Source organism: Lissotriton helveticus, chromosome 3_1 (genome assembly GCF_964261635.1).
Source record: "Lissotriton helveticus chromosome 3_1, aLisHel1.1, whole genome shotgun sequence".
Classification (NCBI taxonomy): domain Eukaryota; kingdom Metazoa; phylum Chordata; class Amphibia; order Caudata; family Salamandridae; genus Lissotriton; species Lissotriton helveticus.
In genome coordinates this window covers 1,839,970,670-1,840,114,848 of record NC_136061.1, presented here as the reverse complement: position 1 = coordinate 1,840,114,848, position 144,179 = coordinate 1,839,970,670, and the positions used below count along the sequence as shown (strand labels likewise).

The window sequence follows — 144,179 nt, the reverse complement described above, 5'->3', positions numbered from 1 at the left end:
AAGGGGGTGATGAACTTGACCTGAAGGAAAATGATTGTTTCTTCTCGTTATCAGATGGGACTTGGTCAGCTGATGGAACAAGGTCAAGCAGTGCATCAAGTGAGAATGAGAGTTTTCCTAATACCAATGGGGTGGATATGGTGGTAACCGCACACAGAGTTGCTAGAAAGCCCGATCTTCATAATAGCAAGGGCAGGAAGGACCTCAAATAGGACTATTCCCCTGGGGAACAGTTAGTTGGAACCCTGGCCACTGGGTTACAAGAGGCCCATCCAACAATACCTCCAACCCTGGAAACAATTTACAATGTGTTATGTCCCACCGTGAGGAGGCTTGGCAGGATAGTTGCTGATTGCAGACTGCTACACGTAAACTACAAGGCACAGTGAGCAAGATAGTTAAGACTAGTAATGCTATCAACTAGCGACAGACAGATCTAGAGACCAGAACTGCTGCAGTTGATTCTGATATTGTGTATACCCGCGGACAAACAGATGCTCACGAATCCCAACTGGTTGATATCCAAAGGAAGTTGGAGTACCAAAAGAATCCCCAAAGGCATAACAATCTGCGATTCCTAAGGGTTCCAGAGGGGAAGGAAGGCTCAGATATATGACTGTTTCTGGTACATTTGTTGAACATAGCCTTCCCAGAACTAGAGGGATGGAACTGGCTTCAGGAGGTTCAGTGGGCTCACCAAGTGCCCTTTTCTCTGCAACAACGAATTAGGCCTGACACAAAACCCCGTGCTGTGCTGGTTTACTTTGGAAATTATTTATTGAGGACAAATATTTTCAAGAAAACCAGACCAGAAGCCAAACGATCTGTCGGGGGCATTTAATTTTTTGTCAGGGTCGATTTTTGACATGGTTCTCTTGAAAGGCTTTGGCAGCTTCAACAGATGATGAAGCTGTTCTAGAAGAAAGGGACACAGGCTTTCTTAATGAACCCGGCACGTCTGCAAGAAGTTTGGGGGGAGCGTACTCGGTTTTCAACCTCTGAAATGAAAGCAAAGGAGTTTCTTGCTGAAGGTGGGCTATAACACAAGGCTATCCATTCTACTTATGTTCTATTTTTCTGTTAGGTTACATTGGTGATCAGGTGTAGGGTGTATAGGATATCGGTTTTTTTTGATTGGGTGTATTGGCCACTGGTTGGGGTAGCTACTTTTCATCCACCACAGACCGACAACAGGTCTATTTTTTTGTCCATTTTAAGGGTTATTAGAGGTGGGTGAAGTTGCTGGGTGGGGTGGTTAGGTATTGAGGGAAGGTTGGTGGGGGTGAAATATGGGAGGAGGGACACAGGGGAGAAAACCAGCAAAGAAAAAAGTGTTTTTGTAGCTGTCCGATGTTGGAAGGCTTATTTGTGGCCCATATGGGTAAAGGATTTATCTGCTCAGTAAATGTTGGTGGTCTTAATGATAAAATCAAGTGCAGTAGGGTGGTAGAAAGATGAAGCTCTTTGGGGTTCATATAATACGTCAACAAGAAAGACATATCACATGGGAAAAGAAGGATACTATTGAGAATAATGGTTATACTCTAATGGCATGCTCTACCCAGAACTCCACAGTTAGAGGTGTGGATATTCATGTGGTAAACAATCTGGCATTAGCTACACAAGTGTTGGAGGATAAGTGGGGGAGGAGGCAAGGGTTGCACTACCTATAGGGTTGACGGTATGCACCATCTATGGCTCTAATCAAGATGATTCTAGGATATTGAAAGAGCTAGAGGTATAGTTGGCATCTTGGCCGGACCCACTGATAATTTGTGCAATTTGAATATTCATTTGGAGGTAACCAGACCTTTTAGTAATAAATATCAGGGGCGAAAGCCAAAGGTGTATAGGGCATTAGCGGCAATAACGGCTAGCCATGGATTACTTGGTGTCTGGGCCGGGAGGAAGCCACTAGATCCAGGATTTACTTATTTTTCATTCCCTCATAAGAAATATATTAGATTAGATTATTTTTTTGTGTCTATCACCCTCCTGGATAGCATTGGTATTAAGAAATTACCCAAATTATTATCAGATCAGAACCCTTTGGTTCTTAATATTATGGTACATGGGTATACTAAGGGCCAGTCCAAATGGACAATTGATAGGAAATTCCTGAGTGACATTTTATTTATTGAGCATATCAGGGTTTGGATGCAACATTATTTTGATATAAATAGATTTAGTGCTTTGAGGGAAGTGGTTTGGGACACCTTTAAGGCTGGTTTAAGGGGTGAGGTTATTCGTTTTTTGGAGCAGAGCAGAAAAAAACAGCAAAAGGAGATGGTCGGACTGATTATGCAGCTTGTTCTGCTAGAAGAACAACATACCACTGCAATAATGTTGAGGCAGGAAGAGTGTCAGGCACAATTGCAGGCAAGAGTAATTTGTATTAAAGCTGAGATTAAAAGTCATTATAGTCAAAGGACGGCTGAAGCCTATCAAACTTACAGATCAGATAATGATGAATATGGAGAAGAAAATGTAGGCTCTTAGCTTTACGTACGAGGCTGAAATCAGTTAGGAATAATATATGCTAGATCAGGAAATAAGGTGGGTCATATGAAACAGACTCTAAGGCAATCCTAGATGTGCTTACAGAATTCTATAGGGAATTGTATTATGTGGAAGCATTGAACATAATTCAAGACGAAGAAAGAGTTATGGCCAACAGGGGGATGGTAGGGATTGATCAGATTACTCGACAAACAATGGAGGCTGATATTACAGTACAGGAAGTTATAGAGGCAGTTCAGCAGATGGCCTCAGGAAAAGCTGCAGGCCCAATAGAATTCCCTTGGAAATGTATAAAATATTCCGGCAGGAGTTAACCCATTAATTATTGGATTTGTTCCTGGCTGTTCAATACAAGGGTATCCCCCCACAATGATGGTTAGGTTCGGTTATCATTTTTTTTTAAAGAAAGTTAAACCCTTAGATTACCCAGCCTCATATTGGCCCATTTCCCTTACTAACTGTGATGCAAAACTTTATTTTAAAATGTTTGCTGTTCGATTAGGGAAAATTATAGGTCAGTTGGTTAGCCCTTGGCAAAATGGCTTTATACCAGGCAGAGGGACCATGGACCATATTAGACAAGCCATCAAATTGTTGGATATAGCTGCAGTAACAGGGAGTCAGGTGGCCCTGGTCCTTCTTGATGCCCAAAAAGCATTCAACTGAGTGCCATGGCACTATCTTTTGGGCATACTGAGACAAAATGGGTTTGGGCCACACTTTATTATGGCTATTAAAGCCATGTATTGCCGCCTCTAAGTTGGAATGCAAATGATGGGTAGGGAATCAGAAAGAATAGAGGTAGCTAGAGGGACAAGGCAGGGGCGCCCATATTCCCTGATTCTTTTTGCTCTATATGTAGACCCTTTTATCAGAGCAATATTTCAAAAACTGATAATTGAACCAGTAAATGCGAGGGGCTACACTACGAAACTCTTGGTGTATGCAGGTGACGTAGCTGTAGTGACTTCAGATCCACAGAGCGCAATTGAACAAATGGAAATCTTGGCTGGGGATTATGGGAGACAGTCAGGACAGTCTCCTGAATATGGAGGAATCTCAGATCATCTTCACCAGGAATATCGCTTTCCAAGATCCCTGTAGGACTGATGTGGCTTTATTTCTTGGGGTCAAGGTATCACGAATGTGGATTCTATTAGGCAAATTAATATGGAACCCTTAATAGTTAAAACTAGTACAGAGCTGAGACGTATGGAAAAATTGCATCTTTTATTAATAGGTAGGTGTAACGTTCTTAAAATGGTAATGTTTCCAAAGATATTTTATTTATTTAGCTCTATCCCCCTCGAGGTTGAAGGTATCATTTTTAAAAGAGGTTGGTCTGTTTGTTTTCTAACTGTATATGGCAATATAGTAAAATAAGACGGTCATTAAAGTTTTTGACCCTAAGAACAGGGAAGTTGGGTGTTTCTGAATTTGTTATTTTACTTTTGGGCTACAATGCTTCAACAGATGGGAATTTTTCTTACTGCCGATAAGAGATATATAGAGCAACAGGAATTTGATTAAGCCCCCCATCAATATATGAGTAAGCTCTTGGTATGGTAGCACGGGGTGTTATTGCGGCAACTGGAGACTAGTTACTATAAAAAAACACATTTCAAATGTCTGAAAGCTGCTTGGAATGCTTGGCATAAATTGTTGAAGTTACCAAAATATCATAAATGTACGCCCTTGTGGCGATCTCCTCTCTTTGCAGCCTTTTTCTTTTATAGGATGGGAAGGCATTGGGAGCAAGCGGTATATGTAAAATAGGTGATATCTTTCCTTCAGGTCAATTTGCTTCATTTGCGGGGTTACTGGAGTTCTATAGAATAGATGATAAGTCTTATTTTAAAAACATCCACGTTAGGGATTTTTTTAACAACTTAGGGGTGAAATGCCCTCTTTAGACAAAATTCCCCTTTTAGAAGTCATTACATGTGATGGTTGTTGGCTAAAACATATATAAAAAAGTCTTGTAGAACTTACCATAGGTGACTTGGTAAAAGTAGAATCGAACTGGGCTGTCGGACATAAAGTGCTGCAGCCATTTTAGGGCTACTCCTTGAATGCCACAGGAGGATAGCCTCTCTGCGAGCTTTATGTGTGAGATGGTGTTGAATGCCGCAAAGAGGTCTGGTAGGATCAATATGGCTGATCCACCTGCGTCTATTGTCAGCCTAAAGGAGTCAGTCACGGCCAATATGGCTGTCTCCGTGCTAAATCCCGGGCGAAAGCCCGATTGTGAAGGGTCCAAGATTTTATTGGTTTCCAGATAAAGGCTTAGTTGCCTGTTAATTATGCTTTCATCAATTTAGCCAGTAATGGGAGCAGGGAAATTGGGCGATAATTGCCAAGATCTTGAGGATTCGCAGAAGGCTTTTTCAGTATCGGGCATACAAACGCTTCCTTCCAGATAGTAGGTATAATACCTGATGGTATAGAATGATTAAACATATTTTGGATGGCTGTTGCACAGCTGGTGGCTAGTAGGGCCATAATTTCAGGAGGGCAGGGAAGATACTTCTTTCGGTTAACCTGAAGGCACAATTTTCTGAGACAGTCTTTAATCTTTATTATACCTTGGCTAATTTATATGGGTCAGGAGAAAAGGAAAATGGTAGCTGCACAAGGTGCGAACAAGGTCCCGCAGATGGCGTACATATGTTCTACGGCTGTGAGAAACTGCAACCCTGAAGGAGTGGAATGGAAGCTTTTCTGTGAGAAGTATTGGAAAATTAGAATTTCCTCACTAATGATGCTCCTAGGGTATGACGGTAAAGTTTAACTGGAACAGACTCAGGTACGTTTTATTTTTAATGCGGTTGTAGTAGCCCGTCTGTTGATAGCTGCAAGATGGAAAGATCCAGACCCCCCTACCTACTGTACTTGGCTTGCCTGATTATTTCACATCCATAATTGTGACTACATAGTTAGCTCTCTGGACGGTATAATCCCTATCAAGAAGATTAAAAACAGGAAAAAAGTCTCCGCCCCATAGTACAGTGAAGAACTGAGAGTATTACGACTGACCTGTAAGAAGGCAGAGAGAAGATGGAGAAGGGCATATCTGGAGAAGGACAGAACAGAGCTGAAAATAGCCCAGACCAAATATAAGGAGTTGATAGTAAAGGCTAAGGCAGACTTTTACGCCAACTCTATTCTGCGTGCGCCAAACAGCACAAAAGCCCTTTTTAAAATCGTCAGCGATTTGTCTCAGCCAGCATGTACCAGCAACAAGGTGGTCAACACACAGGAACTCTGTGATACGATTGCCGCACACTTTGAGGGAAAAATAACCAAAATTGTGGGCAATCTTTGGTCTGGTAATATTAATAATAAGAGTGATCCATTGGAGAGAGAAGAGAAAGGGCCTGGAGTAGCCACTGCTCTGGAATTTTTTCCAGGCTCCTTCTGAAGAGCATTTTAATAATGTAGCCCAAAGTATTACATCGGGCTCCCCCCGGGATCCCCTCCCGCCTAGAGTCTGGAAGGTATTCGGACGGGAAACTCTCCGTTGGCTGCTATTAATCTGTAACCAATCCTTGGCAGCGGGTGTGGTACCGGAGGCCTGGAAACAGGCAGTGGTCACCTCCTTACTTAAAAAGCCCTCCCTGGACCCTGTAGTTCCGGCTAATTTTAGACCTATATCTCTGCTACCGTACCCAATTAAGATCTTGGAGAAAAAAGTTAGCAGGATTTTGTCAGGCTACTTAGAGGACAACCATCTATTAGATAGGGATCAATTTGGCTTCTGCCCGGGCCACAGCACGGAGACTGCCCTGGTCACCGTTATGGACAATTTAAGGATGCGGGCTGACAATGGAGACTGGTCAGTGCTGGTGCTACTAGGTATGTCAGCCGCATTTGACATGGTGAACCATACCATACTGGTAGAAAGACTGAATGGCCTAGGAGTCAAAGGACGAGCCCTGCAGTGGCTGCAATCATATCTATCAGGGAGACAACAGGAGGCGACAATGCCGCCGTTTGAGTCTAATAAGTCCCCAGTACGGCATGGGGTGGCGCAGGGATCTGCGATAAGCCCCATCTTGTTCAACATCTACCTGCGCCCTCTGCTCACCCTTGTCAAGTCCTTTGGAATTGAATTGATCAATTATGCGGACGACACCCAATTGGTGTTTTCCCCAGAACGGAAACAGGCGGTGTCCATGGATAAGTTCCAGGAGGTCATGTGCCAGACAGTGAGCTGGCTCAAACAAAACTCTCTACAATTTAATGGGGGCGAAGACAGAGGTGATATTCTGTACTACTCCCTCTAGCATACAGAAACGATCGATACCAGAGTTTAGGCTTACTCCAGAAGAGGATCCCCTTGTCCCCGCTAAAACGGAGCGTAACTTGGGGGTATTAGTGGATGGGAGTCTCCAAATGGAATCTCAGGCTAATAAAACTGTCAGCGTCTGCTTCTCTCTGTTGCGGATGCTGCGACAGATTCTTCCTTTCCTGCCTATAGAAACTTGTTCGCTTGTAGTGAGGAGCGTAATACTTAGTAGGCTGGACTACTGCAATGCTCTGTACTTGGGAGCTCCACAATACATCTTACGGAGCTTGCAGAGAGTCCAGTCTATGGCAGCTAAGTTGGCGCCAAATAGGCAACGAAGATCTTCTACAAGTCTAGCCTTAAGAGACCTACACTGGTTGCCCATTAAAGAGAGAATTTGCTTCAAATCTCTCTGCATTATGTATAAAGCGGCACATGAGGAGGGCCCTATTCCACTGCAGGAGAGGTTCACATGGCAGAATCCAAAAAGACAGCTTCGCTCCTCGAACGCAAACCTGATCAAGATCTCTAGGTTTAGGAAAACCAGAATGGGGGGCAGAGCCTTTGGGATGGCTGCTGCACGACTATGGAATAACCTGCCCCAGACCATCAGACAGAAAGAATCTGAAAACCTGGTCGTTTTCTAGGATGGAAAACTAGTTCTTTCACTGACTTTTATGGGCTGGTAACGTGCTGACCATCACCAATTCTAAAAGCGACAGGATACCCGTAGGGTGACAGTTTTGCGCTACATAAGTGTATTTTACATTACATTACATTACATAATTAGAAAGAACTTTATACAACTGCAAGGGGGGGTGCTCCAAGAAACAAGGTAGTAAGATATGGGATCCTATGTTAAACTGGATTACTGGTGGGAAGTAGAATAGGGAGTCCCCGGCAATTAGCCCTTCCCAGGCAGTTGTTTTTAATGGTACCTAGGGACCACATTGGTATTAAATCTCCTTGGTACTGCAATGCACGAACCTCTACAACCAATGACTTAGGCGGACATTCCTAGTAAATTAAATATGTATTGCCTTTCTGTATAATATATCTCTTTTTAGTCTAATATGTCTATTAATTATTCAAATTAATTCTAATTTGCTTTATTACGGCTTAAAGAACTGTGGCCATATTACAGATGTGATTTTACTATTTCAAATGTAATGTATTTACAATCAGCATGTTTTACTGTTTGTTATTACTTCATGGATATATTTACAATTGTTAAAACGTATTTTTTTGCACAATTGATGTATTCTCTGGGATAAAATAGGAAATTGCAAGACTGATGTTACGTGTTATTGTGTGGTCACGCATCACGTGTACAGGCCTTCTGTCTGGCAGTACTGTGGGTGATGTCTCTTCTCTTGGGCACCTAAAAGCAAACAAGCAAGAAAAACATTACAAATATATGGCATATTTGTAGTTTGAATTAGTACTGGCAATGACAATATAATTTGTGAGGTTACTTATGTTACAAATAAATAATTAACAACAATACAGTGTATCCATTCCAAAGTCAAACTACATCAACATAACATAATGTTTCATTTACAATCAGGAAGGATAACAACAACATGCAGATGTAACTGTTTGCTTTATCTGCATAATGTAGGTAAAAACATTTGGCACTCAGGGAGGTGCAGGTGGAAATGGAAAAAATCTTTAGAAAAATAATGCTGCTGTGCATCTGTGTGCCTATGGCAGGCAGAGGGTTCATGGATTGTGGGAAAATGTAACAAAAAATTGAGATAATAAATCAAAGCAATGAACACATAAAAAGGAGAAGTTTAAAAACAAATAAAAAATTACATTTTCTTTTAAACTAACATTTAATAAAAGACACAGAAAATTAAAAAACAATAATAATTGCTCATATGCTAGGGGACTATGAGAAACCCAAAACAAAGAACGCATGGAGGTCCATGGCAAAATCACACTGGCTGGCTACACAAAATGGCCACCATCCCCATGGTTAAACAACACAACCAGTAAGGAGGCATTGACCCAACAAAGAAAACATGCAGGTCTATGGCAAACCCACAATGGTTGGCTGCACAAATGGCCACTGGCCACAAGGTCAAACAATAACATAAAGCAAGGAGGCATGAACAACATAGAACACATGAATGCTTATGACAAAAAGCAGACTGGCTTGCTAAACAAAATGGCCACAGGACACATGGTAAAACAATAATAAGCAGCAAGGAGGCGTGGTTCCAACAAAGAACACACACAGGCCAATGGCAAAAGCATACAGGCTTGCTAGCTGCTACTCAAAAAGGCAACCGGCCACATGGTCCAACAATAACAAGCAGCAAGGAATCACGGCCACAACAAAGAACACATGTGGACTTACGGAAAAAGCACAGTCACTGGCTGCACAAAATGGTCGCCGACCACATGGTCAAACAACAACACCAAGCAAGGAGGCATTGACAACAAAGAACACATGCAGGCCTATGGCAAAATGTACACTGGCCGGCTACTCAAAATGGTCACCGGGAACATGGTCTAAGAACAACAAGTAAGGAGGCATGAAAAACAAAAAAAGCATGCAGGCTTATGGACACTGACTAAACAAAATGGCCCCTGGCCACCTGGCATGGGGAACAAAGACAAATGGTGGTCTATGGTAAAAACACTCACACACTGGCCAGACAAAGGAGGCAAGGTAATACTGAAGAAAAACTAGCATTAATTCAGCAATGCTAAAACCAAAAATTAACTCATCTGTAAAATTTTACAACAACACACATTCTCCTCAGGCATCAGACATATATTACCCCACCAATGCACTTTTTTTTAGCAGAAAAAAACGTAAAATACTCCCACAAAAATAGTTTTATTTAATCCAATGCCATTCCTGGACTAAATGATGGTTCATTTTAAGAGACACCACAGAAACAGTTGTGTTATGCACCCATGACTACTACTGGGCCTACTGCTGGGTGGCCCATTGGCACACCATGCCACAAATTAAAATAAATGAAAATTGCTAATTTTTCTTTTTTTTTAAAGGAGAAAATATATTGAACTGTAAAACATTTTCCCTCGCAAGAGAAGAAAAATGATATGCAAAAAAATAACTAGGCCCTTTCTGAAACTGCAGGCCACCCACCACAATACATTTTAAACATTAAATAACAGTACAAATGAATAGAAGGTGCATGCCCTCTATCAAACAAACAACACTATTAGACAACAGTTTTTGAACTTACTTATATCACAAAAACAAAGTCCTTAAATCCAAATGTATATAAGTAGCAGACAAAGAGAGTAATCCATCCAAATGCAAATTAAAAGTGACCAGGAGTTGGACAAAGCACTTGGAGGAGCTTGTCTGTCAGGAACAGGACGTTGGAGTCTTTGGAGCAGTTTCTGGTAGTTGGGAAAAAAGTAAAACAAAAAAAAGGCTCCTTGCACTAAAAAAACAACTTGAATCGATCCATTGTAGAAGAATATTAACTTGAAAACTCTTTCAAATAGCTTTTGCGGCTTCTTGAGGAGAAAATATCTGTGAGAATGCAGTCACTGGCGCTTTCTCGCTGTGATCAGAAAAAAGGTGCCGGATGTCACCAATGTGGCCTAAAGTCACGCTAGCGGCCATAAAATCTCACAAGTGCTCATAGGTGGTCTGCAAGTTCTTGCAGGTGAGCATCAAATCTTGTGGGCATTCGTGAGCACCAGACAAGACTCATCACGCTCACCAGCGTGCGCAAAAACAGGACTCACGCGCACCAACCAATAAAACATTACACTAAGGCGGAAAGCGGAATTTATTGGGAACTCCGCATCACAGAGTTCACGAATTCCGCAAACTCTGAGAACATAGCAGAATTTTATACCCAGGCCTAGTTAACACTCAGTTCTTCAGAAATTGTGAAAAAGAAGTTATTATTTCATTTCTGTTCTGGTTAATACAAAGGAGGAAACTGTGTTTTACAATACGAAAAACCACATGTTCTAAATGGTGCTGTACAAATACTGATAGGAGAACAACACTACCTTTCCATAGGACACTCTAGGCACCTACATTCTATGATCATTTGTGCCTGACCCTACCAGTACAACTAAAATTAGTCTCATCTCCATTCTACTTTTGAATGATTGTCCTCTGAATGGTTTTAGTCTATCCCTTTAATAGTTTTCAACCATAGATAACCTCAGTTAACCACATGACTCACCTTTCCTCCCTTAAGCCTCTGTTTCAATGTGCCATTAAGAGAAATGTATATCATTGCAAAATGGCTACACCCAAAATAACTTCACAGTAGATCTACGGCTGTTCCTAAGAAAATTTGAGTAGTCTTTATTTTGCTTCCTAGTCTGTGTAGTCCATTTGCTGTCAGAGATTTCCATGCCTTGATTAAATGCATTCACTTGCCTCCCTTGCCCATTTATGTGATTCTCTCTATGGAGTTTCTTCCTTGGAGCTCACAGAAGTTCACCTTGGTCCAATTCTAGAAGCATTTTGACAGTCGCCAGGGTAGACAAACCTTTGATTATTATGGAGGCTGCACTGAGCTGTGCGGGGTGCTGCACAAGTACATCAAAATGAGGGGCAAGGTGTGTTCTGCTCTTACCCCAAAGACTGATGCTTGTCATCTGTCATAGTATGCTGCCTTGTCTGTTTAAATCCAGGATAATACTATGAAAGCGCCTCTCACTTTTCCTACAACAACATGGTGCTGTTAGTTAGGGTGGGCCGAGCTCTGTGGAATTTCACTGATTTTTTTGTAACCATGCAGAATTCCGCAGAGTAAATCTCTGTGAGCTCCTGCCATCCCTAGTTTCAAGCTGCGTTTTGAACTGAAAAAATTAACCTTTTGCCAGTCCCAAACCATACCTTTTTAATGCATACAAGTCACCCCTAGGGTAGGATCTGGACAGCCCAGAGGGCAGTGTATTTAAAAAGTGAGACATTTACTTTTTGGTTTATCTATCCTGGTAGTGAAAAGCTCTTCAATTTTTTTATCACTACTGCAAGGCATACATCTCCCATGGGATAACACTTATTAGATTTAGTAAGTGATCATTTTCAAATGGGAGCATGTAACCATTTCATTTTTGGGGTATTTGGAATTGTAAGGAAAAATCAATCTTCTCCCATGGTGAAGTTGGATTTTAAATTACAATTTTGAAACTGCCGCTTTTAGAAAGTTGGCATTTGCCTGCCTACGCCATTTAATGCCTGCAGCCTGTCACTGGGTCACTTGACTGGGTGTAGTTGGCAGTTGGGCTTTGTGTATTCCTTCTTCACAACCACACACAATAGAGAGCTTAGCTGTGCCTGGATGGGTCATCACTGGCAGGATGGGAGGGCGGAGCTCGGCACAGCCCTATTTACACATGTTAGGCTATGTCCTCCCTCCATTCAAAGGGCTGCATACCCCCGTAGTTAGTCTGGAGCCAGGTAATGGAAGGCAGGAAACCTATGAACTTCAAAGGGAAACATCTAGAAGCGTCTCCCACTTCAAAGGAAGACCAAGGCATAAATATTGGACTTCAAACACCAAGTCTTCAGTCCACTTCTAGAGCTGTGCAGACTGTGCCAGGAAGAAGGACTGTTGTGCCTCTGAATGGACTGCTACTCTTCTGGACTGATGCCTTTCTGGTCTACTGCCTTGTTGGACTGCTGCCTTGCTGGATTGCTGTTTTGCTGCCCTCCTGTCTGAATCAGAGGTATTGGACCTAGATTTCCCAGAGTGACTCCAAGGGCTAGTCTACTTGCCTTCTTTTCACAGCCACAGGGACATAACAGCCTCACAACCATCTGAACCTACACTTAAATTCAGCTGGAGCAAGGCTCTGACCCCAGACCAGTGACCCTCAGGTCCTGGACTCTTGGTGTGGCCTCGGAGAAACTTAATGTAAGTTTTTGGGTTCTGTGCAATTGCAAATAGTCCCGTTGGTGACAAAGCCTTGCTGCTCGCACAGCCCACCAACAGGAAGTTCTGTCAATCCAATTTTTTGCTCTACAGCATCTAATACTTGCAGAGAGCAACACTGTACGACCCTGACCCACCCACTCCAGATGACAACAGGATCTCTGTGGTACAGCTGCGACCATCCAAGACATCAGGCATGCTGTTTGCGCTATATTGATGACCATCCGTGATGCTTCTCTGCTCCTCGCGGCTCCCTCCAATGCGAAAGGGACTCACGCATTGGACTGAGATGGTAAGTTTTCAGCAGGATTAACCCAGTCCCTGTATGTGACCCACAGTCCATCGCGGTCGGCCTGAAAATCTGACTTTCTACAGTCTTGCACAACCAGATAGCCGCTAGGTGGCTCATTGATCTTTTTGCCGCTATTTTCACTTGAATCTTTAAATATGCATATCTCCTGTCTCCTGATTAGATTTTTGTCATGTTGGTCTAGATTGCTTTACAAAATTCTACTCTATTTGTCTACCTAGTTGTGGGACTTTTCTTGTTTTGTGTTATCACATTCTTACTGTTTGAAGTGCTGCATAAATACACATTGACTCTAAGTAAACCCTGACTGCTCTGCGCCAAGATACCGGCGGGTTGAGCACCAGTTAATTTGGGGTTTGCTTGTGTCTCACCTTTACAAGGATTGTGGTTGCTGCTTGAGTGCGGTTTTACCTCCTCAACCAGTATTCCAATTTCTCACAGTGATCCACTGAGGCCTGCTGAACACAGTAGCTTAATCCTGATTGTGAAGAGATGCGGAATTCCTCCTAGAGGATGTGTCGCACAGCAGAAGAAATGCGAGGTCCAAGCGATGAGATGCATTACACAGCAGCAACTCTGGGAAGGTGCAAATTTCGATGTGATGGGATGTCTTTACATTAAGATACACTGGTGGGGTTCCAATGGGCTGCATTGGGCGAGGTGATGGTATTGTGTGCAGATGTGTTGTGCAGCGGCAGTTCCAGTGGGCTGGGTTGGGCAAGGTGATGTCCTTGTGTGTGGATGCGTCATGGAGCAGTGGTTTGCATGGGCTGCGATGGTGATGCAAAGTCCTTGCGTCAGAGAACTTCACAGAGCAAAGACAATGCAACAGTTCAGAGGTCGATGCGTCGAGCAGCAGAGGCCAGGTGCCTGTTCTCCAGAAGATGTGCCACGCCAAGAAAGAGATGAGTTGGTTCTACTGAACCCACAGATCGGTTGGCAGAGCGCCTTTAGGCCCGGTTCTAAGTTCAAAGGTTGTTGGAAGCCTGATCTGTCCCTGAGGCTTCTGATCAGGAGGCCAGACTACTTGCCCTTAGAGTCACCCTAGGGTCCTATGATTGTAGGTACAGGCCTAGTCCTTCTCACCCAGGCAAGAGGGCCGCAGGACAGCAGGAAAGCACAGCAGACCTTCTGGGCAGCAGTCCAGCAGAGCAGCAATCCTTTCAGCAGCACAACAGTCATTCTTCCTGGCAGAGTCCACAGATTCTGAAGTTTACTGAAGAGTTGGGTCTAAGGGTCCAATATTTATACCTGGTATCCACTTTGAAGGTGATAACCCCGGATTTTTCCCTGTCCGTGCCAATTTAAGAATCCACAATTAACTAGATCTTTCTATCTGCTAAGAAGTGTTAAGGGGAGAAAAAACATTTCACTCAAAATTTTCATATCACCAAAATAATCCAGACTCCAAGGACCACTGACTACGAAATGGGTTTAGGAATTTATTACGAAGCCAAAAATAACTGAACATTCAAGCACCTCAGCACGAGGTTGAGAAAATAAATAGGCACTAATACAAACATAATCCTACGCAGAAGTCTCGTCCAGCTCAGAATGAGGAGAATAGTCAATTCTAAAAGCATCAAGCATGCAATAATATCTCCAATCTGCAGTCTACTACTCATTAACCTAAAAGGGAAAGTAATGAATCTGTCCCAACACTATCGCTAAAGTGACATCCCTGCTTAGCATTTGTCCCAGGCAAGAGATTAAAAGGTGTCAGTAATGAGGACTTCCTCAGAAGTACACTCACTTAAGCTTGTTGTAAGATGCTCTCTCTCCTAACCTGCCTTTTCCCCATCTCCCTTCCTCTCCTTCTGCCTCCCCTCCCTCGGTGCCTTGTCCCTAATACAAAATCACAAAACAGTAAGACACTCCTCGGGCACGCCCCTTCTGACAGGTCTTCTTTGTGTTCTTTTCCATAGACTCTCTGTATTCGTCCAGAAACCGTTGGTGTCCTTGGGTCCCAGGCACCTTCTCCGCCAAAAGTATAATCTCTATATTCCTGTACACTCCCATGGCTGATTCTCCTACCATCCTAACTCCTGAAACAAATGGTTATTCTGCATAACGAGATATATGTCCTTGCAAAAAGAAGCATGTGAACAGAATAGCCTTGCACGCACACAAAATTCATTAACTACATTCGACTAACAAGAGCCTTTCCAAGGAAAAATACTTTTCAAGCCTACGATAGTCAGCTAACTTAAGAAATCATAGACAAATCTTCTCAACGCAAAGCATAGGAAATCAAATAGGCATTTACACGTTTACACATACGTTTCTAAAATCACTTTATAAGCCCTGGCTTTATTACTCTGCATACATAATCAGCAAAGCTACATGTGCAGACTTATTAGGAAACACATTTACATCTAATGCATCACTTTATGCATGAATTAATACATTGTGCTCATCTAAACACATTTTCGGTTCAACACGACATTGATCTGCATGAATGACACAATTACATTTCTGCTCACTGTAATATATATTGTTTTAGTACCACATTTCTAAGGTTTACATGTTTATACATTCCTCTATATATATGGGTGCTGACTATTTGTAATTATGATGCACCCCTATAATTTCAGAACCTCATGGCACTCTTTCAAAGCCGAGGAGGGTTCTGGAGGTTTCCGTCCTCCTGAGGTGTCAGGCTTCCTCTTTCCCCATGTCCTGCTCCCAGTTTGTCTGGGGTTACAAAAGACCACTGTCAACCCCTTTGTAAGAGTGCTCAGGCACAGTGTTTATGATTTGCAAGAGTGGTAGGTGACAACTCCTCCCCCTTGTTAACTCAGAGTGGCCCATTCTGTCAACACCGATCTTCCCTTTGTCACACTGCAAGGAGAAATACCCAAGGACCAACTGCACTAACTAGTTAGGACAAGAAAATGCCAACTTTCTAAAAGTGTTATTTTCAGAATTGCGATAAAAAAAGAGGGCTTTCAATTACCAATTTTGTAGACCCCAAACTTCATGTGTCTTCTTCCTCCCAACTGAAAGTTTTTACTTACGAAATGCAATAAGGTAACCAGGTGTTATCCTATGAGGGAGGAAGGCCTTGCAGTAGAGAAAAATGCATTTAGGAGTTTTTCACCACTAGGTCATGAAAAACTTAAAAGTACATGTCCAACTCTTTAAATACATTGCACCCTGCCCCATGAGCTGTGTATGGCCTACTCTAGGAGACACTGTAGTGTAGTTCCTATTATCCCAATAGGCTCTGCGCATTGGATAATACCTTCAATAGTATAGGCCTAGACCAGACGTTAACTAGGTCTTCTACTGTCGATATTAGACTTAAAGTTTTGGGTTTGCCAGCTAGCTCAGAGCTCACTAGAAACTTTCTCGAATAGGCAAGGAGGAGTTGAACCTCCCTGGATAGACAAGAAGGGATTTAGTTTCTGACAACCATAGAACATGACAACTTTGCTCTCCCCTAATCAAGAGTGTATCTCTAGAGTCGTGTGAAAACAAAAGACGACTTATTTTACTCAGTCAGTACGTGCATTCTTACTTTCACCAGATTGTAGAGAAAAGGAAGAGACGGGCGTGTTCAATAAAAGATGGTATTTATTGATCAGTCTCTTTTCTCATACAAGAGAAATGGATCGATATTATTGCAATACTTATGGTTAAGTAAAGTGCATACATTAAAAGCAGAAGTATAAAATAATACTGTAAAAACATTGATATGGTTTCTAAGCCATATGATGGTTTAAAATGAATAAAATAGATACATACACATATACATTTGACTAATCGTACTCAACTGGTGTTTCTAACTACGCCTACCCCAGTGTACCTGACATAAGCCTAATACGTGGGCGGGGATAGAAAGTTACAGTTTAAGTTAAGTTTGTTTTGCCAAGTGACTGACTAAAGAATTCTCTGCGAGGGGTTATTCAGTTCTGTACCTGGAATCTAGGATGAATGAGGGATGGTATCTCTCGTCTCTGGTCTCGATATTCCAGGCTGCCTGCGAGGGCTACCCAGAAGCGCCGGAGCTGGATTTCTCGGCAGGAGAAAGCAGCGTCTCGTTCTCAGCGCGTCAGGAAGGCGGGGCTGCGCCAGCGGGGTCTGCTCTGCTCTGGGCTTCGGCAAGTCTGGCTGCTCCGATCTCGTCACCACCGCGTGTCTTTGCATAGGGCAATATCGGTAATATTTATACCTTTAAGGTGTCGAGATTGACGTAAGGATGGACATAGATACGTCAATAAGGATGTCATACGACTTGGTCGTTAGCACATTCTTTTGCTGAAGTTCTCGATGAAATCAAAACAATGGCCGCAGGGTTTTTCCCAGGTTGTCATAGGTTTGATTTGTTTTGAGAACTCCGTATGCCTTATCAGGGGCTGGAGGAATATCGCTTGTCTAATTAGATGGCAAGCGTTATGACCTAATCAGATAACACGTTCCTGTGCCGTAGTGTGGTTTAATCAGATAACGGTTACTGCATCATGGGGGTTTTCTGCATCATGGGATGGCTGCTAGTTAACTTGTTAACCAGAATAGGGTCAGGAATAGGGGGATCGATACAGAACCTATAGGAATACATCACACCCACTCCACGCTAACTATGGACATATTTACTAATCTAGGCATAGTAAAACATACTGTAGAGTATTGTGTATACCTTACCACCCCAAAATACATAAATGCATTTTGAAATTATCTAATATACGGAAAAAGGCAGTCACATGTATTATATGCACTCAAGCTGTAGAATAATGCTAAAGTAATCACGCATATCTATACATTATCACTAATTTGTATATGACAATTTACACATGAAATGGCTCTTAATACAGAAAAAAGGTTCGAGACCATTCCATCACAGAATAAAATATTTATGAACATACCAGCGGGCAGCTAATGTCTATAAAGTATCTAAAAATAGAAATTTTTAGTTCTCTAAGAATAGTTCTTACTTTAAGCAGAAGATAAGTGTCCCGAAAAATTGTAAAAATATTTTTGGGCTGCTGAAAAAAATTGCTGTCCGTGAACTGGAGGGAAAATTGTTCATGTGACTTTATTATTAAAGTTGAAGGCCAAATTCAGGGTGTTGGGAACGCCGTGTGCTAGCTTGGTCAAAAGTCTCTATTTCTGCTCTGGTGAGAACATCATATCATTTAGACTGTCGAAAAAGCTGTCAACAGCTTCCTGGGAGAGTTCCACTAACTCGGAAAAAGGTGTAACCATGCATTCGTGCGCATGATTGTCTCCATTGACGTTTTGATTAGGATTGCTGACAGAAGGTCGTACCTGATCGATGCTGCTTTCATCTTGAACTTCACTACCCCTTAATCGTAGTGGTGAAGTTTCCACGAATGCCGTCATCAGGATTGGTAGCCGTTGAGGGCAGCACAAAGCATGAGCCTTTATTGGACTCAACAATGTTTCTGCATCCATTGGCGCATCCGATTGTAGCGTCAGACAGGTGTCTAACACGCATTCTTCTCCGCATAGCAAGCACCTTAATACAGGTAAAACACATCAATGCCACATTGGTCGAAATGATAGAAACCAAGTCATATTCAGGTCTCTAAGCCGGGATAGTCCCAGGATTTTTGATATCCGGTCCCGGTATCCAATGGCTCGGATAGTTTCTTCCCTTGTCGCAGGTGTTTTGTCTGTGACACGGTTTGCCATAACGAAATATTAGGACCAAGAATAGGATTCCTGCAATTAGTCCCAAAATGAGGGGAAGTCCGCCAAAATCGAATGGACGAAATCTGGAAAAATACCCAGTATGGCTTTGAATGGTGTTAATGCCATTGAAAATACTGTCTTAAATACTTTTGAGACTCCACTGGTATCAGAAATATTTAAGATTTCATTCAGGATTTCTGCGAAATGTATGGGGGAATTAGTTGATAACAAAGAGTGAATCTCTGCAGTCGTCCTTGCGACTTGGAGATCATACGTTTCTTTTGATGACGTGAGTCTGGTCGGCGTCTGAAGAAGCACTGTTTTCATTCTGCTTAAAGTATCTATTCGAATAGAAGTAATTTTCAAGTTGGGCCATGCCCTTGCCTCCCTGTCTGGAAAGGAGCTGGGGAACAATGAGTGTCCACAGCACATGACCTTCGCAGTCGTAGTTATGAGATAAGGAGTCCCGGGCATAAGACTACAACATCTGCGATCTACATTTAGAATGTAACTCCCATTATAGAGTCTTTGAAAGAATGGTTCTATCTCTGTTGCAGGTGCGCCTTGCTGGTGACATGAAAGGTTATATGAATTCCCTTCACAGGCTCCATGCAAACTAATTCCATTACACAGAAGTGTACCGCTTAGTGACATCGCACAATTATTGCCACTAAGAAACACTTTCTGTCCTTTATTACTGACACATGCATGTGAATAGGGCAAGTTCCATGCTGTTTTAATGTACCCCTTTCCCAGCTTTTCGTACATGCCAGCCTGTATATATTTTTGGCAGTATTGAAACCTGAAGGTTGAAATTGGAATATTAATTATCCCATGTATTATCCATTCACTGACAGGTCGTTCTGACATTGTCACTGGTAATCTCTCGAGTTTCTCAATGCTCAGGATTGTATAATCAGCACCCTTCTGTGCCATACTGATTTGTTTATCAGTAAGGTTAAAGATATTAAATAGTGACGTTGTGTTGATTAAACGCCAAGGCACATAGCCTGAACGCAGATTTTGTAACGTCCAGCCAAGCTGTACAATAGAACGCAATTGAGACTGACCGTGTTGTAACAACAGTAAGTCTTGCGATAATATGTCGATTGCTGAAGACACAATGCTGTCCAGAGAAAAAATTCTGGAGGACAGAGTCATTAACCCATTGTCCACTACAGAAAGTGATTTTTCCAAATGAATACGGTCAATTTCCCGTATACTTTCTGCTGTTTCAATTTGAGTCACCTTCCAGGCCTCGTTGTATGCTGCATATACAGAGGCTGCTATGAAACGCTTTTGACGCTGTTTGCGTGGTCCCATAATGAAATCACGCAAGTCAGCACCATCAGTAAGTAAAGTTAGGTGTTGCTTAATTTCTGCCAGTGTGGAAGTTTGTAGCCATTGAAGGCATAATTTGCCCACACTGTAGGTGGTTATTATCCCTGGGTGTTGTCTTTGGGAATATCTAGGGTCTGGCCTGGTCAATTTGAACCCCTGTGTTTTGTTCAGGAATCTGTCTTGACAGTTATTAGTATCTGTGGGCCAGATCAACCACTGTTTCCAATCAGGATGTGTTCTGTTTTGGTTTAATACATAGTTTACGTCTATCTCTTCATCTGTAGAGCTATTGCTGTTCATTGTTGGCTTTGGAATAGACGGTTTATTTAAATCTTTGATTTTGGCTAGGCCAAGACAGGTAGTTTGTTGAACAGTGTCATTTAAAAATATATTTTGTTCTGGGATCATGCAGGCTCTAAGCAATGATTCTATACCTTGTACTTGCCATTCTTTTGTACCCCAAACACTTTTCAATTCAACATTTGTGTCCCAATAATCAAAACCAAAAGTATTCATTTGTTCAAAGAATGAGTCTGAATATATCAATTTCGTGTTTGTTATCATGGTCTTTGTCCCTGTCTTATTTGACAATTTAAAATAAAATGTTTCAGCCGTACTTGTGTTAAAACCTGAAAAGTATGAATATTTGTCATAAAAGGTTCTTGAGCTTCCTTTTGGAGGGGTTGCACAATGTTCCCATTGATTATAATTTAAAACATTTCTAGGTTGTGCAGATTTATGTAGAAAATGGTTACCATAGTGGTTATAACAGTACATACTATCATAATTTGTCGAACCCTGCAAATAATCATGTTTGGTAAATTTAGCAGACATCACTAGGTCAGACATCATATTATTTATACTTTCAAAGTCCCAACCATCAGCAAATGAGCTTGGTTTTACAAAGTCACTCAATGAGATCTTGATTTGGTGTGGATATTTCAGGATTTCGACTGGACCATAAATTTCGTAGTCAGTGTTGTCCGATGCTACCCCACCCGGTATAGGATTGGCTGTGAAGTTGACTGAAGAAAGTTCTCTTTTCTCGACGTGTGAAGGTGTGTGTGGTTTGAGGATCAAGTTGATTTTCTGACTTGCTGTGTCCATTTTAGCATATTTTCCCTCAATGAAGCGTCCCAAAGTTAGTACCATGATGAGCCAAAGTATGAGGATAAATGCACCAAAACCCACCCAAAATTCGATCCATGGAGAAATCAGATATGTTTCTTTCAGTTGTTTCAAAAGTTCTTTAGCTTTATCTTTAAAGGTTTTTGTTGATGGCTGTGTTTTTGATTCACTGAGGTCTTCAGAGGAATCATCGAAGTTTATGAAGTAGCCGGATGCAGTTCTGTCAATTGTTCCAATTGCTTCAGGATTACTGTTTCTTGCATATTCGTTTGTTACTTCATTGTAGATTGGTGTGTCTCTGCTAAATGTTTTTATTTGGGTTTTCAGAGGTTTAAGTTCCATTGCATTGTTGCATAGTCCTTGTTGTTCTTCTGTAGGCGTTTCGAATGTGATTAGCCTCTTAGTTAGGACCTCTGTATTGGTAGCAAACCTTGGTGTTCTGCTACTTATGGGGAGTCCACTTGGCCTACTATTTGTTATCGGCCACATGATTGTGGTTTTACCAGGTCGATGGATACAACTCGGTTCTCCTTTTTACCAGCAAGCGGCGGTAGTACAACTGATCTTGTCCCGTTGATAGACAAGACAGGAACTGCTTTTCTGTAAGAAGGCCCAAATTCCTTCTTTACCGCGATCTTTTCTCTGACTAGATCCCCGACTTTTGGAATCCAGACAGGTCTTGCTGGGACAGGTGGTGGTTCTTCAGTGGTTGTTGGCTGTTGTTTCAACTTTATGTTGCTCAGGTCTTTTCTTGTTTCGTTTAAGTCCTGTAAAATAGCCAAACGGTCTTTGATATCAAAGCTTTTTTCCTTCACCACTGAAGTCTGACTGTCGAGGTCTAAGACTAACATCCTAGTTCCAAACAATAATTCGTACGGACTGAATCCCTTCAGAGAATTTCTTGGCAGGTTATTTAGACTACGTTGGACACTTATTAGATGTTTGACCCACCCAGCTCCCGAACCTAATACCCTTTCCGTTATAGATTGCTTTCTGCCTTGGTTTTTTCTTTACACCATCCCGTATCCCTCAGGAAGGAAGTGAGAAGAATCCCACTGTGCTATGCTCATTTGGCCATGTTTCCCCACAGGCTTGAGGGCTAATGTGAAAACATTGGTCAAACGTAGCATGTTCCTAGCGTATATGACATTTAGACTCGCTAATCTTTGTATAACAGTCCAGACGTCAGCCGAGTGCTGGGGATCTACATTATAAGTGGAAACTAGCCTGTATATGTTAATCGGACGCTTTGTTTTTTACTGTTTGTTCTTTCTGGAGTGAAACGCCACGGTAGTATACCGTTTCTCTCGCCACTGCGATCCCTGTTGCAGTTCGGGCATTTTTTTACAAAAATGTGATGCTGCAGGCTCATGCCTGGCCACCAGCACACTGATTGTAATTCTTCCAGAGAATCCTTTAGTTTGAGGTGTGAGAGACCCTCACCCATATGTGTGTCTGCAATTAACAACAGTCTCCTGTCCATGTTTGGAATTACTCTATCCCCCACTCCAGGGATTCGAGCAAAAGGGACGGAGTTTGCATTGATTATGTATGTATAATTGAGTGGATAGTTGATCGGTAGCGCTGAGCAGTCGCCTTTTGATGACGTTTTCACCGCCAGCACTGTTTCACCGTCAATGTATTTTATTGTACGCTTTTTTCTGACTATGGAAGCCGATTTAGTTGCTACCGCTGTGGCTGTCTCAGCCAATGAATTCCCTGCAACGTGAACGCCATCACGCTGATGACTCAGTGAGTGTGTCACGTGAGTCTTTGGTAGTTCTTTTTGTAACAGAACTATTTGTTCCCAAAGCAGTTTTTGCTTTATTGTTGCACCTGTGTCATCTTTGTAACCGTTTTGAATCCATGTCTGCAAATCGTTGTTATATGATTTGACGCAGTAATATGAATCGGACACTATAAGTGTCGGGAATTCGCGATCCGCATTATCTAGCGCCATTTTCAATGCTAATATTTCAGTCTGTTGTTCTGAATTAGTTTCTACTGAGTGTGTTTTTGTTAATAGAGGTCTTAGTTTACCTCCGCGCCACACTTCTTTTGTAATCTCACATGTGGGGTTGTATGCTTGTTCTCCCCAAACGGAGGGTTGAGCATGTCCGTCTGTATAGATTACACAGGCGTATTGTCGTAAGGGCAGAATGTCGATTGGCAGAGGGAATGTTCTTTCATATTCTAGGTGTTTTAATTCCTTTAATTCTGGATCAAAATAGTAGTATATTTTGTCTGTTGTAATTGTATTCACCCATTGTATCCATTCAGGATTCAATGCTGTTGTTGGTAAATTACATGGTGTTGTTAATGCCTCAAAGGCTGTTTCTGCTGTTCTGACAGTGATATGTCTACCGTCAGCTTTATCTTTTTCTCTAGCTATTGCGGTTTGAACAGCATGAACAATGTTTTCTTTAATACTGAACTTCTTTTCAGCTTCTGTGTACAAGTGTGATTTGAATGCAATTGGTACCTTTTCTCCCTCATTAGAGGTCAGGTATGTGAATCCGCATCTTCCTGGGATGACTCGAATCACAAGATTGCGTGTGTTATCACGTGTTTCTAATTTTGTTTTAATTAACATGTCTGTTTGTAAGGATCTCAGAATTTCTGTGTGTATTTGAGTCCAATTGGTTCTTTTAAAATCTGGTTTTATTAGATCATAAAGGGGTTTGACCCTTTCTGCGTAATTTTCAATGTATGTTCTTCCGAAATTTAGGAAGCCTAGAATTGACTGTAAGTTTTTTAGTGTTCTAGGTGCTTGGAGTATGGCACATTTCTCTAGGAAATTGTCAGCCAGGCTTTTGCCTTCACTTGATAATTCATATCCTAGGAACAGGACTGTCAGATGGGCAATTCTGGATTTTTTAAAGTTGAATTTGTAACCATCTGATGTGAACCCAAGTATTATGGTGTTCACTCTCTTCAAGTGAGTATCCAAGTCATCATCTGTTAGGTATATGTCGTCGACATAAGATAATGCTTCGTCATCATATGTTTGTAGTAATTCTGTTACTCTCGCTGAGAATACCCCTGGGCTGTTCTTGTACCCCTGGGCTAACCGACAGAATTGTTTTTGAGTGCCATTTATTGAGAACGCAGACAAATATCTGCTCTCTGGTGCTATGTTTTGACAAAAGAATCCATTAGAGATGTCTAATGTTGTTTTGTATTTTTTGCGCACTATGTTATTCATTAGTGCAGCACTATGCGAGTTTTGCACTGCAAAAGTTTTGCAACATGAGTTAAGGTGTCTGTAATCCAAAACTAGACAATATGAATTGTCTGGTTTGGATACCGGAAACAAAGGGTTGTTCATTTGTGAGGTGCAAGTTTCAATCACCCCCTGGTATTCTAATTGATCTAGGATTTCTTTTACCTGTTTTTTAGCTTCTTGCTTAATTGGGTACTGCCTTGTGCAGTCGGTTGTGATTTTAACTGGATTTTGTGAGGAGGAGAGTCCTCATCCCATCCTACATGATTTTTATATAAAGCAGGAGCTTGAGCTACTGCCCACTTTCTAGCAAGTGTGTATTTTTTATGAATTGGGATATGGTTTGAGAAGGCAGGCATAATTATTTCTTCGCCATGAGGGCAGTCCCTGACAAACTCTGGTGGCCAGTCTTTTTCAGCTAGAAGGATGTCATAGCCCTTGGAGAGATTATCCCAAAATAGTCCCCTTATTTTTCTAGTCTTATCCCCTTCTATACGTAAAGTTATTTCATATATTTTGTGAGGTTTGCTAATTCTGGTGTCTGCAGTTTCCACTTGAAGATATTCATTCGTGTCCACTGTCTCCAGATGATTCATAAGGACTTTGCGAGCTATGCTCACTTCTGCTGCGCTGTCTAGCATTGTCTGAGCCCATTCTCCGTTTTTCAGTTGTGTCCTCAGTATTCTCGGCATTGTTAACTATTTTAATACTGGCTACCTTCTTTTTTGGAAATTGTAATTTCTTTTTTAGATGAGCAGGTTCCTTGTCTTTGGACTTGGCGTGCTCTTCTCTTTGTTCTGATCGTCCTCTTCTTTCCGATTTCTGCGAGGAAGTCTGAAAAGATTGAGAGGGGCGTGTATCAAAATCTTGATATCTATCAGGCTTCTTTATATTATCCCTATTTCTAAGGTTATATTTTTTCCCAGAGGGATCACTTTGGGGTGACCTGTGTCTTTGGTTCGGAGATCTTTCTCTCCGCCGAGGTGACCTTCCTCTGGACTGGAATTTCTTTTCTTTAGGATTGGATTGTTTGTTTCCATCCCAGCTCTTTTTTTGTGATGTTGAATTATTATTAAAAAATATTTTTTTCAGGACTTTCAATCAGTTGTGGTTTTACTGGTATTCCACCTAAACTATCTCTACCTAGTTCCTCATAGGATTTTTCTATAATTCTGGCAATTTCAGCTGGTTGTTCTGCTATATCTATTTCTTTTAACCTCTGGCGGATCGCCACGTTTGCTGCTTCTCCCTTTATGTTGGCTAATAATATAGCCGAGACCTGCTTGAAGTCTTTTAGTAATTTCATACCAAGAGTTAAAGCGGGTTCTGGACCGTATTCGTCTTGAATTTGTTTTAGCACATCTGGTATTACCGAGATGGATGGAACGCCATGCGTTTTTGTGTAAATGGAAGCAAAGACTGTACCCCAAGTGTCACAGTCCTCCACGTGTGGTGCGATTCCCATTGAAAGACAGATAGTCAGAATCCTGTGTTTTTCTAACGGGGTGGTGTTCGGAAACACCGCCTCTATTTGGGTGATTTTTTGTGCTAGCCAGAATGGTATTTGTTCCCGTTTAGCTGGTACTTTACCTAGGCAGGACTGTATGTTTTGTGGTGTAATTTTATTTGTGTTCCCCTGATGAGGGGTCAGCTGTGGAATTTTAATTGCTGGTTGGATTGTTGAAGTCCGCATCACATATTGGACTAATTGTCTATGTATTTTTATTAATTGTTTTAGTTGTACTAACAGATCTACTGCAGACATTCTTTTGAAGTCTGGATGTGGTGTGTATCCGGCTAGGACCGGCCACGTTGCTCCTGGTCTACCTAAGGGACCGAGCCTGGTGATGTGATTATTATGTTTTAGGGCGCCATTAAATAAGAGCAGGTGCTCTTGAAATTTAAGTGGTACTTCCACCTCCTCGAAAGGAGTGTACTCTTCAGGAGGTTCCTCTGTTTTGTAATAGTGGAAGACCTTTGTTACAGCGTTAGCTGCTGGAAAGTTTATCCATGTGTAGAATACCTCTGTCTGCCAATATTCGTGTGCCTCAATTACGAATATGACTGTGCCACCTCTAGGTGTCAGTCCATTTTCTATAAGTTTTAAGGTTATAGATTTTCTTATGTTGACCGGGATGATTATTATACTCGGGTCTGCTTCTTGCATAGCAGTATCAGCTGCTGCGAGTTCAGCTGTTATTCTAGCTGCCTCTCTTTCTCCTTCACTGTCTGACATTGTACTGTCCAGAAGGTTATTTTGTTTGTTTGCAGATCAGGTTTCTTATGGAAACAAAGATTAGATGCACAATATTTTGGAACAATGTATCCTTCAACGTTGACTAAACCAAGAACCATACATAGGAGTTTCCTCCTGCGAGGTCTGGCGGATATTACCTTTCACCCACTCCAGACGTCTTTGGAGTATTATGGGAAAAAAGGGGTCTGAGTGAAAAAGCACGACTGAGTTACTCTAAATGTCTTGCGTTAGTTTTATCGCCTATCCAAACGCGTTGGGCGCCATGTAGTGTAGTTCCTATTATCCCAATAGGCTCTGCGCATTGGAATAATACCTTCAATAGTATAGGCCTAGACCAGACGGTAACTAGGTCTTCTACTGTCGATATTAGACTTAAAGTTTTGGGTTTGCCAGGTAGCTCAGAGTTCACTAGAAACTTTCTCGAATAGGCAAGGAGGAGTTGAACCTCCCTGGATAGACAAGAAGGGATTTAGTTTCTGACAACCATAGAACATGACAACTTTGCTCTCCCCTAATCAAGAGTGTATCTCTAGAGTCGTGTGAAAACAAAAGACGACTTATTTTACTCAGTCAGTACGTGCATTCTTAGTTTCACCAGATTGTAGAGAAAAGGAAGAGACGGGCGTGTTCAATAAAAGATGGCATTTATTGATCAGTCTCTTTTCTCATACAAGAGAAATGGATCGATATTATTGCAATACTTATGGTTAAGTAAAGTGCATATATTAAAAGCAGAAGTATACAATAATACTGTAAAAACATTGATATGGTTTCTAAGCCATATGATGGTTTAAAATGAATAAAATAGATACATACACATATACATTTGACTAATCGTACTCAACTGGTGTTTCTAACTACGCCTACCCCAGTGTACCTGACATAAGCCTAATACGTGGGCGGGGATAGAAAGTTACAGTTTAAGTTAAGTTTGTTTTGCCAAGTGACTGACTAAAGAATTCTCTGCGAGGGGTTATTCAGTTCTGTACCTGGAATCTAGGATGAATAAGGGATGGTATCTCTCGTCTCTGGTCTCGATATTCCAGGCTGCCTGCGAGGGCTACCCAGAAGCGCCGGAGCTGGATTTCTCGGCAGGAGAAAGCAGCGTCTCGTTCTCAGCGCGTCAGGAAGGTGGGGCTGCGCCAGCGGGGTCTGCTCTGCTCTGGGCTTCGGCAAGTCTGGCTGCTCCGATCTCGTCACCACCGCGTGTCTTTGCATAGGGCAATATCGGTAATATTTATACCTTTAAGGTGTCGAGATTGACGTAAGGATGGACATAGATACGTCAATAAGGTACGACTTGGTCGTTAGCACATTCTTTTGCTGAAGTTCTCGATGAAATCAAAACAATGGCCGCAGGGTTTTTCCCAGGTTGTCATAGGTTTGATTTGTTTTGAGAACTCCGTATGCCTTATCAGGGGCTGGAGGAATATCGCTTGTCTAATTAGATGGCAAGCGTTATGACCTAATCAGATAACACGTTCCTGTGCCGTAGTGTGGTTTAATCAGATAACGGTTACTGCATCATGGGGGTTTTCTGCATCATGGGATGGCTGCTAGTTAACTTGTTAACCAGAATAGGGTCAGGAATAGGGGGATCGATACAGAACCTATAGGAATACATCACAATACTTATATGAATTAAATAGGAAGGTTTGGGCCTGGTAAGACGTTTATGTTGCCAGGTCGAAATTTCAGTTAAAAACTACACACATAGGCTGCAATAGCACATCTGGAATGTGTTTAAAGGGCTACTTAAGCAGGTGGCACAATACGTGCTTTAGGCCCACTTGTAGCATTTAATGTACATGCCCTAGATATAGGTAGTACCCCTTCACTGGGGTCTTTCAAATACATTAATTAGGCCAATTGGGTACAAGCCAATTCTACCATGTTTAAAGGTGAGAGCACAAACACTTTCGCACTGGTTAGCAGTGTTAGAGTACACAGAGTCTTAAAAGCCAAAAAATGGGTTCCGAAAACAGGAGGGTTAAGGCAAAAAGTTTGGGGATGAGTCAGAAGACTGGGCCAAGTCCAACAGATCTAGGGCGGCTCCTCTGCAATGACGGGGGAGCATCGCACCTGTGGTAAATAAATAAATAATACCCTATTTTTGGATGAATGAATGAATAACAGATAGCTCAATAAATAAGAGTCAAGATTCGAGGTAGTAGGAGTTTCTGCAGGTTTATTACAGCATAAGGACAGGATCAGGACAACCTGCATAGGAATAGGACAATAAGGCCCGGCAGGACAACTGGGGCCTAGCAGGGGAAAAGAGGCCCGGCAGCTGCCGGGGCTGGGTCTGGGATGAGCGCGCTAACATTTAATAACAAGACATTCATTTATATACATAGCGCAAACACATAGCATTACATTGCAGTAGGCGTAACAGTGGGTGGAGCAGAAGGCGTGACGTGTAGCAGTCGCGAGAGATAACAGTAATAAGAGGTGTAACTGGGAGTTTACTTAGACATGTGATGTAAAACGTAACAGAATATGTCATGAATGGGCGGACACATTGGAGGGGGCTACCTAAGGAGCCGGGACCTCTAACCTAATGGTGCGCGAAAACTGGCAATGACGTATTACTAGGAGAAGCTGGGGGCTACGAACTCTGTGCTAGGAGCAGAGACTAGAGTCTGGAGGGTCGGAGCGACATGTACCTAAACCCTATCTGGTATCTAATGTTTAGGGAACATGTTGATATAAACTAGAAGTCATGAGGGGAGAGGCTAACCTGATTCTAAGACTGGACCATGCTTTATTCTACATGTAGTGCGTGAAGAATATTAAATGACCATTAAATACAGTATTTCTCTAACGTGGAGCCGAGTAGGCTAGACAATGACGGAAACTATTGATGCAGTTCAGTAGCTTAGGAATGCAGAGGAGGAGGACTGAACTGATAGCTGGAACTATAACATACTTTTGGCAGACTCAGAGGCAGAGCCGGGGTGCACCGGGCACTGCAAGGCAGGAAGTAAGTGAAGGGTCGAGGATACAGGTGGGGGCTGTATCGCTCCTCAGCGAGGCTTTCAGGAGACAGGAGCTGAATCTGTGGTCCGGACCCTTTTGAGGCCTGGAAACGGGGACTTTATAATTGAATAACGTGCACACTGAGAAACGTGGCAACATTACTTTACATAGGCCTGATATTCGTAGTATTCACGAGGACTGGAAACTAACATATTAGAGGTGGACACAACTGTAATTGCGTCTTCAATCAGAAATGGGGAATAACATACGCATATTGGTCATGCATACATAACATATGATGGATGGGGCGTAGGGACACAGAACATGGCAAAATTTACTTTTCCACATTCCCTCCTTGTCACTACGTTTCCATCAGGAAACATCAATATTCATGATACCATCTATCACTTCATACAGTACCATTTGCTCGTCTCGAATTGTCTTGGAACGGGATTTAGAACGGGGCTTGGGACTAGGAATACAAGAGGTAGCACACATGCTGCAAATCGCAGGGCCACATTGTATACAGAGGCAGCAGCTGAATATAATCGCTACTGCAATACCTAGGAAGGACAGGACTTTCCATCCCCATGCGGAAATTATATTCCAGAACCAACCGGACCATGTCCAGGTGCCTGGATCTTGATGTAACAGATGGGCAATTTTATGGAGTCTGGTTATAGCTGAATAAACAGACGGCGCGTGATTTGGAATGAAAATGCAACAACTGGATCCGAGAATTCTACAGGCCCCGCCCCTATCGGCCAGTATGACGTCAAGGACGAGACGATTCTGTAAAACGACAATTCTCATAAAGGATTGTTCTTCAGTTAAGTTACCTAGAGCGGAGGCAGTCTCATCTACTACAGCTTCAAGGGTTCTTGTTAACCTACGAATTAGCTTACTATTTACAACTGTACCTAAATAAGGGAAAACACCTTTATCTATATCAATGAATTGCTCTGCGGCGGTTTCAGTATAATCGACAATCGGGAGATTTCTCTTGTGTCTAGTGTGTACTAAGAAAGAATTCCTATGATAGTCAGGTGGAGCTAGAAAAACAGGTGGCAGTAGGAAAGCAATGTAACAGGTTCCCTCCCAATCGAGGGGCAGACGGACATATGCAGTTTGACCACAAACAAAATAAGAATGACGTGAAGCTATAAAAATAGATTTCCCACTGTCACTATACTGGATAACAGTAGTACATTCACTATGACCTATATGTACAGAACCATAACTACGGACACATAATTCGCCTTTGACTGGTAGTACTGAAATAGCGGGTGAGTCTGGAGTAGTATCAGACTGAACATTCAGAACCATGAAATTCGACGAATAATTTCCTAAATTATATACTTCATTTTCTAGATCTAAACCTGTTCTATGGGGGAAACCTTGCTTGTCTGGGAAACATGTACTGTTAAGAAAAGACATATCTGTTGAGGATGACGTTAACGTGGACCATGCTCCACACGAACCATTGTGTGAGAATGGATAAGGAAACAGTGGCAGAACTCCCTTCGGTGTCTGGAAAGGGGGGAGTCGACCACACACCCAACAATTAGTGGCATTGCTGGTCTGGTGTGAATAATGTAACATACGGATGAATGTGTTATTACGCATGGCGAGGCGGTATGAATATTCGTGAGGAGGCAGATCACTAAACGTGTGCTCTACTGTAGCATGAGCAGACATATTTACATGAGGAACTGGAAAACACAGATAGAAAGCATAACTGGTGCAGGAAATCATTATGCTAAGAAATAATATGAAACTTAGAAAAACGATGCATTGAAGTGAACTTCGACTGACTCTCTCACTATGGGGGTCTATTTTATACATGTCAGAAACAGTCTAACCGTTTCACCTAGGGGAGGACTTATACAATCAAACTGGCTGACTTATTAGACCTGAGCTTTAACTTATACTCCTGTTGTGGAGTTTTCTCTAACAAGGGAGGGGTTGTAATAAAGTCTGGTGCGGGACAGTCCTTTAAAACAATGTTCTGGCAATCCTTCGAATCCTGGGAAATGTTCTTGGCAATGTCTGGTTCCGATCCTTTGAAAAGTTTTACATGAGAAAGGTGGACCCACCCCTTCCTGCCTTCCAACTTGACGGCAGTTCGGGTGGTCAAGAGGACCTGACGTGGCTCCTTCCAACGTGGTTCCAGCGGACTTGATCTGTCAAAATTTCTGATCATCACCAAGGAACCTGGAACGATCTCGTGCGGTGCCACCTCGGTATTGTCTGGAAATGCGGCGGCAACCTGTGAACGACATGAGTTGAGGGCAGACATCAAGGAAGCTAGGTAATCTGTCAGCATATTACATGAAACATCGGTAATACTTCGGGGTCTAGGAGTACCCCACATGTTAGGGGGGCGGCCGAAAACGACCTCATACGGGGACAGACCTGATCTGGAATGTGCGACCATACGCATGTAAAACAGAGCGACTGGCAAAGCTACTAACCAGTCTACACCCTTGTCTTTACAGACTTTTGCTATACGGATCTTCAGAGTCTGATTATGTCTTTCGACTAGTCCAGCTGCTTCTGGATGGCGTACACAATGGAACTTCCACTGGTACCCTAACAACAGGGAAACGTGTCTCATGAGTTCGGATGAGAATGGCTGACCGTTATCAGAATATACGACTCTAGGGAGTCCGTATCTAGGGAAAAATTCACGAACCAACTGCTTGGCAGTGGTCGCGGCTGTGTAATCTGGGACTGGATATGCTTCTGTCCACCTGGACAAAGCGCATACAACTACAAGGACATACTTGAAACCTCGACATCGCTCCATTTGAATATAATCCATCTGGAGGACCTCAAAAGGGTGGTCAGGGGGCTGGAAACCACCTTGTTCCACCGGGACACTTTTACCTGGATTAAACTGACAACATATCATACAGGTACGGACTTTCTGCTTGGCTGCAGCTCGTAAATGCTTGTTAAACCAAATGTTCTGGATACTGTCTAACATAGCTTTTTCTCCTAAATGTGCTGGGCTATGTGCGGTGTTGATAATGACTTGAACCATAGAATCGGGGAGAAACCATGTGGCTCTACCCTTCGTTAACCATCCTTGATCTGTCTGGACCCCTCCTTGTACAGACCATTTCTTGATTTCATCGGGAGTAGCATGTGACTGAATATCTATGACATCTTGTGTAGGGTCCTTAACTGTCATGCATGTAGTCAGATCTGGAATATGCGTCATGTTTACTGGAATGTCTGGAGTCTGTGCTGTAAGCTTGGCTGTGCGGTCTGCTAGATCATTACCTTGGGAAATAATGTCAGTGTCTTTCGTATGTGCTTTGCATTTCATGATAGCAATAGATGTCGGTAAATGTATGGCATCTAACAGAGCTTGAATAAGGAGACCATGCTGAATCTTGGTTCCATGAGAAGTCATAAAACCTCTCTCCTGCCAGAGCACTCCGAAGTCGTGTACAACTCCGAATGCGTAACGTGAATCTGTGTAAACATTAACCTTCAGGTTCTTGGCGTGTATACAGGCTTGTGTCAGAGCGACTAGCTCTGCTGCTTGAGCGGACAGAGTATCAATACGGTGTGTTTCAATAACTTCAGTGTCAGTAGTCACTGCATACGCGGCGACTAGTTCTCCTGTACTAGTTCTCATACATGAACCGTCCACATAAAGTGTCAGGTCAGGATCTGGTAACGGAATATCTGTCAGGTCTTGTCTTGGCTTTGTCGTAATGTTAACTACTTCCATACAATCATGTGTGTCTGGGTTTGAATTAACTGATGGTAACAGTGTAGCAGGATTCAGGACGTTGCAGCGTCTAATTTCTATGTGTGGCTGGAACAGTGTCAATTCATAACCTGTTAAACGTGCAATGGTCAAGTGCTGAGTTTGTGTTCGGTTTAAAAGAACTTCTACTGAATGTGGAACTTGTACTGTCAGGGAATGTCCTAAAACTATAGAATCACTTTGTCTGATGGCTAGTGCTGTGGCTGCAACTGACTTGAGGCACGCAGGCAACGCCTGGGCGACTGGATCTAATGTGCTCGAAAAATAAGCACAGGGCTTGTATTGACCTGCTTGATCTTGTGTGAGAACAGATAATGCTGTACCTTCGCGTTCTGTAACGAAAAGTATAAAAGGCTTACTGTAGTTCGGTGTAGCTAGAACTGGGGCTTGACATAGGGCTTTCTTTAACTCGTTAAAACTAAGTGTATGTTCGGATGTCCAAGGGAGGACAGTCGATACGGCTGCCTCCTGTGTCGTTAACTGTATCAGTGGCTTGGCTAGAAATGCATACTGGGGAATCCATTGTCTACAATAAGAAGTAAGGCCGATAAAGGCACGTACCTCCTTCTGGGTTCTGGGCTGGGGAAGACTCGCTATTAACTGGATACGGTCGGGTGTCAACTGCCTACCCCTCTTGGACAGCAAGTGTCCTAAGTATACCACTTGCTGGACACAGAATTGAAGCTTTGAAGGTGACACCTTGTGCCCCATCTCGGCAAGAAAATACAGAACTGTAAGTGATGCTCGCTCGCAAGCACGTTCAGAACGGGCTGTGATCAGTAGATCATCGACATACTGGAGCAGGGCAGTGTCAGTTGGCATGTGAATATTGTCTAGTTGTCTCTTGAGTGCTTGACTGTAAATACTAGGGCTTTCTGTGAAACCTTGAGGAGCGCGTGTAAACATATAGCTCCTTCCATTTAAACAAAATCCGAAAAGAAACTGGCTGTCTGGATGAATTGGAACACTAAAAAATGCATTCTTGAGGTCAATAACAGTGAAAAACATGGCTTCGGAATCAATGGCCGTTAACAGGGAAGAAATATCTGGGACAACTGGGTACTGAGGAATTATACATTTATTAAGCTCTCGTAAATCAATCACTAATCGATATACTGGGGGTGCATTTGGATCAGTACGTTTCATGACTGGAATGATCGGAGAATTGCATACATTGGAGTCAGTTTCTACAACTACTCCTTGAGCCATGAGCTCGTCAATAATTTTGGATAAGGCTGCTACAGCCTCAGGTGGCAATCTGTACTGTCTGATTCGGGGTAACACTACACCTGGTTTGAGAGTCACACGATGGGGTGTGATTTGCATGTAACCTACATCAGTTGGACCTTGCGCCCATAAATGCTGCGGAACATTAGACAATCTTGAATCAAAATCTCGCAATACATAGTGACCCTTAAAGTCACGTAGGAACAGACGTATTCCCTCTGGGGAACAGCAAATAACTGCACCTAACTCTTTCAGTGTCTTAATACCTAACAGATTTTCTGGACATGACTTAGTAAGTAACAGATCAGTAGTACGGGACAATGGACCTACTTCTAGAGTAACTGGCTTTGAAATCTCATTAACGATGGGTTTTCCTGAAAATCCAAGGGAAACATTTCTTGAGCCTGAGAGCGGAGCCCCTGGAACTTCGGCGTGACTAATTGTGGTCCTACTTGCCCCTGTATCGATCAGAAACTTTCTGTCTTTCCCTAATACTTGGCTATGAACATAGGGACCTTCTTGGTCTACAGGTATCTCGATGAGAGGCAAGCCTACCTCCCTCTCTAGGCTGTTTCATGAATATGACTGGTACTCTGGATACTCGGACTGTGCATACTGGTACATCTGCGATGTAACGTGCTGTGTTGCAGCAATAGGCTGCGGTACTGTAACTGTCTGTGGTGCATTCTGTGACTGAGGAGTCTGTGAAACTTGTTCTTGTCTCGGCGGACGTGGTCTTTCTTTAGTCTTACCAGTAGCTATGTTGTGTTTCAGAACTGCACACTCGTTTATAAAATGACCTGGCTGTTTACAATAATTGCAGTTCCCTTTAACGGGAGCCGCAGGATGACTGGCTTGAATCGGACTCCTCTTCTGACTGTCTTGAGGAATAGATTGTGCAACTAGCACCTTCATTTTTGTGTCTTTCATACGTTTTCTTTCGTGTTCTTGCTCTTCTCTGATTCTATTCTGGTGATACTGGAGCATCTGGAGCATCTGGGACGGAGTATTTGCTTGCCAGGTGCTTTCGACTTTCAAAACTCGGTTTTTAATTTGGGGACTTGAATTCTCGACTAATTTGGTAACGAAAAGATGAGGGTATGACTCACTACTTGTCTTGAGACCACTATTAATACTGAAACATTTCTCAAATCTAGAATAAAAATCACTAATGTCTTCATCTTGTTTCTGTTTACAGGCTGAGATTGCATCCCAGTCTTCTTTTCTCGTGGTCAATAATCTAGGTAAAACTTGAATCAATAATTCTGGTAATTCTTTACATTTATCTCCAAGACCGGTACCTGGTACTCGTGCCTTGTCTTCAGCTTCTAGAGCTGCCCAATCGATCTTTTTCTCTCCCACCTCCCATTCTTTTTCTTTTAACCTTTCATACACCCCTGCGGGCAACAGGACCTTTAACATTTTAATGATATCTGGGTAAGTGTATTCTCCCATACGGAGCATGTCTTTTAATTCTCTATGGAACCCTGCTGGATCTTTGTCATGACAGGGAATTAATTTTTTCATTTCGAGAAGTTCCATCTTTGAAATCGGAGTGTATACAAACACTCGTTGCATTACGCCACCCGCCCCTTGGACTGGGTGGACTTCTCGTAACGGATTCTGTCTGTCTATGTAGAATGGTTTACTTTCTGGGGGTGAGACATGAACAAAATGCGGGTTCAGGAACGTTCTATACTTGTGGCGCTGTTCTAGAATAACAATAATTAAATCGGTACCTAGACCTTTCCATTTGTACTGGAGTAACTCGTTCAGGATATCGTGTAACGGGCCTGGATCAGAATGTTGACCCTCATACAGAGTAATGAGGTGCTGGATCATATACATACCCACCAGTCGTTGCTCGGCTGGGGGCAGTTTCAGAAACATTTGTGCCACTATTTCGTCTGGAAAAGTGGTAGAATCAGTAATCCATCGGACTGCTGATCGGGCTAGTTCTTGTTCATGCATGGTGCTTAACTCACTATAACCGACTCGTGATTTCAGAATGTGATCGGTAGCTTGAAATACTTGTTCTAGAGAACCTTGTTCTGGTGCTGGATGATGAAAAACAGACTTGGGTTCTAGGCGTAAATGGCGATCTGGAAATCTGGATTTTCCTACATACGCTATTCTGGCGGGATTCTCGTCTTCCTCTTCAGGATCAGAGATACTTTCTTTCTCGCTTACTTGTGCTGCTTTACGCTGTTCGTGTAACCTTACTATTTCTTTACGAATTTTCTTGTACATACTTTCCATAGCACTAATGGTCTTGTGCTTACCCTCGGCTATATTATCACTCCACCTTGTTAGGATTCTCATTTCGGCGGGATCTTTAGACGGGTAATCTTGTTCTCTTATTAGACAATTGATCAGGAACTTTAATATCATGAGCTGAATCTCGGCTTTCCTTTGAGACATAATCTCGCCAATACTTTCTGGATCATCCCCTGTACGGATGAAACGATATATTCTGTCTAGATCTTCTTTCATATTCGGCAAGGTGACTAGATACTCGGTCACCCTTCTTACGCGTACGGAATATAAAACCATATTATACTCGCCTGGGACTGCGTCGTAGACACATTCGGCAAGGGCTTGTCTGATTTCTGTAACAGACTTATTACTTTTAGGAGTACGCTGTGATGCTTGAGCATGTAATTCGAGTGCTGATAAACGCTTGTGTGGCGGCGGGGTTTGAGGAGGACCTCCTCCTGCGGCCCCTAGACTAGAATCGTCGACTGACATTCTTCGTGCTTGCAGGGTCGGTAATTGTAACGTGGGCTGAACTTGTATGGCAGACTGACCCGGGGGTACCGCAACAGGTACTCCGGTGTCTGGAGGAACGGGAAGTGCCTGGTTTACAGGGACGGGCGGAGCACGAACAGGATTTGCATATTCTGGAACTGTGTCGTCCAAATAGGACGAAATAAAAATATCAGCTGCGGTCGGTTTGTGACGTAGCTTGGTCGGAACCAATGGTGGCGGGAAATTACTGGGTGCCTCTGGGGTCGCTTTTAGCAAGCCTTCGGCAAGGAGAGGATACATACCCTTAATAAGGGCATGCCTCTGTCTATCTGACTGTTCGGCTTTGACTTGTTCACCTATCTCGATTAATTCTCTTTCTTGGGCTCGTTCTTGGGATTCTCTACTTAACTCTGACTTTCTGACTTCCTTTTCCGTTCTTCTATGCGCTTCCTTACGCCATAACTCGATGGCATCTTTCTGTGACTGTCTGGCTTTCTTTTTCCATAATACTTCTTCTACTCGCATGATACATTCGGCATCCCATGTACCCGATACGGGCCATCTATACTTTTCCTCTAACTGTTTGGTATATTCTACCCATAAATCTAGATACAATATGGCGCTTATGCCATGTTTCTGATACATAAAGTGACCTGGACTGTCCCTAGGCGGAACAGGAACTGCTGCTTCCAGCAGACCCTTTCTGGTTTTTAACTGACGTAACTTGGAAAAGAGCGGCATTCTAAACTTGAATCGGAACACAATACAATACACGAAAAACAATAACAATTGGGAAAACAATTCAGGCATACCACGAAATTGGAAATACATTAAACAACATCATAAATAACAGTTCGAACAGAATACTACCTGAAAATACTGAAAACAGAAACAGAACAGAATTCTCGAGAACGGAACAGACTAGAATTACTGGATGCACTGCTATAACAGTACGGAACATACCGGTCCCATAAAGGAACACATCAAGACCCGTATCCACCTAGGTGAGCACTTCGTTTGTGGGCTTGGGTACCACCAACCCACGGACCAGGAGTCAATTTAGACTGACCCTGTCTAGACACTACCCCAGCAATGGTACTCACCGGGCAGCACGGAACGGAAGGCCTCGGACGGGACTGGACTACGACGACGAACTTCGGACTTCGGACTTCAGTTACGGGTGGACCTCCGGATACCTCGGACCTTGGACTCTCGGCTTGGGCTCTGGTCGGGACTCGCCGCGTTCCTCCACCGTCTCGTTCGGATGCTGGACCGCCTCCTCCGTCTCCTCCGTGGGCCTGAGGGATACTTGAAGCAGAAATATCTGCCAGTGCACGGTATGGTTCCGTCACGACTGCAGAGGGTCAGGGGGTCGGCGTGGCTTCACCGACGCGTGGGGAAAGGGCAAGTCCCTGTTCGGGCGCCATTATGTGGTAAATAAATAAATAATACCCTATTTTTGGATGAATGAATGAATAACAGATAGCTCAATAAATAAGAGTCAAGATTCGAGGTAGTAGGAGTTTCTGCAGGTTTATTACAGCATAAGGACAGGATCAGGACAACCTGCATAGGAATAGGACAATAAGGCCCGGCAGGACAACTGGGGCCTAGCAGGGGAAAAGAGGCCCGGCAGCTGCCGGGGCTGGGTCTGGGATGAGCGCGCTAACATTTAATAACAAGACATTCATTTATATACATAGCGCAAACACATAGCATTACATTGCAGTAGGCGTAACAGTGGGTGGAGCAGAAGGCGTGACGTGTAGCAGTCGCGAGAGATAACAGTAATAAGAGGTGTAACTGGGAGTTTACTTAGACATGTGATGTAAAACGTAACAGAATATGTCATGAATGGGCGGACACATTGGAGGGGGCTACCTAAGGAGCCGGGACCTCTAACCTAATGGTGCGCGAAAACTGGCAATGACGTATTACTAGGAGAAGCTGGGGGCTACGAACTCTGTGCTAGGAGCAGAGACTAGAGTCTGGAGGGTCGGAGCGACATGTACCTAAACCCTATCTGGTATCTAATGTTTAGGGAACATGTTGATATAAACTAGAAGTCATGAGGGGAGAGGCTAACCTGATTCTAAGACTGGACCATGCTTTATTCTACATGTAGTGCGTGAAGAATATTAAATGACCATTAAATACAGTATTTCTCTAACGTGGAGCCGAGTAGGCTAGACAATGACGGAAACTATTGATGCAGTTCAGTAGCTTAGGAATGCAGAGGAGGAGGACTGAACTGATAGCTGGAACTATAACATACTTTTGGCAGACTCAGAGGCAGAGCCGGGGTGCACCGGGCACTGCAAGGCAGGAAGTAAGTGAAGGGTCGAGGATACAGGTGGGGGCTGTATCGCTCCTCAGCGAGGCTTTCAGGAGACAGGAGCTGAATCTGTGGTCCGGACCCTTTTGAGGCCTGGAAACGGGGACTTTATAATTGAATAACGTGCACACTGAGAAACGTGGCAACATTACTTTACATAGGCCTGATATTCGTAGTATTCACGAGGACTGGAAACTAACATATTAGAGGTGGACACAACTGTAATTGCGTCTTCAATCAGAAATGGGGAATAACATACGCATATTGGTCATGCATACATAACATATGATGGATGGGGCGTAGGGACACAGAACATGGCAAAATTTACTTTTCCACACACCACTGCTTTTAAGCACTGAGAAAAATAAAATGATAATAACTTAGAGTTATTGCAATTTTATGATTCATATCCTTTGCGGTGGGCAGGTGGGTGGGGATGCTCTGCTTTCAGGGCAGGGGAGGAGTGGTTTCCTTACTCCTGACTGTGCAAAAACTGTTTGGCCGGCCCTAGAAGTCATGCACACTTTTCCCTTCTCCATGCAGACTGCAATGCAGCCTGCATGGAGAACATTCCCACCCCTACAGCCTCTGGCTGAACACCATGTCACAGCGCTCAGACCAATCACAACCCTGCATTGCAGCATTGTGATTGGTTAGGGAAGGGAGTCTGTCTCCCTGCTTCCTGTTCGTGTCTGAGACAGGAGAGCAGGAGCAGAGAAGACATGGGACTCGGCTCAATCTAAGAAGTTTTTTTTTATTTAATTCGACCCCCCAGCACTCGTCTCCCCACCCCCGACCCATGCCGGCCCATCTGCAACAGATCCTTTGTTGTTATTTGATTTAAACCTGAACATCAATACAAGGTCTAAATTTGCTCTATAGTGGCTCTACTCAATGATTATGTATAACTGTATTTTCTAGGTGTGTAGGTACAACCTCACCATACTACCACTGAGAGTTAAATAGTGATGGAGTTGTAGTTAGGGCATTTTGTAATGTCATAGCAGGATGGACCCCTAGCAATCAGAGACATGCAAACCCAGCTTCCACAGCTGAGGCCCAGCAGACCCTGTTTGCTTCCTAGACTCCAAAAGTGGTCTGAGAGGAATATCTATACTTTCTGATGATCTGTGAGGGTTGAACCCAATCAGACATTCGGGATTTCTACAATTAATATTCATGACATAAATGTACATACCATGGAGCTGAAAAGTGGGGGTAATTTGCATATTCATTGGCCATAAGGGAGGGGTCCTGTGGGGGCAATTAGGATGCACTCGCCACAGTGGCTGGCGCATCCTGCATTCCTGTCATTGCGGCGGGCGGTCCACTCAGCACCGCCAGCCACAATGCCAGGAAGGCATGTCGTGCACTTCCATGCAAAACATGGCAGGCACCGTGCGATGCCTGCCATGTTGTACATGGAACTGCTGGGGGTACCATAGGTACCCTCCATGTGCACCCCCCCCCCCCCCCAGAGTCCCTGGGGGCCCGCAACAGGCCTCCAATGTCAAACACCGCTTGCCTTTCCGTGGCGGGCATGTCCCTGCCTGCATAGTAATATGGATGGCGGTGTCTAACAGACACCGCTACCATATTAAACCCTTTTCTGCCCTGTCAACTTGTTGACCGGGCAGAAAAGCGGCGGACGGTCTTTCCATCCACTGCGTTCCCCCCCGCCGGGGGGAATTGGCTGGCAGGCGGGGGCGGATCACGGGCGAATTGCCACCGCCATGCGGGCGGTGACGATCCGCCTGTGATCCTAATGGGCCCCTACGTATTTGAATAATAGGTTATCTGCACCACAGCTTTTCGTAAAATACAATAGCCTCCCCAAAATATTCTCAGTGAAACAAACTTCAGAAAGTGGCTGAATAGACCTTTCTTTTAACTCTTCTACTAACACTCCTTTCACCACTTCAAAGATGTTCAGTTCATGGAGAAGCCTTTACAAGTCTCCTCACTTATTCCCTCACTAAACCTAAACAGAAAGCTGGATGGATACATCGCTGCGATTTTTAAGAGCAGGGACAGTTGCCTAGCTGTGGCACCTAAAAGACACGTCCAATCCAAGGTCTCCGAATCAACGATGGCAGTAGGCCCGACTGTAGGTGTGAAAGTTCCCCCGTTTAGCCCACAAGGAACTATCCCTCTCAGAGGAAACAGTACTGACATCACTAGAGGGTACCAGGGTATTCAGAAAAACCACAGAGCGATTCATCGACTCGCCCTGTTTTCTTTTCCAGTTGCCGAGTTGTGTGACATGTCATGGGGACAAAAATAAAAGATTGCTCCACGTTTGCTGGTCTCCCTGAATTCCATTTCTGAAAGAACATTTTTTTGAAAAAATGACACCCTCCCAGACTGCAAACACACTTAGCCCAGGCGGCCAGGGAGTGGGAGGAGGAACTAGCATCTTATGTTTACCTGTGCACCTGCACCAGGGAAAAAATGAGCTGCCCTCGGCCCCACCCCGCCGACGACCTGTGTGAAGCAATGTGGGATGGAAGCCAAGATCCTCTGGCACACAGTATAAAAGACTGGACTCGGGCACAGGTAAATCGTTCCTCCTCGCCAACTCCAGTTCGGTACCCCCGTGGCCGAACTACAGGGAAGATGGGCGCACGCAGGAGGGTCCAAACGCCAGTATGGGTCCTTCTATTGGCCGTCGCCTCTTTCCAACAAAAAGGTAGGCACTTCCCAACATTCCCTCGCTCTGAGGTGTTGGAAAGAAAGTTATTTTGTATTTGGTAAAAGAAAAGACTTTACTCGTTTTACTTGGCGTTTCATTTTCGAAATAGGCATAATGTTCGGTCTTACAGCATAGCTCATTAATAGATGTATTTCTCGGCGGCTAAATGGGTTTCTCTGAACGTGATGCTTTCAAATGCGTACCCATGCTACGTTGTTTCTAAACTCCGAAACTGGAGATGCCATGATAGCCAGGCATATTCGTCTGAGATGAATGTGTGTGAGGAGGAGGTTCCGAAACATAGGAAACACTTTTAAAAATGACCGTTGTAGGGAGTTTTGTTTTAATATTCTATTTGTTCCTTGCTACTCATAGATGGGCTAACAGAGTGGCAGAGAGCGTTCCCATATTGCAAGTACATCGCCCATTGGCCAATCAGCAAACTGATTCTGACGTTTAGATGTCGACCAAGGTGAAGCCCGCTCGATTCGTAAAACTAGAAATCACAAGTTGACGGGGAGAGCTAAGCCAAGGGTCGGGTTTGACTCTAAGAACACGTGCACGAATCAAGCCCTGAAAATGTTTGTCATGTAAATTGTGCGACAAACGTCACAGTAGAAATATGATAAATTATCGTCAAGATTTAAGAATGACTATTGATTTTATATGTAGAAGTGTTTCACTTTACTACACCAGATGTATCCCTGCGCCGAGAAGCATTTATTTAGAGTGATGGCTTTCAAACATGAACTTAGTTAGTCCCTGACAATGATGCCATTAGTGACAAAAAAGACAAGTGAGTTGTGACCTCTACAGGGGGCCTGGATTGTGTTTATAAACGGAGAAACATTATAGTCAAATCAAACAGAGGAGAGGGTTTGTACAGCGCAAATACTGAACTAATGTACGCGAAGGGGCTCTCCTATGGAATAAGGAATACAAGCGGGGACTCCGTGAAAGCAGATACCTGCGTAGCATCTCAAGGTTTGGTCAAGCGGGGTCGCCCGGCCTGAACTCAGGTGTTCTGGTTTCATACTGTGCCATTCAGCCCCCTGACGGGTATCTCTGTTCTGATTTACATCAAATGTTAGTGTTGTCTTTATTCTTGGCGCGTGACGTTACAGATGGATGACAGGCAAAAAGCGCCTGGAAGCTTGGCTCGTTTTGGACTGGATGGTCCAAGACACCTCGAGGTGAGCCTCAGCCAGGTGCCTGGCTCGAGACAACTCCTGCCTTTACTGGCTCGCCCGCCTCTGAGTGAGACATGTTTCTTGAGTGAACGGCGCGGGGTACCAAGGAGGATGCTGCAGTCTCCAGGACACCCTGTAAATACATGTATCTGCCCACACCACCCCTAAGGCGCCCGGGTCCGGCATATGTAGCGTTCGAGGGGCTTCTTCGTAAGACGGAAAGGGAGGGGGTGCTGGAGCGAGGACCAGTGTGCGGAGCACAGGGAGGAGGAGCGCGGTGTCTGTGGTGATGGAGGCTGGCACGAGAAGCTAGCCCTGCTTCTCCCTTTGATATCGGACCCTCTTTTCCCGACTGCTGTCTCCTCTGGGAATTTGAAAGCTAGCTATCTGCTCAAAATGTGCACGCGCTGCGCGCCTTCAAAAAGGGCACACGATGCCCCCACCAACTCTGCTATCCGAGTATGTATCTTGTTATTTCACTCACTACAGTCTTCCACACTCAGTGCAGTTTTAACAGCCCTGGGCGAAATCTAATTGCTGTACTAATGAAGTTCATTTGTTCCTCTAAAAACTTTACCCAATGATAATTGTGGCTACCCTTGTATACAGCCCTGGAGCGGCAGGTGTATTTTCGGAGACCGACCTGTAGTATACAATCTCTGCGTCGCTCCTGTTCCTTTATTTTTATCTGTTCTCATGTGTCTCTCGCTCCACCTGTAGATCTACATTTACATGTGCTCGTGATTTGCGTACACAGTGCGTCTCCTCACGCCCTCATCTGTACCTCTAGTTCACCCGCATCCCCTACATGCCTCTCTCTATACATCTTTCTACATCTCTTAACTGTCCTTTCTCATTTCATTGTTTCAGTGTGCGTTTACTGCAGGGGTCACTTCATATGGACGACACAATATCACCTTCTCACCTCTTGTTTTTACAGTCTGTGTCCACGGAGCGCCCCTAGCCTTGTTAGTAAAGGCTTCAGTGAATAGACTGCTGTGGATTGAGACTTACACACGAGCCAATAATAAACGGTTCCAAATATCCGGAGCGTGTTAAACATCTCCGACAGCGTTTCTAAATAGTGTTGTTGTATAGACCATGTTCTCGTGTAGGCCACGCCATGATAGTAAAAGTCTGCCATGGTTAGGGAGTTGCATCGGAGGCTGTCCCGGAGGCAGGCGCCTCCTGTCAGGATCATCGATCTGTTTTGACTGTTGGTGCACGAGGAATGTGCGGCATTCCACTGGGAACCTCAGTGTCAAAGTCGTTTCCTTCCTCACAATGCTTTCAGAGACAGTCTGACTCCGTTTACCTTGGCAGAGACATCGTGCTAGCTCGAGAAGCGGTAGAAACGCATAAGGTTTTCTCTATTTTCTCAAGAAATTGATGTATTGATCACATACACAGACGCACTGTAGATGTAGAGAAATACCTTCAGCACGTTTCACCTTTGAGAGTGAGGTCCGCATCCAACAGGCTGTACAAGCTGATACCTGGCTCTCGGTATTTACAAGTCCAGGTGACGTTAGACTGCTCTATGTCACTGGGTGGTCTTTCCACGTGCTGAGAGCAGGCGGAAGTTCCAAAGGAGGCCTCAGTTCTGAACTGTGACAACGGAGCACGCTCCCTTGGGCATGCATGCTGAGGGGCACCACGTGACGCGACCTTGAGAAGAAGTTCCTCTAGCCCTGGTACCCTAGCCTGACACCCACGGGACTTCTCAGCGCACTCTTCAGTACCGTAGATGCCCCTTTGTTCAATGTTTCAGGTTCTGCTCATGCATTCTTGTTGGTGCGCTCTCATATCCCTCTGTGGTTATTCTTGGAAGAGTTTTCACTCTAGATTCCACTCGATCGGCTCTTCGCGTTTCATCACCCCCAACCCTGTTCTCTTGAGGCCTCAGCGTCCTCCCTTCCATGATGTAGTGCCATCCTAGGCTCTTTCTTGCGCTGGCCCCTTTGTCCTGCAGCCGCCTCCTGCAGGAATACAGCCTTGCTAGTTATGTTTTAATGGACCATACATACCTGGGAAAGGAGGTGCTACTTCCCGACTGCAGCAGCGTGTTAGGTTATTGACTAGGAATATCTTCTAATATGCAAATTATCACTGTGTATGGACCGTGACCTCAATACAGGGAACTGGAGTGAAATCTGGGAATGTTAGCGCCGTAAAATGTGTCATATTCCTAAGCGGCAGTGCCTTTGGTAGTCAACTGGTTGGGTCCATGAAAAAATAAAACCACAACATATGTGAACAAATTGGACTTTCCTGAAGTATTGACTCATGTTAACTTGGCCCATACAGTTCCCTTCACCTTACCTCGCACCTTGCTACTGCCAACCCCCAGTACTGGGACCGACAGTCCGTGAGGCAGCATACATGACACGGCAGTGTCGTAGAGAACATACCTAGGCCTGCAAATGGCAGAACCTGGCCTGTAATGAGCCCCAAATAAGTCCTGTTCTCGGGAACGTCAAAGCAAACAACAAGCACACATTTCATTCCAATCTCAATGGGTGCTGGAGCCCATCATTCAGACTGGGGATATGACCTGCGCTTTGTCGCTCCTAAAAGCTTATGAAATATAGAACAATTGCTGTGGCAACCAATCATCACATTATGGGGTGTGCATGGCTACTCTGTAATACACTTCATTAAAGCAGCTTGTTGCCCACCTCATATGGCATGATTCTCCTTGGCAGAACTCCATCTCACTACTAATATTTGTGTAGACCAAGGCCTTTGAGCTTTTGTCCTTCCATGAGTTAAGTTGTAAACTTCATCTTGAAAAACAGAGACTGTTCAAAGTAATCTGTTAATATTGTTTATTTTAGCAAAGAGCAGAGTGTGAAATGAACTATCACTCACCGAGTGGTGGCCAATATTTCTACTTAAGTTGTTGAAGGTGTTCCGCCGTCTTTTCTTGCCATTTATGAGATCTTGGGGGTTCTCCTTGTTTCCAAATGTTTTCATTTACTCTGTGAGGTCACATTGGGTCACCTTGCTCGCCAAAAGTTTTTTATGCACCTTCTTGAAAAGTTTCATGCAGGGCTTTACCTACAGTGAGCACCTATTTTTTTTTTTTTAAACAGATGTATTCTTCAGGGAAAGAAGCACCATAGAAGTTCCAGCATCTGTCGCCATTTAGTGATATAGCATTAATTAGCTTCAACATCATTAATAAACAGGGCAGGATTTCTTCAAAATCTGCAATATTAATTTTGCAGCCCGTGTCCCTGAAAAGAAAAAGATTAGGGTACGGAATAATGCACCCCTGCTCTCCATTAACTAAGCGTTTTAATTAACATACAGATTTAATTCTCCTTTCTAAACATGAGTTCTTTTCCAATTTCGAGTCTCCCTCTGCCCATATGGTTCCTTTTCACTTCATTAATTATGTAATTTTCTATAGGGTCTAGCTTTAGTTAGAACTCTCCCTGTTTGCAAGGGATTTAATCACTTCATATAATATTCTTTTTCCATGGCTTTCAAAATGGTTCTCATTCGCTCTACCAGTGTTCCCATTTTACGGTGGAACATCATTGGCTCTATGGGATCTCTTATACACCTTTTTTCATTCAATTGAGACTCGCCAAACATCCAACTGTGTTCTTTTGAATCTGAAACATTTTTATATTCTAATATTATCTATTTCATAAAAAAGTTCACACTTTTTCCAAAGGTTTGTCGGTTACTCAGGCATTCATTTATTACGAAGGCTTTCTTTTACTCACGGGATGTTCGTTTTAATAAACGGGTCTTATTTACTCTAGCATTTCCTTTAGTTCAGATGGGCTTCTTCCCATCCTGGTTTTAGGAGACTTTCATTCACCTTTGGCAGTCTACTTTAATCTAAGGAGCTTTATTTACTCCAGACATTGTCCTTGTTTCTAAAGTTTTCATTCTCTCTGTGGATTATAATTTTTTTTTAAATCATTATGTGTACCTTGAGAATTCCCATTATTCTAAAGTCTTATTTTCATGGTAAATCATTAGTTTCTAAAGGACCTTCTTTACTCTAGAGATACTCTTTTTCTTCATGCCTTCACTCTCTCTTGGAATTTTCCTGTTTACTAATTGTCTTCTTTTACTTGGGATTGATATTTCTTGTATGGTGTTTCCACTTAGTCTAAGGACTTGGCTTGTTTTCAGTCACAGGAGAATTTCTTCTTGCTTCTAATTGTTTTAATTTGTTCTATTGATGTTCTGTGTTTAGAGCAACATAGTTCACTTTATTTATTTCATAATTTCTTGTAGGTTCACCTTTACATTACATAATCCCCTTGTCTTTTATTATATTTAAAGTCAGTACGCTACTGTGTTTACAAAATCTCTATTTTGCCTTAGGATTCACCTTGAAGCAAGGTGTTTTTATTTGTACATGGTTCTCTTAACCTCTAAATGATTGCAACCATTTACGGGGCTCTCCTTATAGCGCGAAGGGTTCATGTTGTATAATTCACTCAAGAATTACTTTTTTCTTAGCGTTCTTCCCCTCTCTAAAGAGTATCATTGCTTTTAAGGAATCCATTCTCTCAAGAGAATGACTTTGCTTAAAGAAGTTTTTTTCACCCCTACGAATCACCTTTTTAGTACTGGTTTAAATCAATCTAAGGTAAATCGTATATCCTGCAGGTTTCTATTAAATACAGGGTCTCTCCTTAATTCTAAATCTTTACATTTACTCTAGGAAACTCCTTGTTTGTAAAGACTTTCTTTGCATCAAGTGATGCTCCTTGGTATTATGAATTCTTATTAAGTTCAGAAATTCTTCGAACGATTTCCCTTCCCTTTACAGACCATCCTTTTTGCTACATTATTGTAATGGGTTTTCATTCGCCCACGCATGTCTTTTTACTTTGTCTTAATTTATTCAAGGGGTTTCCTCAGTTCTGTGGCTTCTCATCTTATCTCATTGTTTCTGAGGGTTTCCGTTCATGCTATAGATTTTACATTTTCTCTGTGGTTTTTCATTTTCAAATATTTATATTTATACTTTGTTACTAAGTGTTTTCTTTCATTCTAGGGGTGCTTCTTATTTCCAAATATTCACATTTTATGTAGAAACTCTACCGACTTCCTTGTACAATGCTATGCTCCATAGTGGGCATATAGATTGCAGGTTTCCCAGCATATTGACTGAGGTTATCAGTTCGATAGTGATTTAGTTTGCTACACCATATTTGCCCAAGTAACGTATACATATATATTTAGGAGTTCTGTCTTAGACCTACTGCTGGAAAAAAAGGGTGGTAATATTGTGCTATGCCTACAATTACAGCAACAACCATGTTCTGTGTGGTGTGACTGGCACAGCAAATAAGATGTGCACTCATCCAGTTCGCGTTGACACTGTGCATCAGCCTATCTTCTTCTTCCTAAGGAAGGTGGCTAGAGTGCCTAGGCAAAGGTGATGCATTACTAGATAGCCTTTGAGCACTTCTTTTCCCAAAAGGATAACAATCTGGTAAACCCACAATCTTTATATTCCCAATGATTTTGTCTAGAAATTGTTCTCTAATGATAGGGAGGGGATGGCAGGGGCATGGGAGGGTGTATCATTTGTGCATGCTGTTTCTGCAAATGAGTTCCACTCTTTGGGAAAAATAGGACAAGTACACAAAAAACAAATGTGTGATAGTCCCGACAACAATGGGACCAGTTTGAAAGATAGACAGCAGATATGATGTAGATTCATTTTTATTGACCTGCATTCTACCTGTAAGGTACTAATTGCAATGATGTTTCCTCTTCTTACCCTTCCTCCACTTACCTTATGTTCATATTAATTGCTATGTCTTTATGATCTACGTATATCCATTCATACTATTTCTCTTTACAGCCCTTGCACAATTTAACTCTGAAACAGTCGATGATGTCGTTTACGATGTCAGCGTGGATGAAAATGTTCAGCAGCAACAAATAGGTATGTACCCCAAATTTCTTTTAAATCTAATTAGATGATTTTAAATCCTGTGCTCCATTACCTATATAAACACTTTCTTACAAGTAATGATGCAATTTACTCTGGGCTAAAAATATTTTGGAGACATTTGTTAAGGCTCATTTATAATACTATGAAACTGATCAAAATCAAGAAATCTAATGAAGTTTTATCGAAAATGTATCAGTTTGTTTAAAATCCCCTAGAGTCGATTCAATGAGGTCTGGATCAGGGAAAAGTTGATAATTTAAACCTTTACATTAGAGCACCTTCGTTTCAATGGTAAGAATCTGCTTGTGGGTTGGATATGCTGCTCAGGTCAGTGCTTAAGGTATCAAGAAACCAATACCCAGATAGTTAGAATGTCATATTCCTAAATCCTAAAACTTGACATTTGATTGGTTTCTTCTGCTGTGAGGAGAGGAGATGTCAGTCAGAGGAGTGTGTCTGCCAAAGTATATCTGCCACTTTGGGTATTAAAGGAAAACTCTTCAGAAAGGCACTGCTCATCAGCACCACCGTCTTTCAACTCACTGAAGATATCTTCTATATGTTCTCTAAATTGCACTGTTTTCCTTTCCTTTTGTTATAGATTATGACTCAGTGTCTTCTTCATCATCATCATCTCAGAAAATTAGCATCATAACGGGCTCATCCCTTACTCCAGTAGTGAAGAGTAAGTATTAAACATTAGGGTTCAGAATCTTAAATGATATGTTGATGATAGAATAGGCGAATGCCAACAAGGCTTTTGTAAAGCCTCATGATTTTAAATAGATTTACAGAGTAAACAATAGTGCATTGCAATTTGACGACAATGCAAGTTAGCGCCAAAAAACTCTTGATCAAAGATATTAGAAATACAAAACAAATATGCCAATGCACCTACTTGAAAAATTGCAGGTAGGATACATTGTACTGTCAATTAACGTTCAATAGTAGAGCAGAATGTAATAATGTGACTTAAAGCTATCTCTGCTACGGAATATGCATTGAATATAAAATAGCAATGATGTTTGTAATGCTCCTAATGAGTATATTGTATTGGCCAAACTTACTTCTTCTCTCTCAAGGAATCTGGTCAAATTTAGTCACGCCAAACTACTGTATTTCTCAAAATTAAATGGTGATGTGCTTTAAGATCTGGAAACCTCATATACTTAGCTGTTTTAATGCATGCCCGGTGTTTAAGTGGTAATAAATACAAGCTAAGTCAATTGACAAAGTTCAAACACTGATGAACCCCAGCATTGTGTGGGACATTACAATCACGTTTTAAAATGTGGCAAAGGCAGTTCCGCGTCGTTAGAGCCACGTGCACATATGCTACTGTTTGTCCCTTGGACACAGTTTAACTGAAGGAATTGATTAGCCAAAATGTAGGGTAATGTATAGGATCAGGTTTTGCAAACTGTCCAATCAATTGATGTCTTAAACGCTCTTAATCCACTCACATTTTGTAAGTTGGAAATCTCTATTTCTGTAGTAGTTATACTTAGCTCAAAGTTCCGCAGGATATTCGTTAGTATGGAAATACAAAAGAACAAAAGCCTCGTTATGGTAAAGGAAAGGAAGTCAACTGAATGATTGTCAGGTATATGGAGGAAGAAGCATTCTGGTTTATGAATAAGATGACAAAGTGCAAATTGGGAGACAGGCAAGTGCACTCTTCCTATGAAGACTTGGAGAGGAGTCTACTGAAAAACGTAGCACATGCCTACGTCAACATAAAACTCTATCCACAAAAACAAGTGAAGCACAATCTTAAATTGAGTATAAATACTTGGAAACATATGCCTAACCACACAGTCTGGTAGTCCTTAGAGATGTGATCACAGAATAATTGTCATGATTTCCATTCCAGCAATCAACACTGCTCACAATGGCCAAGTGTGCAGCACCTGGGGAAACTTTCACTACAAAACCTTCGATGGAAATGTCTTCCAATTCCCAGGCACCTGCAACTATGTATATTCTTCTCACTGCAAGAGCAGCTACGAAGACTTCAATATCCAGGTCCGAAGAACGGTGGAAAATGGCGTCACCACCATCAGTCACATGACGATGATGATAGATGGAGTAGTCATTGAAATCACCAAGAGCTCCATTTTGTTCAACGGGAACCCGTAAGTACAGCACTATGACTGATATGTACTATTACTAGCACCACAAAAAGGGGTGGTGATGGACGGAGCATCTGAATCAATCAAACACTCACACCCAGTCAAAAGATCTGGGTTTAATCCATCACCGTTCTTTAGCCCACTCTGCCACCCCAGTTCAGACATGGCTATATGCAAATCAGTCTGACCCTGTTCCTCACGGGAACAGTCCAGCCCGAACTGCCAAGCCATGTCTTCCCTGGACCGGAAACAAGCTTCCGAGGACCGGTTCCTGGCATTCCAGCCGTCTTCAGCCCGGCTTGCTTGAATCCAGTGGCAAAGTGAGCAAGGGACTCACGTCGGAGCATACCCTGCCACACTTATGGTGGCCAAAAGCAGTACAAAAAGGGGTGGTGATGGACGGAGCATCTGAATCAATCAAACACTCACACCCAGTCAAAAGATCTGGGTTTAATCCATCACCGTTCTTTAGCCCACTCTGCCACCCCAGTTCAGACATGGCTATATGCAAATCAGTCTGACCCTGTTCCTCACGGGAACAGTCCAGCCCGAACTGCCAAGCCATGTCTTCCCTGGACCGGAAACAAGCTTCCGAGGACCGGTTACTGGCATTCCAGCCGTCTTCAGCCCGGCTTGCTTGAATCCAGTGGCAAAGTGAGCAAGGGACTCACGTCGGAGCATACCCTGCCACACTTATGGTGGCCAAAAGCAGTACAAAAAGGGGTGGTGATGGACGGAGCATCTGAATCAATCAAACACTCACACCCAGTCAAAAGATCTGGGTTTAATCCATCACCGTTCTTTAGCCCACTCTGCCACCCCAGTTCAGACATGGCTATATGCAAATCAGTCTGACCCTGTTCCTCACGGGAACAGTCCAGCCCGAACTGCCAAGCCATGTCTTCCCTGGACCGGAAACAAGCTTCCGAGGACCGGTTATTACTAGCACCTACATCAAACTGGCATTCCTGACATTTATATTCTGAGTATATCATGCACCAGTGTTTCTAAAGCAAGCCCCAGTGTCAGCCCCTGTTTTCCTTTCTATGCACTGCTAAGTAGATTAACGCCCTAGCCACGCCATTGCAATGTAAATGATCATAGGAAAGGCTGCATGTGGGGGTGTCGCCCAGTCAAATATTATAATTAGGTGAGAGCTGTTCAGAAGAAAAAAACACCACTCCATGCTTGATTACATGACTTTCTCATAAGAATCCACATTTTTTCCTGGTCATTATCTCGTCATGCCACCCGTTAGAATCACGTATGAAATATATGACATATAAATGACTACTTGAAGGTACTCTAGGAGCCTTCCTTGGTACTGCAATCAAGAGATTTTAGAACATATGACAAGCAGGTTGATCAAATATATAATAAAGCAACATGTTTCCATGTGGCACTTCCTGTTACTGTTTGTATCCAAACACTCAGTTTTATTGTCACACAGTTTAAGGGTCCTAAGGCAAACATTAGGTATATTATTGTTCCCTCGGCATTGTACAGAAAATGTGTTAGTGATCTTTGTCACCGAAAATATCCTCCAGGGGTCCTTGATGCTCAATGTTATAAAGGTGTCAATCAATCAATCAATCAGTATTTGTGGAGACAGCTATTTCCTCCTGAGCGTATCAAGGCGTTGAGATCTCGTTGGTCTCTAGTCTAAGAGAAGGGTCTTGAGTCCTTTTCTGAAGTCTGCCAGTGTTGGTGCTGTTCGTAGGTGGAGGGAGAGGTTGTTCCAGGACTTTGCTGCAAGGCAGGAGAATAAACGACCTCTGCTGTGGCTCAGGCGGATGCAGGGACGTGAGCAAGTGTGAGAAAAGCGAAGCACATTGGTCTGCTGGGCTGGTAGAAGTTCAGGCAGTGGTTGATGTAGGCTAGACCCTGGTCGTGGGGGGCGGTGTAGGTGAGGGTCAGCATCTTAAACTGGCATCTCTTCTGTATGTGGTGCCAGGGGAGCTTCTTGAGGTGGGGTGTTATCCATTTTGGGAGGTTGAGGATGAGTCTGGTGGCTGCGGTCTGTATAGTCTGGAGTCTGTGGGGAGTTGGGTGGTGATTCTACCCTAGAGTACATTTCCATAGTCTTACCGGCTTGTGAAGAGGGCTTGTGTGACTGTTTTCCTAGTGTTGATGGGGATGCATCTGAGGATCTTCCTGAGCATGCTGAATGTGGGAAGCAGATAGAGGAGGTTGTGTTGACCTGTTGTTTCATAGTGAGTTTGCTGTCCAGGATGATTACAAGGTTGCTGGTGTGGTCTATTGGGATAGGTGCGGAAACAAGCTGCACAGGCCACCAGGTGTTGTTCCACCGTGAGGTGTTCTTTCCAAGGATCAGCACTTGCGTCTTGCCTGTGTTGAGCTGCATCCAGTTGGTCCTCATCCAGTTGGCGTACATCCATCATGGCATTTTGGAAGCTAGTTCTCATGGTGGTGGGTTATTCCATCAGTGAGAGAATGAGTTGGGTGTGGTCTGCATTTAAGATTATATTAGGTCCGTGGGCTAAGACGATGTTGGCCAGAGGCGACATGTAGGTGTTGAAGAGGGTGTGGCTGAGTAATGATCCTTGAGGGACGCTGCAGACTATGGTCTTGGGATCGGAGATGAAGGTCGGATTCTCTGGTTAATTACTGTTCGGAAGGGTGCAATCCATTTAAAGGTATCACCCAAAGTGGTGGAGTCTTTTGACAAGAGTGTGGTGGGGTACGGTGTTGAATGCCTCTGAGAAGTCGAGGAGGATCACGCTGCTGTTTCATCTTGGTCGAGGAGGGATCTGATGTAGTTGGTTGTGGTGATCAGGGCAGTTTCTGTGCTGTGGTTGGTGTGGAAGCTGGATTGAGAGGCACCGAGTAGGTTCTTTCTTTCTAGGTATTTGGTGAGCCAGTGGTTGATGGCTTTCTCGAGGACATGGGTGGGAAACGGGAGGAGTGAGATGGGTCAGCATTTTTTGAGTTCGCTGAGGTCGGCTGAGGGTTTCTTCAGGAGGGGTCTGGACTTTGTGTGCTTCCATGCTTTGGGAAATACAGCTGTGATGATGTTAGGAATGGGGGTAAGTGCGCTGCAGATTTCTTTGTGTTCAAGGTTGAAGGCGTGGTCAGGGCAGATGTCCTTTTAGACATCCACTTGTGGAGCGTGCATCCAGCACTCAGTCAATTTGTTTTACAAATAGAGCTAGGATGAGAACTACAGCCTGTGGGATCCAACATATAAAAGAAAGGAACATATTAAGAAGTTGGCTTTCTCTGGCATATCTGCTTCACATATGTAGAAGAGAGTCATTAGTTCAGGGAGAGTCATTTAAATAGGGATAGAAGGATAATACTACTACGTCTTTTAAGCTTGAGGTTTTCGGCAGTGACAGTGAAGCCATGTTGCATCTTTCTCCCTAAAGAAATAATTGGTACAGTGTTATTTGTCTCCTCTAATCGCCATTTAGAAGTTGTTAGTGTATATGCTGTATGCATTCTTTTCTTAATATCCTAATTTATTATTGATATTGAAACCATTATCTAAAGATGACACACAAAGTTCAAAACATTTTCTGTCCTTCAGAATACTGGTACCTTTCAGCCAATCTGGAATCCAGATTCAGAAACATGGAAGTTACGTGAAAGTCAGTGCCAAGCTAGGCCTGGTCGTCATGTGGAACGAAGCTGATAACCTCCTGGTAAGTACAGCATTGGTGGACTCTGTCATGACCTTACACAGTCGGGGTATAATGGATAAAGTCATAATTTGCCGCTCAGGTTCCATCAAACTGTGAAAGAACTGTAACATTCAAATTACTCAATCTCCCATTAGGCATGTGAATTATTCTAAGGATATTTCTTGAAACGCCTTATTCAATTGTACATAAAAACATGGGCCCAGTTCACAAATCCCTAATTTGGAAAACCCTTGAGACTATTCCTTTATTTGGAGCAAATTCCCATCTTGAATGGTGTTCACAAAGAATCCCTGGACAACTGTGTGTATTTAGCCGTTTTAGACATCGCTAGGTGCCCGCTTGACAGTGTTAGGGAACAATGCACATTGCACTTTACTTTTTTTCTGCAAATTTTACAAGGTACCCCTCGCATTACGTTTAAAGCCAATACTGAGACGGTTTAAATTAATACAATGCGAACCTGCTCTGCTAGGTTCTTTTTTACAATTTCACATTCTTGAAATCTACTCAGCTGTGTCCCAGTTATTATGGCAGGCTAAAAACATAAGAATGGGTGGGTGATCTATTAAAAGAAGTTTCTGTATGTTTTACATTTCTCTGTAATAATATTTCATAAAGGTGTTACCGCCATTTTATGTACTGTTTATAGGATATGACGATTTTTGATGTATTTATTTAGCTATTATTATTTTTTTAATAAAATGTATCTTTTTATTGTGGTGCTTTTATGGTTTTATCTATGAACCGGAATAAAGTTTACTGAGATTGAGTTTCAACCATCTAGGAATAGCCACATGCATACAGTGTATGCATGTAGGAAAATCTCAGTCACCGGTAATTATTCAGGCCACATCTCAATCCACTGAAGTTTTGCACACCATGCCACTTCGGTTTGGACCCAGCCATATGCAAGTCAGTCTTGACCCTGGTCCAATAGGGATAGTCCAACCTGAACTGCCAGGCCATGCTCTTCCTGAAGCGCAATGCAAGCAAACCAGGGCTGGTATGGCCCTAGCTAGATCTCAGCCACTGTGCACAGTACCCATGTCTGGGCATACCCATCCCACTTAAGGCGACACACGAAAGTATGCTAAAAAGTGATGGATGGAATGCTTGAATCAAATCCTAGCCACTGGTAATTAGTTATTTTTGACATGAGTAGCATTTTCTTATAAACCACTTTTAAATTTGGAAGTATTTTCCCATTCCTAGAAGCCTTTTGATAGGAGTAAGTTTGAGCAATTTAAATCGAGAGAAACTACCTGGCAAGGAAATGGGAGTATTCCCCACCTTATGAGTTTCTGGTTTCTGGTTGCTGCTCTCCTTTTTTCGTTAGACCCACTTAGGAATTTCTACAAATAAGGGGTGAAAGCTAAATTTGTGATTGTAAACATTTCTTATTCTAGTCAGACTTCTGAATTTGGAAATGAACTTCGTGAGGATGTAAACTCTAACAAAATCATGATTTCTGGAGGTTTTTTTTGCATATGTAAGTTTAACTTTCAGTCTCAGACAGCTTTGAGAATCACACTCATTTTACAATGCAAGGAGGAGCAGCCTGCATAAAGGAAAAATGCAGGAAATTTAGAGTCAAGCGTGGCCCAAAAAATGACAAATTTGGTCCTTTGAGCCACAGGCACATCGACACCGAGATGGAACAAAACAGTTAATGACACATACTTAAATTACTGAATAAATATTCTGATAGTATTGATAGAAACAAGAGAGTATACCATGGAAAATGACACTTCAATGAAAACATTTGCTGATTTTATAAAAACGTCACATGGATGGGGGATAAAATCATTATGCCAAGAAAACCAAATAGTGCACCAATTTTCGAAAGCTACATCAATACTCTGGTCCTCTACCACCGAAAGCCAAGTCTCCCAATTAATTGTTCTCTTTCCTCTCAATACAGCTCGAACTGGACGACAAATACGCCAACCAAACCTGTGGGCTTTGCGGAGACTACAATGGCATTTCCGAAAATGAGTTTCTGTCCAATGGTAAATATTGTAAAATTAGTTTCCTTCCACCATGGTCAGCAGGTGTGCTTCTGGGCTCACCACTACACATGTTCCTCTTGTATATCCATGCTTGTGTCCACTCTCATGCCCCCACTCTCCTCAGAGTTACTTATGGGAAGAGGCAAAATCATCTGCAACTTTATATACAGAGCAGGGGCACCAGCAGGGTCTGTAAGCCGCAGCTGCGCTTCCTGGAGGCCAGAAGTACCCCAGAGTTTGGGAGGAAGGTGAACTGCTGTGGCTCACCACTGCACAGATACACCTTTTTGCAAGCAGTAAAATCTTTGGAGTTTCTCTAAGCACTCTGCTGGCACCCTTGAAACATCGCTTTTCTTGTAACCTTTAGCCATGCTGCACAGTATTCCGGCACTGTAACATGGCTAAACGACATTGGCAAAGTCTACAGTTCCTGTATAGGTCAAAGTTATTTGCTTTGTCAATGCTTCTTAGTTTGTGTGCTCCACCATCAGGCCATTGGGATGGGTTCTGAGAATAAGTGTGCCCAGACTCATGGAAAATGATTGCGATTGTACAGAGGCCGAGGATGTATCAGGGGTACATACCTTGCTTCCTTTCTACCTAAAGGAGCATGACTCAGCGCTATGAACCATTTAGGCAACGGTGTGAATAAATCTTAAATAATATACCAATATCTGATAGAGAAATGGCTCACTTCTCACCTAACAGTGGGTCATATGCTAATTGACGTGGGGTTTGTGGAGGTCACACATTTCATAGCACATCACTTGACGGGCTTTCAGAATGAGGCCAAAGACTATTATTGAATGTTCTCAAGTGCAGGGATATTCTTTTTGTCCAAGTTCCATAAAATGAAGTATAATCAGGGAAACTGGAATTATGCGGCAGGGGAGGGCCAAATTATGTGACAGGTTTGGGTAAATTATGCAGTATAAAAAGGCATATTATGTGGCGTAGCGTGGCACATTTTGTAATAGTATTACTTCATTTTTTCTTCTTCATTTTAACACTTGTTTTCACTGTTGGGGAACTGGTTTCACCTAATTAGTACCAGTATAACACCCCAATATAGCAAAGCTAAAGAAAGGTGACCAGTCAACCGTTGCAAAGGGCCTTCTACCGCACAGGAACATATGTTGCTGTGTCTTTAGTAACGTTTGAGCATTTTGAGCTACAATTTGTTTTTATTAAAAACAGCAGAATATATGGCAGATGATGGATTATGTGGCAAATTAGGCAAATTTATATTTATGCAAAAATTGCTGCAGCTGCACAGTCACATAATCCTCGGAGCATAATACAGTAAAGAAAGACAAAAGTCATATGTAACATGGTGTACACTTTGGTCTGCAGGTATTCAAATAACTGAAACCCAGTTTGGAAACCTGCAGAAGATGGATGGCCCAACAGAACAGTGCGAGGATACACCGCCCGCCCCACAGAACAACTGCACTGACTTTGTAAGTTTTGGCATCTCACCTGAATTTGAGTCGTAACAAGGAGAAATATCTTTATGTCTCGTAGTTGTTTTCTCTTTCTAAGAGTGATGTGTTCTGCATACCACTTAGAAGAAAGAAATTGCTCTAAGGATTGTTTTCATGCAGGAAGGTGTGCCTTTCTGCAGTAAAACAATCCTGCATGCAAATCAGGCACCCTTGCACCATAGAGTAAGGGTGTCTGTGCTCGCTACAGGCTGTGCTGATTGTGCCAGCGCAGGCAGAGGACAAGAATATACCACATCTTGATAGATATGGCACATACTTGTTTGCAGTGCATTTGTCTTGCTGCAATGTGTTGCGTTGTGAGAAAAAAAAAAAAATCTCCCCCATGATGTTTTAATTCTCAATGCATAGTACGGCCAATGTCTCATGCCTTCTCGGACTTTGTTTTCAGGAAAGCAAATGTGAGGCCATTCTGACCGGCCCCGCATTCCAGAGCTGCAACTCACTTGTTGGTGTCAGCGCCTACATCGAAGCCTGTGTGAAGGACATGTGCCAGTGCACCGATCCTCAAGGTTCCTCCTGCCTGTGTCACACCTTCTCAGAGTACTCCCGGCAGTGCTCTCATGCTGGCGGAGCCCCTAAGAACTGGAGGACAGCTGACTTGTGCCGTGAGTATCTGCTGTTAAAGCATGAAAAGAGTCATTTTTGAAGAGAGATGCAATATTACTAGAAACATTCACAATGCAACTCATTCCCCAGTCATTTTTTTAAAGACAGATGCAAAAACAGCATGACCCACTGGTTTTTAGTAAATGCAATTCTGTGTGGGAGAAAAATATTTTAGGATCTTAGATACACTAAGTCAGGGACGAAATCTCAAAGCCCTCTTCAGATTGACCTCAATAATAGGCCTGGGCGGTGAACTCCTCTATGTTCGCAGAGTTTGCAGAGTTGTCCACACACTGCAGAGCACGCAGAGTTCTGAAAAATTCCGATTCGCGAATGGAGCAGAGTTTTTCCACGCTCGCATTCACCAACGTTAAGTTGGTGAGCGCGAGTTAGGAAAATCCAACACTAGGCTATCTCCCAGAGAGATTTCTCAATGCAGGATCGCGGATCGTCGCAACTGCTCGCATTGAAAATACATCTGTTCACGTTGAGGAAGCTGCATCTCGTGTAGAACATCTACTTGAGTGGCAGAAAGAAGCAACACACTCTTGGTATGATGCCATTCGCTTCCATTTCCCAGCGCAGGACAAACACCCGGCGCACAAAATCAGCACAAATGGCATGACCTAACACACTCAGGGGCTTGTGGAAGTTGTTGGGTCGCTTTGCAGAACTCTGCCCAGGCCTACTCAATAACACAGGAACTGTGATGTGTATGAGGGTAAGCCTGAGCAAAGAATATGGAGGTGTTTTCCTTGTATTTAACATCTTCGTTAAACCCATATAGGATTTAGCAAACAATGACCAATAACTATATAAAAATTATAAATGTTACAAAGCAGATGCAGCACAAACACCCCTTATTTATGCTTTCTAAGCTGCTCCAGCCCTTGCGTTTTCTCAGACAGTATCTTGAAAATGATATTAACTAAAACACTAATTATCTCATTCATTAAACAAATGAGTGTCTTCGCTTTTGCTCATTTTGCCTAGTCGAGATTCTGCGATTTGCTTTCTACTATTCTTGACAGCAGTCTCTCAATTCAAGTTTATGTTGTCTTTGTCCACTGTCTGAGGAACAATGAGTAAACTCTGAGGCCTATATGCAACATATTTCCTTGTATCCTTTCCTACCTTTGTTGGGTTTAAGAGAGTGCACCCCGCGGAAACTACTTTCTCCATTTCTTTAGTAATGACTGAAGCCCCAGGGAGACCACCGAACACACCATTTGCTGCGTTCCCATTTTTATTTGTGTATTTTAAATGTAGGTGTGAGGAATACATCCATTTCCTTCTCCCCGTCATCTTTTTATAATCACATTGCAGCAGGCGCATCTGATATTTCCAGCTTTCCTGCATCAAATTATGGCGAAGCATTACCCTTGCAAAAATGCTACTTGGAGAATGATTACATGTGCAATAAAATGGGCGTACATTGTAGCATTGTCCTATCTCAAGTGCTAGGTCCGGCTAAATGCCTTGAAGAGCTCCATACTGAACACCTTATGGTCTCTGCTCAGAATCTCGCTGACTTTCTAGCCATCACCTCTACCGCGTGTCCTGCAAAGCTGATGCTGTCCTCTAGCGGTAGTTTTTTTAAATTAATGTGTATGCTGGTGTATAAATTAAAATATGTGCAGTAAACTGTGCCGAGAAATAACCATTGCTTTCTTTCCCAATTTCAGCCATGTCATGCCATTTCAACATGCAGTTCCAGGAGTGCGGATCACCATGTGCAAATACCTGCACCAACTCAGAGAGGACAGAGCTCTGCGAGGAACACTGTACTGACGGCTGCTTCTGCCCCCCTGGTAACTACGAGCTCGCATTCTCTTTGTCAGTTGCCAGCTCTCCCAGACCAAATATCCCCTCTGGGGAGCTGTCTGCTCTCTTTCTAAAGATCCCTTCAGGGGAGCTGTCTGCTCACATTCTAAACATCCCCTTAGGGGAGCTGTCTGCTCACATTCTAAAGATCACTCTCTGAGAGTTGTCTGCTCACATTCTAAAGATCCCTTTTAAGGGAGTTGCCTGCTCACATTCTAAACATCCCCTTAGGGGAGCTGTCTGCTCACATTCTAAAGATCACTCTCTGAGAGTTGTCTGCTCACATTCTAAAGATCCCTTTTAAGGGAGTTGCCTGCTCACATTCTAAACATCCCCTTAGGGGAGCTGTCTGCTCACATTCTAAAGATCACTTTCTGAGCGTTGTCTGCTCACATTCTAAAGATCCCTTTTAAGGGAGCTGTCTGCTCACATTCTAAACATCCCCTTAGGGGAGCTGTCTGCTCACATTCTAAAGATCACTTTCTGAGAGTTGTCTGGTCACATTCTAAAGATCCCTTTTAAGGGAGTTGCCTGCTCACATTCTAAAGATCACTTTCTGGGAGTTGTCTGCTCACATTCTAAAGATCACTTTCTGGGAGTTGTCTGCTCACATTCTAAAGATCCCTTTTAAGGGAGTTGCCTGCTCACATTCTAAAGATCCCTTTAGGGGAGCTGACTGCTCTCTTTCTAAAGATCCCTTTAGGGGAGATGACTGCTCTCATTCTAAAGATCCCTTCAGGAGAGCTGTCTGCTCACACTCTAGAGACCTCTTTAGGGGAGCTCCCTGCTCACATTCTAAAGACCACTTAAGGATATCTGTCTGCTCATATTCCCTTTGTCAGTTCCCAGCTCTCCCAGGCCAAAGATCCCCTTAGGAGTATTAGTGTCTGCTGTGGGCACTACCATGTCTATGATCAGGCCATATCCATCACAACAGATACTGTGGGCAATGATACTGTATCCAGTTATCTGTAAACCTGCTCGACGTTTGCTGCTGAGCATCAAATTGGTCATGGCAATCTTCAATAAGTAGCCCCTGATCATCCATTGTCAATAGTTAGCTGCAGGTTATGGTTCACGGTTATGTTTGACTGGACAGATTTCAAACTCAAGCCCAAGTTCAATCCCTTGAATTGGTGGGAGGCTGCCACTTTTTTCCAACATCTCATTGCCATATTCGACTACATCAGAAACTAAAACCACTTGACTGCTTAACAAGGACCAGGAATAGCTAATATGTAACTATGTTTACTATGCTAGTATTGTATGGATTAGGAAGGGTATCCATGGAAAGGACGTTAGCAGTGAGGTGTGTGTGAACATACACACCAATCTCTTTGAGCTATTGGAAGCACTAGTCAAGGTCAGATAAACTAGTAGTTCTGATATCATTGGCCCATCACTCATCAGTCTTCTTTTTTTCTGCAGGGACTGTGTTGGATGACATCAACAATTCTGGCTGCATTCCTTTGCCCCAATGCGCTTGCACCTATGCTGGAGAAACCTATGCCACGGGCACTTCATATTCCACCCCATGCGGCTCCTGGTAAATCCATTCATTGTATTTCATTGCTGAACGCACAAGAAGAAGCTTGTTTTGCAAATCACCTGTAGTCCTAATCATAATAGTGGAAGGACTCCCTTTAAAGAGTACATATGCAGATTCTTGATTTCTATTCAGAATCCAGGTGTGGTCCTTGGAGGTCTCATATTGTGATCTGTTTTGACAAGATGGGGCAAGTTGTTCACAACATGGAAAGCCCTGAAGTGAGCGCCCCCAGAGACATGTGCACAAATCCTTCAGACACCAAATATCAGAAACATTAGATCTCAGGTGTACTAAGGACCCTGCATGACCTGGCATAGATGGTTGAGATTTCTGGTATCTTTAGAAAGAAAGGGAGGGTTAGGGGCCTCATTTGAGTCACCTACACTCTTGCCCCTTTAGTAAACAATCACAGATAGTCACAAGTAAAAAGGATACAGTTTCTACTGCTGTATTCCTTGTCCCTTGGGTCCCAAGCCATATGTTGTTGCTCATGCAGGAGGAATGCAGATTCTTTAGGATTACAAAAGTTATCACGCTAAACATTGGTTAATAGCGTCTGTATCTGCAGTGACCTGGGTTTAGGGAGGTGCCCTGTGACTGCCCTAGAAGAATTGCTTTGTAAGCCTGCTGATAGTGTCACTCAGCCATTGGAATCTGGGAATTCGCTATTTATCTTGCACGGATTGTTGACCCAGGGTTTGTTCGAGATAATACTGTTTAATGTAATTTTCAGAGGAGTGGCTTCTAGAAATGATTGCAATATGAGGGACTGTGATAACCCATCTTAGAATCCAGCTACCAGTGTGTGCATTCTTACAACTGCAGAGTTAAGAAACGTTCAATGAATGAACACTGTCAGCATACGTTTGTTTACATAGATATGACTATATGTATGTTTTCGTTTTTTAAAACTATTAACATTACTGTCCTTTGTGAAAACAATGTTATAATTACTATATTTTTCTCCTTGCCTGTTACTTCGTCTGTATTCATGAGTGTATATTATCATATTTTTTTATCAGCCAGAGTTATAGTATAGTAGGGAAGACCAGTAGCCTCTAGTTTTTCCATTAATTTACTACTTATATTTATGTTGGATACTATGATTGATGCATCTGCCACCAGCATGTTTAATACTTACCTTCCTAATTACAAATGTTAGTTCGACTCATATGTATTTGTTAATTGTATCATCACAAAACATCTCCTACAATCGTGTTTCAATACTTTTTTCTGTTAGCACCAAGATCAGTGCTTGCTTTTCCGGTACTTCCTCAACATTTAAGCACAGGCCATGACATTGGTATGATATTACAAGTTACAAGCTTAGTGAACACATCAGTAGAACATGTGCTAAGCTCTCAAGTGAACTGATGCAGCACTTGCTGACCTTGCAATACTGGCCCATGCACAGACCACATACAGAATTGGTACCTGGACACCTGTTCTAATGCTGGCACTTGACCCTCTATCATTCTAGGGTTTGGTAAATTGAGTACTACTAAAGTGGGTAGCAGCAACAATTCTGTTCACCTTAGAGCACAGAATTCAGCTATGTGAATTGTTAGTTCTGTTTTTTTCTCTTTCCTATCAATATCCTGCCTATTCTTCACTATTTGAGGGGGCCACTAAATGCAATTTACTTCCTCATAACTTCATCATCACCAACAGACTTTCTTTGAATTTAGTGATTTGGCAAAAAAGAGGGGTAGAGATCCAGGGACTATGCTGTCCTAGAACGGCTTAATATCAAAATGTAGTGTCTGGCCCTAAGAAGTGGACAATGCATCTACAGCCCTCTTTTTGAATTTCATCTATCTGTGTGGGTTTGTTTACAATAGAGAGAAACAATAGGTGGACCATGGATGCTAGTTGATTCAGTACCTTTATGCCTTTATTATGAGTGACCAGGAGCAGTTTCTCAGGGGAGATACTGCTTTGAGCCATTTTAGTTTCCCAGTTTCGCCAGGACTTGAAGAAACAGGCCCACAAAGTCCATAATTAATAATTCCTTACCCAAAGAATCCCGGCCCGGACTTTAGAGCAGAGATGAGGGGGACTGTGGGCAGCTGCTGTGCCCCGATGGTTCACACTTTAAGATCAGCATTAGGGAAGCAGCAAATGCGCTACCCTCTACGGCCCCCCCAACAGAGCACCTGGATCCACAACAGCCCCTCATACATTTACCACCTGCCTCACGCAAGGTTTAAATGTATGCAGCTGCAGGGCTGGTTTTTCACCCAGGAAGTGGGAAAACCATGTTGATTTGGACCTCGGATTTCCAGATCAGTGTGCCAATCCCCATTCCGGGAAAAATAACTTTAAATCCCCAGAATTTGGTGTGGGAATACCAGCAAGAATCATCTCACCCTACAGTATGCCGAAACCTAAATCCTGGGAATTTATATTGAGGCCCTTAATGTTAGATGTAAATTTTCCACATAAATCATTTAATGAAACTTATCTTATGAAATTATCTATGTATAATTCACCACGTTATTACTGTTCTGCTTTATTTCCATTTCAATCTATTGTCATATCCATTCCACTCTTAACTTATCTTGGCAGATTAGTATTCTGCTTCTAATAGTTTATGATTAGTTTATTGGTGTTATGATTCATCTGCTGGACTGCCTCTTAGAATAAAAAGCTCTGTAGTTTCTGGTCTTCTGACATTGAGAAGCTCATGCATATTTCTAAGCTGTCCAGGAGATAACAACAATTATAGGATCTGTGGTGTTGGTTGCGGTTATCGAGAAGATAGCGGTGAATTTCAGATTTGTGAGCCAAGTCTCTTCAGTTTCCACTCTATTTTTGGCTCCATTCTTATTACTCCTTTGTACTAATGTTCTCTTTCAGTGTCCTCCCATCCCTCCTTAATGGGGGTTTAGAGTTTTCTCATTCTACACAAAAGATGTGATGTATCCTATTTGCCAGGTTTTCCAGTTGACTTCTTTTTTCCTCTGTCGATAGAGCTATTTCTCTTTTTGTGGTAACCATTCCTTGAAATTGTCCTGCAGTAGTTTCCTTTTAGAGTTGATCTATGGAGTCTATTTGCTATGTTATGTGTGTAGTTTCTGCGGTTTCACATATTCTGTGACATACCTGTTTGTTTAAGATTATGATGAATGAGAGTCAGTAAGAACGGCTTAAGTGAAAGTGCTTTTACCATTATGTGTTTATGTGAACTAACACCCAACGCTTTGACATCAATTTGCCTTAAGCACAGTGCCTTTCAGTGGAGGGGAGGGAGAATTGAGAATATGGACTGGTCCATTTGTTACTCCAAACCACCACTTTTTTCTATGTTGTCATTTCTAATCTCTGTTGTGAACCACTTTTTCAAAGTTCAAAGTTCTTGACTCCTTCACCAACTTTTCTGTGTATGTGTTTTTGTATTCAATGAGCAAGTTCACAACCATAAAAACAAATTTACTTAAATGAACACATTAAAACGGCTGGCAAAACGAGTGCCAATAAATACAAATATAATCCATTGCCTGACCAGCTAAGGATCTAGCAATGCAAGTACAAACGGGTCCCATATTTTAAGGTGGAAGCACCAGACAAACACAAAAGGCAAAGTTGGCCCTCCTGTGTCTTTTATAGAACTTGGCAGTCAATCAACACAATGAACGGGCAAACATTTCCTAACACCAGTTCCTCAATAATAAATTAGCATTTTGTGGACCACTGGGCAAAGAACAGCATCAAGTGGAAATGGAGCGAAATTATTAAAGTGTTGCCATGTTTCATGAATATAACGAAGTTGATGAAAGCCACTTTCTAAAATCTCACCAGCCCCTGTGCAAGGGGAATTTATAAATCCTGCCCTATTCGCCTGAATGATTTAATCTGTTACAATGTATGTATGTTGTTTGTAGTGTTTTCACATTGTTTGAGACACAGACAATTGTTAAACTGTACCAAGTGCTCAGTTTGAGCTGGTAGTTCCAGTGGGGGCCACCAGCGCTCATTTTTTCGTACTGCACTTATTTTTCTGCATCAAAATTTCCTTGATGGCCAGCGAGACAAAAACACACAAAGCAGAAGGATGGAAAACCCGTACAGGGAAACCTGCAGGAGTGTGTTAAAGGGGCAGGCAGTGTCTGGCAGTGGATTAAAGAGGCTGGGTGGGTTCAAGTCTGGGCAACCTTTCTATTCAGTGCACAGCATTTAGTGGCACTGGCCAAGGGCTTCTGGGCAGAGCCTTAAGCATCAGCACTCTTTCTTTTCCAAACTAACCTCTAACTGTAGTTCACTTTTCTTTTTGTGTACAGCACCTGCGCTGGAGGCCAGTGGAGCTGCAAACAACAGCCCTGTACTGGGACATGCTCTGTCGAAGGAGGCTCTCACATTGCCACCTATGATGCCACACGATACACCGTGCACGGAGACTGTAGCTACGTTCTTTCAAAGGTATACGTCATTCAATCTAAAGATGTTTGCAGGTACTGAATACCCTCTCTATGTCCAGCAGCAGCTTAGGGTGCAAGGCTGAAAAAGCCCTCTTGGGTTCAAACAAAAGCGAATACTTGAAAGCATCAAACCATAATTCAATAACAAAATGTGTATGTATCTGTCTCCATTGCTCTAATCTTGTAAGAGGACGGTTGCTTCACCTTATGGTGGCCCGAATCACCTCCAGCCCCGCCCCGTACAGGTGTAAGGACAGGACGTTTTGGCGTACATGATTGCTAATTGTGCTGTTTGTATAATAGCTCTGCGGAGAAAACACGTTCACCGTCTTGGGAGAACTGCGCAAGTGCGGCCTGACGGACAGCGAGACGTGCCTGAAGAGTGTCGCCCTCAGCCTCAATGATGGACAGACGGTAAGTTCTACAACAAACAGGCATCAGTAAGAGACCTGTAAGTATGAGCGGGCTAGGCCTCACCAGGCGCGCAACACCCATTGGGCTCACGGGGCTTCAGCCCCCCCCCCCCCCGTCGTGCCTGTTAGCTTGTGCCCCACACTGTTGATTGTTGAAGGTATTCTGCTGTATATTTGATTTTCAATTGAGTAAATAATTGAAGACCTCTGTCCGGCTGGACATGTCGCTCTTAATTTAGAATCAATTCCGTCTATATTTATTGTTTCTCACATATTCTATATGCATAGGACCGTTGTTGTTTTGTAAAGTCAGCCCGGGCTGACACAGCTTCACGGGCTGGCGAGCATGTAATTGCAGCCGCACCCGAGTACTTAACAGGTCTTTAAAAGACCATTTAGTTGTAAATGAGGCTTTTGTTGTGTGGTCACCCCTTCTCACAGCCACTTTGTCCGTGGTTGGAAGAATTAGCCGCATGTGAAATATTTTCAGCCTCCCCCACCCCGAAATTTGGCTCTAGTTGCCCGCCTGGGCCTCACCAAAGGGTCTGAATTAAACCCTGTGGTGATGTGTGGCAGTGTGCGGTGGGGAGTACCGCAGAAGATGGCTGAATAATGGACGGGTCCTGCAGGGGGTATGCTTGTGTAAGGAATGCCATAAACAGTATCAGGCCCAAAAATCTGCATTGCTTATGAGGTGCTGTGGTGAAGTGCTGGCACAGTTCCATTATCGACATAGGACATTATGTACACTTTGGAAACTTTCCAAGTCATTCCTTTGCACACCTGCCTGTGTAGTCTGCCCACGCTGGTGTAACGTTTCCAAGAGGGCCTGACTAACTCATTTTTCGCTTCACTCCTTCAGGTCATCGTTATCAAACCCTGTGGCAGTGTGTTTGTGAACTGGATATACACCCAGCTGCCCGTCTCAGCGGGTAAGTGCCTCCGTTGAAGATGCATAGATGGCTGACATGCAGCTTACTTTGTGTAGCCAATCCACCTCTACTTCCTGTCTGGTACCTAACACTCTTAAAAGGCGGCTTCAGCATCAACTGGTCACGAGTGCTGTCCATTTCATTCTAGGAAATGGATCGCACCATTTACAAAACTTCCTTTAACCAAGCGACCTCTCCCTTTTCATCCTTACAAAGTCCTCAGAAAGTAAGCAAACGGACATCTTTACAATAAGACTTAAAAAAAGAGAGATGTTGACATTTAACAAGTCAAGGCATTACAGGACCTTCTGTCTAAGGGATGTCATCCATCCTTTAATAAAAACCGAGGTATTTATTTCAAAGACGTGAGAGGAAGGCATGACAGGAAGATTTGAGAACTGGTTGTAAGGAGTGTGGCAGTCGTGGTGCCTGGCATTAAGGGGTGAGGCATATGGCACGTGAAGTATGTTTCATTGGGGAGGCATGGGGTGTGTTTACTGCTTTTACACTGATGAGGCAAACTTGTTCACTTATCTGGAGTTACTGAGTTAAGGGAATGGTTTTAAAATGGCTATATACAATGGCACAAGTCTCTAAAATATGAAGTGAAAATTGTTTACTTGAGTTAAATTTGTGGGCCATGCATGCGATGAATTGTACATAGTGAAGAAGTGCATGAGGAAATGTTGTAAAACATATTGAGTCTAGATGAGAAGTCACCACCAGTTCACAGCAAACGTGTTCGGGTAAATAAAGCAAGAGGAACGCATCAACTCTGATGAGATACTCAAGTGAACCGGTATTTAAATTAGTAAAGTGACAAAGGTAAAAGAATAATGCAAATACTCCTGAAAATTCAGGCGACATGACCTTTCTAACCTGTTCAAGTGGTCACCTCTCATAACAAGCTTCACGACTTGGGTTCTTTTACCGTTCTTCTTTACTAAAAAGTATTCTGCTCTCCTCATTTCCAGCCAATGTCACCATTTTCAGGCCATCCTCCTTCTTCATCATTGTGGAGACACAGCTGGGACTCCAGCTTCAGATCCAGCTGATCCCCATCATGCAGGTCTATGTGAGCCTGGAGCCAGAATACCAGGGGAAAACCTGTGGTAAGGAAATGGGATCTCTATATCCGCCTCCTCCATATGCTCCTCCAGTAGGCGCATTGTGCATGAGTGTCTGATGGTTTGTTCTGCTTCTCTGAAAAGGTCTCTGTGGAAACTTCAATGACGTTCAGGCCGATGACTTCACAGCCATCAGTGGGATCGTAGAGGGAACTGCGGCTGCCTTTGCAAACACCTGGAAGACGTCTGCGAGCTGCCCCAATGTGAAAAACATCTTTGAGAATCCATGTACTCTCAGCATTGAAAATGGCAAGTAAATTTTGATTCAAATAAATGGCTGTTTTTTTTAAGTTCTTACCTATGATCTTGGCTGTTCTTCAGTATCTTCTGTGGGCAAATCGCTGCCTAGTTTACAGGCACCACACTCATGCTTGTACCATTCCTTTTAAGCACCAGGGATTTTAGGGTTTCAGCTGGTTTCATTCTTTTCTCTAACACATGAGGACACAACAAGACTGATTTCTCTCACTGTAGCTGAGCTAATCTACCCTAGAGGTTTACCTCCCACTAGCATTACTCAATGTTGACCTGTTTCTGCCTCCATAACTCAAATCTTCCAGTGAAGGGCCACTCGTATACGGATGGCACACAATTGTACCTGTTTATAACTAATATAAAAATCTCTATCAACTTTTCAGTGGTTTAAACACCCTTAAATTGTGGATCAAGTTGAGCTAACTTCAATCAAACCAACCTGAGCTGGAGATGAGTCCGTTTGGGAAAAAAATACAATCTCTTTGGACGAGTTAGGGCTTCAAATAGAAGGTCGATTGAATCAGTGTTTTCAACAGCCATAAGAAACATACATAAAACTAAATTGAATTTGTGATTTGCACCATAAACCTGGGCGGTTAATGGAATCAGCAGTGGGTGTTCATGTGGCTGGAGTGAAACTGAGGTCTGTAATGTCTCTATGTTTGTTATTTCAGAGAAGTTCGCTTCTCACTGGTGTGGGTTGCTGACTGACCCTACTGGACCCTTCGCTAGCTGCCATGCCGAGGTGAACCCGGCCACCTATTACGCTGTAAGTCTTGAACATTGAACTATTGCAGATATTGACATTGTTGACTTAAACCATTGTGTTGGGGGAATACCTCCTGCTTCTACTGTCGTGATACTCATGCTTTCTACTTATTGCTGCTTTGCACACCAGGATAGGGGAGAGATAATGGTGTTACTAAATCACTACTACTGCATTGAATAATCACAGCCCATTTTACAGCATACCTGCAAAGGTATCTGAAGCAATTAAGTGTTTTTTAAGCGTCCTCTGGGGTTTTGCTGAATTTTTTAGGACAGACTTTTTTTGGTTTCCCTAGAACTGTATGTTTGACACCTGCAACTGCGAGAAGAGCGAGGATTGCATGTGTGCGGCCCTCTCCTCTTATTTCAGGGCATGTGCTGCCAAGGGCCTACCCATAACCGGATGGAGAAAGAATGTCTGCGGTAAGTGAAATCACTCATTCTTTGTTCTTACTGTCTCAATTTTTGCAAATATAATTTTTTAGGAAAATCTTCTAGAGAGATCAGGGGCTGTGGGGATTTACACTGACCTGTTTTCAATCCTATATAGATATTGTTAGCTGTTTTACAGAAGCTTTAGTGCATTATCATCTGTCCAGGTCCTTGCCTTAACTAAAACTGCATTTGTTACTTCTTAAAATCTTATTATGGTTCGAAAACATCACAGGTGGGTTTTTTCCACAAACAGGCAACTTTTTAGCTCTCTGCATAAGAACATCTTGGATCTGGACTTTGGCATGGGGCAGTGATGGCAGGTGCCCAAGTTCACACTGTGTGCTAGTGCTTGTTACTCAGCACTGTACCTTGGGGTTGATGCCTGCCTGTTTCCCTCGCAAATGATTGTCTTCGTATAAACATGTAACCTGTCCCCTTTACAGCCAAATACACCACTGCCTGTCCCAAGACCATGACCTACAGCTACTCGGTGAACTCCTGCCAGCCCACCTGCCGCTCCCTGAGTGAGCCTGACTTGACCTGCAGCGTTAAATTTGTGCCTGTGGATGGATGCACCTGCGAAAAGGGAACCTACATGGACGAATCCGGCAAATGCGTGCCAGCTGCTGTCTGCCCTTGCTATTTCATGGGAACTGCTGTGCCCTCTGGAGAGGTTGTCCACGACAACGGCATTCTCTGGTAAGCTGATGGGGAGGGTTGCCGTTCTACATCAACTTCAACATCCGCTGCGGCATGCTGTATTTGAGTATGGAATTGAAGTTGACTTTCCACCCATATTTGTCATTGGCTTGTGTCCCCACTTGTCTTCATTTGTCTACCATGAGGACTGGCCCTTTTACTTCAGTTGTTACATGGTATGTCATTTTTAGTCTGCTAGCACTATTTTCTTTAATGAGTTTGTAAGCACTATTTTCTTTAACAAGTTTCTCATACTGCAGGCATGACATACTTTCCTACAACATTCAGTTGGCCATGCTTGCTTTGACTTTCGGAGCAGCCCATGACAATGGCAGCCGCTTCCCAGAATAGGTCTCACATTTACAAGAGTTTGAGCTATTGTCATTGTAAATTACTCTGCTTTTTATGTATGTGTTATTTAGCAAAACAGATAAACAAAAGGCCATTTCATTTACAATGCCGATAGTTTAAACTCTTGCAAATGCGAGACCTATTGCATTGCAAATGCTTGTTTTTAGCTGGTAGCACTGAGGGGAAAAGCCGATCGAGCCTCCTGATGAGCAGCTGTACTGCCCGGCTCCTGACTGTGCGACAACTTGTAGATTCCCTCATAAAGCGGGTCCCTCCCAGAAAATAAGAAATGACCCACCGTAAACTGCCAATGGACAAGCACAATAATATTACAATTCAAATATTGATACGTTAAAAGTTTTTAATTTCCAAGGTTCTCCGGGCTAAACATTGTAAATGTATTTTCGTGATTATCCCTCGGGTCAGCGTGCATTCCCACGTACAAACCCATTGAAATACTTCTCTCTGGAATGGGGTCCTGGGAGGGGGGGCCGACCGTAGGGAGGCCTGCCCCGCCCGGGGGAATTTGGGGCCGGGGAGAGGGGGGGGGGGGTAGAGATGGCGCCGTCACGGGACCGGGGTTAGGTTTTTGGTAGTTTTTGGGCTGGGGGGCGGGGCTGGGTTGGGCTCCCTTTTGGGCGGGGCTTTAGGATCCGCCCGGCCACGCGGCAGAGACACCATTTTAAGTGAGGTGTCTCGGCCGCCGGGCGGGGGGTGGCGGGTGGACAATTTTTGAACAATCTCCTCAAGTCCCCATGGTTGCGGCACGAGCGGAGGGCCTGCAGCGGAGGGGACGTCACGATTGTGGGTGACGGGACTTTGCGGGCTTTCCGATGGGTCAGGTCGGGCTTGTGAGGAGACTTTCAAGGCGCGGGACGCATCGCTGGACACATCGATGGACGTGGGAGGAGCTCGGCGAGAGCAGCTTGCGGCTCCACGTGACCGAGCGGATGGGCCTGTTCTGGCTAGTGCGGGCGGTCAGGCTCCCACGTGGGACTAGGTGAGTCACTTCTGCCCCCTACCCGAAGGGTCCGTGCGGCCGCCGGGGTGCCACAAACAGTACAGCTCGGACGATAAAAGTTCATTAGAGTGCCAAAGGCCCCCGTCGGGGGCGGATTTCCGAGAGTGGCGAGTCACAGGTTAAAAAGTGGATTGCTCCTCGAAGGCATCACTGGAAATGTTGCTGTTTGATTTCTGTTCCAATGCTCGCTGTGCTGAAGTAGGATACCGTGCCGAGTTGAGCATTCTCACTTGATAATTATCAACTACGCTCTTTTTCAGGCATCTGTGTACAATATTTAAACAAGCCCTCTTACTTACAAAAGCAACCAATACTGTTAAATGTATTTATGCATGTGTTTAGACTGCTACAGATGGGCTCCTAGACTGTTGTATTGGGGGCGGGGGGGGGGGGGGGGGGTGAAGACCTTGAGTGTTGGTTCGAAACGTGGTTTATTGTCCGGATATTGTTTACAGGGGCTGTTGTCTTTCCCCACAGAGGGTGGGTGGAGGCAGGCTGGAGCTAACTATGTGGCTAGCCAAGTAGATGGCCACAAAGTCTGCCTTCTTATTGAAAGTCCCCTTCCTCTTCGCGGGTATTGTCTCCATCTTCTAAGTGGGTGCCAGTGACTATGGGTTTTAATGAGAAAATGAAAAGGCGTGGCCTGCAGCATCCTTTTGGTGTTTAGTTAGTGATTACTTTCATGTGAGTGTGTGTGGCGTCAGGTGGGGTTGGTTACCTATTTGGTAGTTTGTAAATTTTCGAGTGCACGTTCAGATAACTTGTCGTCTGGTCGTAAGTTTTGCACATCGAAATCTCAGTCTCGTACTGTTATTAGCATACGTACTGGCATACATAATTATATGCGTGTAGGTTTCGTGATTAGAGTGAGCTCGCAGTTTGGGTGCAGGTAATATTGCACTTGGAAGTTTTAATTTGTGAGTGGGTTCCCCTGTGTGGTACCCATATCTGGATTGACAATTGTGACTTACGACTCACATGCGCCTATGTTATTCGGAGCCAGTCCATTTGGGTTTTCAAGGCTTTCTTTTCCAACCACAATTCCGCTAAAACGTTTACATTATTTAGATCACTCCTGATTAAAATTGAGGCTTGTAAGAAATGTGGGAACGATCCCACGTCACTCATTCCGTGCCAAGTGGCCGTTTCACATAGAATATTATGCAAGAGAAAAAGAATGAAGGGACAGGCTATACTTTCGAAGTGTGCGTGGGTGGTGGAAGCTGTCCGAGGCAAAGCCGTACCCTGGTTTCCCTGAGCTGGGGCAGGGATTGAAACCTTAAGTCCCGGGGGTCCAAAACACTAGAGAGGGAACAGTACACGAAGGTAGCTGAATTAATTTTTAAATTTTAATCATGGCACTGGGATGCTCCACCTTCTACTGTTACAATGTGCGTTAGGGGGGGAAGCTTATCCTTGTTTTGCCATGTCCCTCAAATGTTTTTCTAGCACGGCATTGTGGGCATTTACGACCCAAAAAGGGGATGTGTTGGAGCGACTGAGTAAACAGAATGACATGTCTCTCAGAATAGTTACACATCAGAACTAAGGTACCGTCAACCCGCAAGTTGGTGCCATGCACTTAACAGCGGCATCACATCTTGCAGTGGGGTAGCTTGCTACTCCGGAACCTGTGAGGGATTTGTTTAGTGATATATGAACGTTCTTTGCGGGGGTCCGGCATGTTTTAGAAGGCGGCTCGTGGTACATTTGGTGCTACACGGTTTCTGTAGAGCAAGGCGGAGTTGCACTTTGCGCCTCCGTGCAGTAAAGTGTGTTGAATCTGGGCCCAGGTTACTGTTCTTGCATTCTGTGTTTGAAGCCCACGTTTTAAAATATATACATACTTTTCTTTCCGGTGGACTTATTGCTGATCTTTTCTTTCCAAAGGGCTATTGCGGAGTACCACACTGATGTTTTCTGTAGAACACGTTTTATTGGTAGGACACAAGGAGGCAGGCGCATAGAGTTTATAAATGGGACATTTTGCCTGGGTGAGAGGTACGTTCTTCCATTTTAGTAGTATGAAGGAGGCAAGCTTATAAAAGTTGCAAAAGTGACATTTTCACAGTTGACGGCCTGGAGGGGAAAAACCCTGCCAAATAGCTGCAGATGCACTTGTGAATACGGCGGACAAACTTACAGTTTCAGGCCGGCGCGCGTGGGTGAGATCTGCGGTCGCGCGTGGGTACGTTCTTGGCAGTGGGTTTTTTCCTGGCGGACAGGCTCTGGGGGTGAGGCACTGTGTGGAGGACTTCTTTCTGGGCACCGGAGGGGAAGCACGGTCCCATGTCGGTGTGGTCATCTCCGTAACGAGCGCGACTCCGTGGCCAGGGAGCACGCCCGCCGAGGACAGGGGGGGGGGGGGTCGCAACGAGGTCACGGTTGCGCGGGCGGGAGGGGTACGTGGTGCAGTGGGTTTCTTCCTAGCGGACAGGCTCTGGGGGTGACGCACTGTGTGGAGGACTTCTTTCGGGGCGCCAGAGAGGAAGCACGGTCCCATGGCAGTGTGGTCATCTACGTGGTGAGCTCGACTCCGTGGCCAGGGAGCACGACCGCCGGGGGACTGGGGGTCTGACGCCGAACGGCAGGGGTTTCTTCCTGGCGGACGGGCGCAGGTGTGGGGACACGCACCCGGAGGGCTTCTCTCTCTGGGGGGACGGAGCGGCTCTCAGGCCTGGTGTTCACAGGGGTGGGCCTCTGCGCCAGAGAGGGGGCACGGCCCCGTGTTTAGTGCGGCATACCTGTTAGGGAGCTCGATTCCGCGGCCAGGAAGCACGCCCCGGGGGGTGACGTCGACTGAGGGCATGGCCCTATACGGTTAGTGGCGGAGGGCATGGCCCTATGCATGGGTGTCGGAGGGCATGGCCCTACGCATTGGAGACGAAGGGCATGGCCCCTAACCATTGGTGACGGAGGGCATGACCCGATACGTTGGTGACGGAGGGCATGGCCCTATACATCGGTGACGGAGGGCATGGCCCTATACGTTGGTGACGGAGGGCATGGCCCTATATATTGGGGACGGAGGGCATGGCCCTATACATTGGTGACGGAGGGCATGGCCCTATACGTGGTGGCGGAGGGCATGGCCCTATACATTGGTGACGGAGGGCATGGCCCTATACATTGGTGACGGTGGGCATGGCCCTATACGTGGTGACGGAGGGCATGGGTGTCGGAGGGCATGGCCCTACACATTGGAGACGAAGGGCATGGCCCTACACATTGGAGACGATGGGCATGGCCCTACACATTGGTGACGGAGGGCATGGCCCTATACATTGGTGACGGAGGGCATGGCCCTATACATTGGTGACGGAGGGCATGGCCCTATACGTGGTGGCGGAGGGCATGGCCCTATACATTGGTGACGGAGGGCATGGCCCTATACATTGGTGACGGAGGGCATGGCCCTATACGTGGTGACGGAGGGCATGGGTGTCGGAGGGCATGGCCCTACACATTGGAGACGAAGGGCATGGCCCTACACATTGGAGACGATGGGCATGGCCCTACACATTGGTGACGATGGGCATGGCCCTATACGTGGTGACGGAGGGCATGGGTGTCGGAGGGCATGGCCCTACACATTGGAGACGAAGGGCATGGCCCTAAACATTGGTGACGGAGGGCATGGCCCTATGCATTGGTGACGGAGGGCATGGCCCTATACATTGGGGACGGAGGGCATGGCCCTATACATTGGTGACGGAGGGCATGGCCCTATACGTGGTGACTGAGGGCATGGCCCGGTACGTGGTGTCGGAGGGCATGGCCCTATTCATTGGGACGGAGGGCATGGCCCTGTGGTTGGGGGGAGGACCTGCCGGCGGTTTGGACGCGTGGATAGGAGCACAGGGTTTGGGCGATTCCGCGGCGGCCATATCGTTAGGGGGTGGGCCTGCCGAATGGGCCAGGTGGCGCGCCCCGGGTTTTAAGGAGGGGGAGTCCTAGGGGGGGGTCGAGGACCGTTAGCTCGTCCCTCGAGTGGCGGTTCTTCCTAATATATGGGGGAAGAGTGGAGAACTGTTTGGAGTATCGGGGGGTAGGTCTAGCACAATAAAGTATTTAGCCAGGTGGAGAGGCAAATTGACGTTATGCTAATGGTTAATGTTTGTGGATTGTGGGAATCAGTTAGGGGAGGGGGTGGGGGTGAGGCAGGAAATTACATATTTATGAGGTTTAGATTGTGCGGCGCAGGCCGAGGATGTTATTGTGTAGGATGCACCTGCTTCCAATAAAGCGGCCTTTATCACACTTACATTGAGTCTCGGGTCGGTGCTTTCTCCCCCCGCCCTTTCCCCAATGGGCCCCAATGGGGTCCTGGGAGGGGGGGCCGACCGTAGGGAGGCCTGCCCCGCCCGGGGGAATTTGGGGCCGGGGAGAGGGGGGGGGGGTAGAGATGGCGCCGTCACGGGACCGGGGTTAGGTTTTTGGTAGTTTTTGGGCTGGGGGGCGGGGCTGGGTTGGGCTCCCTTTTGGGCGGGGCTTTAGGATCCGCCCGGCCACGCGGCAGAGACACCATTTTAAGTGAGGTGTCTCGGCCGCCGGGCGGGGGGTGGCGGGTGGACAATTTTTTCCCTCCCTCCCTCCCTGGGCCATGATTCGGGGGGGGGGTGCCCACGGGCAGGCGATACTCTTTACGGGGGATTTTCCTTTGCGGGGGAGTTTGGGGGCACTGGGGATTTTGGGCAATTTTTTGTTGGAGGCTGGTGCATGAAGGGGTGACCGGGGTGATAAGTTGGTGGACGGCGCATCTTGGTGTCCTTAGGCTCAATAGCAGCAGAAGAGTTCTTGCTTTGTGGATCATTGCTCTTTATTGTATAGATGTAAATGTGGTAGCCGACAAGTGCTTCGACTCTGTGGCGAATTGCGCCAGGGCTTTTCAAGGCTATTTACAATGTTTTGTATTCTGTGCAAAAAGGGGTTTTCATTTTTGGATTGGGTGGGGGGTTTTCGCATGTCGCTGGAGCAGGTGTGGGGTGCATTATGTATGTAGGGCGGTTCTTCCTAATATATGGGGGAAGAGTGGAGAACTGTTTGGAGTATCGGGGGGTAGGTCTAGCACAATAAAGTATTTAGCCAGGTGGAGAGGCAAATTGACGTTATGCTAATGGTTAATGTTTGTGGATTGTGGGAATCAGTTAGGGGAGGGGGTGGGGGTGAGGCAGGAAATTACATATTTATGAGGTTTAGATTGTGCGGCGCAGGCCGAGGATGTTATTGTGTAGGATGCACCTGCTTCCAATAAAGCGGCCTTTATCACACTTACATTGAGTCTCGGGTCGGTGCTTTCTCCCCCCCCCCCATTTCCCCAATGGGCCCCAAAATATCCCTAAGAAGAAATGCCCCAACGCTTTGCCTTGAAAACTTTAAAATAATAACGAAAAAAGTTGAGTACCGTGGACGCTTGAGCGGGAAAAGCAACATAAATATACAAATGAGATTAAATGTCAAAAAATCAAAAACTGATGCTGTCTCTTACCTTTCTCCCTGCAGCACCTGCACACAAGGGCAGCTCAGCTGCATTGGATCCTCAAAGCCAGGTAAAATACATTCTCCTTTCCACTCTTCTGTTCTTCTCAGACAGGCTCTCCTAATTGGCCTGGCAGGATCTGCTTCATTCGCCTGAGGGGGCACCTGAGTGACCTTTTGGTGCAAAAGTGTAAGCAGGGACTTCGTGTGAGGGGCGGAAGCTACAGGGGTGGGGGTTGCATCAGAAGGGCCCGCACGCGGGCAGATTTTCAGGTCTTAAGTTAGAAGTATCCACGTTTCAAGTCACTTACTTTATTACCTATCTTTTACTCCCCCAGAATGCCCTGCGCCCATGGTCTACTTTGACTGTGCCAATGTCACTGCTGGTACACCGGGAGCAGAGTGCCAGAAAAGCTGCCACACACTTGACATGCAATGCGTAAGTGCCTATTGGGTTTAAATTTGCTTTTCGGATGTGTGAATGGCTGCCATACTGGATGATGGACTGCGAGGATGAGAGCACGCAAATGCGTCAGGAATAGACGTTTATCTATTGCACCAACGCGAGTCTGGAACCCCGGGTTCCAGTACCACATAGAAGAAGACCCACTTTTTAAGGGTGCAGTAGAAAATACCATCAGTCTACAGTGTTTTTTGGTTCTTCGAAGACCGTGTTTACCACTTTCTGCATGGGAGTGACGAGGTCAAACATTCTGTTCAGCTCATGTCACTTCCGCCCGACGCAGCTCTTCGTAGGACTGCACGCCTGTCTGTGGAGCTTTGCATATTCCAGTCTCCTCTTCAGGAAGAGAGTAAACACTGCTCGTAGTTTCTTTTACCTACCATTGTGAACACTCTGAGCCCTCAGTTCATACCCTAATGAGTGAGTATTCTGACACCCCTGTCTTTTCTTTGCTTTCACAGTACAGCACCCATTGCACCTCCGGCTGCATGTGCCCTCAGGGGCTGGTGTCCGATGGTACAGGCAACTGTATCAAGGCAGACCACTGCCCGTGCGTGCACAACGACGCCGTCTACCAGCCAGGGGATAAAATCAAGGTCAAATGCAACACCTGGTGAGTTTCCTCTACCTCCTTTCATGTGCAGTTGCTCTCTCCATGAAATTTTTCACCATGCACGTTTAGAATGCCAATATCTCAGTGGTTATGTTCACTGCACTCTATAAGCATTAAAGGAAAGGTGTACACCAACAGTCCAAGTGGTAGCAGTACCAAAATCAACAACCATGGAGCCCATGGGGTGCATACAGATGTTTGTGTCAGGTGACTTCATGTTGGATTTTGGTTTCACATTTCTGTGTATTATACGCTCAATGCAGTAGCCTAGGTTACCCCAGAGCTCAACGAGGAAATCCATACTGGCATTCGCAGTATTGCAAACAAATGCTCAGCACTACCCAAACATTGAGTTTGGAGAAACTTCAAATGTGATTTCAACAGCCAGTTATCTCGCCAGGTTTTCTTAGCAATCAGAGGCCTATCCTGCCTGTTGTAACTAGTCCCAAGGAAACGGGCTTCGTGTTGAGTGTTTTTTTCTGGCTAAATTTCAAAGTACAATAGAAAAAACTGTAAAAGATAATAGGAAGACTGTTCACATTTGTAATATGATGTATGTCTTCTTTATAGTACTTGTAAGAACCGGATGTGGGAATGCACCAATGATCCCTGCCTTGGGACATGCGCTGTGTACGGCGATGGACACTACATCACCTTCGACGGCAAGCGATTCAGCTTCAACGGAGACTGTGAATATACCCTAGCCCAGGTGAAGAGCTTGGTTTCAGCTGGTCAAATGTTCAGTGGGATTGATACAGGAGCCCCATCCAGGAATTAACTCAATGTACTTTACCTCCTCAGGACCACTGCAACAGTGACAAAGCCAGCAGCAGTTTCCGAGTGATCACTGAGAACATTCCCTGCGGCACCACTGGCACCACCTGCTCCAAGGCCATTAAAATCTTCTTCGCTGTAAGTAGAGTCAGCAATAACAGTTGCAACATGCTCTATGTTGAAATATCATTCACTCCTTGAGATGTTTCTAACAATCACTACAGTTCATTCTTTTGTGGGTCTTCTTCACGGATGCCAAAGCAAACTGATTAAGTAAACACTCATGTAGTCTTGAGAAGAACAGCAGAAAAAGATAACGCAATACAATTATTTGCTTGTTACACACCTTCAAGGATCTGCATGTGCTAGCTTGGGACATGATCAATGTCTTAGTCCATGTCTTTAAATACTTCCGTAGACTGATAGGTCAGGTGTTAGAAATTGGGTCTCAAGTTGGCAGTGGTATGCACCTGTCCAAGTAGGGACCACAATCCACGTCAGGGTAAGTAAGATACACACACTAAATTAACCTGTGCTCACCCTCTGGTAGCTTGGCACTGAGCAGTCAGGTAAAACTTAAGAGGCAATATGTAAAGTATTTGTGAACAGAGGAGCAATGCATCATAGTCAATCCGGCCGGATGTAGGCGATACATCAGCTCTGGACCGCGCATTTCGAGATACATCGTTGTAAAGCCACGCAGCTGGCGATGCAAAGTCCTTGGCAGGAGATCCGTCTGTGCTGCAGGAGATGCATTGGTTCCAACTGCCGGAACAAAGGTGAATAATGGATTTTGCTCGTTCAGCACAGAAAAACCACTTCAAAGAGCCCAGGGCTGGATTGGCACTGCTTGGAAGGGTAGACCTCATATGTGTCAGAGTCCAGGTGCTATTGCACGGTTTCAGGAAGCAAGGAATCAGGAGGCAAGCAGACAAGCTCTTGGAGTCACTCTGGGTTCAAATGGTGAAGGTCCAGTCCTTCTCACTCAGGCAGAGAAAGCAGCAGTCAGCAGGAAGGTCAGCTCACAGCACAACAGAAAAGCAATTTTTCTAGAGCGGCAGTCCTGTGAAGAGACAGCCCTTCATCAGCACAGCAGTCCTTCTTCCTGGCAGAGAATGAACAGGTCCATAAGTGTACTGAGTTGGTAGTGTCAGAGGCCCAGTACTTATACCCAGTTGTGCCTTTAAATTGGGGGTGAGTTCAAAGAAGGGTCTTTGAAGTCTGCAGATGTCCTCCTGTTTCTGCCCTGACTTCAGACTTGCTGCATGGGGTTAAGGAGCTCTTTCTGTGGGAAAAGGACACATCCCTATCATGTGTAAGTGAGACAGTGATCAGCTCCACTCTCCATCAAGTCAGTTAATGGCCCATTAATGCCCAATTACTCATAAGTTCCCTTTGTGTGTGGCTGTCCAGAGGCCAAGCACAAGGCCCAGCTGTCAGCCACCCCAGAAGTGTATTGGAGACAGGCACACAGGGCTAAGAGCATAAAATGCCAACATTTTAAAATCTAAAGATTAAAGATGCCTACAAGGCATTTTGTTTAACAGGAAATGTCATTCCATTACAACATTATTAGTGAATGCCCTAATAGTAGCATCAAAAGTGTAAATTTTCAACATCAACTCATATCAATCCAAAGTGAATAAATCTCAACAGAGCCAGGTGTATTCGTTGTATTTACATTTATAATCAGAAGTACAAAATTAAGGGTACAAAATGATATCATATACAGGAGTGAAAGAAAACCACAATCACATGAAACAATTTGTCCATGTCACCGATGTACTATAACCCATTTCAGATAAAGATCTTCAAGGAAAATAGCCTATACATAGGACACAGATTCTCTACGCACAAAATTTCTTCCGTAAAATAGAAAATGGGTTGATGCATCAACGTTTCGGTCTTTTATGTTGTCCATCTATAAGACCATCTGAGGACATAAAATTAGTATATCAATCAAAATACTTGCTGGGCTTGTTGTATAGAGATACTTAGGCCTACTGCCTATGCCTTGACCTCCCTAAAGTTGCTATTGTTTTCTTTTAAACAAACTTCAAAAGTTCATTTATCTAAGTTTTTTTTGCCAGGGCCCACAAACTAAGAATGTCAGAGTGTAAGGTTTACGTCATTCTGCTGTACTCCAATTGCCTATTTCTTACCCTTTTCACTGCTCTTCACTACTTTTCTATATGAATGTATGTCAGGACCCTTAACTTTTCAAATGATAATAATCAAAGTAACACAGACTCCTAATTAATAAGCAACTACTCCTTTAACAATAAGAAAGGATGGTGCATGGATACATCCTGTGAGCTCCCTCCTGAACTAAGCCAGGATTGGCTACATGATGTATAGGCCAACAACTGAATTATTTACATTCACGTTGTTTCCCTTGCTATTTACCCACACCCATACAGAGGCATTTTGTAGTAATACTTGTGGGAGTGGGGCACGGTTCTGAGATTACTCAAGAACTGCACTTACTTGACAGCTCTCAGAGAAACCTACACAGTACTAGCATTCCTAGAAAGATTAATTTCATAAAAACATTGAATTTAGCTCTGAGATGCAGTGAGAAAGTGAGGGTTCTGTTCTGCCCAACATATTTAGATGCATCAATATGCATGAAAAAGGAATACCTTATTGAAGTTTACATACTATTTACAGACTACAATTAACAACAATTAAAGTGTGTTACTCTTTTGAAACAAATTGAGATTAGTTCTGTACAATGCACACTAAATTACCGTTAAAGTGAGAATGTTTGCCTGACGTTTTGTAATCTTAACCTGCACACTCAATTATATTTTTCAGAGCTTTGAGCTGATACTCTCTGATGAGCACATTGAAGTGATTGAGAGGGGCATCGGGGCAGAAGTGCCGTACAAGATCCGTAACATGGGCATCTACCTGGTGATTGAAGCCAACAATGGACTGATCCTCATGTGGGACAGGAAGACCAGCATCTTTATCAGACTGAGCTCAGACTTCCAGGTGAGAAACCACAGCAGCAGACCAGGATTGAGAGAATATCTGAGCTGCAGCCACAGGAAGGCATCCTACGAGTAAACAGCTCAATGAAAATAGCTGACCCGCACAAGTACACTCCCACCAATTAATCTGTGGCCACCTAACTACAGAAGAACAATATGTCATTTACATGAAAATTAACTTGCAGGTTTGCAGAGAGAATAGAAGTCAGCTGACAGATTACATAACAGGACAAGGTGTTGTTTTGAGTTTTCCATTGTAGAAACCACAATGTTATTAAAAGTTGCAATTTGAGTCACACTAACAGCAGATTGTACGCTACACAAATACCAAATAACACTATCGGTCGCGTTACATGAAGAAGATTTTATGCAATGAAGTCAGCGACTAACTAAATATATTTGTTGTGCAATGTTGCAGTCTGTTCCTCCACAAACTATGTGAAACGTGCTTAAACACTTTGCAGGCTTTACAATTTTGTCAGAAGTGTGCCATGTTCAAATTGCGGAAATGGACATTTGGCTAACGTTGGTTTCAGACAAAAAAGTATTTCACCACAAAATCATTTTAGAGTGCAAATTGTATGGCAGACAAATATGCGCAACATCGTTCTTCCACAAAAACCTTTATGCATGAATTTTTCCTGCCAGTGATGTTTTGTAAAATTAACAAAACAAAAAAAATCTACCTTAACGGACTGCAATGACTGTAAACTTCACAGATGTTCGCACAGGAAATCAACATTTTTCCGAACCATCCACTAAATACATTTGTAAAAGTTTCTAAAGCAAGAAATGTGGCAAAACATCATATGTTTCAACAATGTGCAAAGCTGGTAGTAGTTAGTGTAGCTCAGTTTTTTCACATATTTAGAAGTGTTAATTATCCTCAGTCATTTTGCAAATATCTAGGTAAATAATGTCCATTAGAAATCTTCACAGAGTGTAAGCCCAACATTAGGTGTACATTTATGGAGAGGATCTTTGATGTCTTCAAAAACCTTTTTATTTTTACCTTACTAAAGACTAATTTACTCTCTTCTTGTATAGGGTAAAGTCTGTGGCCTTTGTGGGAACTACGACGGCAACAGTAACAACGACTTTACCACCAGGAGTCAGTCTGTGGTCGGGGATGTAATAGAATTTGGAAACAGCTGGAAGTTCTCTCCTACCTGTCCAGATGCCAAAGAACCCAAGGATGCATGCTCGGCAAACCCTTACCGGAAGTCCTGGGCCCAGAAGCAGTGCAGTATCATCAACAGCGATGTCTTTAAAGCTTGCCACTCTCAGGTACGGTACCTGGAGCACAACACGGCATGACATAGAAACCAGACTTAGACCTGTTTCTTTCAGGGATTTCAATTAAACTCTACATTTAAGTACCTAGAGTACACAGGGAAGCCCATTCTGAATTGTCAGTGGGAATTTCCTCTCACAATCTGTGCATTCTTGAAAACATGTGGCTAGAGGTTTATTCTGGGAGCGTGGGAAATAAATTAAAACTGCCTGGCAGAAAAGGACCTCTTATCTCATTTGCAATTTAGGGTATCCCAGTATGATAACATTTGTCAATCCTCACATGAATGCAAAATCTAAAGTAAACATGTCTTACAACACTCACCCATTCAAGGAAGTAGCCATATTGCAGTTGACCACAAATCCCCTTTGCTGAAAATGAGAGTGAGGTACAAATATAATCTGCTTGTAGAGGATGACAGTTCATCGGATGCTCTGAGTAGCGCATTTTAAAATGCTACTCACAGATGTTCTTATTTCTTACACTTCTCAAGGTCTAGACATGATTGTTAACATTAAGAGATAGCTGCTTATTCAGGTAGGGTAGAAAGGTCTACGGCTTGAATCCTACTAAAGTGACTGAATGTGGACACATTTGAAATAATAATGTTTGTGCCCTTCTTTCACCAGGTCGATCCAACTAAATATTATGAGGCCTGCGTGAGTGATTCCTGTGCCTGTGACACTGGTGGAGATTGTGAATGCTTCTGCACAGCAATTGCAGCCTATGCTCAGATCTGCAGTGAATTTGGCACCTGTGTTTCTTGGAGAACCCCGCACATCTGCCGTGAGTATTAATTAAAATGTAGTGGGAGAGGAAGAAGAAAGAGGTTTTCCAAAATAAATGTTTATTCAAAAAAGTCTCACGTGGAATCATCATATGGTTTACTAGTCAAACGGTAAATGTCTTATGCAAAATGCATGCATGGCGAGTCCATATGGCATTTTGATCAGGGCACAACATTTTAATAAAACTGTTGCCTTGGTATCACTAGTGATTGTTATGAAATCCTACAGTTTAATGCGTTCCCTAGCTGATACTGCTTCCGTTTAGTAACCTTTAAAATGAATAAATAAATGCTAGGTTGGAAATGTCCTACTGTTCATCCATTCATCAAGGGATTTCTTGTTATCACACATACCAGAATGCGACGTTTGCACCAAATACCACCCTTCATAGGTTTTCACAGGTACATTTCGGCAGGTCTGCCATCATTTACCAGGGGAAAAGTGCTCGGTGAATACTTAGGCAGGCGGATTAGGGTGCTTCCAACACGAAAATCTATGTCATCATTTTTTTGGGGTGCTATAATTATTACATCCGACTCCTGGACACTCGTAATCGGGGGTGTATTAGAGGATTATTCGTCTTTCCAATATTTGTGGTTCCCAGGGAATGGAATTCAGCACTGAACTTTTGATCAAGGTATAAGAATTTAAGAAACGTCCTCTGCATCACAGATACAAGCCCAGTCTGCAATGCCAAGTTGACTGGCATCAAGTAAAATGTATGCGAACATTACAATTTTTAATATTTGATTGGAGCTGCCCTACTTATTCCCAAATGTATGCCCTTCACTACACAAGCACTGTTCTATTCTCAGTGGAAATCTCGGCATCCGCCTCATGTGAACACAGCGCATCCTTGCACAAACAAATTTAACTTTTTGTTTTCTCATGTGGCTTTATGTTCTGTGTATGAAGTAGTTCTATGTTTGAAATTTCCACAACCTCATTCCCACATACTGTGGCCAGACTTGTTCCTCCTATTTTCTTAAGTGTTTTTAATTTAGCTTCTGTCTCGTTCTCATTTTCGTCACATATAAGCATAAACAACAAATGAACAATCATAGCTTGTTTTTGGGTATTGCAATGGCTCCTGTTGTCTGTTCTCCTTTCCACAGCTCTCTTCTGTGATTACTACAATCCTGATGGAAAGTGTGAGTGGCACTACAAGCCCTGCGGCGCCTCCTGCATGAAGACATGCCGGAACCCTAGCGGGAAATGCCTCAATGATGTCCTACCAGGACTAGAAGGTGAGAAAGAACAGCTTAGATTCTGAGAAGCGAGAGCGTTTTACCAAGAAAGCTTTAGCATAACCTGCCTCTAGCGTTTGTTCAGTTGGGATCAGGAATGTGTTTTACTAATTGAGGTACAAAGAAGGACAGCAACAACATTGTGTGTTCAGAGTGTAAGCAACTTTTATAAGCTAAAGCGAGTGCTGGAAAATTGGAAATCACATATATTGCAACATTTTGGCCACAGGGGTGATGAAGGACCTTAGGTGAGCTAGAGACTAAAAGTGCAAATACTGTAGGTGGAAATATTTGCATTAAAATATGCTTACTAGCTGCTAATACAGATGTTTAAAAACACCATCTGATGAACAGAAATCAATTAATTACTACACTCTGGTAGTTACATAAGTCCTCCCTTCTAAGAATGCAGTCAAGCAGCTAGTTGATATCTTAATCTTGATCTCGAGAGTGATCTGAAATATCTTTAATAGTAACCAGTAAGAATGCAAACTAAAGGAAAACCAATTTAGTCAGTAGAAGTGTTACCACCTACATAAGTTGTACTTTACCCCTATCCCTCACCGAAGATCCTTGCCAAGAGGAATCCTTTACTGTTATAGTTCGGGGTCTTGTATCAAAAGATATTAGTTGTTCAAGACTGTAATGCAGACTAGCCACAAGAGGCAAATACATTTGTTAAGAAGAAGCCACAGTTGGAAGGTAGTAGCAGGTTAGCCATTGGCCTGAAATGTAGGCAAGGTGTGTTCCAATAAGATATGCCAAAAATAAAGATACACTGTGAATTTTTCTCTTAGTTCTGCATTTATTTGTAGCCGATTGAAAGAAAACAAAGCATATCCGCCACACGTTTCAACCTGTATGGCCGACACGCCAAGGGCTTTTTCAAGGCAATGGATTTAAATAATTGGTCCAATGGTTGAGCTAGTCTATTGCGAACAGGTTAGTAAGCTGCAAGCCCATAAGTCTCTGCTGTCCAATGCCAGTGAGCTCACTAGCATTCGACCGCAGAGAGTTTGGTCAGTACAAACAAATACACAATGAAGAGAAAAATTCACAGTGTATCTGAAAATTTGGGATGTTCACCCCAGGAATTTAAGCACATATATTCGGTATAACCTGTCTCACTTACAATTAATTCTCAGAATTCAGTGGTTCTTTGGGTGTAACCACCTGACAGGTTCTTGTCCTGAAAACCTATAGGTAATGTCTGGTTGTGCATGAACCCCAGCAGCTTAACCCTCAAAACACAAATGTTCCATTAAGATGTCCACAATAGTAGCCAAGTGTGATGGAACAAGGTGACATTTTATTGGTTTAGCAACGTTTCTGATGTCAGTTGGAGAAAGTGTAGAACATATGAATTTGAATAAAGAAGCTGAATGTGGTTTGATGATCTGTAGTGGCTGGATGAAATAGTTGAGAGGTAGTGCTTAGGATTTTAAACTTTGCAGATTCTATTGTCCTGTGTGGGAGGGGTGGCTTGAAAAGGAAAAATGCATGTTTGTTAAGTGCTCTATTATGTAGATTTGCAGCGGAAAATTCTGTATTGTTTGGTATAATCAGCTCTATTAAAAAAAAAAAGTAGATAAGGGTTCACCGGTATTGTTCTTGCCCCCCAAAGCTATTTTGAAGTTTTTTTATCTGCACGCACCCGGACTAGTTTAACACCTCTTTTCTCTGGCCTAGGCTGCTACCCAAGCTGTCCCGCTGACAAGCCCTATTTCAACGAGGACGAGATGGAGTGCACGGCTCAATGTGGATGTTATGATGACAGTGGAAAATACTACAAACCAGGAACGAAGGTTGACACTGATGTGAACTGCCAGTCTTGGTAAATATCTTTTTCTGATATAGTCGGAGACAAATATGAGCGACTACGTAAAATGAACAGTAATTTGAGAGATGTAGATGGTGGTGAACGGTAGCCATGGACTCATGTTTTGCAAAACGTTCAATCGTGCTTCACAACAAATACTACACATGATCTTGAGCATGATAATATATAACTCTTTGCCTTAGAAAGTTATATACCACTTATCTGCCTGTGCATAATGTACCGTGTCAAGTATCTGCTCAGTCATTCATACACACCTGAAGATACAGCTCTACACTAGGACGTACCATAGTTCCTCATATTGTTTCAAACACGTGAGGATCTTTTTCAAAAGTACACTACGGCTGTTCTGCGCCCTCAGGGGCATATTTACAAGAAACTGGTGGAGCGTGGTGTTACACCAAAATTGGTACCACTGCTCTCCAACAGTGCCAAAATTCAGGGATGTGCCATAATTACGAGAATGTGATGGATCCCCACGTTACCCCCAGCACTGGTGCTAAAAAAGCTGCCTAGCATCAGTGCAGGCACCGTAGCACAGTTTTGCTAGGGTACTTGCTCTCTAGGGGCAATTGTGTGTGTGCAGGAAATGACATATGTCCCTGCACATTAACAAGCTTTACAGGCAATTTGCTTTATCTGTGTGTACTGCATTCTTGGAAAGAGCAAAATACGAGGAGAAATAAAACATTTCTCCTAGTATTGCCTCCTTAAGAACAGGTATTCCCTGGTGGTATTTTAGATGCTGCCCCACACCTTGTAAATATGGGGCAGCATTACAAAACAATGGGTGTTGCAGAGGAAGGCCCTCTGTAACACCCATTGGATGCCACTTTCATGCTAAGTGCTGCGTGAATAGGGCCAATATTTATGAGGGAGTGCTAAGCCTCGTTAAGTGCCCTTCTAAATAAGGCAAAGGAGTGAACACCACCAGACGTTGGAAAAAGTGATGTACTGGTGGCGTTAACACCTTGTAAATATGCCCTTCTATTTCTTAATGAAAAACTGGGTCTATTATGTTATAATGCCTATTGCACAGCCTTATTTTACTAAGCTGATTATTCAGAGGTATTCCATTACTAGCAGGTAAACATTAGAAACGTGCGAACAGATTTTTGCATCCTGTGTAGCACACACTACCTGCACCAGCAAGAAATGTGATGATTAAGGTCAACTGTGTAGCTCAAGCCTGCACTGTGGCAGCTCAGATTCACAACAGGGACTCTGGCCCCATATGCATTCATACTAGAAAGACCATTAGAGGGGCTCCTCGAAGTAGTGAACCGCTCCAAATAGGAATAATTGTAAATAACGATTTGCAATGGTCACCCCCCTGACAACTTCTAATTCAGTGAAAGGGAGAGGTGACTCGGTGTGGACAATTAACATTGTAAAGGTGATATAAATAAGTACGTTTTGCATGAAGATGAAACTTTCCTTCTCTTTTTGCAGCACTTGCACAACAAACGGCATTGCGTGTACGCAGAGCAATGAAGGTAGGATATTTGACCAAATTCGATGAATCTTCAAGATCCTTCTTGATTGTGGATGTGCAAACACTGTTTGTGTTTAATGACTCTGTCCTCTCCTTTTTGTGATTGGCAGATTGCTACTGCGAGTACCAGGGAAAAAGGTATAAGTACAATGAAGTCATCTACTACACCACGGATGGCATTGGAGGATGCATCAACGCAACGTGTGGCAATAATGGAACAATAGTCAGGGCTATTTATGCCTGTACAACCCCAATGCCCTCTACCACATTTGTCTTCACCACCACAACTATCAGCTCAATTCCGACCACCACACCAAAAGGTACAAATAGATGTTCATTTCTGTAAGTTCATGTTGCTATTTCTCACTGTGTTGGAATAAAATCAAAGGGTGGGTTATTTAAAAGAGAGCGAGAAGCTAAGGAATCTTTTTTTATGATAATCACATTTTATTTGCATTTTATATGAGAAACAGAACAAAATCCAGCTCATATCAGCATGAATACACAATAGCCATGTACAACAAACAGAGTAATCTGGCTCTAGGGAATGGTAGGATATCTTCTTATGGCAATACATAAGGCAACATGTACTTTTACATTTGGAGGGCAACATGAACGTTAAGAAGGTAGCAAATTTAACCACTTTCTAGGACTCCCCCTTGCCCCAAACAGGGGCTCTTCTTTAGTGGCACACCAATCCACCCCTCGTCGCCATTTCTGCAGGGTAGGGGATCTGGTGCTTGCCCATGCCGCTGCTATGTCATGTTTGGCGACTGCGAGGGCTGTGCCCAAAAAGAGGTTGTCGGCTCTAGAGCCGTCTAAGCCATCAAAGACGCCAAAGAGCAGGCACATGGGGTTGTGGGGAACCTGCCGACCTTGGGTCTTGGTAAGCTCAGACTCTATACTGGACCAAAACTAAGCAAGGGCCGGGCAGGTCCACACCATATGAAAGAAATATGCAGGGGCTTGACCACAGCGGGCACAGTCAGGGGAGGGGCGCAATCGCTCCCTGTGTAGATGCACCGGGGTGAGGTAGGCTGTGTGGAGGTAGTAAAGTTGGACGAGGCAAAGCTTGGAGGAGGTTGTAAGGGTTTTGGGGGCCATAATGTTGTCACGCTAATCTGATTCCTCCAGGGGACCCAACCATCCCTCCCAGCGGGCTCGGAGTGTGTCCAGGTTGGTAGGGGTGTTGTTAATTAGAGATGGGTAATGAAAATTTTAAGCTCACCTAGATTTTAACAAGGACAGAAGACATCCAAATGTTATGCCTGTCAGTGGATGCAGACAGTTTTTCACTTTCCTGTGCACAGCCAAGACTTCATTATTAGAAATAGAATCCGCTTAGTCCAATCGACACACTCAAACCTCAGTACCATTTGACCCATTTTACCCATGTGAAAAGACACAATACATGCAATAGGCATTTATTATTTTTATTGGCATTTCTAATAAGAATAAAACAAAAAAGAGGTAAAAGTTGGGATAAAGGTGTATACTTGCCGAGACATGTGAGTAAAAGAAATACATAAGAACGCAATCATCAGATTCAGCAATGCATTTAGTGTATGAAATTGTACAAAAGAAGTATATTGAATTCTTATGATGGTTGTCTAAATGGCAAATATCTACATACATGTCATTATAGGTGTAGGCCAAGACAAAAGTTAAAGGCGGGGAGGGGCAGGGGACAGGGAGAGATGAGAGTGAGTCATGTGAGTCCAACACAGAGTTATTGAGTTCTGAGTAGTATCGGGAGTTCAAAACAGGTGGCAAGTAGATCATGGATGTGGTGCATTTCGCATTGGGTGCGGTTGAAGAGGTCTAGCATCTCCCACGTATGTTGGGATGTAATAGGCTGACCTTTACTGAGGGATTGATCTTTATGCGTGCTACTTAGGTAGGTTACCCAAGCCCAACAGTTGTGGAATGATACATTGCTACTAAATTAGCAATCAATAAATATCACTTTGATGGCAATAGTGGGTATGAGAAAAAAAAGGAAAAGGTCTAGTTCAGGGAGGTCAATTGGAGCATCTGCAAAATGTGGACCCAAGATGATAAGTGGGAAAGATAGTGGACTGGAGGGCTTAAGTAGGCATTTCTAATAAATGTGGCCTGCTTCGCTGGGGAAATGGCCATTACTTATCTCTCAGAAAGGCAAGCAGTGTGAAGAGTCCTGGTTGAATAATATTATTCCCCCTATGAAGGACTTTTCAGGTATGTGAAGGAGGATGTTTATAGCAACAATGTATCGTGAAGGAAGCAAAACAGATATTTTTGGTTCATGCCCACGCATCCCATACAATCTAGGTAACCATTCGGCACTATAGCTTTGTAACAATGTTCATTCAAACGTTTTCCCTGTTATATTTCCGAACGTATAGAGATATTTTGGCACTTATTAACAATATAGAACATTTATAAGAATATACGGAAAAACTGTGAAATGCAAGCCAGAAACTACAGCCCTACATTTTTTTTGATAAATCCTTGAAAATCAGATTTCATGTATTCTATACATATGGAAATAGACAGCATAATTAATATTTGTCTTTCTTCTCCAGCGCCTACCCCAACAATCTGTGTTCGCGAGCAATGTACATGGTCACCGTGGTATGACGTCAGTTATCCAAACCCTGGGATGAGCAATGGGGATTTTGACACCTTTGAGAATATAAAGGCAAAGGGACACAGCATTTGTAAAGCCCCGAATAATATACAATGTAGGGCTGAGCGATTCCCTGACACACCACTGGGCGAGTTGGAGCAAGTAGTAGCCTGCAATAAATCCTTTGGACTGGTGTGTTACAATAAGGACCAGCTTCCGCCAATCTGCTACAACTATCAAATAAGAATTCAGTGTTGCATGTATGTGCCCTGTGGAACAATTTCTCCTACAACCACGCCCCCTACAACCTCTCCAGAAGAACCAACAACTCCAGGGACCACTATCCCTCCCACAACAAGTCCTTCCACAACAACAGAAATAACCACAACATCAACTGTTTGTAAGCCAAAATGCACATGGACAACTTGGTTTGATATTGATGTGCCTAAGGTTGGAAGTGCAGAAGGAGACTATGAAAGTTATGACAAGATCAGAGCAGCGGGCCATAAACTCTGTGAAAAACCTATGGATATTAAATGCAGGGCAGAAAAATTCCCTGAACAGAATATAGACAAGAGTGGACAAATAGTGCAGTGTAATGTAACGTTTGGTCTTGTGTGTAAGAATGAAGAACAAACAGGAGAATTTAAGATGTGTCTTAACTATCAAATCAAAGTACTCTGCTGTGATGATGAAAGTCATTGCCTAAGTCCATCAACAACAACATCACCATCATCTACTACGACAGTAACTACAACTTCAATACCAACGACAACATCGGTTGTAACCACACCAATAGAAACTACAACTGCATCAACTACAACCACTGAGATTACGACTACTACAACAGAAATCCCATCTACAACAAAAAGCTCCACTTCTACAGAAACTACAGCTCCGGTACCAACTACAACTTCTGTTGTTACCACAAGCACAGAAACAACAACTGCACCAACAACTGTAACCACTGAGACTACTCCCACTACCACAGAAACCACAACCCCTACAACTACAACAGAAACAACCACCACAACAGAAACTGCAACCACTCCAAAAATAACCACAACCCCTATTGTAACCACAAAAAAGGAAACTACAACTACTCCACTGACCACAACCACGGAGACATCTACTACTACTGAGCCAACAACTTTAACAACCCCAACAACGTCAATTCCTACAACAACCTCAGCAACTACCACAACTGCACCACCAACTACAGCTGAACCTACTACTACCACGGAAACCACAACCCTTACAACTACAACAGAAACTACCACCACAACTGAAACTACAACAGCCCCGATTTCAACTACAACCATTGTTGTCACCACAACCCCATCAACTACCACTACACCAACAACTACAACCACTGTGACCACTAACACAGAAACAACAACTCCCACAACTACACCTGAATCTACCACCACAACGGAAACTTCAACTACTCCATTATCAACCACAACCTCAGAAACTACAACTGCTCAATCGACTACAACCACTGAGACAACTACTACTACTGAGCCAACAACTTTAACAACCACAACAACCTCAGTAACTACCACAACTGCACCACCAACTACAACTGAAATTACTCCTACCACAGAAACCACAACCCTTACAATTACAACTGGAACTATCACCACAACTGAAACTACAACCCCAATTCTGACTACAACCATTGTTGTCACCACAACCCCATCAACTACAACTACACCAACAACTTCAACCACTGAGACAACTACCCCAGAAACAACAACTCCCACAACTACACACGAATCTACCACCACAACTGAAACTACAACTCCAATACCAACTACACCCATTGTCACCACAACCACAGGAACAACGACTGCACCAACTACAACCACTGAGACTACTACCACTACCACAGAGACCACGCCCTCTACAACTTCACCAGAAACTACAACCACAATAGAAACGACAACATCTCCAGCACCAACCACAACCCCTGTTGTTATCACAACTGAAACTACAACTCCAAAACCAACGACAACATCTGTTGTTATCACAACAACAGAAACTACAACTTCACCAACTACAACTACTGCGACTACTACCACTACCACAGAAACCACAACTCCTATTACCACACCAAAAACTACCACCACACCTGAAACTACAACTTCATTAACAACTACAACTATTGTCACCACAAGCACAGAAACCACAACTTCACCGACTACGACCACAACCCCAGAAATATCAACTAACTGCCAGCCAGGATGTCAGTGGACAAAATGGTTTGATGTTAGTCTTCCTTCATCTGAAAAAGGTGGTGGGGACATTGAAACATACAATAACATTATAGCTTCAGGACAGAAAATCTGCAAGACACCACAGAATATAAAATGCAGAGCAGAGAACTTCCCTGATGTAAGCATTAATAACATTGGACAAGTTGTTCAGTGTGATGTAACATTTGGATTGATCTGCAATAACAATGATCAGATTGGAAAATCTAAAGTGTGCTATAACTATGAAATAAGTGTTTTGTGCTGTGATGACTACAGCCATTGTCCAACTACAACCACTGAGCCAACAACTGTAACACCCACAACGTCAATTCCTATAACATCCTCAGCAACTACCACAACTGAACCAGCAACTACAACTGAATCTACTACTATCCCAGAAACCACAACCACAATAAAGACTACAACAACTCCAATACCAACCACAACCATTGTCACCAAACCCATAGGAACTACAACTGAACCAACAACTATATCACCTTTGACAACTACAACCCCTGAGCCAACAACTGTAACACCCAGAACAACATCAATCCCTACAACATCCTCAGCAACTACCACAACTGAACCTCCAACTACAACTGAAACTACTACTACCCCAGAAACCACAACCCCTACAACTACACCAGAAACTACTACCACAACAGAAACTACAACAACTCCAATACCAACTACAGTCATTGAACCCACAACCACTGCAACTACAACTGCATCAACAACTACAACCACTGGGTCTACTGCCACTACCACAATGACTACAGCCCCCACAACTACTCCAGAAACTACCACTACAACTGAAACTACAACAACTCCAAAACCAACGACAACCTCTGTTGTTATCACAACCACAGAAACTACAACTGCACCAACTACAACCACTGGGACTACTACCACAGAAACCACAACCCCTACAGCGACACCAAAAACTACCACCACAACAGAAACAACAACTCCAGTACCAACTACAAATACTGTAACCACAACCACAGGAACTACAATTATATCAACAACGATAACCACTGGGACTACTCCCACTACCACAGAGACCACACCCCCTACAACTTCACCAGAAACTACAACCACAATAGAAACTACAACATCATCAGCACAAACCACAACTCCTGTTGTAACTAAAACCACAGAAACAACAACGCCCACAACCTCAGAAATATCAACTATATGCCACCCAAAATGTCAGTGGACAAAATGGTTTGATGTTAATCTTCCTTCATCTGAAACAGGTGGCGGGGACATTGAAACGTACAATAACATTATAGCATCAGGAGAGAAAATCTGCAAGACACCACAGAATATAAAATGCAGAGCAGAGAACTTCCCTAATGTAAACATCAATGACATTGGACAAGTTGTTCAGTGTAATGTAACATTTGGATTGATCTGCAACAACAATGATCAGATTGGGAAATCTAAAGTGTGTTATAACTATGAAATAAGTGTTTTGTGCTGTGATGACTATAGCCATTGTCCAACTACACCACCTTTGACAACTACAACTACTAAGCCAACAACTGTAACAACCACAACTACATCAATCCCTACAACATCCTCAGCAACTACCACAACTGAACCTCCAACTACAACTGAAACTACTACTACCCCAGAAACCACAACCCCTACAACTACACCAGAAACTACTACCACAACAGAAACTACAACAACTCCAATACCAACTACAGTCATTGAACCCACAACCACTGCAACTACAACTGCATCAACAACTACAACCACTGGGTCTACTGCCACTACCACAATGACTACAGCCCCCACAACTACTCCAGAAACGACCACTACAACTGAAACTACAACAACTCCAAAACCAACGACAACCTCTGTTGTTATCACAACCACAGAAACTACAACTGCACCAACTACAACCACTGGGACTACTACCACAGAAACCACAACCCCTACAGCGACACCAAAAACTACCACCACAACAGAAACAACAACTCCAGTACCAACTACAAATACTGTAACCACAACCACAGGAACTACAATTATATCAACAACGATAACCACTGGGACTACTCCCACTACCACAGAGACCACACCCCCTACAACTTCACCAGAAACTACAACCACAATAGAAACTACAACATCATCAGCACAAACCACAACTCCTGTTGTAACTAAAACCACAGAAACAACAACGCCCACAACCTCAGAAATATCAACTATATGCCACCCAAAATGTCAGTGGACAAAATGGTTTGATGTTAATCTTCCTTCATCTGAAACAGGTGGCGGGGACATTGAAACATACAATAACATTATAGCATCAGGAGAGAAAATCTGCAAGACACCACAGAATATAAAATGCAGAGCAGAGAACTTCCCTAATGTAAACATCAATGACATTGGACAAGTTGTTCAGTGTAATGTAACATTTGGATTGATCTGCAACAACAATGATCAGATTGGGAAATCTAAAGTGTGTTATAACTATGAAATAAGTGTTTTGTGCTGTGATGACTATAGCCATTGTCCAACTACACCACCTTTGACAACTACAACTACTAAGCCAACAACTGTAACAACCACAACTACATCAATTCCTACAACAACCTCAGCAACTACCACAACTGCACCACCAACTACAACTGAACCTACTACTACCCCAGAAACCACAACCGCTACAACAATACCAGAAACGACGACCACAACAGAAACAACAACTCCAGTACCAACTACAAACATTGTCACCACAACCACAGGAACTACAATTACATCAACAACTATAGACACTGAGACTACTACCACTACCACAGAGACCACGCCCTCTACAACTTCACCAGAAACTACAACCGCAATAGAAACAACAACATCTCCAGCACCATCCACAACCCCTGTTGTTATCACAACTGAAACCACAACAACGCCAAAACCAACGACAACCTCCGTTGTTATCACAACCACAGACACTACAACTTCACCAACTACAACCACTGCAACTACTACCACTACCAAAGAAACCACAACCCCTATTACCACACCAAAAACTACCACCACACCCGAAACTACAACTCCATTAACAACTACAACTATTGTCACCACAAGCACAGAAACCACAACTTCACCAACTACGACCACAACCCCACAAATATCAACTAACTGCCAGCCAAGATGTCAGTGGACAAAATGGTTTGATGTTAGTCTTCCTTCATCTGAAAAAGGTGGTGGGGACATTGAAACATACAATAACATTATAGCATCAGGACAGAAAATCTGCAAGACACCACAGAATATAAAGTGCAGAGCAGAGAACTTCCCTGATGTAAGCATTAATAACATTGGACAAGTTGTTCAGTGTGATGTAACATTTGGATTGATCTGCAATAACAATGATCAGATTGGAAAATCTAAAGTGTGCTATAACTATGAAATAAGTGTTTTGTGCTGTGATGACTATAGCCATTGTCAAACTACACCATCTCTGACAACGACAACCACTAAGCCAACAACTGTAACACCCACAACGTCAATTCCTATAACATCCTCAGCAACTACCACAACTGAACCTGAAACTACAACTGAACCTACTACTATCCCAGAAACCACAACCACAACAAAGACAACAACAACTCCAAAACCAACTACAACCATTGTCACCAAACCCACAGGAACTACAACTGCACCAACAACTATAACCACTGAGATTACTACCACTACCACAGAGACCACCTCCCCTACAACAACTCCAGAAACTACCATCATAACTGTAACAACCACAACTCCAGTTCCCACAACAACTTCAGAACCTACCACAACTCCACCACCATCTAGTACAACACAACCTACTACAACAAAAAAAACGACAACCCCTGCAACCACAACTGAATCCACTACAATACCAACTACAACATCTATTATTACCACAACAACAGAAACTTCAATACCATCAACAACTACCGCATCTTCTACAACCACATTACCAATTACAACAACTGAGACTACAGTGACAACTGAAGAAACAACTACTTCACAAGGAATTTCAATTATTACTCCACAAAGAACAACTGTACATACTGAACCTCAAGGGCTTTCCACAACAATCACAGAAACCACAACTACTTCCTCCTGCCGTTGTCATGTGCAAGATACATTCTTCAATCCAGGTAAGAGAAATTGTATTATAATTTCAACGTTTTTCTTTAAAATAATCGAATGCTTATCACCTGATTATCCTATAACAGTCCTCTATTGATTTCTTTCATTTAAATACTTCATCCCATAATATTTCACGTTACAGTACTTTAATTTGTAAGGGTTAGGCTTTTATGACAGCCCAAGTCATGCAAAGGTCACTTCATTCACCTTGCCCTGTCAGACAAGGCGGGGGTGGGAGAGATCTTTGAAAAGCAATAGGTGCATTTTGGATCAAAAACCACACTCAAACTGTACCATAAACTCCATAGTTTTTTATTTGACTCGATTGACTTTTACTGGCCTTTCTCTCTCCTGTGCTGCACCATTTCCACATTTTGAAATCTCTCTGCCTGTTATACGTAAAGTGTTCTACAACCTATTAGCACTGATGTGCTAAGCAAAAGAAAGCTATATGGATGTCAGACTATCTTTTTTGTCTGAGAGAAAGTTAGGTTGCAGTAAGGCAGTGCCTTTGCGTGGACACTGAAGTGATCTGAGGCAATGGAGAAGAGCATACATTTGGTTTCAGTACCTGTTTACTCACTGATATTTTGCACTGTCACTAATTTCACTTGTTTCTGCTTTTTTCAGGGGATGTCCTTTACAATATAACGGATGCAGATGGCTGCATGTTCATTGCCATTTGTAGTACAGAGTGTGAAGCTGAGAGAATTCCAGGACCATGTCCGACACCAATACCAACAGCCCCCACAACATCTCCTACAACCAAAAGCACAAGGAAACCTACAACCACTGCACCTACAACCACTTCAACTAAAACCCCAAGTCCAACAACAACCACAGTTCCAGGTTGCCCCCCCAAACAGGTGAGAAAACAAGGTCAAACTGACAAAGATGTTTTCAAATGCTTCTGCATATTCTGCCTGTATATTGATAGCCCCCAAACCACTCTGCAGGGCATTAATATTGAGAGGGATTTGGATTGTGTGGTACCCTGGGCGTAGTTTGCGTAGTAGTACTATGTGTAGCTACACGAAATGCACTTCACACTACGCAAGCTACGTATAGCTACTCGAACTGCTTAGTGCGGTAGGGAAAATGCTGTTCACACTGATTGCACAGTGCCGGATGCTTGTCCGCACTGTGCAATCATTGCAACAGCTTGCACAGTGCAAGCAGTCATTTTCTGCTGCTCAAGTAGATTTGTACTCAAGCTGCAGTTTTCTCAACGCGGACTGGTAGTTTCTTGTCGTGAGCGGTTGCGAGCGTAGCATAGTCCTACGCCCAGGGTTAGTGCCATACAGGACCAAATTATGCAGCAAGGTTATCTACATTATGCAGTAAAGTGCAAATTATGAAGCATATTCTCTATTAGTATTATTTTCTTAAGTTTTTGGTAAAATCTGCACATTTTGCAAATTATTTGGTAAAAACAATAAATCCATAACTATGCATAAACACACACTTCACACTGAGATATTTTAAGGAACATGACTTCTGCATGGTCTAAAAGATTGCTTAAGAATCAGTTGGGTCCTTACTCACTAAAGTAAGTTTGCCTGTGCACATCTCCCCATGTGTAGGTCTACACCTACAACTATGGATGGAATTTCACCATTTCAATGTATAATGTTACACATAGATTTGGATTAACAAATCTCAATAAAGGGGTGGTGAAACCTACAACTGAATTTACAACCAAAAAGTTACTATTAGTAACTTTCTGACTGCTGATGGGAATTTTTGTCTCTGCAATGCTGATCTCCGTATAGAAAATAATAGGGAGTTTCAAAATAGTGACTGTAAATTAAAAAACTATACATATATATATATATATATATGTTTAATTAAAATATATCACTGACTTCTATTCATATACTACTACCACTGTAATAAGGAACAAAAGACGTGAACTAAACAATACTATATTATTAGATTTTAACTTCATTAATTAATTTTTATTTTCATGTATTTTTTGATTTGATTGAGTTAAATGTTAATTCCCCTCCCATAACCCACAATATAATGTGTGTTGCTGTGCCACAGTATTGGTTGCAAGTCAGGTGTCCTTTTTTTGTGAAGTTAATGTCTTAACAACTAAGCTACTGTTATATGTCATTAAAACTTTACTATGTTTATTAGAAATGAACATTTAGTTTTGTACTTAACATTTTTAATAATCAAGTTGCAAACAATTAAAAGTTTAATTTAAGATGTTATTTAATTTGATTTATTGCATATGTTTCAATGTGTGTTGTTGTTATTGCCTTCCTCAATGAAGTCAATGGGAGTTTTGCAGTAGCAGTGGTGGCCATGCATGGTGCTTGACTTACTCCACGGATGGGCTGGAGTACATTTAAGCCTGTTTGGTTAGAAGCCCTGATATAGTAGAATTAAATGTGTATTTTACAAATTCCAATTGTCTTCTGTGGATCACTGGGTATTAGGATGCCTCTCCCTTAACGCTCCCTAAATTTCTCTTAACCCTACCTATTTTACTATAACTATTCCCAATATTCCTCTTGCTTCCCAGTGTTCCTCCCTAATTTAGTTTTAAATCTGATACTTATGTGTGCATCTCCACCACCTAGATTAGATCTCCTACCAGAAAAAATAACCTAAATGGAGGCGATATTTCCAGCTGAAGGTTTGTGAATTGCATTTTGGCTCATGTAACGTAGCGGTACTGCATATACTCCAAAACAGCTTTTGTGAAAAGGATCCTAAGACTTCATTAATTGGTTGCTGTAGTGCTACACTGGAACACTAAAAAACTTCTATTCCTTCATTTGATGGGTCTTTAGAAAAAGCAAGAGCTGAATGGAACACACATTAGACAGACAGATCCTGCAACACATAAAAGGGAAAATGAGGAAATAGTAAGACAGACAGAGACTGGTTGGGTAGATTTACTAGTCAGGACTGGACGCTATGGCCACAGCTATTGATATATTTAAAAGCCAAATGCAGCATAGTGAGGTAAAAGGAGAGAGAAATACACAAGTAGTGCTGATACAAGAAAATCAGGGAATTTTAGGAACGGGTATGCCAGGACATAGACACATGCATTCAGCGAATTCCAAAACATAGAGACATATCTGTATTGTAGATGAACTTTGATTCATCAACAGCACATCCATGGCCAAGGCATTTGCAGTAAAAGACTGGTACTCAGATTATGGTCTAGCTAGAATTTGTAGAGGGCACAGACATTTGCTACCGATCCTCTATTGCTACATAGGAAAAATTAGAAACAGGTTACAGTAAAGAAGATTAAGCTCAAATGATAAGATCATTTTGGCAGCACCCATCATATAAAATGCATCAGAGGTGGCACTATCCCGACCCAGGTGATCTCCATGTGGAATCTGCTACCAGAACAAGTAAGGTTTAACTTACTCGTGTCCCCATTTAGAAAGGCTTTAGACACCTTTCATTTCTAAGCAGGAGGCTATCCCAGTTACTCCTTTTCACAGTCACTTAGTTTCCTTGTAGGTTTTTTAAACAGAAAGAAAACATGAAGAAAAGGAATCCAACTGGGCGACACATTTCTATATTTTGTACACAGATGGAGGTCACTAATCCTTATTAGACAGGGTATTCTACTGGCGCCCTTCATTATTCAAAACAGTACATAAATAGCAGTATGACAGAGTAGTCCATTTCACTTGGACCTGTGAGAAGGACCCTTGCATTATGTGATGCTAACTGTCGACAGATTATTTTGTCTAGGACATTCTTGGGCTGATCAAAAAAGGCTCGGATCCTGGGTCAGAGCCTTTAAGACTGCATCGTATTATGCTGGTCACTCCAGGTGGCTTCACACAGGCTCAGAGAGCCTGTCGGCCAGTCGGAATGCGGCCTGTAATCCCAAGGGTGGATCTTTTCACCTGTGGGATTACAATGTCGGGTTTCCACAGCCTTTCCGTGCCAGCCTTTCCGGAACAGAAGGGCTGTTGGAACTCACATTTGGGGGCCCCCAGCAAAGTCACTCTGGGTGCATGGCTTCCAGTTGGTGGCCAAGGGGGCATCTAGGGTGCCCATATGTTATTTGCTGCACCCCATTGCCACGGGGTGCAGGGATGAACTGCACCTCCCATTTTACAATGGGAGAATGCATACTGGCGAGTTTACAGCCGGAATGCATGCTTCCATTGTAAAATGTAGGAATGCTACCAAACAGTGTTAGGTCGCATCTTAATGGGCCAGTCAGGACTGCCGACTGGGTGTTGATCGGTCCCATGACCGAGATGATGTCGGCAGAGGCAACTCCACATGACATCGTAATCAGCCCCTCTGTGTCTTGAAATAGCCCATAGAAAATCATAGGACTCACTGTACCATTTATTGCAAGCTATACAGTAACTATACATGAACACTTGGCTAAGGATTAAGATAGGCAATGGCACCTGACTGTCAAGGAAATTCTGTATGCATTAATGCCTCAAACAAGGATATGTGCTGGCACTACAGTTGTTCCATCTCTTCCTGGACGGTCTGTCTACAGATTTGGAACAAGTTGATTCTTATCCACCTAAGCTCAGAGATTTTAAACTTGTTCATTATGCTATATGCTGATGATGTGATACTGCTGAGACAAACTAAAATCGGCTTTAAATGTTTAATGGATAAATTACATCTATTGTCCATTGCCAATGGGATGTAAAGAAACTGATCCAATTCTAAAATTATGGTAATTAGTAATCAAATCAAAACCCCTTATTGATGGTATCTTCAAGGACAGCCTCTAGACATTGTGTCTGTAAATAAATACCTGGGGTTGTTATTTGATGAACAAGGCTCCAGTGGCAGCTGCCATAAAGAGAAAGGGGTGAGGTGGGGGAACACGGGAGTGGGAGCACAGGGTGAGCACAGGGGAAAGGGAGTTAAAGAATATTCATTTAAAAAACAAAAAGGAAATCTTACCTACAGCTGCCAGCTACCGCCTGTCCTCCTGTGTCGTGCCTCGGTTTTCATGCTCCCAGCAGACACTGGGACTACATCACAGACTCCCTGTGCAATCCTATGAGAGAAACACAGGGATTGGCCTGAGCAGGAAGAAAAGACCCTCCACTCAGGAGAAAGAGTTGGTGAGGTTTCTCCAGCCCGGCTGTTTAATGAAGCTTGATGGGAGAATCCTAAAACGGCATGTGTTTTTAGCCGTCCTGAGACAGCTGGCCAAACACACAGGTGCACTTAGAAATGCACATAGCACTCCTCTGTCTCCCCTTCGAGGCCCTGTCCCTCCTTACTGCCCACTAGCTCAGCCAACAAGTGAAAAATAAAATGATGAAGTTATATCATTTTATTTTTCATGTTCTAGCTGTGAGCTAGTGGGGCGACGCTCCACCCCCAACTGCGGAGGAGCACCCTTTGCAAGGCTCATTACAATCTCAAAAGCAACACATTTTCCAGAAAAGCAACACCCTGGCTCAGGCATTCTGCTCTCTGCTCAGTGTGCTGGAGGGTCCATCTCTTGGCCTGTTCTTAAAGATCATTAAAACCAAATTATTTCTTACATGGACTTATGGTAGGAGGCACTGCGCGGCCATGACTCTGCGCAATTTAACACCATAATCTCAAGCCTTTACAGGAGCATCTTCAATTTGCCAAAAATGCTTCACCATCACAAATTTGTTTGGAATTTAGAATTGCCAAACATTTCATAGCCAGGCAATGAGCCTCTATTAAGACTTGCGACAGACTGAAAAGTTCAGAGAGTTATTCAGTGAACACAATATTATGGCCTACTTTAGTTAACTGTCCCTTAATCCTTGGCGGATTGTATCTGAACTCTGCTATACACAATTTTGGTCTGGATTCCTTTTAGTACCTGAGTATAGCATACACTGCCCTAAAAAAACCATAATAAATGGCCTGACAAGTAAGTTGTCGATAGTGGTAGATTAGGCAACACTGTGCAAAAGATGTCATGCCTGGATGGTGTTACAGATCTCCAAGTACCTAAAATCTCAGCCAGGCCTTGTTTCTGGTTACTCACTGTTCCTAAAACTAAAGTTTATGCTTTTTTGCTTTGTTCAATTACCAGCCTTACTGCACAGAATGACCCGCGAACAAAGCTGATGTTAGCTATGTGAAGCATGCAAGGAATATATGGTTCACTTTGTTTTCATATGTCCTTCCCATGTCCATGATAGAGAAGTGCTCTTGAGAGCAGCTTTTTTAGCTAGTGGAATTCGTATATGCCACCAAGCAATCCTTGTTATTCACCCAAATTGTCCTCTTACTGAGTATTTATTATGGGTAGATCAAAAAATTCTGAAACTTTTAACTGTTCCGTATTATTTATTGCTAATTTGACATTTGTTCTTGTTTTTGCATGCAATGATTTTAATTATTTGTCCACAATAAACTAAACTGACAAATAGGGCTCCCTATAAACGCAATTGGTGCATGCTATATGCACGTTCACGTTCTGTACTATCAGAGTTTGAGTGATCACCCAAAGTCCCAACATGCAATCTGGGATCAGGACAATCCACTGACGTATTTGCCCTTTTGTTTACTTCTAACAGCTTAACGAGACCTGGATAATTAATAACTGCACTGTGGCAACCTGTCGTGGAAACAATGTGGTCACTATAGAGCCTGTGCAATGTCCAGAGGTCAAGGCGGTGACCTGTGAGAGCGGCTTCCCTCCCATCAAAGTCTACAGTGAAGATGGCTGCTGCTATCACTATGAGTGTGAATGTAAGTACTATGACACAATGGTCATATTTGCACTGAACATCAAAAATAGTTTTTGCTATGAACTATGTTACAAATGTGACAAGACGCCACGTTAATAACAGACGGTTTGTATGTGCTGGTACTGCTGTGCAGATATTCACTCCTAAACAATTTTTTTGCAGGACATACACCCTCCAAATTAGCTATTGGAAATACCTGGGCCAGAAGCACCTGTTTAGGGCCCTTCCTGGCCATGTCGAGTCTAGTGTCTTTTAAGCTCGCCACAACTCACTAGACAGACATGTGAATGAATGCACATTTGACATCTAGGGGAATACGTTTTTCTAGACTAGGCACAGCTTCTAAAAATTATCAGCATACATATTTGTTTTGAGGACCTAAATTTAGATTGATGAACACCCTTCAGGATTAAAATATCCCTGGAACATGATAGCCAGACCTAAAAAGTATACTGACATAGACTCAATATAATAGAATAGAATATGGGGAGCACATGGATAAGGCATGTGCACAGGTTTAGCTCTGTCTTATATTTGTAGTGGTCAAAGTAGGTGAAAGATTAAGGGGACTCGAAAAAGTTGACCCCAAGTCGAGGCTCGATGGTGAGTTTATGGAGGCTGCTGATCAGCTATTGAGGCACATTTTATAATAAAAAGCTGCAACATTGCCCTAAAATGTTTGGACCCGAAAAGGCCTGTCACTGGAGAAAATAAAATACAAAAAAGGACCCGTAGATGCACCACTGAATAGTGAAGTTCTACTTAAAGTGAAGTTACAACAGATAGTTAAACACATCTTAGCAACAATTTAATTAAAGATTGACAAACACTACTTTCTAAATGCACAACCCACATAAAGTACACATTGTTTTTTTCAAATCCTAACCTCTCATCATTGTGCATCAGGTGTCTGCAGTGGTTGGGGCGATCCCCATTACATCACCTTTGATGGAACCTACTACACATTCCTGGACAACTGTACATACACCCTGGTGAAGCAAATCACCCCACGGTATGACAACTTCCGCGTACTCATTGACAACTACTTCTGCAACGCAGAGGATGGCCTTTCTTGTCCCCAATCCCTTTACATTTACTACGGCTCCAGCGAAGTCATGCTGACACGTACTCTTTACAAGGGGAAGATGACTAACAGGGTAAGTTATCTTTTGTTCTAAAAACAGGTATTGCTTTGAAATTGCTGGGATAAAAATATGTTTTAACTATCTCTTTGTTTCTACAGAAAAACATAGGGCCCGATTCACAAAGGCATTTTCAGGAGCAGGTATAAAAGAATCCCCATTTATGCCTGTCAAGGATTACCAAAAAGATTCCTGGCAAGCATAAATACATTTACTACTTTGAGTTTCTCTGGTGAACTCCACAGTAGTAAACCTTAGCATGTGGTGAGAGGAGAGATTTGCAAGGCGTGGATAGCCTTATAAGTTTGGGAATGCCCTACAATGGTCATAATTTTACTCCAGAAAATGGCTTGAGTAACTTCCTTCCAGTATGGGAAGCAGAACAGATCACACCTAGATTGGGTAAGAGTGTATGGAAAGGGTTGTCTTCAATGAGAAATATGTTTTCACCACAAAGAAAAGAGAAAAATCGTAAAAACAGGTATTTTTAGCCAGTGGGTTGAATTTCTGCTTTTCTTAAATCTACGCAATTTAGATTCCTGAACATTAAAAATGGCAGTGTGGGGGTATGTGACAAGGCATTCCCAGCAATTGTCCTAGAAACAAGTACCTAGTGCAGCTTTCCAGGCATACTACTGGAAATGTTGGTGAAGTGGAACAAAACCTAAAAGTAAGTTCAGGCAGAGATGCTCATCTTCTCATATACTTCTATAACTTTTTAAGAATTGGACCCTTGGTTTATAAGTGTATTGATATTTTACAAAATCAACCAACATGTTATGTTGTGAAGGATCGAAGTGGTAGGACACGACGTTAATATTATTAAGTAAACTTTTTCGGTGTAAGTATAGGGGAGTAAGGAACGAATAAAGCATACTTTAGAAAGTGACACTGGGCTGTCTTTGTAAGACCTACCGATGCCGAAGTCATCTTTGCTTACATCTGAGACTAGGAATACTTATAAAAAAAGAAATTGAATTTTACTTCATTTGTGTCTGTAACATATGCCTATGTCCACAGGCAACATGTCTAATTCATTCCAGAAAAGAGCAGCTGGTCTTGTGGCCTTTCCTGTTTTAATACCTTGATTCCCGCATACGCTAACACCAACTCACTAACTGCAGACTAGCCAATCCATGTATTTGACATGGAACTTAACTAACCCTTCATATGCTATGCGATTCCTCCAGTACAGAGGGGTCTTGCTCTATCAGATCACAGCCAGAATCTTTCCTTAAGCAGAAACACTTACGATCTTATGTACAAGGCCCTATCGCCACCACAACATCACTTTTACTGACGTTGTGGTGTCAATAGGGGCCCGTAGCAGCACACACCTGATAGTGACAAAATGGCATTATAGGCTTGTTTATGTGCTGGAAGGAACACCTTCCTACACATAAGCAATCATCCCCTGCATGCAGACACCCTCTAGTGCAAGGGTGCCTGCGTCGGGGCTAAGTCGCTAAGCTTAGCGTCATCGCAGGGGGAAATACAAGGCTGCACTACATTCTTGTAAATATCGTGTAGCCTTGCGTTTCAGAAGTGGCGGAGAGAGGCATTAAGCCAGGAAGTTAATTCCTCTCTCCGCCACTTCCTTGTACGTATCCTCTTTAGAGACCGGGTGCAATACTGTTTTTCTTAACGTGTAATTATGCAAAATTTTGCATACTTTTACCGAATTCTCACGTAATTAAGATAATGCAGATTATGCACATTTTGCACACACTATCTGTCTAGCAATGTTGTTCGAGAGAAAAGTCTTTATTGTAGCCCACTCCACTGACAAAGAAACTCTGCATAACGATTTCATGTATTGCATATCCGCAGATAATGTTCAACAAGGAATGGGTGATCCCAAGCTTTACCAAAAATGGAATTTCCATTTCCACTGCTGGCATCAACATGATTGTTCAGATCCCTGAAATCAATGCCTACATCTCCTTCAGTGGCATGATCTTCGTTGTGAAACTCCCATTCGGCTTGTTCGGTTACAACACAGAAGGACAATGTGGTAAGAAGCTACAGTCCAATTCATACAGCATCCCTGCAATTTTTTTTCTAAGCATTGAATTTCAGAATTTCTTTAAACGTGCCGTTTATTCTTTTTTTGTTTACATTATGGAAGCGAATTACCAAATGTCTAATGAGAATATGAGTGGGAACTTAACTGATATTTACATTGATGTAATATTTACCTGGGAGGAATATCCAGCATTAGAGCACACAATGTTATCCTTTTCTGTTGATTGTATGCATGTCAAAAGCATTGTCTAGACACAGGACACATACTTTAATGAATCAATGAATCAATCGATCAATCAGGGTTTGTAAAGCACTGCTGCTCATCCCTGAGGGTCTCAAGGCGCTGACTTCACAACAATGCTCGTGAGCCCATACAATACAACACCATGTTTGAATAGCACAATGGGAGATAAAACAAATGTTAGCAGGAAATTAAACATCAGGGAAACACAAGTGCCCTCCAGAGTTTCAATTTGGCTACCCCTTCAAGAGAGTACCCGTTTCTCTATATTTGCGCCAGGGCGCCCAGTTGGGCTCCCTTTTTTGGCAATAATTGTTGAAGATCTTATTGCCCCTTCTAGGATGTGAGTATCCATTCCACATGTACGGTGGTGGGAAGGGGAGAGGGGCCATCTTTTTTCTGGCATGCCACTGAGTTATAATTGACTCTTCTGATTCAGCCCTTCGGAGGAAATAATCTTTCAAGAAATATGCCATTGACCCATAGGCGATTGTTGTGTTATGGTATTTCATATTATCTTATTTTAGTTATACTGGGTGCTTTGTGCGACGGACAGCTGAAAGCAAACATGACCTAAACTATGGTGGAGTGTAAAATAGAGGACATATTGTTTATCTAAAATTGTTTACTGAAACATTAAAGCTTTTACATAATGTTTTAGTCAGTTATGTGTCTCTTTCTTAAGACTAATGCCACATATAAAAGGACTGCCTCTGATTCATTTCCTCTTTTTTAGGTACTTGTACCAACAATAAAAAAGATGACTGCCGCATGCCTGATGGAACAATTGTTTCTGATTGCTCAAAGATGGCTCCACACTGGAAAGTTAATGTGACAACAAAGCCTTATTGCAATGTGCCACCACCACCACCACATCCACCCACACCAATTTCTACAAAAGTGCCACCAACTAAACCACCCTGCAAAACACCGGAGCTTTGTAAAGTCATTTTGAGCGAGTAAGTTTCAAGTGCTGCATGCTTAATTTGTTGAAAATAATCCACACGTTCACAGGAAAATAGGCACTGACTTTCAGTTTATTCGTTTGTATTGGGATTGTAAGAAATTGGGTCATTGGTTGAAGGAGGTGAAACCCCCCCCTCAGGCAACAACCACAATCCTTGTTGGTGAAGTACAAAAGTCAATAACTTAACTTGTGATTAGCCCTCTGGTAGCTTCCATGTTTAACTTGTAAACTATTTATGAACACAAGAACAGTAATAAAGTAAAAACCCAACACAGGCCCCTGGTGCATTCAGTACTATTTTCCCGGAATATACAAATACATTAAATGTGCCAATCAGGTGTAAACCAACTTTACCATGTTTTAGGTAAAGATCACATGCACGTTAAAACTGTTTATTAGGGAAAAATGGCAGAGTCCTAATGGAAACAACATGGGTTCAGCAACAGAAGGCAAAAATCAGGGGAGACCCTGCAATAAGGGCCAGGTTTAACAGGATTTGATCTGGTTACATTTATTTCCCATCAGATTGTAACTAGCTGAAGTTAAACATAAAGGTCGAGAGCCGCAAGGTTTCTGAACTAATAGCCAAATGGGTGGACCAACTGGTCGCATCATTCTCCCAAATCACAGCTTCAGGCCCACCTTTAATGATGAATCATTCAAAAAAATATTTGTGCAATTACTCTTGTAATAAATATGTCATCTCCTTTTACTTGTAGTGTTTTCGCTGATTGCCATGCATTGGTGCCGCCTGAATCCTATTACCAGGGATGCGTTTTTGATGGCTGCCGAATCAGCAACAAGTCTGTGCAGTGTTCAAGCTTGGAGATTTACGCAACCCTGTGCATTGCAAATGGTGTCTGCCTCGACTGGAGAAGCAAAATCAATGGACAGTGTCGTAAGTCAACAAGTGGCATGACCTTTTTCTATATCCAATGCCCTAGAATTAATGCCAGAACAGTTAGACTCCAGCCATGAATACTGAAATAGGAATAGAAGACTACAGCCCTAGAATTTCCGAGGACCATTTCCCACCCATGACATTAATTTAGCAGCAAGAAGTACTAGTTGCATTCTATAATTTCCCTGGCCCTGTGGAACACTTTTTCTGAACAGTAACGATTATTAAAGTACAAAGACCATAGAGAAGCAGGCTGCTAAAATAGTGTGTGAATGACATATAAAGTCCTACATGGAAAGTTATAAACTTTTAAGTCCTAAATGTAAGTCATGCGTTTTTTAACCTATTTCTTTGGCGGGGAAGAAGTAGAAAATAGGTATAGGACACAGACAAGTTAGGTCTTGTTAAGTGCATGGAACTGCATATGGCCAGAATTGAGGAATCCAGCAGTTGGGGATCAGCCCCTACTTAATTACCAGGCACATTTGAATTCCTACATGAATCAGCCTATGATAGTCAGCAAAACAAAAATTGAACATCAAGTCTTCAAGTTACTATTGCTTAATTTCCACTTTAGAGACCGAGCCCATAGCTCACATGATCTGCACTAATTGAATGTAATGAGGGTGAACTAGGCGTAGAGAAGAAGATTGCATCTGATTTCTGTAAAACTGATCAAAATCCCACCAAAACGAGGCTTTGATCATCAGCCTCAAAAGTAAACTGTGACTTTTTACAATCAGTGTTGCTTGCTGTATGGTAGTGGATGAGGCTGCTGACTTCTCTACAGATGAGCGAAGATTTAGTAATCGCAGAAATCAAATATTGATGAGAAAATATGCACTCTCCAAAAGAGCAGATTCGGTAACAAAAAAATATATAAACCTAAAGGATTAAAAACGAAAATATGCTAACAAGGACTGACATTAGGCAAACCATCATTCTTTGAAAAACTTACAGGAAGACTGATAGGTGCAGGAAAGGTGTTTACACAAAATATCAAAGAAAAAATATTATGTGTACTAAATATTGTGCCAAGAATATCGAGTATATATATATGTGTTAGTATATACAGAGATATTCAGATATATCTACATATCTCTCTATATACATACTCACATACACACACACAAATATGTATTTATTCATGGTACGTAGATGTCGAGTTAAAAATAGTAAATCTATACTTACCTATTTGCACTCTATACTTACCTATTTGCACTTACTTTCCCGATAGTTTGGTCTGCGATATTTCTGACACAAAAGTCTGTCCACACAATATTTCGCTTTTCTATATTCTGCCAGTGACTCACTGAAAATGGGTACGCAACACAGTCTTAAAAGTTAGAAGGTGTTTCGAAGATGTGGGCTTGGTTTGTGTCATGCTAAAGAGTCTTTGAGGAAATCAATACAATTATTGCCTATCAGATAAAGTGTATTGGGAAACCAGTATACAAAGTGCAAGGTTACTTACAGCCGATCCAGAATGGTTTGAACGCCTCCTGTAGGTCAAAATTTCAAACATATAAGTGAAGCAAAGTCAGAGTAAAGCGAGTTAGTCATTTCAAACTACAGAGCTGTCGCTTCAGGGAAGTAAGTAGCTGCTTGTGGTCAATTACTAAAGATTATACTTTAGAAAACACCGTATTGGTGAAGGCATGATCACACTAAATACAGTGACGTCTAATGTTGATGATCAGTGTTGATAATAAGCTTCATTCTAAATAAGACCATACCTATTTGTCTCCTCCTACACAGCATACAGTTGTCCACAAGGCAAGGTTTATCAAGCATGCGGCCTTGCTAGCCCTGCAACCTGTGACTCCAGGTCAGTAAATGTCTATAACAGACCAGAACTTAAGCTGTGATTATGAACCGTTCATCGCTCTATATTACTTTTGTTACCTAATTAGTTTCCCCAAATGTTTTCAATAATCTTCTTCTCCCATCCCATTGCTCAACTTCTACTGTTTTTCCTTTCAGTCTCTCCATGTGCATATTTATCTGCCAACCCACACCTTTCTCCGCCACTCTTACTATCTTTCCGAATGATCGCTGCTTTGCTTTTTTCATATTCCTTCCCCCTCATTCTCCTCATCATTTCTCTTGAACTCTAACCAGCTTCAACTACAGCACCCCAGCAGTGTTCTGTCACTCCAATTTTTATCAGCTTACCGACTTCTTCCTCACTTGATTTTTCCCATTAACCTCTTATCAGTTCAACTCTGCGTCCATCGTGCCACTTTCCTATTCACATTTGCACATTTTCTTCCTTTTCTACATTCTTTGTCTACTCCACCACTCCCTCTTTCCCCCAGTTTTACCCAATTCTTTTCCAGTTTTTTACCTCAATGTAAACTTGTACAAACTGAAAAGTTCATAGTTTAGAAATTGTAAAACGTATCCGTTGTCCTTTCCCAGGAACTCACCTTTACCTCACTTATCCCCCTGAAGAAGCCAATTTTATTCATACTTATCAATCTACTACACTTTCCAAATTATGCTTGTTAATCAACCCTAATTCTGGGAATAATCATGTCACGTGTGTTCTGTTTCTCTCTCTCGCTCCACTAAAGGGCTGAGGTTCAGGCCAATGATGGTTTAAGTGAAGGCTGCTACTGCCCACAGGGAACCACCCTCTTCAATTCATACACTGATGTCTGCGTACCCAAGTGCTGTAAGTAATTTGTGACATGTCTTATTAATCTGGATTTGTGTGACCACTTGCAGGTGCTCCCACAATAAAGGGCACACTCATTGCCTGCTGAAAGTCCCCTTTGTATTAGATGTAGACATCTGATTATTCCATTAGGACTCCTGTATAATCTGCGCCTGTATTCTTTTGAACAGAGGAAATTGTTTGGACTACTGTAATTTAAACCACTTTTAAGAAGTTTCTGAGTGGATTGCTGATTTTATTTTTCCCTAAAATCTTAAAATCATCAGTGAAGACGTTTATAAGAAAGGAGAATTGGGAAAAAAACAGTTCACACCTAAGCACCTTCTTGTTCACAAGTGTTTTCTTTCGCCAGGACAAATGAGTGGCGAAGCAGTAGACAATGGTATTTGGCAGTATAGAGTGGCAACTGAGATTCCATGTTCTAGTGTGTGATGAAAAGAGCAATTCTCCTCTGTGGGCCTTCAGCTGGCTGGCTGCTATTTCAAGACCATTTGAGAGCACATAACATTTCTGTACTAGACTACTTTTAATTTAACTGCAGTCATTAAATGCTGCCTACTTTTTTTAAAGGGCGTTTCTCTGTAGTTGGTGCCTCAGAAATGCATACATTCAATTGATGCACTGCTTCGTACATTTTCGCTGCAACAGAGGTGCATGCACCAAACATTTATGCAAATTCACTGTATTTCATGAGCCTAACCTGGTGCCCATCTCTTCTGTTTTTCAGCATGTGTTGGACCAGATGGAATGCCTAAAATGGTGAGTGTCATGAAGTCCCTTTGTAATTCTTTCGGAAAAAAAATATTTGTAATGCTCTGTATAATTATGTTCTCGATTGTTCAAATCCACTAACAAATAAAGCAAACTAGCCACAAAAAACTACAGGATTTAGTAATTTCCTAGTGAAGAGAGTAATTATAACAAAGGAAATTTATGGTCATCCTTATATGACTATAAAAAAAATGAGGCATAACTTTGACATCTAGGCACTGGTATTACTATGTTTTGCTTGTTAAGAGCACAACAATAATTGTTTAGAAATTCTTGGCTAGAGTAAGGCTTCGAATGGTGACATCTGCAGCTTCCACACTAGTCCAGGGTGGAAAGGGAAAACCAAATAACCACCGATTGCCAACCTATGACCTGGAGGGGTGGCATTTAACTCAAACCTATTGTTCTTCCTTTAAAAGGTCAGACATGTTGAGTCTTACTCCAAGCCCCCTTCCTCTAGGTATCATTCTAGACATTGACATGCATAAGAATGTAGCAAGGCCTCGAAAATTGAACTGATTGAGTTCTTGCGCTCAAACGATTCATTCATGTTCTTGTAGATAGTAGCATATTCTATTTCACACATTATAGGAATCTAGTTCTGTCAAAAAGGAGGGCTTGCACTATAGTATCATGGGCTATTGAGACGTTTCTGATGTTGTGCTGTCTGGTTCAATAAATACATAAAGGTTAGCAAAACATGTAATTGAGGAAGTCAAAATGAGGGCAAACATGTGAAGCCTTGGAGATCAGTGATATCATATAAACATCACCAAAAATGCGAAATATCTGTTCATTCTAGATTTTTAAAGAAAAGATTGTAGCAAAAGGATACACTTGACCTTAAACTCTATGGTTACACGTAGTAGCTGCTCTGTAGTGTATTTTATTGCTGATACTAAATGGATTTATAACTTTGCACATGCAGCAGGAAAAAGTGAACATTGCTAAACAGCCCCTCACAATTTGAAGCCATTAGCAATGGTGGTTCATTAAGTGAACTCACATAAAAAGAATTAGTGCTGCAAAGTAAATAAGTGAAACACGGCATCAAAATTGCAGCTTCGGTACAAGAAATAGTGAAAGTTTCTATAAAATATAAATCTCTTTCATGTTCTAGCCTGGAGCAACTTGGCAGAGCAACTGCCAGATTTGTGCCTGCGACAAGTACACTCTGACTGTCAAGTGTGAGCCGCTCAAGTGCCCCGAGCCGGTCCAAGTCACATGTGAGAAAGAAGGATTTGTGCCTGCCCAGGTGATGAAAGCGGAGCAGCCATGCTGCATGGTGACCGAATGCCGTAAGTCTACTCATCTGTCTTGTTTGTAGGGTAGCTGGGATTCCACCCAGAGCTACCCGCTTCCTAAATTCCATTCTTATTCCGCTGTTGATATGTGTAAATCTACGTCTTTTTGACAAGGTCTTTGCACTAGCACAGACTTAACGTTACTAGCATTCCGCCATTCAACATAGTGTACTTCCGAAATATAACAGTCGCGCTATCTATGGCTGACCAAAATGTTATGTCCTACATGTTGTTCTCAAAAATAATGTGCATTGGCATTAATAATAAAAATCTACAACCAATGGTACAATATTTTTTAAACGATTTTCTGGATATAAAGTTTAGGTCAGATGATACTTCTGTATATGCTACATCGAAATACAGCATTCACGTTGCCTTGTGCCTCTCCTGTGTAAGCATAGCCGTGTTTCATGGGCTACTGTCCATGTCTTTCTTTTGGTAGGCTAGCACCAGCAATTGCACATGGCTCTGGGAGTGTGGCCGCATGGTCCGCATCTGTGGCGAGCGAGTGACAGATTTCAGTGAACACTATGCAGTGTGTGGTCTTGTAATGTATAAGCTAAACAATATTGTTTATGTCCTATTTTCATATTTCAAATGGCCAAATGACAACACTTTGAATTATTCAGACAAAAGCCCTTTTCAGAGAGAAAGGCCACACTGAGATTGACAAATGAAAAGTTAATTCCAACCATTTTAATGATTGAAAAATGGCATTGTGTTCAGCGTGCTATCATGTGGCATATACAAGTATTACTTGTGTGGTACGATTACTCTATGTACATTTCATGCAGTCTGTTTAATATTATGATCACGGTATTAGAACCGAGATGTGCAATTTTCCAATCCTCCTCTTGCTCCTCTGTCATCGGACCAGCCCCTCCCCTACCACAAACCCACAGCAGACGGAAAACATAAATTGATATCCTCGAGTTATTTCTGCGGCAAAGCAGTAGGGCAATGCTCCTCCGCCTTAGCAGAGGAGCCGCTACTGTAATTATGCCTCTCTGAGTGCTGATGTCTTTTCTGTCATCACACGAATTCCCTTTTATTGTTCCTTTTGACTTTCAGGGTGTAACGTCAGCTACTGCTCTACTCCTGTCAAGAAATGCCAGCTCGGGTTCGAGCTCCATTCGGTCATGGGAGAAGGAGATTGCTGTGCCACATACCTCTGCAGTAAGTATAATGCTCTTCGGAATGTGATACCAGGCTTATGGCCTGTATACAGCCTATGTCTGAGACGTGTATGGACTCGTCAATGCCATTGGTTCAAAACTTACTTTTAATAAAGAGGATACATTTCTATAAGTTTTTAACATTTTATGAAACCTCATTGACATAAACGATTAGGAGAGCAATTGTAAAACAAATGTGCAACAAGCCACTCGAAGGAACGTCATTAATCAATTTTTCACTCCCCACAGAGCCCAATAATGTGTGTGTCTACGATGGCGTCATTTACCAGGTAAGAAAAGCGCTGACTGTCCTTGTTCCTTTTGAAACAGCCTCATGGATAAAGTGAGCGGCCTTATCTAGAATAGCATTCCCTGTTGCAGCACAGTCTCCATTTCAATATCATTTCAACTCCTCCTCAGACACATCTCAATTGTCTGTGAAGATACATCTGGATTATAGAATTTCCTAATATCGCCTAAGGGTGACACGCTGCCTTCTAATGATATTCAGGCTTGAGAAAATGTTCAATATGTATAGTCTGTGTAGCACATGAAAAGGATTTTCTGCCCATATCATTGGCCACAGAACTTTTCTTTGCTTCCCCATGCGAGCCTGACAGTCGTAATTAAGCTTTCATTCTTTTGTACTGAGAAACTACAACTCACTCTTGTAGTCACGTTGATTTAGCCTCCGGTCCCAAGCCTAGAACATTTACAGGTGTGTCCTTCTCTTAGGCCAAAATTATTTACAACAAGGGGTGGTGATGGACAGAGTCTCTGAATTAAGCAGAGTACTCTCACCCAGTCAAAAGATCAGGGCTAGATCCAACACCGTTTTTTAGCTCATTGCACCATCCCAGTTTCAGAACCTGGCTGTATGCAAATTAGTCTGTCCCTGGCCCAGTGCATCATGGGAACAGGGCAGACCAGACTACAAAAGCCAATTCTTACACTGGGAAGGAAACAAGCTTCCGGGGACCGGTTTCTGGCATTACAGCCGTCTTCGGCCCGGCTTGCTTGAATCCTGATGGTGCAATGAGCAAGGGACTCACATCTGAGTATACCCTTCCACGCTTAGGGTGGACAAAATTAGGCCAGCCTGTGACAACATAAGCCCAGAGTCCGACACAAAGGGCCTCATTTATAAAAGCTTTGCTCCGCCGCTGCGTCACTTTTGGCGCATGGCCTTCATAAATAAGGCCCAAAATATTTAGGGCCTTATTTATGAGGCCTTGCGTCACTTGTTTGCTGCCGGTGCGTCAATTTTTGTGACGCACCAGCAGTGTATCTAAGTAGATGCGTCACTTTGTAAACTCCTGCACCACATTATACCTGTGCCAGGTATAATGTATGCAGAGGGGACGTTCCGATGCAAGAAAGGGCCGTAGAAGTGATGCAGTGAAATCTATGAGATTTCACTGCGCCACTTCTAAGACACAAATGGGTCCTTTCTTTGGCGCAGGCAGAATTAACATCATGCATCATTTTTTCATCCAACAGATGCATGAGAAATCCGGACATATCTATAACTCCTTGCGCCATGATGCGTCATACTGTAAATATGACGCATTATTGGTGTCGCAAGGAGGGCACATTAAAAAGTGACGCATCGCTGTTTTCTCGCAGCAATGCATCACTTTTTATAAATGAGGCCCTTGTTTCAATCACAAGGGCAGACGGTCAAGGTTTTTGCAAAGTCTCAACTAATTTTTCCTTCTCCTTCCCAGCCAGGACATTCGATCCCACAGTCACCAGACGCGTGTGAGGAGTGCATCTGCAGTGCGGAGAAAAATTCAACTTCACTGTTGAACCTTCCACGTTGCAATCCCATTGTTTGCACCGAAGATTGCCCATTGGTGAGCTCCCTTTTTTAACAGTCTTTGCACAACTGTATCATTTTGGCAGTGACATGAAAGGGTTTGTGATGCTGTGCTGTCTCCAACTGAAAGCATTATTGTTTTTTGTACCCTCTGCAGGGCTTTGTGTACAAGATGGAAGAAGGGAAGTGCTGCGGCTCATGTGTCCAAGTGGCTTGTATCATGACTACGCCAGACAACACAGAAAAAGTCCTTCAGGTATCCCCCTCTCTTGAACTGCATGTGATGCCCCAATGTTTTCCTACTTTGTAAAAGGAATGACAGGATTCCCCAGTTTAAAAACAAAAATGTTTTATCAAACAGTTGTGGTGGTACAGTGAGTAATCACGAAGCCACATTGTGATAGTAAATGAAGAAAGGCACATGGATACATTCACAGATCACATTTTGATTCTAAATCACGATAAAAAAGTGTTTACTCGTAGTCAATTTCTTGTCAGTCCATCAGCTTGATAGCTTGAAGTGTGGGCGAAATTCATTGGGTAGGCACTGACGTATTTGGCATGATACTATTTCTGATAAAAGTGACCTGCTAACCGTCACGTTGTGAAGCTGAAGCAACAGGGGATATCATAGCCTCGATCTGGTCTGTGCCTACTTTTATCTTTCTTAGGCATCCTGGCTCTGAGGCAGACACCAGGGACGGCAAAATGTTTGTTTTTGCATTGGCTATCTGTGAGTCAATAACATGTGTGCAAATGTCAGCCACCTTGCTATGTCAATTTCTTGATATTGGAAGACTACCGAAGAGCATCTCAATGTGTCATGTGAATGGATTCAAACAAGCGAGATAGCTCTTCTTCAGAAAACAGGCAGATTATTATCACCACCTTATGTCAATGGTGATTGTCTCTGGACCCAATTCATTATAAGTGATGCAAATAAGGCAGATAAGGATCATGAGGAAGGGCAAGATCACCAGCCGACCCTGAACCCTCACCGTATGCCCCAATAATAATATGCGTTGGATTAAAGGGCCTTTTTAGTGATTCCTTTTCTTACTTGTTATGCCTTATAGCCTGGAGTTCCATTCACCCCTGAAGACAACAACTGCACAGTTTACGAATGTACCGTTTCCAATGACCATTTCATGCTAAACTCTACTACAACCACATGCACAGTATTTTCCTCAAGCGACTGTCCTGCCGTAAGTGCCTTTTCATGTTCTTCAAATTATTTTGGGTTTGACTTGGTTGCGCAATGAGAGTATGAGAGGATCAGGTCGTTGGGTGATGAATTGACTCTCCTCTTTATTGCTAATCTGCAGGGATACTTGTACAAGAAGGAGATCGGCCAGTGTTGTGGCACATGTATCCAGGTGGCATGCACAATGCAAGTCAACAACTCCACGAAAGTTCTACAGGTACCTACATCTCAAAATTTTCTCGTTCCGTTTCTAATCCCTCAGGACATCCCCCACTGTTTGGCAGTACATAATATGGTAATCTCAAACAGGCTCAATTGCCTATCGAAAAGGAAATCTTACAATCACACAAACCCAACATCAATGCATGGATCACTGCACGAGCCAGAAGGAGTGAAGTGGATTGACAAACACGTAATTAAGTTTTCTGTAAACTAATCTTGAGTTACTGTCTCAAAATTACATATTGGTGGGATTCAATGACCGACGCAGTAGCAACCGGGTTAGTATGTGCTATAATTTCAGGTAACCACACAGGGTTATGATAGGCAGGGGTGATCAACTACCTGTCAAGAAGAAACACAACTGTTGACGACTCAATTTTGAATGTAAGGATACCATATGGCTAGTTTACAAATGCACACGGATCAAAGTCAGTACAATAAATGTGGTACCTAAGTGTCTCTTTCTGACATAGACGACTTCATCTGTAGCCCAATTTTTTCACACACTGAAATCAAATGCCCACATGACCGTCCTTCCTTAATCCACTTTGACCTCGATGTTTACAAGTTTGGCTGGTCAACTATCAGAGAGCCTCTAAACAGTAGATGTTGAAGTGTTTTCTTTTGTTTTTAATTGAAAGCTTCTGGTTCGCATTTTCTATGCCACTGCTTTAAACACACCTGGCATAGTGTACCACTACCAGGAAGGACAGCAACCATGAGTCTTGAGAGTTTCGAGTCAGTGGTAGAAGAAAACTACGCTTCTTTGGTTCAAACGTATCCTAGAGTGACCTGGAAATACTGGATGGTTTTCTGTGTAAAGTAAATTAATTCACCATGTTTCTTTCTTTGTCTCAGCCGGGCGACAAATGGTACCCTCCTGGGGATGTCTGCGTTTATTATGAATGCATGATAGTAGGTGGTCAGTTCGTCCCCGTCACCACAAAGAGAGCATGCACACTCAGTTCTCAAGCAGACTGCTCAGAGGTAGGTTCTTTATACTCCTGCTCACTGTTTCTGAAAACACATGTGCATTGCTAGAAGCAATTGTCTAGAGAGAAATAACTTTCCCAGTTCCAATAGCTGGGCAAGAAGACTCATAGGGAGTAACTCTCTTTTGTACTTTACAGGGCTACCAGTACATGAAGGAAGCTGGTGAATGCTGTGGCACCTGCGTCCAGGTGGCATGTACAATGACGATGAAGGACAACACCACAAAAGTCATCCAGGTATCTCCAAACCTTACTGTTTCAACTATCACTGCTTGACGCCACTAGCGTGCATTCCAGGACCTCTGGAGACAGGAAATGGGAGCATCCCATGACATGGGTTTCTATATTTCAGACTGTCTCATTCTTATACCAATCTGTAATGACATTGCTACTATCGCTCATACTCCCATTGCTACTCTCGCTCATATTAGCTCAAAGTTAATTGTTTAGGCCCTACAGTATAACACAAGTACCAAAGAAGAACTAATCATATTACAATTGTTGTATACAATGTAACGTTCTGGATCAATCAATTAAGAAATAAAGGTGTACTTGTACAAACCTCATATAGGAACTAGAGTTCTGAGAAACTGGCACCACAACTCAATCTGGCAACCACACTGCTTAATCACTAAAGCTGCTGCCAGATCAGTTCTTTCTGTGCTGGGTTCTTTATGAGAACTCTGCAGATCTACAAATCCTTATTGAAGGATAAAGGAAGGGAAATGAGATAAAACAGTTCTAGCTAACCAGCTCGGTTTTCATTTCTCTTCAACTTTTAGTAGTTCTTTTTCCATCAGCTTGGGGTCACACTGAGCTTTCCCTGGTGCATGTCCAACTCTTCATATATTCAGCTTTTATAGTTGATTCAAGGCAGTGCTTGTTTGCGTGTTGCCCTCTAGCATGTACAGCTTTATTACTATGTGTAATATCACAGTGTCAAGAGATTGTCCTACTGTGCCTTGTTTAGTTGTAGTTCCCAACACACGTTTTGATCTCGCTGTACCCGAGAAGGCATTTAATTTTGAAGGTGGTCATTGTTGTATACTGAAGGAGAAGAAAATATACATGCCAACAACTAATAGTACTTTTGGGTGGTGAAAAGAAATGGTTTAGAGAATTGTAGACTACAGTTTAAAGATTTATTTTTGTAATTCTGCTTTCAGCCTGGAGAATCCTGGACCCCAGAAGATAATAAATGTGCCTCCTATGAATGCATAGACAACAATGCACGCTACGACCTGATCACAAAGATGAAAACATGCCCAGCCTTTAATGAAGCCAAATGTGTCCCTGTACGTTCTTCAAAATAAGAATTATTATTTTTAATGCATGAATGATTGTCATCGGGAGGGAATTTTATTTTTGTGCTATTGTTATATATTAGATTATTGTCAAAAGTCATTCCCTAACGTCTGGTATTTTCCTCTTTTACCACGTGTACATAAAGTTCAAAGGTAAATGTACATATAACAGCCAGTCACAGGGTATTAACTAAACCCTATAGTATATATCACTGAGCATAGTATGAAATATGAACATAGGGAACATTGCCTGTTTTAATATTCTGTTCCTGCACTGAAATGAATAAATGCCCTTTGTTCAACATTCAGTTTCTGATGTTTTTCCATTTAAGTCATATCTTGCCCCAATGTAAGGACAACCTATTTCACTCGTGTTCATTTCTGCATTGTAGGGATCCATCAGAACTACGCCTGATGGCTGTTGCAAGTTATGTGATGGTAAGCTCATATACTGCTTGAAAGTAGACTGTGGATACTTGCCATACATGAGTTTTTAAGAGAAACATCTAAACTATTTTCTGTTTTTACAAAGTTGAAACCAACTGCAAACTCCGCAAGACTTCAACCACTTTCAGAATGAGTACCTGCCAGTCAACTGGACCAGTAGAGCTGTCCTATTGCGAAGGATCCTGCAACACTTCCTCCATGTAAGTAGATTACGGTGAATTGCTTGTGTTAAATTAGTATTTGTTTGACAGCTTTACTGGAACTACATCTTTGAATGATGGTGATATCGACTGCATTGCTGTTATGCTGGACTATCAGATAAGGCAGTCGGATAAATAATAGCTACTGGAACCCTTCAATAATTGGAGCCACTATTTTGCCACCAGGATAGATTTAAGGTGTTAAAATATTAATAACTAGTTGAATAATCCTAGTGAACTGTAAGATCGAAAGCTGCTAGCAAAGCTATCAAAAAGTGAATTGATTATATGTAGGTTAACATCATAAGCAATGTCGTCTAAAAAATGTGCAAGTCTTTAGTAATATATAGCAAAACATTGTTTGGACTATATCCTGTTCAAAGTTACATTGAATTAATTTTACTGAAAAATATTTGATTTTTACACTGATGTATTGATTTATTTTTCAGTGATTGATAATGTGTTGGGGGTAGTAGCGGGCTCTCCTTGGGCTATTTGTGGGGGAAAGAGCTACCGAGTAGGCTACTGCCCTACCCAGCACACGCAATCAATATGCTTCTAATTTGTGTTAATTCAAATAAAATATTATAGTTTACTGGTAACCCGGACAACCTAGTTAAAAACTATGACATTGGTAAGATAATAGTTTTACGTAAAAGGACAATTTCACACCCATTAAAATAACAATTGTTTCATTACGATAGGTCATTGTCTTAATAGTAGTCACCTTTCTAGAATCCGGATATCCTTTCACGTCTGGGGAAACTGGGGATCTTCCTTTTACTCAAGGTTTTCCAGCAACTAAACCTGCTGCAGTGGCTTTGAGTCCTGGTCTATACTATATTACATACAGCTGACAATGCTCACTGAAAATTGCTTGCAATGCCTTATATCAGAAAGTGTTCTGATATAGTTAAATCCAAATACAGTGGACTGGACTCTGTGTCTGATTCTGTATTGTGATGAAGGGGGTTTCATTTTCTACTCACAATTTTAGTATAAACTAATTATTTGCGTTGCATTTTCATATTTTGAGTGGCCAAATGACCCAACTTTGAATCATTCATTATTGCACTTTTACATCTTTATTGATGGTATGAAATTGAAATGAAATTAATTGAAATTGAAATTGAAATTAAAATATTTATAAAGCGCACTACTACCACGCGGTTTCTTGGCGCTGGGGATACCACCATGGGACAGTGAGAAGAACGGACTACTATTGTGAAAAGGTTCAATTAAGAAGTGGATACCAACCTATTATGGGCGCACTACCTTAACATCAGGGTACAAAATATAATTATTAGTAGTAATCACTAAGGTGCTTCAAGAGGAATGATGCGTATCCAACATCAACTGGCTTCATGTGAAGCAATACTGAAAACAATATCCTCTGAGCACACCCACAGTTCAATCAAGTAATTCCAACGTGTATATGGCAAGTAACTCCAATCCTCAGGAGTCGGTTCAAATTAATATAATCTCCAAAGTCAATGCAAACAAAAGTCCACTTTCTGTATAAGAAGTCCTTATAATTTATTTCACAAGTTGATTACACCAGCCAACACGTGTTTCGTCGTGTATATATTGTACCTCGACTTCTTCAGGGCTGTAATCAAACAAAACATTTCCTACTATCAGTAAAAAATATTTTCATGTAACTAAAATTAGATGTGAAATAGTACCAATCGCCAACCATTAAGATAAAAGGCCTGCAGAGTGAAGAGTTTGAAGTGAGAAAAATGAAATAACAGAAAGCCATTCCAGTCTTAATAAGCACCCAGTGTAAAACGAAAGAGAAAGAACCCTACTACCAAGATATATAAGCAAGGTGGGGGTAAATAATCACCTCTGTATCTTTCCGTAATCTCTCTTTTATATTATAGTCCTCATAACACGAACAAGTCAATCAATCTGTAACAACAGAGGCGTAACATATAATATATACCTTATATCCTGTCACTTCTATCCAAAAGGCACCTGTTTGACCCACTAGTGAATCCAAACAGAAATAATATGCCAGCTAAAATTAAGCGATCACCCTCTATGTTATGAATCAATCGGGTTTACCTTCAAAATTCTCCTCGTAACTCATCCAGCAATATGTCAACAGTGTCTGTCTCTCCAAACACCTATAATTATCTACCAAAATCAAAATTAATTATGTTGCAAACCAAGTATATATTGCTGGATAGAATTAAACCTAACGCGTATCCTACAAAACTCACCCAGTAAAAATCATCTGGTGTGTTCTAATATATTATCATTTAGACTCCAAACATCCAAAGTATCCTAAACAATAGAAATAGCACATGTCACACCTCAATTCACGGTCCATATGCCATAAATGAAATTATTAAACCATCCTGTGAGTACAAACATCTGTGTCAATGTATATTCCTGTAAACAATATACCAAGTTTAAATAAACTTATTTCACATAACCCTTTTTATGTACGATGTTGCCCTAAGTCATCCCCACTATCAATATCACATTCACTTCTATGCAAGTGAGGGAGATCAGTAAGTGTCAAAACACCAAATATTAATGCGCTAATCCATTCTCTCCTCCCATAATTGAGATAGAATTACATATACTCACCAACGGTAACTATAAATTATATATTATGCACAGGGTCGTCTTCTCTTGGTCAATATACGGTTATCTGTATCAAAATAATGACTAAAGTAAGATAACCCGTATCAAGTCTCTAGTTACATAGAGTAGATAAATTTTGCCCACACTCACCAAACGTCGTTATCTTCAAATATCTCGACTGCCTGAAATATATGTAAAAGGAAACGGATATAAATATCAATACCGTTTCAGAATTTAGTGTTTCCATAAAACTACCGCCAACTCGACTCGAAATATACCTGTGTTCTGCTTATAAGCATTTCCTTCTAAGTCAAACGTTCACATCCAAGTATTGGCGTCTAACTTGGGCGCCATCTTAGAGTGTCCTTAAATATGCTGTTTCAGCGCGCGCCATCTTGTAACATGTTACTATTAGTTCTAAAATCCCAAGCAAGAAATTAAATATGCACTCAAGCCAAATGAATATCAATACTCCAGAATCATACAATTACCTATAATCGTACTATATAGTATTTTAAGTACGCTAACTAAACTAAAGTACGAAATCTCGGCATTACACATGGGCGCCATCTTGGAATGGGCTAAGATGCGATAGTATGTAAGCGCCATCTTTCAGTATGTTCGTAACATTATTAAGAGTAAACACACGTTACTCCATATATATTTCTGGTCTAAACTAATATCACTGATACGTTAACAGGCATCACAGTGTAATGATGCATATAATATCCATACACGTTGGCGATCCATTCAATTATCCGATTACGATCGGATTTCCAGAGTAATTCATAGATCTAATTCAGACCCTATGCTTATCAACCGTAAACTCCGGGATAATGTACTAATCCATTCATATATCTATACATACCTAAGTAGCCAGATCACAGAAATAAAACCATATTAAGTATCCATATTGTGCCATGGTAGAGGGTGAGTAGAGTTAATGAAGGGTAAATGTTAGCCAGTTAGCCAAACGTAAGGCAACCGAGGGTGCAATATCATCTTAACTACTCAATCACATTTCATCATCTTACATATAATATTTAGAAGGGAAGCAAAGTTAAATCCTAGGGACTGTGCGTCCCTGTACAGTCTAGTTCCAGAAATCTGCTAGGTGTCGACAGCAGTCATTAATATATTTACAGAAAATTGCAAAAGAAACAACACATAGGTCAAAGATCAGCCCAATTTCTACTCATTGCCCAAGAAGTACTGGTATTCATTATCAATATTAAGCCCATACTGGACCGATTTCAGTTTCATTATCCACAGTACCTCCCTACGTCTGAGTTTCAGAGTTCTGTTACCTCCCCTGGGATCCTGAAGTACATGCTCTATTGCATGATAACAAAATTGGTGATCTTCCTGATTATCAATGTTCTGGACATAATGAGCAGCTATTGGGTATCTAGTGTCCCCATTTTTCCAAGCCCTGATATGCTCCATCATTCTGTCTCTTAGTCTTCTTATCGTGCTGCCCACGTAAATCTGTCCACATGAACAGACTATAACATACACCACAAAGGAGGTTTCACAGTTCATGAAAGTATCTATTTCATACATTACTGAATTATTGTAGCTGAAACTCACAATCTTTTTACAGGCCCATCTGCAGCAATTACAACGCCCACATTTGTAAAATCCCTTAGTCACACTCCTGGGCCAGATTTCTCTATTTCTAATTGGATAACTTGGGCTTAAGTCACTCGCCAAGGTTCTCCCTTTCCTGAAGGTCACAGCCGGTCTCTGTCCAATGTGTTCTAATAAATCCTTATCAGAAGATAACAGGTGCCAGTGTCGATTTAGAATAGAGTACAATTTATTGGACTCTGTATTGTAATTAGTCACTAGGCGTACCTCTCGTTCTTTCTTCTCTGTAATTTCCTTATCTTTTAATGTTTGATATCGTTCAAGTTTATGGACACGTATTTTTGCCTTCTCAATAACAGCCCGTTGGTAACCCCTAGCATGAAATCTGGAAGACATATCCTGTACTGTATCCTTAAATTCATCGTCCTCCGAACAGTTCCTCCTAGCTCTGACCATCTCTCCATACGGGATGGATTTTATCTGAGAATTGGGGTGGCAACTCTTAGCGTGTAATAGTGAGTTACAACTAGTCTCCTTCCTATACATCTTGGAACACAACTTATTTCCTTTTGTATATAACTCAACATCGAGAAAATAAATCCTCTCTTTATCATATTGGGTTGTGAACCTCAAATTAACATCATTACTGTTAAGGTATTCAAAAAAACACAGAAGGTCCTCCAGACTGCCGGTCCAGATCATGAGACAGTCGTCTATGAAACGACCCCAATATTGAATATATTCAATCCACCTGACCCCACGACGACCCCAGATCCACTCCGCCTCGAACCATCCCATGAACAGGTTGGCTCCGTCTTTTGCCAACCTGTTCATGGGATGGTTCATATCATATATTCAATATTGGGGTCGTTTCATAGACGACTGTCTCATGATCTGGACCGGCAGTCTGGAGGACCTTCTGTGTTTTTTTGAATACCTTAACAGTAATGATGTTAATTTGAGGTTCACAACCCAATATGATAAAGAGAGGATTTATTTTCTCGATGTTGAGTTATATACAAAAGGAAATAAGTTGTGTTCCAAGATGTATAGGAAGGAGACTAGTTGTAACTCACTATTACACGCTAAGAGTTGCCACCCCAATTCTCAGATAAAATCCATCCCGTATGGAGAGATGGTCAGAGCTAGGAGGAACTGTTCGGAGGACGATGAATTTAAGGATACAGTACAGGATATGTCTTCCAGATTTCATGCTAGGGGTTACCAACGGGCTGTTATTGAGAAGGCAAAAATACGTGTCCATAAACTTGAACGATATCAAACATTAAAAGATAAGGAAATTACAGAGAAGAAAGAACGAGAGGTACGCCTAGTGACTAATTACAATACAGAGTCCAATAAATTGTACTCTATTCTAAATCGACACTGGCACCTGTTATCTTCTGATAAGGATTTATTAGAACACATTGGACAGAGACCGGCTGTGACCTTCAGGAAAGGGAGAACCTTGGCGAGTGACTTAAGCCCAAGTTATCCAATTAGAAATAGAGAAATCTGGCCCAGGAGTGTGACTAAGGGATTTTACAAATGTGGGCGTTGTAATTGCTGCAGATGGGCCTGTAAAAAGATTGTGAGTTTCAGCTACAATAATTCAGTAATGTATGAAATAGATACTTTCATGAACTGTGAAACCTCCTTTGTGGTGTATGTTATAGTCTGTTCATGTGGACAGATTTACGTGGGCAGCACGATAAGAAGACTAAGAGACAGAATGATGGAGCATATCAGGGCTTGGAAAAATGGGGACACTAGATACCCAATAGCTGCTCATTATGTCCAGAACATTGATAATCAGGAAGATCACCAATTTTGTTATCATGCAATAGAGCATGTACTTCAGGATCCCAGGGGAGGTAACAGAACTCTGAAACTCAGACGTAGGGAGGTACTGTGGATAATGAAACTGAAATCGGTCCAGTATGGGCTTAATATTGATAATGAATACCAGTACTTCTTGGGCAATGAGTAGAAATTGGGCTGATCTTTGACCTATGTGTTGTTTCTTTTGCAATTTTCTGTAAATATATTAATGACTGCTGTCGACACCTAGCAGATTTCTGGAACTAGACTGTACAGGGACGCACAGTCCCTAGGATTTAACTTTGCTTCCCTTCTAAATATTATATGTAAGATGATGAAATGTGATTGAGTAGTTAAGATGATATTGCACCCTCGGTTGCCTTACGTTTGGCTAACTGGCTAACATTTACCCTTCATTAACTCTACTCACCCTCTACCATGGCACAATATGGATACTTAATATGGTTTTATTTCTGTGATCTGGCTACTTAGGTATGTATAGATATATGAATGGATTAGTACATTATCCCGGAGTTTACGGTTGATAAGCATAGGGTCTGAATTAGATCTATGAATTACTCTGGAAATCCGATCGTAATCGGATAATTGAATGGATCGCCAACGTGTATGGATATTATATGCATCATTACACTGTGATGCCTGTTAACGTATCAGTGATATTAGTTTAGACCAGAAATATATATGGAGTAACGTGTGTTTACTCTTAATAATGTTACGAACATACTGAAAGATGGCGCTTACATACTATCGCATCTTAGCCCATTCCAAGATGGCGCCCATGTGTAATGCCGAGATTTCGTACTTTAGTTTAGTTAGCGTACTTAAAATACTATATAGTACGATTATAGGTAATTGTATGATTCTGGAGTATTGATATTCATTTGGCTTGAGTGCATATTTAATTTCTTGCTTGGGATTTTAGAACTAATAGTAACATGTTACAAGATGGCGCGCGCTGAAACAGCATATTTAAGGACACTCTAAGATGGCGCCCAAGTTAGACGCCAATACTTGGATGTGAACGTTTGACTTAGAAGGAAATGCTTATAAGCAGAACACAGGTATATTTCGAGTCGAGTTGGCGGTAGTTTTATGGAAACACTAAATTCTGAAACGGTATTGATATTTATATCCGTTTCCTTTTACATATATTTCAGGCAGTCGAGATATTTGAAGATAACGACGTTTGGTGAGTGTGGGCAAAATTTATCTACTCTATGTAACTAGAGACTTGATACGGGTTATCTTACTTTAGTCATTATTTTGATACAGATAACCGTATATTGACCAAGAGAAGACGACCCTGTGCATAATATATAATTTATAGTTACCGTTGGTGAGTATATGTAATTCTATCTCAATTATGGGAGGAGAGAATGGATTAGCGCATTAATATTTGGTGTTTTGACACTTACTGATCTCCCTCACTTGCATAGAAGTGAATGTGATATTGATAGTGGGGATGACTTAGGGCAACATCGTACATAAAAAGGGTTATGTGAAATAAGTTTATTTAAACTTGGTATATTGTTTACAGGAATATACATTGACACAGATGTTTGTACTCACAGGATGGTTTAATAATTTCATTTATGGCATATGGACCGTGAATTGAGGTGTGACATGTGCTATTTCTATTGTTTAGGATACTTTGGATGTTTGGAGTCTAAATGATAATATATTAGAACACACCAGATGATTTTTACTGGGTGAGTTTTGTAGGATACGCGTTAGGTTTAATTCTATCCAGCAATATATACTTGGTTTGCAACATAATTAATTTTGATTTTGGTAGATAATTATAGGTGTTTGGAGAGACAGACACTGTTGACATATTGCTGGATGAGTTACGAGGAGAATTTTGAAGGTAAACCCGATTGATTCATAACATAGAGGGTGATCGCTTAATTTTAGCTGGCATATTATTTCTGTTTGGATTCACTAGTGGGTCAAACAGGTGCCTTTTGGATAGAAGTGACAGGATATAAGGTATATATTATATGTTACGCCTCTGTTGTTACAGATTGATTGACTTGTTCGTGTTATGAGGACTATAATATAAAAGAGAGATTACGGAAAGATACAGAGGTGATTATTTACCCCCACCTTGCTTATATATCTTGGTAGTAGGGTTCTTTCTCTTTCGTTTTACACTGGGTGCTTATTAAGACTGGAATGGCTTTCTGTTATTTCATTTTTCTCACTTCAAACTCTTCACTCTGCAGGCCTTTTATCTTAATGGTTGGCGATTGGTACTATTTCACATCTAATTTTAGTTACATGAAAATATTTTTTACTGATAGTAGGAAATGTTTTGTTTGATTACAGCCCTGAAGAAGTCGAGGTACAATATATACACGACGAAACACGTGTTGGCTGGTGTAATCAACTTGTGAAATAAATTATAAGGACTTCTTATACAGAAAGTGGACTTTTGTTTGCATTGACTTTGGAGATTATATTAATTTGAACCGACTCCTGAGGATTGGAGTTACTTGCCATATACACGTTGGAATTACTTGATTGAACTGTGGGTGTGCTCAGAGGATATACTATTGTGAAAAGGCTTGAGCAAAAAGAAATGTTTTCAGCGCTTTGCGGAACTCAAAATAGTGAGAAGAAGATCTAAGAGGGAAAGGGAGGGAATTCCAAAAAACGGGCGCTAGTGTGGAAAATTTGACGCCACCTGACTTCTTCTTCCTAAATCGAGGAACAACCAGCAGAGATTGCGAAGATGATCGCAGATCTCTACTGGGAAGGTAAGCCTTGACCTCGGAAGAGATGAAGCCGGGGGCCGCCCCCACCTTAGCCCGGAAAGTGATGCAGCCCATTTAGAACAGGGCACGTTCCTGAATAGGCAACCAATGCAGCGCTTTGAGCAATGGAGTGACATGATGCGATTTAGACAGATTGTAAACCAGTCGAGCGGCTTGGTTCTGGACAAGCTGGAGTCTCCTAAGATTGTAAGCAGGGATGCCGGTGTACAGAACATTGCCGTAGTCTAAACGGGAGATCACCATCGCAGACAAGATCAGTTTGCGTGCAAGAAAGGAAAAGAAACGTGACACCTTACGGATAGTGCGGAGGATGAGGAAACATGAGGAAACAACTGAACTAATCTGAGAGTGCAAAGTGAGGTGAGCATTTAGTTTGATCTCTAAGGTGTTAACCGGAAAGGAGGGAATAGGAGGGAAACCCAAGGAGGAAGGCCAAAAATGAGAATTCCAGGGACTGGAGGAACCACCTGTCAAGACCAACTCGGTCTTGTCAGGGTTGAGTTTCAGATGGTTGTGGTTCATCCATTCCCAGATGAAAAGCATAATAAAGTGAAAATTATAAATAGAATCAGGGGAAGATGCTAAATTAAAAATAAGCTGGAGGTCGTCAGCATAATTGTAAATAGTGACCTCCATCTGCTGAAGGGCCAAAATAAGAGGTGAAATGTACAAATTAAACAACAGAGGGGACAAAGAGGATCCTTGCGGAACTCCACACTGAACCTTAACGGAGTATGCCGCGTAGTTAGCCAGATGGACGGCCTGGGTACGGTCCCTCAGAAAAGAGGCCAGCCAAACCAGAGCGGTTCCCCTGATACCAGCCGCCCCGACACGGGAAAGGAGAATGGAATGATCCACCGTGTCGAAGGCGGCGGATAAATCAAGAAGAACCAAGGCCTGGGGTTGGTTGGTGTCCATGCCTTCTCTGAGGTTATCCATTACCGAAAGGACTACATACTCCGTGGAGTGTGCCGGACGGAAGCCGGCCTGGCGGGAAGCCAGACAACCATTCTCCTCCACAAAGGCACCAAGTATACTGGTGACATGACGTTCCAACAATTTGCCTAAGAACGGAAGCAAAGAAATAGGGCGATATTTAACTAGTGAAGATGGGTCTGCACCGGGTTTTTTCAAAATGGGGATAATAGTCGCAGCTTTGTGGAAATGAGGGACAATACCTTGGGCAAGGGAGTTATTAAGGAAAGTAAGCGGGGGAGCGGGGCAGGCCAAATAAATTTGTTTTAGAATATGTGCAGGACAAATATCAGAAGGCGAGCCTGATTTGACCATGGAAAGAAGGGACAAAAAGGTTTCTTTACTCAATGGGGGGAGATGGTCGAGAGTCGACCGGGGAGGCACTGGTAGTGGGTCCGTGAAAGAGGGGGAGGGAGGAGGAATATTAGACTTAATAATTTTAATTTTCTCCAAAAAATGATTATTGAGTGAATCACAGAGGGCCTGGGAGGGGGAGGGTTTAAGGGTGACTCTGTCTGAATAGGCCAGATCCTGCACAATAGAGAAGATTTCTCTCAGTTGATTTTCCGCGAGTAGAATTTTGGAGGAAAAGTACTCGGTCTTGGCAGAGAGAATAGACTTCTTATATTGGTGCAGGAGTGTGGTATATTGACTTTGAAGAATAGGGCAGTAAGCACGCCTCCAAGCCCGCTCTGCTTGCCGAAGGGCTAGCTTTTTCTCCTTCAATTCGGCATTAAACCACCTGTTGGCGTCGTGGTCACGCCTGGCAGAGACTCGCCTGAGAGGGGCCACCTGATCACAGCCTCTGGCTAGCCATTTATTTAACAAATCCACTTGGGAGTGAGAGGGGAGGTCTTGAAGATTAGGACTGGAGGCGGAAAGGGAGGAACATAAGGATTTCATGTCGACATGGTTCCAATTTCGGGCCCATGTATTCCTAGGGAGAGGGGGTTTCTTGACCAAACTGGGTTGCAGGGAAAACGAGATTAGGGAGTGGTCAGACCAGGCACATGGGGAGACCACCGGAGAGTAAACGGGACAATTAAGCGACCAAACCTGGTCCAAAATATGGCCATGCATGTGAGTGGGGGTATGAATATGGGACAAAAAATTAAGAGAACGGAGAGAGTCAGAAAACTCTTTAGATAAGCTGTCCTCAGAGGGGTCGGAGGGCCAAAAATTAAAATCACCAAGCACCAGGACAGAAGAGTTGTTCACGGCCAGAGTAGCAAGCAGGTCCTGGAAGGCAGGGAGAAACTGCGGGAGTGATTGTGGGGGACGGTACATTAGGAGACAGGTTAGGGATGTAGAGAAGGAGGCAGAGCGAACGACTAAATAGTCTACTGCTGTGATGGAAGGGGCCGCTAAAAGCTGAAAATGAAGGCCAGCGCGAGCAATAAGAGCAACTCCGCCACCAGTCTTACCGACCAGCCGGTCAGCACGGATGGCGTAATAAGAGGAGGGAAGGGTAGCTAGGAGGGAGGGGAGAGAATCCGAACAAAACCAAGTCTCAGTGAGAAACAGGAGATCGGGCTTGTGCGTGGTATGTATAGATGTTTGTCATTCAAAAATAGACCATTGACTTTTAGAACATTGAAGCATTACAAACAGACTTAACATGATTGAACTTGAATGAGGTAGGCCGTCCTTAGTTCATGTTATGTAGGATCTTGCATGATAACTTCCTTAGTCCATATTTTTGCATCTAATTTCTCAATGGAATTACTCATCAACTGCATTTGGCTGCACTCCCAGTTGCCATTGTGACCCACTCAAAATCCCCTCTTCATGATCAGAAATTTATGTTGAGATTTACTCTGTACACTAACGCAGAATGTTCTTATCTGCCATTCCGTTTTAACACCTTGTGATCCTTTTGAATCATGTATCTTAGGTATTCTGCTGAAGCAAACACAATGGAGCACAAGTGCAGCTGTTGCCAGGAGGTTCAGACCAGCACAAGGCAGGTGGTCCTCACCTGTCTGGATGGAACCAGCAAGACTCAGTCATACCTGTATGTGGACGAGTGTGGATGCACAGGCACCAAATGCGGCCAGACCTCCCAGACCAGTGACTCGCATCATCAGCAGCAGCAAGAGGACCAGAACCCTTTGCAGCAACAGCAGCAAGATGAACAACCATTTCAGAAATAATTCCAAAGCATATCTCAGAACACAAAAGACATATAAATAATATGCAGCTGAAATCCTGGCCATACTGACCGAACCTTTTTGTATGTGTGAGCCTATAGCTTTCTCCCTTTTTCATGAACATGTTTAGTGTCATACTTTGTCTCCTGCCGAGCAAGGACTTATATTTGTATGCAGAAGAAAACATAATAGGCCAGTGAACACAAAGCTGCTATTAAATACTCTATATGTGTTAAAGCTGGTGTCATCACAATATGGAGATTTGGTCAAACTGTTTACACAAAAAAAGAATGTTGGCAAAAAGGGGTAACATGAAGGATTTTTTTCTATATAAAAAATAAACGAGGCTGTCATGGAATGTCTTACATAGGGTTTCAAAAGATTTTATATAAAATATATATATAGAGATAGATATATATTTTGGTACAGGACACCACACTTTGCTATTTATTTATTTCTGGAGAAATAAGACTTCTGGGTGACTTGCGATTTCATGTCCATCTGTGTGCCATAGTTATTTAAATGTGGGAAAGACACACATATTCTTCCCTGCTTTTTTCCTCTGGTCCAGAAAAGTCAATGTGATTAATAAAACTAAACTTTAAGCATTTTGCAACTGTTTCGCTCTTTCGAGTTTTTTTATGTAAATGCTTTCATTACATTATCTCTTAAGTATCAAATTGTTTATACATTTTCCTCCCCCGTACAATCTTTACTTATTGTCATTTGGGCCAGATATGTATCTAAATGAATCACAATGGAGCTTATTACTCTGTCTGGAGGATGTAAAGACTTACGTCCTCCAGACACAATAGCAGTCTGGAACCGCACCTACCTTAGATTAGTGGTTCCAACCTCAGTATTGTGGTCGAAAACATCCATTTTACTATGTCAGCTTGTGCGGCGGGTGGAAAAAGCCTGTAGCACAAGCTGCCATAGTGAAATGGAAGTTTGGAAGCATCCTTGCACCGTGTGGCAGGCACCCCTTGGTGCCTGCCACACAGTGCAGGAATGTTTAAGGGGCACCATAGGTGCTCCCCAGGCCCCTTAGCAGGGAGCTAGGGGGAGGGGGAACTGCTAGGGGCCCCCAAAGTCACTTTCTGACAGCCTTTCCATGTCGGAAAGGAAGCCATGGAAAGGCTGTTGGAAACCAACACTGTAATTCTGCCGGAGGAGTCGAAGCTGGCTCTGCCTCCATTCATGAGATTACAATTATGCTCCTCTTCCGACAGGCTCTGTGAGCTCATCAAAAGAGGAGCGGAATCCCCCCACGGGTTTCCCTCCGACCACTGTCATTGTAATACCGGGGTCAGAAGGAAACCCTCAATCTCAGGCCCTAAGTGCATGACCCAAAGAAGTGTACATACCAAATTGAATTCATGCATACTATTCAAGTAAGGATGGGAGGCTGAAAAATATTTTAAGCCCCAGTTATCAAATGTTCTACAGTGCTGTCACCCTCAGAAGTGAGCGACAAACTTCAAAAGTTTTTGTAAAACATTTTTTATTAATCTGTTTTTTTCATATAAAAAAGCAGTGTAACAAATTGGGTTACTGGTTGAGTGGGGTGAAATCATACTCAAGCAGGAACCTCAATCCGAGTCAGGGTGACATTACAAGCATACCACAAATTAACCTGTGCTCAACCCTCTGGTAGCTTGACACAGAGCAGTCAGGTTCAAGTTAGAATCAATATGTGAAGAACTTATGCAGCACTTCATACAATAAAAAAGTGAAAAGACAACACAAGAGAAATCCCACAAGAATCCAGAAATGTAGAGTTAATTCTGATAAATAAATTGAGACCAAAATGACACAAATCCAATCAAGAGAACCGGAGAAATGCAACTTTAAACATTTGAGTGAATATAGCAACAAAAATCCAGAAGCACTAACTGTGGATATCTGGTCGCAAAGTCAAAATTTCAGACCGACTGCGATGCATCACAGGTCGGCTACAGGGATCCAGTTAGGTCCGCTGAACAAGAGTACCTTAAATCCTGGTGTGAAGAGATTTGGAGTCCCGCATCGGGGATGTGTCACACAGTCAAGGCTATTCGAGATCCGTGTCAGAGACACATCGTGCAGCACCGGTCCTGAGGGGCTGTAAGGCTACAATGTGAGTTCCTAAGTCATTGTCGAGGATGCTGTTAACGAGGAGTGCTTTTAAGGCAAAGTCGCACATGGAGAATACGTTGCACTCTGGCTTATTCGGAAAAAGCTGCAGGACTTTTGATGCGAAGTCCTAAGTCATCATCAAGGCTCCCATCGAGGAGAATTTTGCAATTGCAGGGCCTGAGTCAAGGATGCATCATGGAGTGACAGGTCCGATAAGGCTGCAGGCTGCAATGCGAAGTCCTTGTGCTGGGAAAGTCCACATAGCAGAGGCAAAATGTCAGTTCTGCTCAGGATTGCACTGTGCATCTAAGGGGTTCCGTCAGTTCTGATGGATCCACAGATGGGCTGGCAGAACACTTTCTGGGCCACTTCCAAGGGTTCAGGTCTGGATTGACACCACTTGGCAGGGTAGGACTCACAGATGGCAGACTTCAGGTGCTGGGTTTAAGGTGGTTGAAGCTTTCTTTTCCTGAGGCTCTAGTCAGGAGGCCAACCAACTAGCCCTTGGAGTCAGTGTGGAGCCCTGGGTTCAAGGTCTTGGATTCAACAGATGCAGGTCCAGTCCTTCTCTCCCAGGCAAGAGGGCAGCAGTAAGCAGGGAAACACAGCAGAGCAGCAGTCCTGGAGAGAAACAGTCCATTCAGCAGCACAAAAGTCCTTATTCCTGGCAGAGTCCATAGGTCCAGAAATTTACCTAAGAGTTGGTTCTGAAGGTCCAGTGTACCTAGTGGCTACTTTTAATTGGAGGAAGCAAAAGTGGTTTCCACCTCCCCCTTGAGGTGTCAGGCATCACCTTCCTTCCTGTCATGGCCCCATTTTGTAAGGGGTCAAAACAGATTAGTGAAGATCACTTTGTAAGAGTGCTCAGGCAGTGCCTTTGTGATTTGTAAGTGTTGGAACCAGCACTTTCTGGTTGGCTGAAGGGATGCCCCCAGCCAGGCAAAACGTTTGCTCCCATCAAGGGCAGGAGATTACACTCACTGTAAAACATGTGCTCACCCCTGGGTAGCTTGGCCCTGAGAAGTCAGGCTTACTATAGAGGCAATTTGAAAAAACAGAGGCACAGCAGTCACTCAAGATAATTACAATGAGCATAAAAAAGAGATCATACACATGTTAATGTATACAATAAAAATAAGAATTTTTTTTTAAAAAAAGAGGCCACAAGGTATGTATGTAGATGATGTGTATATTCAACACACATATTCAATCATTATAACATGAGCATCAGATACTTGTGGGCATAAAACACATTTGGACATATTACTAGCATTACTAGGACCACTCATATTGTTATATTGTTAAATGATGCCAACCTAAACAAGGGCGCAATGGCACCCTACAGGCCTGCAATGTCTGACCTGATGCAGGGTTGATAGACTGTCCGGTGGGTGGCACACTCAGTGCTAAGGCCCGCTGCTAGCCTGTGCCATACCTGCCCTGGGTAGGTGGTGTAACAGTTTGCAGCACGCAAGGAGGTCAGGCAACTAAACCAATCATGAACAGAGTAATGCAGCAGAGACGGGCGCGCAGACCTTCCCTCTGCAGCACTGTGGGAAGGTGCCCAGATTCCTAAGATTATGCGGAGAGAGTCAGCAAAGGCTAGGAGGAAAAAACAAAAAGTGTTGGGGCAAATTACCGTAAGAAGGGGCATTTTCGACAGCAAGAGCAGTAGGTGACATCTCCTTCCCCTTGTTAACTCAGATTGCTGCATACTGCCAACGCCTATCTTCCCTTTGTTTCACTGTCTGGGAGCAATGCACAAAGACCAACTGCCAGCTGCACCAAGTAATGTGACTTGGGAACAGGCTGCGGGCAACAAATGGTTAGGACAAGAAAATGCAACCTTTCTAAAAGTGGTATTTTCAGAATTGTGATTTAAAAATCTATTTTAACCATTAAACAGGCTTTTCATTACAATTCGGTAGACACAAATATTTACTTGTGCACCTGTTCCCAATCAGAAGTTAGAGCTCATTAAATGTGTTAAGGCATCTTAAGGAATAAGGTGTGATCCTATGAAAGAGGGAGGCCTTGCAGTAATGAAAGCAGAACAATAGGAGTTTTTCACTACCAGGACATGTAAAACTTAAAAGTACATGTCCTACTTTTAAAACACACTGCACCCTACTCTCTGCGGTGTTCAGGACCTAACCTATGGGTGACTGATATGTACTAAAAAGAAAGGTTTAGGCCTGGAAAAGGTCTATTTTGCCATGTCAACATGGCAGTTTAAAACTGCACACACAGCCTGCAATGGCTGGCTGGAGCGACAGTTAAAGGGCTATGTAAGTGGGTAGCACAATAAGAGCTACAAGACCACTAGTCGCATTTAATTTATAGGCCCTGGGTGCAGGCTATACCACTTTACTAGGGACTTAAAAGGTAAATTATATGTGCCAATTGGGTGCAAGCCAATGTTACCATGTTTAAAGGAGAGAGCACACGTACTTTAGCATTGGTTAGGAGTGGTAAAGTGTGCAGCATCCTAAAGCCAGACAAAACTGGAAGGTTGAAGGCAAAAAAGCTCAAGGAGAACCACGCCAAGTATGCCAAGTTTAACATACAGTGTTTCTTTTAGGACTTGAAGGTATCCAGGGGTTTCCGTAACATGCCCAAAATATAAGCAGCCACTTTGGGTGCTTTGGGTGCTGAACACCATTCTGCAGAAAGCGGATGTAACAGGTTGTCCGGGTCTAACAGGTCAGAACCAGGTGGTGTGGGAGCAGTGTCAACAGTGGGCTCGGAAGATGGAAAGGGAGTGATTCCCCGGCGCCACTGGCCTGCCAATGTCCCATCCCCATAAGAGGTGTTGAAGAATCATTCCCATCCAGGGTATCAGTGGGGGGGAGAAGGCAGCTGGGTCTTCCCTGAGGTACCTGGGGCTGAGAGTCCGAAAAGGCCTGTTTGAGGTGCTCGAAAGTGTTGCGGTCTACCCCTGGGTCTTCAGAACGTTTGTGCTTAACATCTGGGTTGGATGCTGCTCTAAGCCGTGGAATCAGCAGTTCTGGGGCCCAGAAGAGTCTTCCCTATGACCGAGGGTTTTGGGGAATTGCGCCCTTAACTGCAACATTTCCTTTCCTTTCCAAGTGCACTTCTACATGTGAGACAGTATTCAAGTTTGAGGAATCCATGACCCTACAGAATTGGTCATCAATACGGAGGTATGTAACCTCCTCCTCCTCCATGTACTCTTCGTCATCCTCAACAGGCTCCATAAGGACGCAAGATCCTCTAATACAGGGGTAGTAAACTGTAGGGTAAGCCATCAATGCAGTAATTGTTTCCCCAAGGGAAAAATTAGTAGAATGTATTTATCAGCCCTGAGGCATTGGGACAATACCCAATGTGCAGAGGGTCATAAACCAACTGGGACGTATCCCACTAAACACCTCTAATGAGGCGAGTCTTACCCGCACTGGGGTGTTATGATCCTGGTGATCTACCCTGCCAGAATTATTTAAATAGCACCAGACTTCCCCCGTAATAGAATCACGGCTGGGCTCGCTTCACTGAAACTTATAAGTGAAACTGAGGTCGCGGGAGCACTTTGGGAATCGTGCTCGGCTCCCTGGCAGTCGTATGAGAGTGCTAAGAGCCTGGAAGGTAGACAGCGGCCACGTTGGAATGGAAGACACTTTCCTGCAGACACACAGCAAAGAAAACAGACATTCGTGAGGCAATGCAGCACACTATAAAGCACTCACATAGAAAGTGATAAACAAACACTTGTGGGACCAATGAAAAAAACACAGAATCAAGTAAACATGCGAGAGAGAAAAAAGTACTTCACTCCAGGCTGTAATCAGCGAAGTAAGAGGAGGATACAGAGCCTCCTTGGAAGGTTACCCGGACGTGCTGCATCCTGATTGGAAAAACTGTTTGCCTTTCCCAAAGACGTATGGGAAATGTAGTTTGTTGTTGTTGAAATAATTTGTTGTTAAAGGCTGCTGCGATTAAAAGTAACAGAAGATTAAAGCCTAATCCTCGCCTCTGCATCTTGACATAAAATCAGGTTCACAGAACTTTTATCATGCATATGGCCTATTAAGAAAAAAGTCACGTTACTTGCACAATACAGTACCCACTCCTTGCATTTCAGAAACCTACATTCTGCATGCACTTGATCAACCAGTAAACTTTCAAGGATCTCAAATATGGGAGCAGAGTCATGGAAGTGCAAAGAATTGTGTTAGAAATGGGGGTTTCTGATTGGCTATTGTATGCACCTAAACCAGGTAGAAGCCACCACTCTAGTCAGGGTAAGTAAGTTGCACACCTAAGATAATCCCTTCCCACCCCTTGGTAGCTTGGCATGGAGCAGTGAGGCTTATGCCAGAAGTAATGTGTAAAGTATTTGTACACATCCACACAGTGACCCAGTAAAAACACTACAAATGTACTCCACACCAGTTAAAAAAAATAGCCAATATTTATCTGAATGAAAACTCAAACATTCACAAATCAAAATATAACTTTTTAAAGGTTAAATCAAATATAGCTCTTAGAAATCAAAGTAGCTCTAACCGGGGCTATTTGGTTGCGGTCAACGACTCTACAAAGAATCAGTCCGACCTCGATGGAGGGAGGGCAGATTACGGAGTTGGGCAGACCACAGTACTGTAGCTTGGAGGCGTTGTGAAAAACAAGGACTATGCAAAACACAGGGGCGGTGAGACGTTCCTGCAGTCAGTGCAGCATCACTTCTTTAATGTTGCAGGAGAGGTCAGGTGTTGGTTCCATATGGCTGGGCAGGGAAGGTGAGAAATGTGTTTGTTACTACTGCAGGGAAGGTGATGCTGCAGTTGTAGGTGAAGTACCATGGTTCTTTACTGTGGTGCGGCATCAATGAGGTGCTGAAATCTAAGCTGGAAGGCTTTGGTTCCTCGGCATCGATGTCAAACCAGGCCACAGGTTTTAGACTTTGAGCTGTGCACCACAGACTTCATAGGTACGGTGCTCGAGACACATGTAGTGGCTGAGCGTCGGATTTGTTGCAGCACCGTCGGAGCCTGTGGTGCATTGAGCAGGACCATGGCTCCAGTGCAGGCAGTGCCATGGCGTCAGAGCTGCAGACAGGCAAGGGTTTCGAAGTCGATTGATGTTAATGCCTTGGTTTCTTCTTAGTAACACCCCAATCTTACTTGTCAGTGCCCAGGAACTGGAATTGGCACCTCTTGGCAAGTAGGACTCTTCAGCAGAGGAGTCCAGGTGTTGCAGGGGAAGCCTTTGATGGCCCTGAGACTACTAATGTTTGCATTACCTTCCATTAGGGATCCGGATCCGAGCTGCTGAACTTTTTTCAGGCATTTTTTCTTGAGTTTCTTTCTTGATTTTTCTTTCTAAGTAATGTTGATGTAGCTCAGAGCTCACCTACATTCAGGCAATGCTTGCTGCAGGTGAAAGCACATGAAACATGAAATGAGGCCTAGTCAAATGCTATTTTAAAGTGCCACTTCTGGTGCATGCAAAGTGAAAGACATGAAATGAGGCCAGGTCAAAATGCTTTCAGTCTGAAATGCTTTCATTTAAAACTGTGCTTAGTTAATTAATCATGAATGTTTGATGTGTGTAGTTTAGATTTAACCTCACTATAGAATGTACATTTTATTTAGAGACTGTTTTTTTTACTTTTAAAGTAGCACATAATTGTGCTGAATTAATGTGTTTTTGCAGTGTAGAAAACTCGTGATTTCAGTTTCCTTTAGAAGGCTCACTGTGGCCTCTTTAGCTTTGAAGATAAGCATGGAATGTGTTCTCTCCTCCCAGCTCCTTTTCCTTGTGATCTACACTCCCTGCTCCTGTCTCAAAAGACTTGGGCTTCCTGGCATATTTAGACAATGCATATTCAGTTTATAATACATCTTTCTCATAATGTGTATTAATTATTCAACCATGAACCAACACCACACACAACGGCAAACTTATTTTGCATGAAAAGTTATCTAAAACATTAGAGCCTGTTGCTATGAGTATGTATTAATTGTTTGCGCTTTGAAAATTTGCTCTAGAGCATGTTTATGTTATACATTGCACATTTTGCATGGTGTGCACAAATGATAGAAAAGCTACTTTAAACTAATAGCTTTTGCTAGGAATTAAATATTATCAGGGTACTAGTATGGGGAGGTAAACATAATGGGCTTTATTTAATAAATTAGTATGCTTTTGTCTTTGTTTTTGCTTTTGGGCCCACATTAAAATGGCTGCCTAGGAATACAGCATGGCTGAGAATTGTTAGCAGTGTGCTGAATGAGAGACGCATGCGCAGAAGATTGTGCCAGCTGCATGAACTGCCAAGTGCCTCAAGTGAAGACACATGGTCAAGGCCACAATGAACTGTACACTCCTGTCACCGTGCCAATGTATCAGTGTTTGTGGGAAAGTGTCATCCCTGTGTGCGATGTGAAAGAGAGACAGGAAATTGAGTGATACATTTTGTTGTAAGAAATATTCTTATTGATACATGCTATGTATATGGTTCTTAGCATTAAGCCCCTATTGTCAGAACCGGTATGGGTTGGATTTGCAATGAGAACAGGATGTCGAGACCCTCATGTCGAGACCCTCATGTCACCTATGCTAACCAATCACGCATTATTAGTGTAGTCAGCCAAGAATTAGAGTATAAATAATGACCCCTAGGGGGCGTGGCGGTCTAAGAGGAGAGAAGGGGAGAGGAGAAGATCTGACCAGACACCATATGGGTTAGGTACATGATCGTCGCGGGTGCAGCCTTGGAGGAGATTGCGTCTGAAGAGAGACAGAGGAAGAAGGGGCGCTTGCTCATATTTTTTCAGAGAGGGA

General features: G+C 42.7%; 1 protein-coding gene across 1 annotated transcript; it reads left to right on the top strand.

Annotated features, from left to right (window-relative positions):
- Window positions 1–42,261: 42,261 nt before the first annotated feature.
- On the top strand, window positions 42,262–135,870 carry LOC144823883 (mucin-5B-like). Its single transcript, XM_078682772.1, has 53 exons — window positions 42,262–42,381; window positions 49,420–49,503; window positions 50,114–50,197; window positions 51,386–51,647; window positions 55,195–55,309; window positions 57,231–57,318; window positions 58,672–58,778; window positions 59,212–59,428; window positions 61,115–61,240; window positions 62,682–62,799; window positions 67,083–67,221; window positions 67,524–67,634; window positions 68,496–68,565; window positions 69,540–69,677; window positions 69,777–69,941; window positions 70,622–70,716; window positions 71,012–71,138; window positions 71,594–71,849; window positions 78,724–78,770; window positions 79,038–79,138; window positions 79,624–79,775; window positions 80,346–80,484; window positions 80,577–80,687; window positions 83,367–83,546; window positions 84,593–84,832; window positions 85,469–85,625; window positions 86,743–86,874; window positions 88,564–88,708; window positions 90,164–90,207; window positions 90,317–90,526; window positions 92,771–99,226; window positions 99,849–100,084; window positions 105,755–105,929; window positions 106,835–107,085; window positions 108,901–109,084; window positions 110,073–110,295; window positions 111,023–111,201; window positions 112,963–113,032; window positions 113,781–113,881; window positions 114,612–114,643; window positions 115,776–115,953; window positions 117,031–117,135; window positions 117,384–117,424; window positions 118,862–118,990; window positions 119,111–119,209; window positions 120,030–120,158; window positions 120,279–120,374; window positions 121,238–121,366; window positions 121,510–121,608; window positions 122,538–122,666; window positions 123,068–123,113; window positions 123,208–123,322; window positions 134,999–135,870. The coding sequence occupies exons 1-53, from the start codon at window positions 42,309–42,311 to the stop codon at window positions 135,255–135,257; spliced, it is 13,494 nt and encodes a 4,497-aa protein (XP_078538898.1). The 5' UTR covers window positions 42,262–42,308; the 3' UTR covers window positions 135,258–135,870.
- The last annotated feature ends 8,309 nt before the right edge of the window (window positions 135,871–144,179 follow it).

What these genes read in the sequence shown, in the direction of transcription:
- LOC144823883 (XM_078682772.1), top strand. Translation starts at nt 42,309, where the DNA reads ATGGGCGCACGCAGGAGGGTCCAAACGCCAGTATGGGTCCTTCTATTG. An exon ending in GAGAACCCCGCACATCTGCC is followed by an intron (nt 85,626 to 86,742) that starts GTGAGTATTAAT and finishes TCCTTTCCACAG; the next exon opens with CTCTCTTCTGTGATTACTAC. An exon ending in CAGATGGAATGCCTAAAATG is followed by an intron (nt 114,644 to 115,775) that starts GTGAGTGTCATG and finishes TTCATGTTCTAG; the next exon opens with CCTGGAGCAACTTGGCAGAG.